The sequence below is a fragment of the Ammospiza caudacuta genome, chromosome 10 (genome assembly GCF_027887145.1).
Source record: "Ammospiza caudacuta isolate bAmmCau1 chromosome 10, bAmmCau1.pri, whole genome shotgun sequence".
NCBI classification, from domain to species: domain Eukaryota; kingdom Metazoa; phylum Chordata; class Aves; order Passeriformes; family Passerellidae; genus Ammospiza; species Ammospiza caudacuta.
In genome coordinates this window covers 20338858-20477382 of record NC_080602.1, presented here as the reverse complement: position 1 = coordinate 20477382, position 138525 = coordinate 20338858, and the positions used below count along the sequence as shown (strand labels likewise).

Here is a 138525-nt window from a genome sequence, read left to right as displayed (position 1 = left end):
AGCTCAGAGAAAGGTGCTTTCCTCCCTCTGGGCTGAGGTGCTTCTAAAGAAAAAACCAGACCAGACAAGTCAGACAATTTGTGTCCTCAGTGGCTTGCAGAAATTTCACATGGTGGCCCAGATCCTGCTCCTGTACATGGGGTACATCAAAGAGATGCAATATCCTACAATATCTCCTACATGTCCTGCTATGCCCAGCACTGGGGCCAGTGTCTGGCTAGCCCAGGGAACAGTGGCAATGCACCCTCACTGCCAGAAACCCACTTCTCCCTACAAAACCAGGATAGGTGGAGCTGCTTTAACCACTGCCACTGCACACACAGGTAAAATCTCATCCCTGGGCCTGGCACATGCTGCTCTGCCTCTTCACAGATGCTCTGCATGCCCATACATCTTGGTCATGCACCTTGCCCTGCTCCCTGGCTTTCCTCCTGCTGCCTTGTCCACTGCATTCCACTGTCAGCTTGGCTTTAGCCCTAAATCTTTCTCTTCCAGGCTCAGCAGTAGCCCAGGTTATTGTCCAGCACATGCCATGAAGACAGAGACAGACCTTAGGTGGGACAGCTCTGTGATAGAGAGGAAAACTACCCTGAAGTGGCCCAAACTGATGGCAGCCTGTAGGAGGGGGATGGATGCCCAGAGAGCCTGGGGACTGGCCTTCACCTCAGCAAGCTCCTCTTAGTCAGGAATAATTAATTACCTTCTCAAGGATCTTAGCTTCAGCCCTTCCCTGCTCATGCCCCAGCCCAGGAGAGGAGGGAGGAGGAGACGGCAGCGAAGAGGGTAGAGAATTAATTGGACATTGTGTTGGGAATCGCCTCCTGGTTGCTGTCAATCTTGGGAGTGAACAGCCTCTTGTCTCACTCAATAGGAACTTTATATGCTCCTTTAATCCTTCAGTCTGTATTGTCAGAGCTTCCCCCCTCCTCCTGTCTCTCCTTCCCACCACAGGACTTTTGATGACCCCAGCTGTCTGAGGCAATACAAAGAAGCCCCTTAACTAACACCCTGTGATCTATACAGGCAATAAAGAGGGTCCCCTTGACAAGGATTTGCGGGCAGAATATATGCAAATGCTGGGAGGTGAGTGGGTGGGGAGGTGTGCCGGGAAAACCGCAGTGCAGAGGGCAAGGCTCCTGGCCCTGGGGATGCCGTGGCCCAGGAGGGCATGTGGCACAGGTGAGGGGTGCCCAGAGATAGCCAGGGCTGGCTAGGGCTGCTGAGCCATTGCACACCCTGCCACGGGGTAAAGTAACCAGGAGAGCCCTGTTCATCGGGGCTGCAAGGCCAAGGCATCCATGGGCACATAAATGGGGGGCTCCAGGCCCATGTCCCCCTGTGCTTTACTCCTGGAAGGCCACCTCCCGAAGTCAGGAGGCCGTGCTCCTTCCCACATTAGCACATGAATGGGGTTAGGGGTGGGGGGGAGGTGTGAAGGGGGGCAAGCCCCCACTGTCCACTCAAGCAAACAATTTGGCTAGCAAATTGACATAATTACAAGGGACAGAGAGAAAAGAAAGGCGAGCCCCCTCCCCTGCACTCCAGAGGGCCCGACCCCTGCCGAGTTACTTAGACCCTTTGTGCGACTCAATGCTAGGTACTGATGAGGGGTCGTATGCCCTTTTCAAGGGCCCTAAGCGACCGGCTGCCCTAATCTGATTACAATTTACAGCGCTCCTTCAGAGGGGCTGCAGCGGGGCTTACGAGGCTGGGCCTGGACACGCTGGCCCAAAGGTGGCTGGATGTGCGTGGCACAGGTAGCACCACGGCCAACAGTGTGTGAACATCACCAGCAGCACCTGCAGTGTGGCTTTCAGTGTGCCACCTGTGCAAGGTCAAGGAGGCTGAGGCCATGGCTGTGGGGACGTGTGGCTTTGTACATGTGGGCAGGCTGGGCCTGGACATGCCGGCCCAAAGGTGGCTGGGTGTGTGTGGCACAGGTGGGAGAATGTGCACGGTGGCACCAGGGCCAACAACATGTGACCATCACCTCCAGCGTGGCTTTCAGTGTGCCACCTGTGCAAGGTCAAAAAGGCTGAGGCCATGGCTGTGGGGACATGTGGCTTTGTACATGTGGGCAGGCTGGGCCTGGACATGGCGGCCCAAAGGTGGCTGGGTGTGAGCGACACAGGTAGCACCATGGCCAACAGTGTGTGAACATCACCAGCAGCACCTTCAGAGTGGCTTTCAGTGTGCCACCTGTGCAAGGTCAAGGAGGCTGAGGGCACGGCTGTGGGGATGTGGCTTTGCACACATGGGTAGGCCAGGCTGGGACATGCTGCTTGCGCTGGCCCAGAGGTAGCTGGGTGTGCACGGCACAGGGAGCACCATGGCTAACAACGTGTGGGCATCACCAGCAGCACCTGCAGTGTGGCTTTCAGTGGGCCACCTGTGCAAGGTCAAGGAGGCTGAGGACATGTGTGGCTTTGTACACGTGGGCAGGCCAGGTGTGGACACGCTGCTCGCACCAACCCAAAGGTAGCCGGGTGTGCATGGCACAGGTGGAGGATGTGCACAGTGGCACCATGGCTAACAACACGTGGGCATCACCAGCAGCCCCTGCAGTGTGGCAGGTGTGCCACCTGTGCAAGGTCAAGGAGGCTGTGGGGACATGGGGCTTTGTACACGTGGGCACGCTGCCAGCAGCAGATGTGCAGTGGCCAGTGGCTGGGGTGTACAATGAGCCCATTTCAGCCCAAATCTGGGGTTGACACCATGTATGTGCACCTGTGCAGACCAGCACACACATGGGCACAGGTGTAGGAAGCAGGCAAACCCCCTTGTCCCGGGCAGATCCACAGATGGGCCCCTCTCCACTGAGAGTGGGGGACAGCAGAGGTGAGCAAAGGCCTTCTGCCAAAATCTCTGCGGCAGCTTGCAGGAGCAGGAGTGCGAGCAAAGCCCACCACCTGCCTATTAAAAGAGGGATTAAACTATGCTGTTCCTCCCCCCCACCTCCTCCCTTCTCTCTCTAACATCATCCCCTTGGGGAAACTACCACCTTTACATGAGATTTTCCCTTTTTTTTAACCTCTTTTCTGCTCCATGCCACAGAGATCCCAGGGGATTAGCAGCCAGGCTGGGCCTTCCAGCCTCCTTGAAGGCAGGTTGTTTCAGCCACCCCCCCCATGGGAACCTGCCCCAGGACAACTTTGGTCAATGGCTCCGGTGCTTCCCAGCCAATTTGTACCACCTAATCCCCGCGAGTATCTCCAGCCCCTTTCTCACATGTTCTCCCGCCTGCTGGAGCAGCCCAATCCTCTGCTCTCCACGCTCCCCCGTCGAGAAACCCTCCGTCCACCGCTGGGGCCGCGGCCGCACTTCAAACGCGGCAGCCCGCTCCCGGCATTGTTTGCCAGGGAATTAAAGCTGCACGGCCAGCCCCAGCGAGTGATTTAGGCACTGAGACCAGACTGAGCCCCGCCAGAGCACGGGCAATAAAACGCTTCGCTGCCCAGCAGCCCTGGCAATTTAGGGGTCTTCCCACGAGGAGGAGGCACAGCGCAGAGGGCCGGGGAATTGGGTCAGGGCTGCTTCTTCCAGCACATGCACATGGAACAGGACCATCTCCCGGGGCTCGCAGAGCTGTCATCAGAGATGTGGGTTGGCCACTTTGCTGAAGCAATGAGGGTCACCCAGTCTTTACCATTACATGGACCCTCGTGAGCTGCTGGGAGAAAAGACCAGAGGCCACGAAGGTTGGACACACAGATTATCTGGGACACAGACAGATCTTAAATGGTGTGGGATGAAGGGACACCAGTCCAGTCACACAGGAGGAAACGCAGTGCCCAAAAGGTCTGCTCCTGCTTTTAGATTTTGCAGACTTGTGGGGAAAAGTTTTGGACTTCCTTTCTGAAATGACATTGCCTGTGGTGCCTGTCACTGAACATCCCTGTGGTGGTTTCTGATGCACTCTCTGGATGAAGCTGTGAGCAGAAAATGGCTGTTACATCCCTTTCCCAGGGCAGAGAAGCTGGGATGAGATCTCCCTCCTTCAGCAGATCCCAGCACTGGGAAAACACTTGCCCTACATTTTCCCATCCCTGTCTTAGAGAAAGGATGAGCTCAATGTATGTTTCAGCCTCTGCAGGGATCATTCTCCAGAGACCATTTCTAACCCCTGTCAGACCTGCCTTTGCCATCATAAAAGAAATATACAATACACCACTTGCTGGCAAGCAGGCTGGAGCTCCAGCTGGCCCAGCTACGATATTTCTGAATTTCTCCTCAGCCAACCAGCCGTCTCCCTGCATGCCACACTGCTGCCGTGCTGGAAACCAATCCTGTGGAGGATTTTAGGCCTTTTATTACTCTTCTTTTTTCAATGGTGAGGTTGTTTCAGGCCAAATGGAGGCAATGTGTGTACAGGAGAGAGTGTCTCGGTGCCTGGCTGTCCCAGTCCCCGCCATGGCAGGGGAACACAGTGTTTCGGCACCTCCTCCTCTGTCACAATGTTTTTCAGCTCCACCAAGCAAAGTGTCCAATTAGAGCAGAGCCTCTTGCTTCCATCTTTGCCGACATTTAATTAACATGCTGCTGCTGGCAGCTGCTGACAAATTCCAGAAACATGTTGTAAAGGGTTTTTGTCTTTACCCAGCATGGAAAATGAGGGTGTCATATCCCAAGGGGATGTGAATAGCTACTTTTGACTCCCCCCCTCAGGTGTAAGAATTACAGCTAGATGCAGTGAAGAGACCTATCAGCCCTCCTACCTCCTTTCCCCCCCTCCCTTTTCCTTTCCTGCTCCTCATATTATATCACCCTGGAAAACATGCAGGATTTTAGGCCCTGTTTTCATCCCTGTGTCCTCCAACTCTGGCTGAAGCCTGATGGTCCAGCTAAGAGATGGGGGCTGTCCTCTTCCCATCAGAATAGCATCAGACAGTGGAAAGAGACATCTGGTGACACTGGAAGAAATGGATGAAGCCAAAAAGGAGGAAAAGGTCCTTTCAGCCTGTGCTGTACATGCAAAAAAGGTTCCCAAGGAGCTGATGGAGGCCTTGGAAGGGTGGTTCAAGGGAAGGTGATGGCAGAGGCCATCATGTAGAAGTGTAGTTGCACTCACAATGGCCCTCACCCCTGCCGTGGATGGCAGGATGAGTAGAGGCTCAGCTGCTGCACCCCTGCATCCCCTCCTCAAAATGAACCAGCCCAGCCTGTGCTTCCCACCGTGGGGGTTGTCATCTCAAGGTGCCAGCTCCCAAACCTAGTATCTCCCCAGATTGCATAATCCAATACATTTTCTAACACACCGAGCTCGTGCTGCCACCGTTCATGCCTCCACTTTGTCCCCAGGGCATCGGGAGTGTCCCAGTGCCTCTGCTTTGCCCCGGGCAGCCAAGAGCTCTCCTGGCAGTGGCTGTGCCGCACATCCCATCCCTGTGCCGCGCATCCCATCCCATCCCATCCCATCCCATCCCATCCCATCCCATCCCATCCCATCCCATCCCATCCCATCCCATCCCATCCCATCCCATCCCATCCCATCCCATCCCATCCCATCCCATCCCTGTGCCGCACATCCCATCCCGCCCGGCCGCTGACACACGGCAGCACAGGCTTGGAAAGAAGAACACGACTTTATTATATCCACAAAAGTGGCAGAGCAGGGCAGAGCCCTGCGGTCTCGGGGAGCGGACGGTCCCTCTGCGCTCGGCGCTGCGGCGGGGAAGGCGGGCGGGCGGCGGGGCGCGGCTCAGGGCGAGGCGGGCTTGTCGGGGTTGTGCATGTGGTACACGTCGCTCTCCTCGTCCTCCGGCACCTGCGGCAGAGCCCCCTGAGCCCCCCGGGCCGGGCCGCGGGCCGACAGCGCCATCTCGTGCCCCCCGCCCCGCTCCCTCTCCCGGCCCGCTCACCTCCCAGTAAATGCCATCCTCGAAGCAGTTCTCGGCCGCGGCGTCCCCCCAGATGGGCAGCTTCAGGATGCCCCCTGCGAGGAGGAGGGCAGGGCGGTGGGCACGGGGGGATGCGGCTGCTCCACCCAACGGGGCAAACGCAGCCCTGGCACGGCGCTCGGTGCCGTCCCCCCAGGATGGATCCGGCACATGGATGCCGCTGTTTGAGCATCCTCCCCTCTCCGCGCTGCCCTCCGGCTTACCCACGATGGCTCCCCCAGCGAATGCCATCAGCAGAGACACCACAATGCCGGCTGCCTGGAAGCCTCCCTGGATGCTGGGTGTCCGCGTCTGGTACACGCCCGTGAAGTCAAACGCCTTGATGAACCTGCCGAGGGCAGAAATGGGCATGATTGCCCCTGGCAGAAGGGCAGAAATGGTGATGATTGCCCCTGAGAGGAGGGATTCCCCAGCTCTGGAGGAGCCATGGTGCCCAGCTCTTTTGGGAGCTCTTCCCTACCCCCATCCCTCTTTTGCAGTGTTCCAATGACCAAAACATCGCTCACTTCTTTCTCTGACCCCTGGCAAAGCTTTACCAAGGAGGAGCCCAAAATATAAACATTCTCCTTGTAATTCAGAATTTTAGCCTTACCTGACCCCACAAAACAATGCAGGGGAGAGGGAGAAGCACTTCCCTCCCCATTGTGGCCCAGAATAATGCCAAACAGCAGGACTGTGGCTTACTTTATGAGGCCACCAAGAGTCAGCTGCATAAGATGAGGCTACAATTCAGTAAGCCAAACACAGTCAGTGCAACCCATGTTTTTGAGGGATAGCTCTGGGCAACTCTGAACTATTAACAAAAGCTGTTATTTGCTCCCAGCCCACACAGCTTCAGGTAAAATCTGTCCTCAGGGAAGAATTTCAAGCCATCTTACCCTTCCTTTCCATACACATCCTCTGTGGCTGCAGCTGCTGTGATGGCCCCCACAATGCCCCCAATAAGGCCTGGCATGGCATGGAGGTTGTGGATGCCACATGTGTCCTGGATGTGCAATCTGGACTCCAAAAAAGGCTGAGGGGAAGGGAAGTAGAGAGAAATCAGGGAATTGAGTGTGGTCCTGGAAAGGATTAGTTTCTTCCATGGAGGACTGGGATAAAGCAGAGAAAGACGAGAGATATTGTGTCCCATTAAGAGCTAAAGGCTTGAGACAAAGATGTGAGCCAAGCTCAAAATAAACTAACAACATATCCTCCAAACACGCTCCTGTTGGGAGTCTGAAACTTGCTGAGCATTTTGGGGCAGTGAAAGGAGAGAGAAACGATCTCACAAGGGATTCTGGAAAGCAGGAACCATCAAAGGGAAGTGAATCCATTTCTGATCTCCTCAGCAGGAGCAGGGCTGCAGGCCCCTCGAGCAGCACTCACCGTGAAGTAGACATAGCCCAGGGTGGACACGATGCCAGAGATGGAGCCCACAATGAGGGAGCCATACGGGGTCAGCATCATCTCGGCGCTGGTGCCCACGGCCACGCCGCCGGCCAGCGTGGCGTTCTGGATGTGCACCTGCAGGGGCAACCACTCTGCCTTGGCATCTCAGGGACATTGCAATTGCTCAGGGATGGTGCAAATGGCAAAGCGGGAGAATCAGCTCTGAAAATGTTTCCAGAGGAAATATCAGGGCCCATTTTCCTACTGGGTGGTGAAAAACAAGAAAAGAACAGGCAGCTTCTGTCTGTAGCACAGGTGCACAGAGACTCCCACTCCCCGTACCACACACGTTCTTTGCATCCACAGATATGGGTGGGGAGTTGTGATGAGATGGAAATTGTCTCACCCGTGTGTCATGCAAGCTCTGCTGTCACAGAGACTTGTCACCCACACATCCAACACGTACGAGTCAGCCCCCCGATTGCTCACGAGCTGCTGCGCAGGCCTTGTTTGATGGGGAGTGCTGCCAAAAAGGGCTCTGCAATGTGTCCAAGAGCAAGTCCAGTCCCTGCTGTGACTTGGCAGGGCATCACCCCACACTTCAAGCCCTGCAGGACCCATTCCCACTTTCTTATTCAATATAGCCTCAGAGTTTCTGACGGGATGCTGGTTTCACCATCATCCCTGGAAAACCTGTGTCTGTTCAGCAAAACACAAGTGCCAGTTGTTTCCTAGACCCTTGATCAACCTCATTATGTGTCCCTGGGGCAGTGCAGGGTTCTGTGCTCCCATCTTACCATGTCAAGCTTGCCCTTCTTTTGCAGCATGCTGGAGAAGGCCATGGTGGTGAGGACACAGGCGGCCAGCGAGCAGTACGTGTTAATAGCAGACCTGTGCTGGGCATCCCCGTGGTCAGAAATGGCTGAGTTAAAACTGGGCCAGTACATCCACAGGTACAGGGTACCTGGTGGGATGGGGCACATGGGATGAAGAAGAGAAAGGGAAAAGAAAGAATACAGGGATTGAAAACAAAATTCTTCTGCACAGGGAGAAATTACATCCTATAGTCCTGCTTCCCCAGATTCACACCCCACATGATGAGAGCAGCATCAGGAAAGGCTGGCACAGAAAGGGAACCAAAATACATCCTTATCTTCCCAGGCACCATCCCAGCCCAGCCACTGATGAAGGGAGCTGAGTAACTCTGAAATGTGAAACACCTCTGGGATACAGAGCTCCTCAGCTCATGCTGGTTTCATTTTTCCCAGAGACACAGGAGGAACCAGCCCTGTGCAGCTGAGTGCTCCCCATGCTGCAGCACCCCGGGGTGAAGGCTGGCTCACCAATCATAGCAAAGAGGTCAGAGTGGTACACAGAGCCCTGCTTGTCCTTGCTCTGCTCCAGCTTGGGTCTGTACAGGATCCGTGTCACTGTGAGGCCAAAGTAGGCTCCGAAGGTGTGAATGGTCATGGAGCCACCTGCATCCTTCACCTGCAGCCACGGGAAAACAGAGGTTTGCCTCTGCAATCTCCACTCGTTCTGGAGCTGAGGCCTGATTTGCATCATGCCCAGCTTGTCTGTGCATTTGACAGAGGTACCCAGTGCTCCTGAATTGCCAGGCTTATGTGTAAAACCCCAGAAGATCTCCCTTCCCAAGGAAGCATGACCCACTACCCCTCTCCTTGACAATCTGCCTACTTTTGCTGCCTGAATTCTTGCATTTTTAATGCTTATGAAGGCAGTGTCTTGGTGGAGCCACAGCAAAGGGAGAAGGTTTGAAGAGATGCAGAGAGAAATGAGCAGAACAAAGCAGGTACTACCTAAAGCCTTACATGAAGAAGGTTGAGGAGGATGTACTCATTCACTGAAAAGAGTGTGACTTGAAACAAAGTCATGACAAGGAGCTGTATGGGGCTGGTTTTGCCCAGGATGGCCCCAAAGGCGATGCACACAGAGCCCACGCAGAAATCAGCATTGATCAGGCTGGGAAAAGGGAAAGAAAATTGTGGTTTAATAAGGGAAATTTTCTCTGTAAATCACTCTTATCCACCCCCAGCTCTGGAGATCCCACCTGAAGACAAAGAAGTGATTAGGAGACATCCCTGGATTTCCCACTGACCTTCCTCCCATGCTCACAGTCCCACATTATTCAGGTAATGTGGATGATCTGTGTTCCCAGCACTGACATACAGGTGTTGCCAACTGCTTGGCTCTCATTCCAGCTCTTCCACTGGCCAGGTCAGAGGTGCCATCCCAGAGCCCAACTCCTCCTTACTTCTCCACTCCAATGAGGATCTTCCCGTCCTTGAAAGAGTGGAACCAGCCTTGCATCAGGAGAGCCCACTGGATCCCAAAGGCAGCAAGGAGGAAATTGAAACCCACAGCTCCGAATCCATAGCGCTTGAGGAAGGTCATGAGGAAGCCAAAGCCCACAAAGATCATCACATGGACATCCTGGAAAGCTGTGCAGAGGGAAGGGACTTTCAGCTCTGTGAGGACAGCAGGGCTGCAAGAGCCACGTGCATTTGGTGTTGAAAAGAAACTAATTACATCAGCAGCAGTAGGGGGGAAATTCAAGAGAAAATGTGTGTTTGCCTCATGTCCCCATGCTTCTAAGTCTGAAAATGGCTCAGCTTTTAGAAATTGGCTTTTGGTTAAAAGGCTCAGACTTTAAAGGAAATGTTTACTAAAAGCTGCGTGCAAAAGAAGACCTGAGAGTAATGGAGTGTACAAAGGAAAACCTTTTTCTATTCAGATTGTTTTTTCTCCTTTTGTGAAAAACTCAAAACCATCACGTGAAATGAACAGTAAAGTTTTGTTAAAACACGTAAATGGCCATTTTGGGTACATCCATTCAGTGCAGGGTCCTGGTGATGGCTCAGAGCAAGGAGAGCACAAGAACTAGGAAAGTTTACAAATACACTTTTAAATGCTTTGGAAATCAGCAGCAAAACACCCTTGAGAGCAGAAACCCACCGTGTGAGATTTTTAGTGCTCAAACCAGAGAGACCCAGTTCTTCCCACTAATGGTCAGACCTGCTCACCCAAGCCCCTCAGATGCCCTTCCCCGGGGGAAACCAGATCTGTGTGAGCCTCTAGAAAGACCTTTTGGCGCAGTAAACCTGCTGTACTTTTTTAATGCTGCAGCTTTCTATCAGATAAGCATTCCTTTGCAATTAAGTGAGCTGAAACGCTTGCATACTTTCAAATTGAACCATGCAAACCCTAACACTGCAGGCCTCCCAGCCAATGGAAAGAACAGGAAACCCAAGGCTGGGATCCCCCTTGGGAGACTCCTGCCAGCAAAACCATGGTGCAGAGCAGATAAACACAGCACTGAGAGAGCTAAACCAGAATGTTCTGCATTTTGCAGTGCAGAAATCATTATAGCCACTACATCCAGCAAAGTCTGTGCACTCAGAGAGGGTGTAAGCTCAGGGCAAAGGAAATTCTGTGGGTTCAAGTCCCGTCTACCCCGAAACTGTGCTGAAATCCACCAGCTCCTGGTCCATTTTCACAGGGCTTGTGTCTGCTATTTCCACTGAGGGTGGGTGAAGGCTCGTATGAAGTGCAGCTCTGCAGAAGCTGAGAAGACCTTGTAACTTGTTTAAGGATGAGCATTTGGACAGGCTTAAGCCATGCAGTGCCATGATAATCTGATTGCTTTTAAAAGATGTCCCCGCTATGAAATCACTCTATAAAAAGGAAGGAGACAAGATCTTCAGCTGGCACTGTTCAGTAGAGGTCACTTCCAAAGCACTTCTCCACATGTCCTAAGAACAAATCTTAGTTACTGTGGTTTTACCACACAATCCCGTAGACTTTCCCTCTGCAGCTGTATTTATTTCTCCTCTCTCTTTTCCAGTGTAAGCAGCACAATATACAGCTAGATTTATCTGCTGCCATTTGCATCATATATTCCTTCTCTCATTCTAAAAGCAGAAATACACAGGTCAGAGTTAAAGCTGTGGACTCTGTGCCTTCCCAAAACCCAGAGGATCCCATTGTGTTAGACCCTGTATGAACTCAGCAGGAAGAGCAGATCTTTCCTTAAACCACGCCCAATCTAAAACCTTTTTCTAACCCTTGCCTTTGTTTTCCCTTAGTAAGAATAACATTGTTATCATTGAGGCAGTACAGGCATTGCCATGCCCTACAGGTTCTGTAAGCCTGCTTTGTGGCAGGACAGTTGCCATAACTAACAAGAATAAGTGTTTGGGCTTTGGGAATACTCTCGGAGACAAACAAATCTCATTTCTTTTCCCCTAGAGAGCAGATGAGTCACTGATTACAAAATATCAACTTGCAATCCAAAATGAGAAGGAATTGTCTCACTGACTGGGCCTGACAATGGGCACCAACAACCACATGTTGGCTTCCTGAAACCAGACAGCTTCCCTCTGCCTGCCTTCCCAATCTTCTCTGGCTTGAAGGACCTGTTAATTTGTCACTCTTATCCCTCTGCCACTGCAGACAGGTGCTGGGGACAGCAGTGGTCACAGATATGTTGGTACAAATGATCTTTGGGTGATCAACCACCACAGTCTTCTGAGCAGCACAGGATGGACACAAGGATTGAAATTCCAGAGTCTGGCTATCTTGTCATGTTTGTCCATCTTTGCAGAAAGAGAAAATTTCCGATTAGATAAGGGAGAAAGAGCAGCTGTGCTTTTGGGCACGTAAGCTCTTCCTCAGGCCTGAAACAGAAACGTAATTCAAAGCTAAACTGAGCAGTTGCCCTTAGCTTGATTTAGTTGTGTTGAATCCATCTTGCCATTTGAGGGGGAATATTTGGCACTGCAGAGCAGGAGTGGGATATGAGGACAGAAGAGATGTCACTTCCTTAGCTCCTACACACTCTTTCTTGGACTCCTGATGTCCTCCCAGCACACCAGTGACAAGAGCAGCCCTCAGGCACTGCTGCTGCTTCACACCAGCCTGCGTGGGGCTGGTCCCAAGGGCAGATGTCCAGGAAGAGCCCAGGGCAGCCACAACCATACATGAACCTGGAGGCTGACTGAGCAGCCGGTTTCTGTAAGCAAATCCTTCTCTCAACTAGCTAATCCTCAGCAGCCACAGGTTGCTATAGCTCCTTTGATTTAGCAGGTGTTTTTAATGGAAATGTTCTAAATAGATGCATGACTCAGGCCTGTTGCTTCCTTGGAAACAATTGCCTACAGAAGCAGCCTGTTCTGAAAAGCTCACAAAGATGACCAGCCTTGGAGATCAAAGCCACCCAGAGGCACTGGCTGGCCAGAAGAGCTTTAACCTTCTGAATAATTTCTGTGTCACTGTGATGCAGAACCCAAGAACCCTGGGAACCTGGCAGCTCAGGAGGACTCTGGCACCGAAATGCCAGTAGCTAAAGGGTAATTCACAAGTGAGGGGGTGGACGGAGGAAGAGGAGGAAGATGTCACAGGATCTCAACAGCCGTTCCTCTGTGTGCACAGAAAGGCTTGCTCTGATCCAAAGCTGAGGGAGGGGGCAGAGAGCTGAAACTTGCAGAGTGTTGGGAACACGTCAGCCCTATTCCTGGAAAAAAGACGTCATGGTACCCTGCTGACAGAGCCCCAAGGCACCAGAGGGCCATGAGGCTTTTCTCTGATTCTTTGGTGAACCCCAAGCCAGCCTCGAGGCTAGAGCATCACCTTCCAGCAATTGGTGGAGACGGCACCTCTGAACAGGCTCTGCCACAGCACAGGATAGGATGGATGGGATGGGATGGGATGGGATGGGATGGGATGGGATGGGATGGGATGGGATGGGATGGGATGGAGAGGGATGGAGTAGATCGGGAGGGGATGGGATGGATGGGATGGGATGGGATGGGATGGGATGGGATGGGATGGGATGGGATGGGATGGATAGGGATGGGATAGATCGGGATGGCATAGATCAGGATGGGATGGGATGGGACGGGACGGGTTGGGATGGGATGGGATGGGATGGGATGGGATGGGATGGGGACCAGCCAGCACAAGGATTAGGCTCCCAGAATACTCACAGGGGTATCGGAAGTAGAAGTCGTTCTCCATGTCACTGGTCAGGTTCATGTCCCGTTTCTCCTCCTCCCAGTGCGCGTCAGCTTCAGCGCCGAAGCGCACGAAGACCCCGAAGAGGACAATCATGGCCAGCTCCCAGAGCAGGCACACCAGCGGCAGCCGCCAGCGCATGTTGGTGTTCTTGGCCATGCCCTGGCGCTCCTGTCCCTGAGCAGGGGCTCCCGGGGGCTGAGCGAGCCGCGGCCCCCGCGCTGCCCAGGGCCGGGCACATATATCGGTCAGGGAGGGTGAGGTGGGGCCCAGGGAGGTGCCTCCGGCAGGATCACGTTTCAGAGCTCTGGAGCTTCAGCAGGGCTGTTCCTCTAACCCACCTTCCTCCCTGGGAGGAGGGACAGCCTCAGCACCTTTCCTCTAAGCTGCTCTGAGCACCTCTGAGCCCTGCCTCCACAGAGACCAGCAGATGTGGAGGCCAGTGTGACTCAGCCCCCTGCTCTGCCCAGTCCCACACCCCTTCCCTGCCCCTGCCAGGAGCACCTTGATCCCGCTGTCCCCTCCCTCCCGGCTCTGTCCCCTCACCCCCTTCCCAGCTCTGAGATCCCCTTCCCCAGCTGGCACTGTGGGTGAAGGCACTGCCCTTTGCTCCAGCTCTTGGCTTTTGGAAAAGCAGCTGAGGTGCAGAACAGGAGGAACAGGAAGGTGTGATCTTCAAACCAGGTACTGAGATCCTCCATGAATGCAGAGACACGTGATGGCCCTGCCAAGGCTGTAAGGATGTTCAAGTGCCACGTGTTCCATCATTTCCCAAAGTGATTTACCCAGAGCATCCTCCTGGCAAGGCAAACTGAGCTGGGGCTGCATAACCAGGGCAATACTGTGAGATGGTGCTGGAGGCCTAAACAGCCCCTCCTCTGGTATGGTTTTCCTTTAATTAACAAACACAAAGTCCATTTTTCATATTCTTTTGAATTATGTGCTCTTTCCTCAAAGAGCCAGGCAAGTCCTTCAAACAGATCTCAGCTCCTTCCTCTGCCTGCAGATCCCTGGTTTGCCTGTCAGTCTTCCAGAGATGAAAGACTGCAGCCCAGGCAAGCTGCCCAAATTTGCTGATGGCATCTAATTGTGGCCCGCAGGCTGAGCAAGCAGCACTGATTTTGGTGTTGATTAGGCAATAATTTGAGTTTATTATTTTTTCTTGTGTGCTTTTCTTCTCAAAATGACAGATGGCAGAAAAATGCTGTGGATGGTCTTGAAGAGACTGATGGCCACAGAAAAATCATCCTCCAACCTCATTTGAACCCGTGCAGGCAGCAGGATAGAGACAGTGTTGACAAAAGAGAGAAGCCCATCTGCCCTAGCCCTCACCCTGCATGCGCAGAGCTCCACGTGACTGGGGTCACTTTTTGGGGACACCTAAAGCAAGGGGATTTTGTTGTTGTCTGAAGGACGAGCTCCCCCTCGAGCAATGCTGCTCAGGGTGTGGTTTTGGGTCTCCCATTACACAGGGCTGTGCACACCAGGATACAAAAGATCTCCAGCTAGAAGGAAGCTGAAATCCCCAGACAATACTTGATCTCTAATTGCTGGAGTGCTGTTGACAGTTGCCTGTTCTCGTGCCAGCTAGGTGGTAGGACTGGTATTGTGCCCTGCCCTAGAGCAGCCTTTAGACACCTCAAAAAGGCAGCACAGAGCAGCATTTTAAAACAAAAGGGAACTTGCTTAGGTACTGCAGCCACCAGCAGCTACACTTTGTGATTACTTGAGCAAAAGAGTAACCGCAGAGCTTTTCTAATCTATGCCATCACTGAAATGGCAGGGTCTCCAGAAAAGCAGCCTGCAAAGCCCTTGTGCAGACCCCAGAGGCAGCAGTTCTGTCCCATCTGCTGTCCCCAGCCCCTCTTCCCACGTGTGGAGGCCAGGAACAAAGGCTAACGGCTTTTCTGCTGGCCTGATAGTCTCACCTTGCTGCACTGCCCCTCCTTATCAGCCTGCAGATCAGCACTTTGTCACTGCAGTCCCAGCGGGGCTGGCATGCTCCACTGGCTGTCCGTGCTGTGAGAGCCCATTAAGGGACCAGCTTCTCTCCAGGCTCCTTTCCAGGGCCAGGATAGCACTGGGAAGGCTGATGGGCTGTGCCAGCACATGTGTCTGCAGCAGTGCTGGCAGGGCACTCCCTACAATGGGTTAGACCACCACTGTACCCACCCTGCAAGGCTGGTAGGACACACAGGGCAGGTTTCACCATGCCTCAGTCACAAATATCAGGGTGCTTAAATGTCTTGGAAACTTCAGGCAGGTGTCAGCTTGCTACACCACAGAATTTCTCCCATCATGTCCAGCACCCATAAGAGCTGCAAGTTTTCCCCGAAAAATTTCTGAGATGATGCTGAGGGAGAAGGAACATTTGCCTTTCTGCTCAAGAGCAGTGGGACCAGGTCTGGCAGTGTCCAGATCTCAGTTACCTTGGGTGAGGGTTGTACAGTACTGGTCCTAGCTGGGTCTCTCCCAGTTTCTCACTTTTATGAGCACTAAATATGTTTGAAAGATGTAGAGACAAAATCTAAAGCACAGGAAATCCCTCCCTCTTGCCTGGAGGCCTTGGGGCAGCTTCACCCTGGACAGGAGGGAATGGGTGCTCCCCAAATCAGTGCTCAAAGCAGCCACCACCAGTAGCCTTTGGGCACATGGGGTGGAAAATGAGGATTTGGGGAGTCCTGGAAGCCTTGATGCAGCACAAATGAGACTCTGGGCATTGCCCAGTATCAAAGGTGACTTGTTGCTTGTGCAGGTCCTTGAGGAGTGACCTGAAAGCAAAGCATCTGAGTCAGTACAAAACAAAACTTTTTTCCAGGCTGGCTCAGCCTGGCAAACACTTTCCACTGGGGCAGGACAGAGAGGTGCTATGAGGGGAGATCAAACACTTCATTTAGGTCTGGGCTTTCTCATCAATTTTTTTCAGCCACCACCATTAAGTATCCCTTGGAGATAAATGTTGGAAACATGACAAAATAAGGCGAGATTTTTTAAGATAAAAAATATTTTATCTGGATCAAAGTGACAACCACACATGAGCCAAATTCTCAAATTATTTTTCTTGAGCCCTCTCCTTCCTCCTAAGAAACAGCATTTACCAGCAAGTAAATGATTGTCCAGAAAGAACCCAAGGACTGTTTGAGAGGGAAGTTGGTGTCCTTGTGGAGCAGGTAGAGAGGGCAAATGTCTGTGAAAGCAGCACAAACATGGGACAGCACAAGAAGCAGGGGTGTGAGCAACTCTGGCTGTCACACTGGGAAACAATGTCACCTGTGCCTCTGCTGGCCTTCCCAAGAGCTGGACAGGCTGCCAGAGCAAACCCACTGAGGTGGGCAGGAAAGGAGAAGGGCTTTGAGTAGCTAGCAGCAGTTCCTGTGCTGGAAGCTGTCAGGCTTTGCTGGGAAGCTGCCCTTTGCCCTGGGTTTGTTTCGGGTCCCAGGGGGACTGTGATAAGGCAGGTTTTGGTCACACTCTGCTAAGTGTCCTCAGCGGCCTGCTGGGACAGATGCCAGCGGCTGGACAATGGCAGTGACTTGGTGTGGCTGGCTCCTCCTCAGGGCTCAAACAGCACAGAGATGTCACGCAGCAAGAGATGCCAGCCCTGGCCAGGAGAAGGGAGACCACATCCCTGGGGCTGCAGGCTGCCCTCTGCACTTTCCCAGGGACACCTGGTGTCCTTCTCTTGCTCTTGGTGGCAGGTTACTCCTGCCCAGCCGAGTGCACCAGCTCCTGGTTCCAGCTCGTTAAACCCACTTGTGTTCACAGTCAGCACAGAGCCAAACGGGCCCTTTAGTGCCCCTCGTCTTTGTTGCTCTATAAATACCACTGGCTCTGGTGACACTGGTTTGGGCTGGGCTGCTCTGGCTCTGGAGGTGAGGGTGGAGCAGACACCGGGGTGGGGATGCTCTGTGGGGACTCTCCTGTGTTACCCACTGTGATCACACCGTGATCACTGACACCACGGGGACAGATGTGCTTCGAGCCCTGCAGGGAGGGGCTGATGACAGCCCAGGGTCTTTGTCCTCCACAAGCGTCCTGTCCAGGTGCCCTGACCCTACACCTCTTCATAGAATCAAGTTTGGAAGAGCCCTTTCCAATCAAGCCTAACCACCAACAGAGCGTTATCACTGTAACCCCTAAACCATGTCACCCAGTACCACATCCAGATGCCTCCTGGGCACCTCCAGGGATGGTGACTCCACTGCTTCCCTGCCCAGCCTATTTCAATGCCTGACCACTCGAATAGTAATGTATTTATTTTCTCAATATGTAATCTGAATTTGAATCTGAATTTTACCCATTTTACCCAATTTTATGGGCCCTGGGCTGTCCCAGGGAGGCTGGGGAAGGAGGATGCCATGCCGGCAGGACCCTCTGGGCAGGCTGGGTCAGCGCTGTCCCCGTTCTGTGCCCGCGGGCGGTTGCGGGGATGGGGAGGTGCCGGTCCGCCGGCAGCCGCGGTCCTCTAGCGGCACTGGGGGAGCCTGCCGGGGGCGGGGTGGGCAGGGCCCGGCCAGGGCCGCGGCTTAGCCCCGGGTCCCGCTCGGGGATCCCGCTGTACCCGGCGAGCACCGCCGCCCTGTCCTGGTGACGTCATACCATACGATGAGTGACATCACACCGCACGCTGGGTGACGTCATGCATAACATTGAGTGACGTCACCGCCAGGCGCGCCCCGCCGGCTTTAAATTTTAAACCTGTGGCGGCGCCCAATCGGCCCGGTCCGCGCGCTGGCCACGCCCCCCTCCGTCACTGCCTCCCACCAATGGTATAGCAGCTCTCTCCGCGCGGCTGGCCAATCAGCAGCGAGCACCCCTCTCACCGCCCCACCGCTCCGCCCTCCCGCTCTCCGTTCTCCGCCAATGGGAGAGGGCGGCGCAGGGAGTGGGCGTGGCGGGGTCTCGGCGGCAGCCAATGGGGGCCCGCGCTAGGCGAGGGCGCGAGCGGCCGTACCGGCGGGCGATGGCGGCGGCGGCGGCGTGAGGGGCCCGCGCCATGTCGTGCTCGCACAGCGCCGTGTTCCTGCTGGACACCGCCGGCCCCGCGCGCCGCCAGCGCCTCCAGCGCGGCGCCCTCCGCCTGCTCACGCTGCTGGGCTGCCGCTTCGGCCTCTCCCGCCTCCGCTGGGCCTTCCGCTTCTTCGACTCGCTGGGCGGCCGCGGCGGCGCCTCGCGGGGCGGTGGGTTCCGCCCGCCGGGGCCCCGCGCCTGGCAGCGCTTCGAGGAGGAGCTGGCGGAGCGGCTCGGGGCGCGCGCCCCCGCCGCCCTGCCCGGCCCCGCGCCCCGCGCCGCCCTCACGCACAGCGGCCTCAAGGAGACGCTGCTCGACTTCCAGTGGGACCGGCCGGAGATCGCGTCCCCCGCCAAGCCGGCCCGCCGGAGCCGCAGGACGGGGCCGGCCGCCCGAGAGCCCCCGGAGGCGCCGCCCGAGGGCTTCGTGAACGCCGTGTTCCTGTTCTCGCCATGCCCGCACTCGCGGAGGGAGCTCCGGCAGTTCGTGTCCGGGAACGACGCCCCCTCCTCCCCCGGAGAGCCGCCCTCGGCGCAGGAGCTGGCGGAGAAACTCCTGCCCAGGAGTGTGCAGGAGCTGCTCGTGGAACAGAAAATCTCCCTGTTCTGGGTGGACACTGCCGACTGGGCTCAGGTAACGGGGTCACACGGCTTTCGGCTGTGAGCGCTAGCGGGACATCTGCCACGCTGCCTTCTGGCATGAATAATCTTTGGGTGGGAGGGAACCACGCCAAGGTTCACTCACTGCCACATAATCTTCAGCAAGGGACTGAGAAATCTGGAGTGGAATCATCCACGTGGAGGCTGAGATACATCTGCAGTGGAGTAGCTGTACTGTGTTTATTGATGGGATGTCTTGTGATTTGACTTAGAGGGGTGTTAGAGCTGTTCAGAATTGCAGATAAGCAGCCTGATAGTTCAGGTGTGTAGATACCAGATTTAAAAAAAATTGGCTTGAAAATATTGTTAGCTTTTAATTCACTGGGAATAGTATTTACTTTGTTAGGTTCCTACAAAGGCTGGTAAAAGTCCATAAAAACACTCAGAATGCACCGTGTGTAGGTGCTGTGGATATGTTTCATGCCAGCTTTTCTGAAAAAGTGCAATCTTTATTTGTTTGCATGAAAGCTCTCTCACTGCCAGCCTTAACTTGAGACATCTTTGTTACTCTTATTTCAGCTGATCGAATGCCCGGATCATGATGGCTACTGGACGATGTGTGAAGTGATTCATCAGATGGGAGGCACCATTTTGCCAGCTGAAACCTTGGTGCACTCTTTGAGTCACCCCAGGGCAGATGCTGCTTCTGGCTTCCTCGGAGACTCCAGGTTCCCAGAGCCACAGGCTGTGCCTTGGACCAGGCTTCTGCCCCTGGATGGGACTTTGAACTGTTTGTTCTCCAGGCCATCCCTCTATCGATCAGTGTTCCCCCAGCAAGAAGGAACATTGTTTCTCAGCATGCCTGGTAATAAAAAAAAAGAAAAATATAGATGTGCATGGTAGTAACTGATCTCTCATGCAAGGTCCTTGATGAGCTTCCCTTGTGAATAATGTGTGTAGAAGTAATTTCACATATTTCAAAGCCTAGGTGTTTTTCTTTTAAAGTTCTGCTTGTGCTCTACTTCTGATATGAGCATTGTGAGCCCAGGTTTCTGATTTAGCCTCTTCAGTTTGCCATGCTCCTAGATGTTTGCATAAAGAGCTCTTTGCTGGTCCCACCTTGTAGAGGTGTACTCCCTTTTCTCATACAATTATTTGATTTAGCTAAAATAAGAACACAGATTAAGGACCCCTTCCAAAGAAAGCAGATCAGCTGGAAAGCAGCATGCAGGATTTATGGGGTCCTTCTTTAGTGGTGCTTCCATGCACTCAGCTCCTTGGGAGCATGGGGAGGAGGTCAGTTCTGCAACACACTTACTCTAGAGTATATTTCCTGTTTAATCTTTTAACTCACTTTTCCATTGAAGTTGTCTCTTCACCCTGATGGAAAAGGCTGCTTTCAGACTTTATCTATCCTTGCACAGGAGGGAAGAAGCAGGAAAGCTGTGCTGTGATCCTGGAACCTCTTGCCATGAGCCAAAGACAGCTGCAGTGTCCAGTCAGCATTGTTGTGAAAGGAACCTTGACAGGCTGGAGCTTGGCACAGGCTGGCCACTTCCTCACAGAGAGCTGGATCCTGCAGAGCTCACAGCCTGAACAGGGAGAATGTAGCAGCTCTCTGTTTCATCAGCTGTTGGGGAGTCTGGTGGCTGAAGGACTGCACATGGTAAATCTTCATCTTTGCCTTAAACTGATGCCTGCTCTGAAGTGAGCTGTGGCAGAAGGGCTGGCAGTATCACTTTGTGAAGACAGTAATAGACACTGCCTTGCAAATTGCTCATTTGAAGCTAAACTCAGAACATTTTTTTAAATCATGTAGCTATAACCTGCTTGTAAGGTATCTGTGCTCCTTAGGTCTCTGTATTTCTAGGTAATGTAAACTCTTCTCTTTTTCCCTTTTTTTTCCTTTAAAATGCAGATTGCTGAAGTATCTCTGTCTAAGACTTGGTGCCCCTCCACTGCTGTTCTGTCACCTCTTTCTGGGGATGCTGCAGTTCTGACTGTGCTTGGTCCTGAGAAGACAGCTGAAATTCAGGGATGCAGCCTTGAAGGAGCTGTAGTGGAAGACTCTTCCCAAGACTCTGCTACTCACCTGCCAGAGATTGTGAATAGTGTGTTGAGTAAAATTGACATGTCAGTGAAAGATTCTCTGGCCAGTCTGGGTAGGTGTCAGGAAATGGAAAACTCACCATCTTTTCATCATGTCCAGAAAAAATCTAAAGTTAATGATTTTCTCCTTGAGGAGTCTCATTTCTGGGAGTTGTTCATTGTGTCATCTGTAGCTAAGGCTTTGTGATGTGATGCAGAAAGAAATCTGTATGGGTGTAGCTTTCTTTTTCATTATTAAGGAGTAGTTTCCATTAGCTTGCAGATAAAGCACAGCTACATGTGCCTGAGGACATGCTGTTGGAAGGAGGATTCCTAAAATGTGTCACATGGGCCATCCCTGACCAGTAAAATTTTTGGGTAGGACTGCAGCAAGGAGGCTGCTTTTACATGAGTGTTTTGTGTTAGAGTGAATCTTCTTATCTTCTGTTGTATTGGCTATGAAATTGTCTCAAGGATCAAAGGTTTGTGAACCTCTGTCTTTGAGCTTCTGTGAAGCTTCTGCCACTTAGTTCAGCTTTTCTCATTTTTGGATATGTGTGTGTCTGTACAGGAGAAGAAGCTCCAGTGCCAGAGTGGGTGCAGCGGGAGCTGTCCCATACAGGGGGCTGGCATCCTTCAGTGCTGGAAGCTTGGTATCCTGCATCCAATGCCTGTGGAGCAAGCTCAGATCTCATGGAGTCCTTCAGGTATTTTTCTGAATGTCTCTGAGCAATAATCAAGGATTTCTGCTTCCTTTTAAGGGAGTGTGGTTGTAGCATTGCTTAGAGTTCTAGAATTCTGCTGCTTTTATTTCTGTACTCAGTTTACTGATAGCTTATCTCATGGTGGAGTATACAGACAAAAGAAACTGGGAACAGGATGTTTGGGTATGAGTTTGCATGGATTAAAATCTTGGTAGTTTCAGAAGGTATAAAGGTCATTTAAAATGACCTTAAGCAACTTGGGAAATGACAGATTTTAGCTTTATGGGATGGTAAGATCCAGTGCAAGATACTGAAGATATGGTTGTGTTCTCACAGTTGGTGTTTATTTGGAATGGATAAGCTTGCTTTCTTCAAAGAGCTTGCTGAGTGAAACTAAAGAGCCTAGTGCAGGGTAGTTTAGAGAGCACAAAGCTGCTCATTTAGTTTTGTGGTACAGGTCAGTGCCATATCCATTGTACATTATTGTAATGCTTGTTTCCAGCATTTTAAGAGGTTTGAGTTTTCTGCATCCTCCTAAGTGTGTTGGGGAACACGTGTTGGAAGAGTTACTGGTGTGTGCTGCTTGTACTATATTGCTGCAGACTGGGAATCTAGAGAATCTTGTTTCTTTCCACAGGAAGGAAGGGATATGCCTCCTACTCCCACCTTTTGATAACTGTATTGTTCTTTCATACAGGCTCCTGCAGGTTCCTTGTGCTAACAGGAAGGATGGTGCAGACCAATCTGATGTGGAGCTCTCAGAAAGTCTGTCTGAGCTGTACCAGAGAAAATTCAGTGAAACCTCTGCTGCAGCTGGACCAGGAAATAACAAAAAAAGACGTATGTATAGTTTGGGGTTATATGTGTGTGTTGTTAATAAAAGATGATACAAGAACTCCAGAAATCTGTACTCTTAAGTAGTACCATGCTTTAGATATTTATCTGGGGACAGTCTCATTTGCTTATTAATATTAGGTTAGTCCTATAGTAGGGCACAAATTATTGTTATTCAGGGCTGTGCAGTGAGTGACAAAGCTGTTAAAAGCAGCATGCAGAGCTCTGCAGTTTAATTAGCTGTTGAAACAGGGACTGCTCCAACTACTAGTAAATATTGCAATTTTGTTCTAATTAGACAAATAGAACATTTTTTTTTGTAGAAGAGTTTAATCATTGCATTTCTCTACACTAACTACAGTTGACTTTACCTTAGCCTCATGTATCTGCAAGTCCCGCTGTCAGCTGTTTCTATTTCTGTGACATAAGATTGCTGCCTATATATATATATATGTATATATATATATATATAACTTCTGATTAAACCTGTGTAAGTTCTTATGCAGAGCAATATGCACCTGGCTTTTTATTTGGAGAAGTAGCTGCCTGCTACACTGCCTATATGTTAATTTCACAAAGAAATACCAACCTTTTGGGCCATGTTTTCCTCTAGGAGGTTACTAAGGTCACATAATCCAGAATTTAGTGCTGTTCTCTCCCTTGGATGAAGTTCCTGCCCCAGTGTGCCTGATGGTAGAACTCTCTCTTGTGGCATTTTAGGTGGGGTTCCCCGAACTCCAGTCAGGCAGAAGATGAAGACCATGCCCAGATCCCTGCAGATGCTCAATGCAGCAAGACTGAATGTAAAAGCTCAGAAGTTTCAACCTGATGCTGTGCCACCAGCAGTGAATGAGAAGGTTCCACAGAAGCATTCAGCAAAAAGATTGGATGAAAAGGTGGAAGGAAAGGCAAAAGCACCTAAAATATCAATTGGTGTGTGTTAAGTCCTGTTATCTTTGTCTTGATACATCCCATATGAGCTCTTATATTCTGATAGAGGAGTTATACAGGATTTTTATGGAAGGGAGAGCAAAGGATAATAATGGAATATTCAGTACCAAGGAGCAGATCAGTGTTTGAGTTTCTGTATCCTCAGCATGGCAAGAGCAGACATTTTTCCCCACCTTTCTGCCATTTAGTTTCTGATTCTTTATAAACTGTTACAACTGCTTCTGGGATTAGTTTCTTGCCTTGTATCCGTCTGAAAAAAGCAATAAGGATTTACTTTTAAAATTTTTTTAACCAAAAGAAATAGAGGGAAGCACTTGTCAAGGTATAACTGGAAATGTATTAATTAGGCAGAAATAAAGGGCATTTCTTGATTGCTTCAGTAGCCTGAAAGTTCGCTGATTTTAAGCAAACTTTGTTGATTATAAGACTAATTTAGCTTATAGTATGTCATGGGCCTGAACCTGGGTTAGCCTCTGTTAGTGTACTGTGGTCTGGATGCATTATTACTGGAGGAAATGTTTATTATTACCTCCTCTGTTCCCTGCTTCAGCTGGGGTGAGGATTTTATCAGGGAGATGTGGTGAACATGCATTTAGCTAATGGAGACCATTTCCTTGCAGATTTCCAAACAGAGGAGGAGCTGCAGGCCCACTTGACTGCCAGCTACCAGAAGGCTGTTGCTGAGGGAATTCCCTCATCTGTGTGTGCCCAGAATATGATCATGGCCATTAAAAGCTTCTTGAAAATACAAGATACCAAAGAGAAAGAGGTAGGTGTCAGCATGTAGGCAGGGTTGTTACTGATCTGGAAGTTAAAATTTTTACTATTTTGGGCTAACTTTCCTTCATATGCTCTGAGGCTTTATGTGGAGGTGCACCATGGTCACTGACTGCTTCTATCTGTGAGGACACAATAGTGAAAAACTGGATGCTTGTAAATTATGTAGGACAATCCAGTTCAGTTGTCAGTTTAGAACTTTGCTAAATGTTGCAAGACATCTTTACTTCATATTGACCTCCTTACAAATTCTGATTTCAAAGGTAGTATTTAAAAAAATACATTCTTGCAAACTGTATTTTAAAGAAGATGCATCTTTTGTTTTTGCATTATGTGGCAAATCTAGGCCTAGCTTTGTCAGGGAAGAAAAATTCTTCAAGGTATTTCTTACAATCTTTAGCACTATTTGTAGGCTTACAGTAATCTTAAACCAAAACTGGTAAGCCTGGGATTAATTTAATAAAAACCCTGTGAGAGACAAATCCAAAGTGGATCCAAAGTGAAGAAGGCCTGGAGCTGTGAGCAGGAAACCTCTGTGATTTTAAGCTTTAAGTTGTTTGATTTTATAACTCTGCTACTGAAACGAAAAGTAATTCCTTTCCTTGAAAGAAAAGGAAAAAACTGTACTTCCAAAAGAATTGGTTGGGTTGGTAAATGGGGGACAAGGGAAGAACCTGCCCTGCAGATAGGGAACAGTTTTGAAGTTCTTGCTGTCATGATGTGTCTGCAGGTGGCCTGTGTGGGAAGAGTCAGAAACCATCTCCTGAAGACCAGCAAAATGCTCAGACAACAGCATGGCTCACAGAAGGAGACCAAAGTCAGAGAGTATGAGAGACTCTATTTACTTCAGCCTCTGAGATACTGTGGAGTTGGTTAGCAGTTTTTAATGGTGGCTTTTTTGTACAACTGGAAAAGTATTTACATGGGACAAATATTTCAAGGGTTGCAGTAAAACCACTTCATTAAATGCAAATATACCCGTGCTGTGTGATAAGCACTGCAGCCAATATCTGCAGTGAGGTATCTCCCTTGCCACCCAAATGAAATGCTAAGTAAATATTGCTGTCAAAAGGAACCACTTCCCTTCCCATTGCTTTTTTGAGCACACCTTTTGCAGTAAATCTGCTGTTTGCAGTAGAAAAAGATGTGGTGGGTAATTACTTGTTTCCTTAGGTGCCGACTTCAGGTATTTTTGCGCCTTGAGTTGTGCCTTCAGTGCCCTTCACTGCAAAGCAGCGCTGAGGAAATGGAGCAGCTGTTAGAAGAGGCAAGTAAAGTGTAAACCATGTTGTGTTTCTGCATGGCACTAGAAATGGGGATCTGGAACCTGCTTTTCCTTTGATTTTACACTATTACTTCATATTCCTTACTAAAATATCTGGTGCTGCAGCTGGCACATCTTAATCCATTTTGCCACCTGACCTTCTCTTCCAGGTGACAGATATGCTGCGCATCTTATGTCTGACTGAAGACCCAGCCTATCTTACAAAGTTTCTAGAGGAAATATTAGAAGTGTAAGTTATTTGGCACGACTTATGTATTGCTGGGGACTATGGTTTGGGCCAGATGTTGTCTGTGAGTAGAGAGCAATCAACAGCTTTGATTTACTGCATCTTTGTAATTCTCAGAAATTTAGACGTGTTCACTTTATTACACTTACATTTTGGTTAAAGAAAAAGTAGCTGATAAACAAGTAAATTAATTTAAAAACTCAGTTGATATTCAGTTTGTTGTTTTTAAATGGACATGTAAGGACAAGGATTTAGTTCACACCTTGAGTTTGAAATGCCAAAGTTTTGAGGAGGGGCGTATTTCATGTGTGTTCTCTCTGGTGCTCCAGGTATATGAATTCTATACCGAAGACCCTCGGAGATATTTATTATGGTCTGGGTACACAAATACCTCCGAAGCTGGCATCTGTTCTGCCTTCAGACTTCTTCAGTGATGACTCCATGACTCTGGATAGCAAATCTCCAGGCCTTCCTCTCTCTTTATCATCTGTCTTAACTCCCAGTGCTGTTCGCTCTGAGGGTGATCAGCTGGAGGAGCTGCGCACCAGATCTGCCAAAAAGAGAAGGTACTAAGTCCAAACAGGAGGCAGCTTTTTGTTCACTGTAAAAAATACAGTCTTGATTCTGTATCTGTATCTTATGCAAAAGTAGATTTCAGGAACATCTTCCATGAGAGGAAATGCATGCTATGCTGTGCAGCAGCTGACCTATATTGTTAAAGCTAAAAGTGATTTACTGGAGATCTCCGTGTTGGGGGTTCTGTGTTCATATGAGCAAATTGTGAATGAATTCCAATACCAGCCTTTTTATATTGCAAACCATATCCCAGTGTTGTAGTAAGTGAAGTATCAATGTAGTTTGCAATTTGAATTTAGGTAAACACATCCTATCTCTTGAGTCACACCTAAGTTTAATTGTCAGTAGGTTGATAAGTGTGCTGTTGATCTCATTTTAGCTTAATTTTTGTGTGTTTTCTGAAGGAATCATGTGTTAGCCAGACACAGGAGCATGACAGAAGCACCACAGAACTTGCGTCAAATTGAGATTCCCAAGGTAGCCAAGAACCCCATCAGAAAGGTAAAATTCTTCCAGAAGGATTTTCTGTGAGTTGTGCTGCTTGACTGCAAAAACCCTTGCTCTGTATTCCCTTACTAAGTGTGCCCTATCAGCTGTACAGAGATGAAATTGTTTTGAAGGAAAAATTGAAATAATGTGTTCAGAGCTTGTAGTTAATATTCATACTTAAACATAGCATTGCATTGCTGCTGAGGCTGATTTCTCATTTGTTTCAGGAGAACTCCCATTCTTACCTTGCCACTGAGAAGTCCCAGCAGATGCCTTTGCTGCAGAAAGAGGCAGGGCAAGGTATATTGACTTTTGGCTTGTTCATGGAAAGGTGCATCTTCAGCACATGTTGTCCCTGTAAATTTTACTGAGCCATGGTGAAATTATGCTGAGGCATGCTGGAAATCTGAAGGAAGTTTTGCTGAGTTGTGCAGAAACTTTGAGGGAAAAAAATATGTGGTATTCTGTGTACTCATACACAGAAAACTTAAATTTTGTGTCCTCAAAAGAAAGCCTTGACTCTTGAAATTATTTCCAACTTCTCTGTCCTGAAAAGAAAATGGGAACAAGAATGAACTATATTTGAAAATAGGATATATCCCCACAAATACTTCATAAAAATAAATGTCATGTGTTCTCCAAACCAAGATGTGCTTTGGTTGAGATTTTGTAGTGCACCTAATGTTCCACATGGGACACTGACTGTCTGCTTTTCCTGCTATGGCATCTGCTTGTAGCTTATTGCTGGAATAATGCAAATAATAACAAATTCAGAAGAGAAGGCTGGAATGGATTTAGAGGAGGACATGTTCCAGTAGCAGGAAAAACAACTTCTCAAAGCTTTTTAGCCTCTAAAATGTTGTCTTTCCATGCTGGTATATTGTTCTATCCCTAGTCACCTAACAAAATTACCTTTGTTTTTTTTTTTTTTTTTCTTTCTTTTTTTTCTTCTCTTTTCCTAGTAATCTGATCTTTTCTTGCTTTTCTTGTCTCACAGAGGTTACAAAGGTAAGGAGGAATCTCTTCAATGAAGAGATGCTTTCACCATCAAAAAGGTCACTGAAAAAGATGCTTAGAAGCCAGTCAGTATCTGCTGTGGAAGGCCTAAAATACAAATGCACCAGTGAGGGCAACAAAGGTAGGATATGACTTGCACATGTAGAATTGTTGAGCTTTTGCTAAAATTCCTATTTTTGCATTCTCAATTCTATGAAACAATTATGATCTGTTTTTATTGAAAGATAAAAGGATTGCTGTGGTGTTTGGAGGGTGAATAATGATGATGTTAAAACTGAAACCTGTTTTTCTAAACTTTTTACATCTTGTAAACAAAATTAAAAATGCTTGGTTTAAAAGGGATCTGTGAAATAAAGATGAGTAATGAAAGCTATCTCAGTAGGTTAACTATGTCTGACATGGTACAATATTGAGGGAGTGGGAGGGAGGTGTAGACCCTGGACTGAAATAATGATAGCTTGTGAGTACTGGGAGACAGCACAGTGGTTCTGTATTGACTTAAGAATAACTATTATCATTCTAAGCTGAAGCCTGTACAAAACTGTATTTATTTATTTGTTCCAAGTGCTTTATAATGGTGTGATGTTACAGCTCTTGCATGATTTTTAGATCATCGCAAGTTATTGACCAAGAGAGTTGCAGAAACGCCACTGCACAAGCAGGTGTCCAGGAGGCTCCTGCACAAGCAGATCAAAGGCCGGTGAGTTCTTTCTGAATTTCTTCAGTAACTAATTAATGGCTATGAGCAGAATTACCAGGTATCATTGCAGTCAAAGGTCATCTTCACTTAAGGCAGTAAGAGAACCAGTAGAGGCTAAATGCCATTGCTTAAGTGGGGGGAAATACTGCTTGCTTCATCTTGTAAGTCAGGCTGCTTTCATTCTTGAGCTAATGTCTGTTTAGGTTCACTTGCTGATTCAAGGGCTTATGAGGAAAAGGCTCCTGCTGTATTTTGTGGGCTCCAGGCTGAATTGTAGCATTTTCTTTCATGTAGACCTGTTACCTGTACATATAGGTAGCTACCAATACTTAATTACATGTCAATAGGAGGCAAAGTGCTTACTGGTCACTCAGAATAGCCTACAACACAATATATTGGTGTAGGATAAAGCACTGCTTCTTACTCTCTGTGGCAAGTTCTGTTCCTGTACATGTGCTCAGTATGCTAAGCCCAAAATGTCTGTTGTTTCTCAAGGTCTTCTGATCCAGGTTGTGACACTGGTGTTGTAGAAGAATCTCCAGAGAAGGCTATATATGGTAAGCACTGATTTTTCGTTAAAGGTGGTTTGGCTCTGTTGTATGTAGCTCATGAGTGTGCTTTGATTTGGCTAATTCATTAGAAGTCAGTCCAAAAGTGTTGTACTGTTCTGTTCTGACAGAACCACTTGCTGCTCACTGCTTTAACAGCTCTGTACAGTTTAAGTTAGGAAAGAGAGGTAGATAGCAAATCTTTTAAAGGAAAAAACGTGAAGGACTTGAAGGGTGAACAAGATTCTGAGCTGCTATAATTACTGTCAAACCAGCACATGCTTATTTTTAATGTAACTTCACCATGTTGTGCTGTGACCCTGCTCTGATTTCTGCTGTAACAGACAGCCACCTGGCTCTGGGGAGTGCCTCTTATGTTGGCTACTGCTGTTCTTTTTCCCCAGAAGGGAAGAAAATAACAGCATGTCTGGGCAAGCAGGGAAATGAAATTGCTAGCAAGAAGAGACAAGAGCATTAACCCATCTTTTAACTTGGATGTAACTTGCATTGAACATGGTTTTTCTAGCATTCCTTTTCATATAATTTCTAAAGAGAAATGAGAGTAATCATGAGTTAGAGGAGGGGCATCGTACTTGAGAGGATTTGTATGCATAAATATTCCAAAATCCTCGAAAAAACTGAACCTTTGCTTCACTTGCTTGCCTTCCTGGGTGAGACAGGTTATCTGTAGAGAAGTTTCTTCTGAGGGTCTGTTCCTTGCAGTTGTGAACTGTTCCTGATGTGCCCATTGCTGAACGGGAAAGAAGGCTCAGTCTCCACTGTCCTTGCCTTTTCAGAAGCAGGTTTGAGAAGAAGCCCACGCATCAAACAGCTGGCTTTGAATAGGACCTGCTCTGGTGCTTTCTATTCCACTACACTGCCCAGCTCAAAAAATTCACAGCACCTCCAGCAGGGACAAGAAAAGGAGAGCTGTAAACTGCAGGATGTAGAAGGTACTGAGTGGGATTTGAGCAGACTGATACTGCTGATCTGAAAAGCTGACACGGATAGCTCTGAGTTTGATTTGATTTGGCTCTACAAGAGACCGTAAGAAGCTAAGAGCTGTCATGTAATATCTTCCCTAGACAGAAATTCATTCTCAGTAATTATTTTTTAATTGGTAATCTGAATTTTGAGGATGGTAAGGCAGCTGTTTCTATGATGAATTCACTGCCAACTTAACAAACCAGTCAGGCCCATCTAACAGAATACCACTGATTGTCAGTCTGTATTCCTTAAAAGCAGTGAAATCCTTGTAAAATATGGGACAGAAATCCTATAGCTTACTCTGTGGCAGCATAAAGCAATGACTGATGGGATCTTCTTTGGAGGCTTTCTCAGTAGGATTATCAGCTAAAAATGGTGACACTTAGTTCTTTATATTCTACTTATTAGAATCCTTAGTCATGAACCAGAACTATCTAAAGCTACAAGCTATAAATAGAATAAGAGGCCGAGGTATAAAATACCTTTTTTTACCATTGGAGCACTCTTTCTAAAGATGGGTATTAATTTCATAATGGGAAATAACAATAATTCTGGTGAAGCTTTAACTCTTGGTTAGAAAAGAACATGCCAGGGATATGAGCTTTTTACACTACTTTTCCACACATCTGACGTGACTCAGACAATTGTGGCACGTTACTTTGTGTTAGTTAAATTGTGCTGTTCCATTTTATAGGCCTTAACCAGCATTCAGAGAGCCCCCCCATCCAGAGTCCCAAGAGGTTTTTCTTTGGTGCAGTCATTGACATGGGTAGTCCAGCAGGGAAGCATTCACCTGGAAGGAAGAGAACAAGAAAAGATTCCTTACACTTAGAGGAGCTCACCTCATGTCAGGTAGAAACAGTTACCTACCTCCTTTTCTCTTTCTTCCCATCCTTGTTTTCTTCACCATTCATCAGCATCTTAGATTTAGTGTTTGTTAAGTCTCATCCAATGAGTTTTTTATGTTTCAAGTCTTGGGAAGTAAAAATGAAGATGGATAGATAATAGTCCTGGAGTAGAACAAGCATGATTCTTTAATATATTATTTTTCCCCTGCAGACTCCTAGCAAAACACCTCACAAATCTGCCCAGAAGCCACTGAATTCTGCCAGCAAGCTCCCAAGGAGATCGCCTCGCCTTGTCCACAGGACGCCTCAGAAGCTGGAGAGGACACCTGGCAGAAGCCCAGCAGCTAAGCAGAATGTAGCTAAATGTTTGGGGAAGTGCTTTTCTCATCCTGCACAAAGGATCAAGTCTCCATCTGTGCTAACTGACAGCAGGAGGGTTCACTCAGTGCAAGTGGCTGCTGAGGACTGCTGTGCAGCTCTGACAATTTCCCCTCCTTACAATGAGCCTGCCTGGCAAACACCAAAACGTGAAAGGTTCACAGCCTCTGTATTACCTCCAACAGATCCAAATCCTGTTTCTTCTCCTCCCTCTGCCACCCAAGAAAGGTGTTTTACAGAACTTCAGACTCCAAGACGTTCCTTGAGATACCTCTCAAAATTAGCATCTCTGGTGAGTGCTCGGAGGCAAATCCTCACAAAGGAAATTCAGGAGCAGTCAGATCAGTTATCTCAAGCACCTAAAAGGACACCCAGGAAACTTGAAGATCCTGGTTCAAAGTTATGTACTAGCTCACTGAGCACAGAAATACCTCAGCTTGCTGTGAGGCCAGAGCCTCTCTGCAGTTCTCCACTCCATGAAGGTTCCACAAACACTGTGACAAGCTGCTCTGCTTCCCACACGCAGCCTGGGGAGTCTGACTGGGAACCTGGTGCATCTCAAAAGACTCCAGGTATTACTGGCACTTCACTGGGGTCCCTGCTTCACACACCCAAGCAGGCCAAACGTGAACCAGGTTCTAGAGGAGAGAGCCTCAGGGGTGCAACACTTAGAGAAAATGAGGACAGTCGTCGTGATAGTGGTGGTAACTGTTCTGTGGAAAGCCTTCAGCTTCATCAGTCCCAAGTTGCTGAAAATACTTCTGTATTGGAGAAAAATAAACAGATGGATAGAGTGTCTCAAAAGTCTCCTTCAAGGGAGGACTTGGAAAACTTGGAAAACCATTTGTCTCCAAAGCCTTTTGCTGGAGGGCAGGAACATGCACAGAATGCTGAGAGAGACTGTGAGCCATCAGTTAAGGGGGAGAACTGCAGTGCAAACACCTGTGAGTCCTTCCTAAGCCATTTGCAAACAGTTCATGATGACTTGGAAGCAAGAACTGTGCTAAGGGAAGAATGCATGGGAGTGAAAGCTCCGAGTCTCAGGCGACGCTCCAGATCTGCCCTGAACCCCTCCCCTCCTGTGCAGAAGTCTCCTCCTGCCTATTCCTTACGCTGCACTGCCGACAGGAGGCAGCGGGAGGCTGCGGCACGCATGGGGGAGCCCCAGCTTGCAGCCAAGTTCTCCACTCCTGAAAGTCGTGGCAAACTTCCTTCTGCCAGCCCACCAACCTACGAGGTGGAGATTGAAATGCAAGCTTCAGGCCTGCCCAAGCTTCGCATTAAGAAAATTGGCTCTTGCTCATCCTTGGAAGTTCAGCCTGAAGCAAGTGCCAGCAAAGCCAGGGGAGGAGAAAGCCCCTTCAGTGATTTTGCTATGACCTGGTGCAGCAAGCATCCAGGAAAACTAGCAGCTGCCTGTGTCTCCCCATCCTGCTGCCTTTCCTTCCATAGCACACCTGGAAAAGGTGCAGGACAAACCTACATATGCCAGTCATACACCCCCACAAGCTGTGCCTCTACTGTCACCTCCCCGTTCCCACTGGAAGCAGTTCTCCAGACACCTTCTCCAAAGCAGAAGGGGAAGAGTACTCCTGATGCCATCAATGACTGGCCTCGGAGGAAGAGAGCAGCAGGCAGCACTGCTGGTGTGAGCTGCAGTCAGGGTGAGAGGAGTGCTGATGATTGGACACGGCCAAGAGAGAGAACAATGAGGATCTCAGAAAACTGCAGCAGCAAAGTGACAAATCCTCTTGGGGAGTTTGAACTGGAAGGGATTTGCAGGCTCCAGGATCAGGCATCTCCTGGTGACTCTGAACTGAAGGCTGATGAGGACTCTGCCATGGGAACCTTTGGCTTGAAATCTCGGAAGCGGGTCTTTACCTGCCTATCACCAGAAAAGGAGGAGAACCACAGTGCCAAGAGATCATGTCCTGATAGGGGCAGCTTGGATCTCACTGGCTTTTCCACAGATGAGAGCAACAGAACTAAATCAAGGACAGACTCTGTACTTCCTGAGAAACCAGGAGCATGTGCCCTCAAAACACTGGAGCAGCACAGTTGTCTAGGGGATGATGATGTCTTCCTTTTGTCAGGTAATTAAATGGCACAAAATACACTCCACTGAAATTCAGATGTGGTTAAAAATGGGGGTTAGACTAAAACAAGAGCACAGTTGTTTCCCATGTAATTATCTGAGGGAGACTGAGGTGAAAGGGGAGTGACTTGTAGATGACATGGAAGATAATTATGTGGAGAGGCAGACTGGATATGAGGAGTATTAACGATGGAAGAGAGACCAGAGAAATATGAAAGAGCAGAAAGCTGGAGGAACTAAAAGGAAAGTTTGAGAACTTGAGAGAGGATCCCAGTTGCATCCAGCTGGTGATTTGTTCAGGTTTGTGTTGATACCACTGCCTGTTTCTGCCCAGCATTCAGCTCTGAAGCCAACAAGCCAATCTTCAGTATAAAGCTTGGCTGTTTCAGTGCTTCAGACTGGAGTCTTGGTGGGGTTAGTCCTGTGGATGTTGGTGTTTATTGATGCTCCAGTTGTCTCTGCCCCTGGCAGTGGGCCACTTGAAAGAAATGCTACCAGAAATTATTCTCGTGCTAGCATAAGCTGTCTCTCTGCTTTTGCTGTAGGTACAGATGATACTGACCTTGGTGAAACAGGCTGTTCAGCTCTGTAAACAAGGCCTTGTGAATTTCAAATACTTAATCCAGTATTGTTGTAGAAATTACAGGGGGCTGTGGCAGGTGTTGTTCTGTAGTCATTGCACAAAGCTTTGGTGTGTGTTTTCTCTTGCAAGGAAAGATTTGTATAGAGAGACAGTGTCTTACTCAACATTATCACAGAAAAAAGGTGACACCTGGAAGCAACATTAATCCATATTCAGGACATGAAGTAATAGATTTAAGATGGTCCTGTGAGAGACTTTCTGTACCTACAGACCTCGTGTTTGTATTTCTATATAATTGTGGTTGTAATAGTTTTCTTCCAGGAAATGCAAATTACCTGTGTTTATTACAAGTGAAGTGATTTTCTGCTAAACCAGCTAAGAAAATTAAATGTGCTAAAAGCTGATTCCAGACTGCCATTTACCTTTCTCAAATGCTAAAACAGCACTGTGACAACCTAGAGTTTATTTCAGATAAACTCCAAGTAACACTTATGCTACCTCAAAACTGACATCAGTATAAAGGCTGTGGTGAGACATAACATTTGAGTTGTTGAGTATTTTTGCTGCAGCATCTCATTGTGCTTCTCCAGGCTCCACCCCACCCTTGAAGAGTGGACTTTGTGCCAGCAGCCTTCGAGCCCTGACCCAGTCTCCACTGCTGTCCCCACCGCCGGCTCAGAGGAAGCGCATTCAAGGTAAGCACAGGAGAGGAAAGGCTGGGCTCCAGCACACTGCCTGTGCTCTCTGCTTGCCTCCAGCACATACGAACAAAATCATGCTGTGCTGGGGGTGGGCTTTGGGCAGAAAACCTCTATCTGCCACTGCTGTGCTCAGTATCTCAGTCTCACATGCTTACAAGAAACTTGGCATGAACTGGGAAGTTTGGAAGGAGAGAAAAGTTGCTGAAGAATGAAGAGAGGGTAGCTACATGGGAAGTGCAACTTCCACCTGGTATTTGGTTCTTGGAATCACCAGTGAATTCTGGTAAACTGTGCCTCTCATGTATTCTTTCTGTTTTTGTAGAGGAGGAATCTGATGCTGTCCAAATTACTGCCAACCAGGAGCTGTCTCCATTCCACATCACGATTTCCAGGAGGCGTCGCCTCAGCAGGACATACTCACGGAAAAAGCCTCTCAGCTGAAGTTTGGAGCCAGGCCAGCATGGGAAACTGTATTATCCCAGCTGTACAACACACCTTTTAACAAAGACTGGTATTTGGTGCTAGACTGGAGCTGCCTTGTGTTGGTAGGACACTGAATGCAAGCACATGGCAATAGAAATAAGGACCACTCTAAAAATTTATGGTTTCTTCCATCCATTCAAAGCCTAGCTTGGTCTTTCTGCTAGTGGAACCTTAGAGTGAGTTCTGCAGGGAAGGGCCAATTCTCCCAGGTTAGGAGGGAGAATTGTCACTTTTCTCCAGCTCTTGTAGAATAAACTGATGAATTTTCATTGTGTCCTTTAATCCAAAAATCTGTGTTTGGCTTGAGGGATGTGGGCTGCAGGAAGGAGGATGCTGGAGGCGAACGGGTACAGAACAAGCTGCGTGCTCCTGCTGTGTCTTGTCCTGATACTAAATGGATCCCTCTGTTAATTGCTTCCAGTTTGCCACAGCTTAGTGGGAAAATAACAAGCAGATTAATTAATTAGCCAAGTGCCAAGAATTCAGAAAAGGAGAAAGATAATTTAACTGGAAACATCTTTGTAGATCATGAATGGTTTGGTGTATCCGCTCTTGGCTACTGCTGGATAAGCAGATGCTGATGGAGTGACTTCATTGTCCTTTTCTGCAAACTTGCAGTAAGCCAGAAAGAATTGGCTGGGGAAGTGTCCTTGAGAAGTAAAACTCGGATGGAATAACTGGAAATGACAGTTTCAAGACTACTCTTTACCAAACTGAGTCATGGATTAAAAAGTGATTTAGTTGCCTGTGACATTTGTGTTCTAACCCCATGAAGAGAGCAGGAGCTGTGGTTCAGTGCCTGAGATGTAGCCTACAAGGGGCTAAAATTGTGCATAATATTGGAAGGGCTGAATTTTTTCCCTTGGGGTAGTGATCTTGGGGAACTCACACCACTGTGTCTACTGATTGCACAGGAGGTGGAAAGCTATGGAGATGGTGTAGGGTGATCCGAAAACAAGGCATGGGAAACCAGGGGTTTGTTATGTGGCTTTAAGGCTTTGAGGGACTAGATGGGATAGAGTGGAGCTCCAAATCTGCTACTTACTTCCAAGGAGGATAGATTGTTATTTTTCCTATTGAAGGTCTTTGTTTTCAACAGCAGAAAATAAAAGTGTCTGAACTTAATCTTGTGTAGCTCAGGCACATACAGAGCCCTCAATAATATCCTCCCTTCACTGTCACACCACTACAGGCAAGGTCAAGGATGTAGATCAGAAGGTGGTTCTTATATCAAATGCTGGCTTTTAACTTGCTGTGTTACTCCTTAAGTCATGGTTGTGGTAGCTGTTCTCATTTCAGGCTGAAGCAGTGGCTTGGTTTTTAGGATCAAGTGGTCAAGCAGCCCTTTGCCCCTACCCCTTGCCCTTCTTAAATCAGGGATCTGGGCTTTACTTCTTTCCCTGCTAGAGTTAAACTTGTTCCCCCTTCCTGAGCTGTCAGTGTTAAGCTGCAGGATTGCATTTAGTCTTTCTTAAATCCAGACTGGAAGTTCTCTCAAGAATATGAAAACCCTGCTTAAAGCAGCTTAGAGGCTGCAAGAGAAAAGCAGAACCAGAGTTCCTTTTATCATGGACATTGCTGGCTGGAGATGTTCCTCCTGTGGCAATTTAATGTAGGAGGCCTTCTAGATGTGGCTGGGACTACTGAAAACAGATATTTAAACATTAGGCCAACAGTGTGACAGCAGCTGACTTCCCATGCAGTGAGATTTAAATACAACTCCTTTCCTACATACCTGGAGTAAGTGGCCCTTCTGACAAGTCACCATTTCATAAAGCTCACTCTGCTTTATTAGAAAAGTTATAGTAAAAATGTAAAAAACACAAAGTTACTACAAAAATCTATGTACAAATTCTGCAGGGCTGCAGAGCATCTCCCTCCGAGGCTGCCAGGGCTGAGCAAGCTCTTCAGCTGAGAATTCCACATTGTAAACAAGTTTTTAGTGTTAAGAGGCCTGGAAACAAAGTGTCTCCTGCTTCACAGTGTTCAAGCTGCTGAGGGAGCAGAGGAAAAGCTTCCTGTCAGTGAGTGCTGCCTCGACTGGCAGCAACACGGAGAATGCAGGCTGGTGCTCCCACACCTTACACACTCATGACAACAAATCACATCTTTGTTCTTCCCCAGGCCTCTGAAATGTAACAGGGTTGCAGCCAGGCTGCCTTGTGGGGCAGGAGAGCTCTCAAGCTCAGCTCAGCAATACCCACTGCTCCCTGTGCCAGGTGAGCCTTGAGCCTGCCTCTAGAGAGGGTTTTCCCTCACATCTATCAATCACGGCTGGGTGATGAGGCACTGGGCTCATGTTAAGCCTGGCTGTAGAGCGGGTTTTTCCTCACATCTATCATGGCTGGGTGATGAGGCACTGGGCTGACATTGAGGTGGCTCTAGAGCGGGTTTTGCCTCACTGGGCTCATGTTAAGCCTGATTCTAGAGTGGGTTTTTCCTCACGTGTATCGTGGCTGGGTCAGAAGGCATTGGGCTGATGTTGAGGCTGGCTCTAGAGCGGGTTTTTCCTCACATCTATCATGGCTGGGTGATGAGGCACTGGGCTGACGTTGAGGCTGGCTCTAGAGCAGGTTTTTACTCACTGGGCTCATGTTAAGCCTGGCTCTAGAGTGGGTTTTTCCTCACATCTATGATGGCTGGGTCATAAGGCACTAGGCTGATGTTGAGGCTGGCTCTAGAGTGGGTTTTTCCTCACGTCTATCATGGCTGGGTGGTGAGGCACTGGGCTGACATTGAGGCTGGCTCTAGAGTGGGTTTTTCCTCACGTCTATCATGGCTGGGTGGTGAGGCACTGGGCTCACGTTGAGGCTGGCTCTGCGCAGCTCCCGCCGGGCTTTGGGAGCAGCAGCAGCAGCCGCCAGGCTCCGCGGGGGCAGCAGCTCGTGGGGCTGCCCCGCTCTCAGCAGCGAGTGCTCTGGGTCCCTCTGCCGGGGCTCGCCGGGGCTGTCGCTGGGCAGTGAGGAACGCCTCCATGTCGAGGGCAGAGGGGCGTGCACCAGGTCCCTGCTCTCATCCCTGGCCCGAGGGCTCTCTTCAGCGGCAGCTGGAGGCACGGGCTGCTCCCTGAGGCTGAATTCCTCACAGGTGCCAAGCTCAGGGGCAGCTCTGTCCCCAGCGCCATGAATGCTTCTCTCCATCCCTGCTGGGAAAAAATGAGGATACAGTGAGGAGATTATCAGGACTTCCATAATCAAAATTGGTGCCTCAATAACAGTTGCTGAAGGACCTACACATGCACTGCTCTGAACTGCTCCAAGCTGTCACTGCCAGTTGTGGGAATTGAACCTCCCTTTTAACTTGGCAGAAACAGCAAACCTAGGGGTTTGCCTGGCTTTCCTCTCACCTTTGGTCTGTCCAGCATGGAGGTTCATGTTACTCAGTCTCTGGTTCAGCTCCTGGTTTGCCCACATGTACCGGCTCAGCTCCTTTTCCAGCACTTGAATCCTTGCCTCATACTGCAGCTTGCTGCTGGCCAGCCCCTCATCCATGTGCTCTACAAGCAAGAACAAGGCTGTTTCAGCCTGGGAGCCCTGAGAAAGACAAAAGCAGCAGCACTGCTGCCCATGAGGAGAGCTGAGGGTTACCACGGCTCTGCTGCAGCAGTAGCTGCATGTTCTGCTCGTGCTCCTTCTGCTGCAGGGTGAGCTGGCGGTCCATCTCCAGCCGCTGCCGCTCCACAGCCGCCTCCAGCCAGTACACCAGCTGCTGCTGCTCCTCCAGCTGCATCTCCAGCTCTGAGAAGGCAATGTGCTGCCTGTGCTGGTCCTCTCGCAGTGTCACCACCTGGCCAGGGCCCAAGAGCAAGGAACTCTTCAGCTCCTTCACGCCTGGGAGGATTTCCTGCCCCAGCCCCAGTCAGGTTAGTTTTTTGGTACAGCCTACAAAGGTTAGTAGTGCTGGGATGTCAGAGCTGCCTTGTGGAGGGAAGAGCAAGGTGTGGCTGCACTGATGTAGCAGAGCCCCTGCAGGGATCCATGCATCCTATGACTACTTAGCCCCTCTCCCAGCTAGGGGTCATGGTGCTGTGGCTCTGTGGCCTTACTTTACAGGAATATGATGCAAGGAGAAAGCTTGGAACTGAGAAAAACAGGAGTGTGGTCAGGTCACAATTTCTGTTAACAAGTGCATTCAAGCTGTGTTATGTTTATGATGTGTTCTGGCTGGCTAATAATGCAATCACTAACAGCCAGTAAGTGAAATACAGCTCCCACGAGCACAGAGGGCAGTTGTCTCCCACCTTGTCAAAGTACTTGCAGAGCAGAGCTCGTGTCTCAGAGGAGGAGAGGTAGCTTAGCTTGGCCATGAGGTTCATCTCACACTGTGACAGCAGGCTGGCCGAGGCCCGCAGGACTCGCTGCCTGCATGTGATGGACTCATTCTTGTACTCAATGGCTGCATCCAGAGCCTCGATTGCCTCATCCAGCTGGAACAAGATCCGTTCTTCCTGCCAGGGCAGAGCTGTAGTTACCAGGGAGCAAAGGGTTTGCTCTGTCTCACCCTGCCCTAGCCTTGCTTGTCACGTCAGTGCTGGTAAGAAGCTGGGACATGCAGTTTGGGATGTGGGGGAGCATCTGCCAACGATCTCAGGCTCAATCTTTACTTCTCTCCTACAGCCTCCTGCTCCCAGCCCAGCAGAGGTACCTCTGGGGACAGCAGCGTGCCCTGGCGCAGCTTGTTGTCCAGCTCCAGCCTCTGTTTGAGCAGCTGGTCCTTCTCTTGGCGCAGGCTGTTGATCTCCTGGCGGATCTGCTGCTGGTCCTGGGCGCTGCCGTGGCGCAGCTGCCCGTTCTTCTCGCTCAGCTCCTTCTCCAGGTGCTCCAGGCGGCTGGACACGCGCACTATGTCATCTGTCAGGGCCTGCAGCACAGCATGCTCAAGGAGATCTGCTCCCAAGGCAAGTCAGGCCCTCAGCCCTGTTCTACTCCCTCTCTAGGTCAAGTGATCCCCAGTCAGACCAAGGGCTACCAAACCAACAAGCTCAGACTCTTTCATAGAGACAAGATTTCCTACCCACTTCCCAACGCCCCCTAATCCTCGCCTGCAGCCAGGCCCAGGATGGCACCCAAGTCTTCCAGCCTCCACCTCTGCTGGAAATCAAGCAAAGGGTTGAGGTGTAACACTCTTGTCTTACCTGGCTGGAGCGCAGCCTTTTGGTCTCCAGGCCATTCTTCTCCTGCAGCAGGGCTTCCTTTTTGGCCACAATAGCTTCCCGCTTCCTCAGCTCATCTTCCAGCTCATCCAGGGCCTGGCGCTGCTCGAGAACTTTATCCATCTCCATGTCCAGCCACTTCTTCTGTTCTTCAATTTTCTGATGGAGGGAGAAGCAAAAGGTGAGTGTGTGTGTGTGTGTGCAGACAGCAGCAGCAGTGCCCAGGACTGCTGGACTAAAGAGCAGCAGGGTTGAGATCTGAACAAGCGTCCTTATTCCATCTCTGCTAACCCCCATAGCCCAGACTTCACTGGTTTTATCCTTCCAGCTCCTCCAAAAGTCAGAGCTAAACTAAATTCCCAGCTGTCAAGGAGTTCTTGGAGGGCACATCTCTCACCACCCTTCTGCTAACAGACAAAACTTCAAAACTTTTTTACCAATGCTAGGATTTAGATGAGATCCTGTTTCTGGGGTAAGAAAAGATCTGAAGTCCTCTGCTACTAGATGGAAACGACATTATGGACTGTCCTTCTCAAGCATAAGATGGGCTCAGGTCTGTTTTCAGATGTCTCCCATCAGCCTGCAGCCTGCCAAGCATCCCCCCTGAGCAGGGAAGCAGAGGCAGGCTTGCTGTCTGTACCTGCTGCTGCTCCAGGCTGATCACAGAACCGTTGCTGCCACTCCGCCGTTTCCTCTGGAAAGCCGCGATTTCCTCTGTTTTGATGCGGAGGATTTTCTGGTGCTGCTCATGCTTCAGCTCCAGTTCCTGCAGGTGAAAGAGCAGCATGAGCATGGAGGGAGTGGGATGTGTTTGCCCAGGGGCCGAGGGACAGGTTATGTTCTCCTCTAGCCCTTTGGATAGAGCTGTCTCCATGCTCTCCAAGACAACCACAGACCACATCAGAGCCCAGCCAGAGTCATCCTCACAAACCCCACAGCTGCTCCTGGCCTCTCCTACCTTGACTCGGTGCTGTCCCTTGTTCACCTCCGTCTCCAGGCGCCGTTTCTGCTCGCTCTCCTCGCGCAGCCGCCGCTGCAGCTGCCCCTGCTGCCGCCGCATCAGCTGGATGTTCCTCTCCAGCTCCTGCACGCGCTTCTCGCTCTGCGCCGACAGCGACACCAGCCTCTCCGTCGCCTGCTTCTTCTTGCACAGAACCTGCCAGGGGGGAAAACCACCCTTGGCACCTCCTCTCTCTGCAGAGATGCCCCCAGCTCTGCCCTGCTCAGCCCTTCCCCTCACCTGTGCCTTGCTCCGCACGGCCGCCAGGCGTGTGCGGTACTCCTGCAGCTTGCGCTTCTCCCCAGGGTCCCAGGGCTCTTTGGCCTCCAGCTCCTGGAGCTGCTTCTGGCTGTCGCTCAGCTCTGCCCGCACCTGCTCTGCTTCCTGCTCCAGCTCACTGATCTTCTGGCTGTACTGCTTGTTCAGAGCCTGGGCATCCTTGCCTGCAACACAGCCCCCTCTCTCACAGCCAGGATCCCGACCCTTCCTCCCCCTCCACAAGTATTTTTGGCTACAGAGACTGAATGTTCACTTTCCCTCAGGTACTCCAGGGAAGGAACAAACCAGTAGGAAGGGTTTCTGTCAGCTGGAGGGATGGAGAAATAAAGCCCTGCTGCTTTTAGGAGAAAGAGACTGAGCACAAGCAACACAGGCAGAGAAGATGAGGATGGAAGAAGAGACTAAGCACCACAACTAGGAGGAGGCTTAATGGGAAATGGGTGCATATTCCTGCCAGTAGCTCTGCACCTGTCTTAATGAGCTCCGTGATCAGCTCCTCCTTCATGCGGATGTTGATCGCCAGCTCTCGGATCTTCTGCTGTGCCTGCACCAGCCTCCACTCAGAGCCCTTCCCTGGCAGGCGCTCCCGGCAGCCCAGCAGTGACTCCCGCTTCCCATAGACCTCTGCAACACAGATCCCCACATCAGGAAAGTCCTGTCTTAGCAGATGGGTGACAGAAGGACAATCTGATCTTGGATCTGTCACCAGAGTCTGGCACAGCATTGCCCAGAGTCACCTGAAGCTTCTACTATAACATACACCCTTGCCAGACCCTAAGAGTTCAAGTTTCTCCCTAACAAAAGCAGCTGGGTTCCATTTTTGCTCCATTTTTGTCCTCTGGGCACATCCAGGTGGGACACCAAGATCTCCCAGTGAAGCACCACCAGCCCATGGAAGATTGTCCAACAACCTACAGTTGCTACTTGCCTTTTGGCAGTTCCAGCTGCTCCTCCTGAATTGAGTGGGCATTGCCTCCACTTGGCTCCTCACCCAACTTGAAAATCTCTTTCTTGCTCAAATTTTGGATCCCATTTCTAGAAGGAGAAGCAAATTAATCAGTTTGGTCTGGACACTGCTAAAGCTGTTCCCAGTAAGGACCCTCATGATCCACAGGCTCCAGAAGGAGATGGAAAGAATAGCTGTGGTCAGGAATGATGGTAATGAGCTCCCCAGGGAGCAGTAAGGTGTACCAGCAGCATCACTGACCCCACAGGCAGCATTTGCCCTGCATCAGACACGAGAGCTGAGCTGCAGAGGTGGGGCAGGGACAGGTCACAGCCAGGGACAGGGACACGGCACAGGGACAGCTGGCTGGGACAGCCCCAACTCACCGGCACTGGGACAGGGGCCGTTTCTGTTCACATTCCTCCATCTCCTCTCCTGAGGACACCTCTGATGGCTTCTCTGAGTCCTGGCTGAGCTCCCTCGTCAGCCCCACCTCTCTCGCCTCAGGATCACCACTTGGGTGCTGTGTGTGGTTCGGGTGCCAGCCTGCCAGTTCCTCTTTCTGCAAGCAGGAGCTGCTGCTGAGCTTCTGGGCACAGAATTGGAAAGAGAAGAAACAAGCTGTGTGAGAGCGTGTTAGAAAAAGTGGCTCCCAGCTGAGCATCACTGCTAGACATAAAGGCAACAAAATTGATTGAGTGTATTTTCAGGAGAATCAGTGCATTGCCAGCTGCCTGTGCTTCTGCTGCTCAAACACTGAACAATTCTGGGACTCACCCACAACATGAAAGCAAAAGCCTCAGTTTTGAAGCTGGGCTGTTTTTGCCAGAGTTGTAAAACTCTGGATTTGAGCACTGAGCACAGTGCACTGAACTACACCTCTGGTAAGGATCACACTGAACAGCAGGGCAAAAGCTCTCCTACAGTGGAGAGCAGCCAAATGAAGAGGCAGCAGCTCTTCAGTGGCACAGCCTTATGCCCTCACCTTCTTGCAAAGAGCTCTTCCACTCTGCTCAGGAAGCAGCCCCGAGGGAACCCCACCAAAGCCATGAGAAGGGGCAGCATCCAGTGGGGCTGTGTGAGGTCTCTGGCTGGCAGTGACCAGGTGAAGATTTTCCAGCAGTCCTGGCACACACAGGTTTGGCATTGCCATCTCCAAGCGCACGTGCAGCTCTGAGATCTTATCCTGCTGCTCCTGCAGTTTGTCACTCTAGGAAACAATCAGAAAAATGTGGCTACATACATGTTGATCTGAGACTCACTGCAGAGGAACCTGAAAGCTGGGCTGAGCACCCCTGGGCAGGAAGGAGAGGAGTGGGGCAGGTCCCTCAAAGAGACCAGAGCCCAGAAATACCTGCAGCTTATACTGTTCCATAGCATCCTCCAGGGCAGCCAGGAAATCACGGTTCTCCTCCTCCAGGCGTTCCACTTGCCTCTGCAGCTTGGCCACCTGCTCATCTTTGATGGACTCACACTTCTTCTCAGCGCTCACCTGCTCCCCAAAATAAAAGAGAGGCAGCATCAGTATTTGTCCTTCTCTTCCCATCTCTGCAAGGACACAACAGCTCTGCAGATTCTTCCTATGTAATAAATCTCTCAGCTGTAGCTGAGAGTCCTAGTCCTAGTTTTTCCCTGCCTGCTGTGAGGACCATGTCCTTCTGCCTCCCTAGAGCCTCTTGGACAGGTTACCTCTCCTCCCTTCCCTCTCCTGACCCTTTAATCATGCTGTGCTGGAGCTGCTGTGGCCACGAGATGAACCCCACCTCAGAGAGCTGTAACACTCTCCTATTACCTGTCCTTTTGCCACTTTTGACCCTTGTGCCTCCTGCCCCTGCTCCTCCATGGAGGTGCTCTCAATGCCACTGTCCAGCCCGGCCGAGGTCAGCTCGCTCCTCTGGCTCTCCACGGCGCACAGCCACTCCTTGACGCGCAGGACCTGCTCCAGGCTGAGGCTGCTGTCCTCCTGCAGCTCGGAGAGCAGGCGGTGCGCGGCGTCGGTGCACGTGCGGTAATGGGCGCACTCGGCCTGCAGCCGGGCAGTGGCGTCGGGCACGCCGCGCTTGGCGCTGCCCGAGCGGCGGATGGTGCGCGTCTCCGAGCGCTGCCGCTGCTCCAGCGCCTTCTGCAGGCTCTTGATCTGCAGGTGCAGCTCCTCGATGTGCTCCGTCTCCCTGCGGCAGTTCACCACCGCCCTGTTCTGGATGTTCTGAGCGCGGCTGGCGTAGTTCAGCGTGTTGAGGCTCTCGTCGAAGTCGGAGGATGAGGGGCTGACGCAGGCTATCATCACGGTCTGGGCGTTCCCACCCAGGGAGTCTTTCAGGATCCTAAGGAAAAGCACAGGGATTAAAATGGCAGAAATACAAAATAACACAGAAGGTTTTCAGAGGTTAAGTCCAAGGAAAATGATCTTGCTCTGGTCCTTGCTCTGTAGTTCGTTGGCATCAGTGATGTGAATGGAATCATTAAGCAGAGGATTAACAGTTTGCACCACGGCAAGTCTTCATCCAAATAACTCCTGAGGTTGGGAGGTCCCTGACTCTGTGATCACTGCTAGGTATGTCCTGGTGGAGATTGCAAAGGCCACCTGCTCAAGCTAAGAACTAACTGTGGACCATTCAACAAATCTACTGGGAGTATTTTTTTATTCCCTGACTGCAGGAAGGGCAGGATAACCCACAGCAACACCTGATCTCTGCTTCAGCAGCATGAGTTATGCAAGCCTCACTGTCTGTAGCACTGCAACGAGCTAGGGCTGCATTCCTATCCTGGCCTCATTGATCCTTGAGATTCCCTACATCAGAACCTGCAGAGAGGGCAGACCTGTAAGCTGAGCCTGTGAGACATGGGGGGCCCTGCTCCCAGTGGTACCTGGTGATTTTGGAGTCCCTGTACGGGATGTGGGTGGTCTTTCTCCGAGGATCTCCCAAGGCACTGATGACGTTGCCCAAGGCCAGGAGGCCACAGTTGATCTGGATGCTCTCCTTCAGCCTCTCCCCTGTGTTTCCCGTCTTCACAATCCGCTCTGAGCCCGCCAGGTCCACGAAGTGGAACTTGGAGACCAGGACCTGTCCGGCGGCGGGCAGGGCGGGCGGCTGTCGGTGCAGGGGCAGGCGGCCGGCGCCGCGCCGCTGCTCCATGGTCACTGTGAAGATGGTGTGCGAGCGGCTCGACTGCCTGTTGATGTGCGTGGCTCCCGTGTGCTTGGCCGTGTTCCCCATCTCCAGCAGGCTCAGCACCTCGTCCAGCCCTTCCACTTCCGACTCCTTCACTCCGCAGAGCACTGCAAAGCAAAGGTAGCTGTGGTATTGTAAAAGCAGGTGATCCCTGTCAAAGGGAGGAATGATGCATCTGACTCCATTGATATCAGAAGGCTAATTAATTACTTTATTATACTATATTATTCTATATTACATTACACTATATCTAAACTGAAACTGCACAAGCACTCAGCTCAACTGAACAAAATCTTGTGACTGTCTCCTGACCGACAGTCTGCACACACGCTTGGCCCTGATAGCCCAAGGAAACAAAACACCATCACTGCGGGTAAACAATCTCCACACTACATTCTACTTTGGCACAACACAGGAGCAGCTAATAAGATAAGAATTGTTTTTGATCATTCTTTTCTCTGCTTCTCTGAGGTTCAGAGAATGTGAATCCCACAGCTGGGAGGGATGGGCTGCCCAAGCTGCTCTGCACAGCTTGGTGCTGTCACCCTGCCCATACCGGGCTTTGCCCAGACAAGCTTTCAAGATTAAGCACAGCAAACTGCTGCAGGAGACAAAGGGATGGTGGGGGAAGACCCGGCTCTGCCTTCATGGACAGATAACCCAGCTCTGGCCTACAACATGGGGAGAAAAGGAGCCTGTGCACAGGCACACATACCAATGTTCCCCTTGTCATCCTCCCGGATCTGGATGTCTTTGCTGGCTGTATCCACCTGCAGCAGGTCCCGAAACTCCTCCTTGTACACCTCCAGGTAGGACACTCGGACCGTGTAGTCGATCAGGTCGTTCTCATCAATGAGCCTGAAGGTCTCAGCCATGGCTCTTGGGATGATGCCCTGCTCATCCTCATTGATGGAAGCTGCCAAAGAGAGGCACACACCCATGGAGCATCCAGGGAGCCCACGCTGGCTGGGGACAGAGCTCAGGTCAGGAGCCTGCCTGCAACACACGTCAGCTGGAAAGGAGCAGCCTCACAGCTCCCCCACAGCTCAGCCCTCTCAGCCTGGGCTAAACATCCCACAAGACCTCTGGGCAAATCCTATCCCACCGCTGTGCTGGATTCCAGCAAAGCTGCTTGGTTCCAGTCCTTCCTCAAGAAGGAAAAAGCACCTCAGCATTTCAGTATCAAACACCATGCCTGCAGCTGCACTGTGCTGTCCTTTGAAGCCAGCATGACTCCACAACTTTTCCCAACTGAGAGCAGCTTTTCTTTTCTTTTTTTTTTTTTTTTTTTTTTTTTTTTTTTGTGTGCTTGTAGCTTGCTTGTATGTGGCCATAGCACTCTATTTTTTCTTTTGTCTCCAACAGCCATGTAAAATGGCAATTCTCAAATTTGGTGCAATGATAGCCTGAGCTGGGAGACTGAAAACAGATGTACATTAAAACTGTGAAACAATTTAGTGTTTACAAATGATGCAATTAACTAAAGATGACTGAAATGTTTATAGCACATCCTCTGTAAGAAATCACAATGCCATTAAACCAGCATGAGAAAGTTGCCTCTTTGCTCATTTCCTTCATATAAAGAAATTAACAGGACTAACACTTGCAAACCTCCCTCTCCTTCAGGTTTATTTCAGGACCTAGGACCAACACCAACCACCTTCAGAGCTGGTGGAAGACCAGGTCCTGTCACTTGTCCTGCAGTGAAAGAGGAGAAACCTAAACACTGTGATCTCAAGGGTGTGGAGATACACTTTTGGGGGTGGCTACAGCAACATAGGTAAGGGGAAAGGAAAGGCTGCTGGCAGTGGGATGGTGAGGGGAGGTTGGCTTGAGCTGGAGGGGCTGGCAGAGTGGAAGGGCTGTTTGGGAGTGAAACTGGAAGTGATGGAGATGATGATGACACAGTTTGGTTTGGGTAAAGCAAGGATACTGGCAGAGCAGGGAGGCTGGCAGGACAAGGATGCTGGAGGAACAGGGATGGTGGTGGGACAGGGATGCTGGAGGAACAGGGATGCTGGAGGAACAGGGATGCTGGCACAGCAAAGATGTTGGCAGGACAGGGATGCTGGCGCGACAGGGATGCTGGAGAAGCAAGGACGCTTGCAGGACAGGGATGCTGAAGAAGCAGGGATGCTGGTGGACTAAGGATGCTGGCGGGACAGGGATGCTGGCGGGCATGGAGCCGCCGGTCCCGGCGAGACTCACCGACGCTGGCCTCCCCGATGGTGTAGGTCTTGCCGGAGCCCGTCTGTCCGTAGGCGAACACGGTGGCGTTGAAGCCGCGGAAGAAGGCGCGCAGCAGCGGCTGGACGCAGGCCCGGTACACGGCCGCCTGCCCCGCCGCCTCGGGCAGCACGGCGGCGAAGCGGAACCGGCGGCGGCCCAGCTCCACCTCGCCGGTGGCGGCATCGCTCCGCAGGCACGGCCGGTGTCCCCGCAGCGCCTCCCGGGGCAGCAGCGGCCGCACCCGCACCGCCACCCGCACCACGGCCGCCTCCGCCGCCATGGCCGCGCCCGGCGCGCCGCGATGGCGTCAGCGGCTCCTCCCGAAGGGACGGGACGGGACGGGCAGGGCAGGGCAGGGAGGGGGATGCGGGACCGGGAGGAAGATGCGGAGGGTCGGGAAGGGAGGAGGATGCGGGTAGGGTAGAGGATGCGGGACCAGGAGGGAGGATGCGGAGGGTCGGGAAGGGAGGATGCAGCCGATCCTCGCTGCACCCCGCGGAGAGCAGTCGGGGGGAGCGGGGGATGCCCGTGTCTGCGGGACTTGCTCCGGAGAAGCTCCATCACTCGGGAGATGCTCCATCACTCTTGGGATGTTTCATCACTCACTCCCTCACTCGGGATCCCGTCCCTCGTGAGATGCTTCGTCACATGCGAGGCAGCGCTCCGTTAATCGTGAGTGTTCCATCGCTGGTGAAACAAAGTTCCGCCGCCCATGAGATGCTCCGCCAGCCACAGGGGACTCGCGTCTCTCATCAGCCGCTTCATCCAGCCCAGCAGCGGTAACACTCCCGCACTCCCGGGTGACATTGCCACGATCACCGTGCGGAAGGGACAAGAGGCGGCGTGGCCCTGCCGAGGCACAAAGTGCTTTGGGGTGGGGGCGTGGGTCCCTCCTGGGATGCGGTTTGGGAGCAGCTGGTGCCGACAGCTGGTGCTTCCCGGCCGCCCGCCGCGCTGGGGGCTGGCAGGGCCGGCTCAGCCACTGACGTATGTTCAGGACACTCCGAGCGATGACAAAGTTTTTCATCCGGCTGCCTGCAGTTCCCTGCGCACCGCCCCTGCGGCTGCGGGGAGGGGTATGGGCCTGGCGGGTCCCCCGGGTGCCGTGGGAAGCGCTGGGCTGCCGGCTGTGCCGAGCCGGGCTGGACACACGGCTGGGACCGTGCGAGGGGCTCGGCCACGCTCGGCATGGGGCTCCGGCTCCCCCTGCGCCGCAGCACCAGCTTCACCCCCGACCACCCTGCCCTCATGGAGGTGTCTGGCCCCGCTGCCCTGAAGATGGAAGCGAACGTCCTTGTCATGGGAGCAGACAACGTAGGGAAATCAGGTGAGAACTGACGGTGAGCTGTAGCAGGCTGGAAACTGCAGCAGCGTTTGGAGGACAGTGGCAGGGAGCAGCCCATGGAGTGAATTGGTGAGATGGGGCTGAGCCCTGGGGTGCAGCTGTGGGTCAAGGTGGGGAAGCTGAGCACAACCTTGTAGCCAGCCGGGCAATGACAGGGGAAGGTATTTTGCACTGAGCTGCAGTTTGCTGATGCTCCCGCTCGTGCGGATGCTGGTTCGTGCTGTGCCTCTGCTGCACTCACAGACCTGCTGGTGGCTGGGGAAACTCAGAGGTCGTTGCTGCTTGTAGGAGTTTACAAGGGCATGGTGCCTGACTCTGCTCTGGATTTAGACAGGAGCATCCTCCAGGTTTTGGGTTATTCTGATGATTCCTGTCCTTCTGTCTGCAGCTCTGACCGTGCGTTTCCTGACCCGGCGCTTTATTGGAGAGTACGGGGACATGGGTGAGTGCCAGGCCAGGCCAGTTCCCAGCAGGGACTGGGTACAGAGACAGCTCTGCTGTGGGATTTCATTGCAGCCCATCCTCTCCTGCCTTTCTCCAGAGCATCTGCCTGCTCCCAGGGGCTCAGTGTTGTATTTGTTCAGTGACCCATCTCTTTGCTCCACAGCTGCTTCTCTGGGATGCAAAAGGTCCAGGGTGGCAGCTGGTGGCACCGTGAAGATGACGATTTTTCTTTTCTTTTTGGGGGCACAGAATTCATCTACAGCCACAACCTGACCGTGGATGGCCGAGAGATTCTCTTACACATCTGGGACGTCCCCAATTCCCAGGTGAGAGAGCTCCACTCCTATCACCCATTTCTACCCCAGGGCCAAAACCCCCTTTACTGGAAGTTACCTATGGGGAACCACAGGCTGGGAGGTTCAAGTGAGCAAGGCTTTCAGATCAGAGGGTTCATAGGTGACTGAACTCTTCTCAGCTGCCAAGCACAGGACAGCAATGCTGCTGACAGGGTAGCAATAGTTACCATAGCCCATGGCCCTCTGGCTGAGAACACTGGAGCTGAAGCACTGATGGGAATACAGGACTGCTAAAGAAATTGAGGTGCTGCTCTGAGGTCCCACACTGTTATCATCTACAGCCTGCAGTGCTTGGCAGCTGGGTGAGGGTTAGGATTAGGGTGTGATGGTGAAAGCTGAATCATCCCCCCTTGGTTAGTTCTGCTAGCCAGGTGCTGCTCTGCCTTCCTTGGTACTCCTCTTTCTCTCTGCCCTTTTGCTGTTCTCTGTCCTGACAGGCTCAGGATTGCCCTGTTCCATCAGGCAGGCCTGGAGGGAGGGAGCTCAATGAAACAACCCTTCCTTTTCTCTTTCCCCAGGAGCAGGCAGAGGATGGCTCCTCGGAGGAGAAGCGAATCCAGTGGGCAGACAGCTTTGTCCTGGTCTACAGTATCTGTGACCGTGCCAGCTTCAACATCCTGCCCCTCAAAGTGCAGTTCATCAAGGCTGCCAAGGAGGGGCAGAGCCAGGAGAAGGTGCCCATTGTCATTGTGGGCAACAAGCGGGACCTGCACCACCAGCGGGAGGTGTCCAGCGAGGAGGGCCGGCTCCTGGCCCTCTCCTTAGACTGCGGTTTCTACGAGGTCTCTGCAGCTGAGGCTTATCACGGGGCCCTCATGGTCTTCCACGGACTGGCCAAGCTCATCCCAGACACCAAGCTGGCCCTGAAGAAGGGCACAGGGATCCGGGGCATCGTCAAGACCATGTCGGCTGTGTTTGCCCGAAAGCGAACGGACTCCCTCTGAGCCCCTGCAGGGCTGCTGCTGCTCTCTGTGCTGCCCAGCTGGGCCAGGCCTGCCTGCTGGGTGCCCGTGGACATGGTGTGTGTCTTTCCATAAGTATGACGGGTTCCTTGCTGTCCTCCTCGTGTCAGGGTCTGGGTGTCCTGCCATGCACAGCCAGTGCAGCTGAGGACTGTAGTGGGTTCCTCTTGGCTCTGCCGTGGGACAGTCTCATCTCTTTGCTCTACCAGCTCTTTAGGTGCCTCCTGCTTTCTCCTTCCATCCTCCAACACTGGAAACCACGGGGGGATTTTGCCAAAGCTCCAGGCAGCAGCATCCCCAGCTCCTGCAGCAGGAGCTGCCCAGGCTGTCAGCGATTAGGGAGAACATCCTGCTCTTGTACAGCACACGACTCCCTGTCTCTCCACTCCTACTCTGGGACCCTTATTCCTGTTTTACCCTCACCAGGGTCCTCTTCAGTAACCCTGGAGCACCCATGAGCTGGAGAGGTGGTGCTTTCCCCACTGGGGAGGCAGTGATAGTTCCCACGTGTATATCAGAGCCCAGGGCACCGGCGATCCTGGGGAATTTGGTGATGGCTGGTGCCTCCCATCCCCCTTGCCGTGCTTTTGAACAGCTGTGCTCACAGCCCTCTCTCTCCCCCACAGCCTTGCAGCCATCCCAGCCGTTTGTTTCCCTTGTGCGGGCGGGCGCTGTACAGGCTGTGCCTGGGAAAAGCCAGGCGTGGGGCTCGTTCCCAGCATGGGAATTGCACCACGAGCCTTCCCAAGCCGCTCCTTCTGCAGGGCTGCCTGTCCCCGGGGAGGAAAGGAGCTGGGGAAAGGGGCTCGCTGACCCCTGTGCTGCTGGGAGGCTTTTCCCTGCCTCTCCCAAACCCTTCTCTTTGTGCCCTGGGAGCGCAGTGTATTGGGAGAGGGTTTGTGCGTGCTGTAGGGACACTGATTTCTCTGCTGTGTTCTTCTGGAAATGCAATAAATTGTCTTTGGCAGGAAGCCCCGGCTCCTTGGAGCTGTGAATTTGTACTTGGGGCATGGGAAGAGACACGTACCGTGCTGGGCATGAGCACCCACTCTGTGGGCAGCTACCCACAGGGAACGTAACAGGATGTTTCCTGCACCCACTCCCTTGGCCCTGAGTTGGGGGTCTCACCCCACTGTGTTCCCTTGGTTTGGTGTCTCACTGCCACAAAGAAGCTGAGCAGATGGGGTGAGTTGCAGGTGGTTTATTATTGCAGGTTTATTATTGCAGCAGATGCAACAAGGTGTTGTGGGAAGCCAGGTGATCCTGTAGGAGAGGGGCTCCAGGAGCTCCACCTGTTCTTTTTCCTGACCCCACCGTCCATCCCACCACCAGCTGGGAGAGAAGCGCCCAGGGCTTTCCCACTCATGAATCCGGCTGGGTGGTGGGGATCTTCAGCCTCTCCATGGAGGAGCAATCTGTGCCTAGGGATGTGCCCTGCAAGGGGGGATGGAGGGAGGAAGGATGGGGAAGCAGGCTTGCTATGGTGATGTTTGACAGCTTTGTCATCCTCCCCTCTCTCTCTCAATGTGTAGCCCATCTAAGTTCTGTCTGCTGAGCAGGGTCCAAGGTAGCCCAGTGCCAGCCCTGGGTGATTGCTCTTTCCACATCTCCTTCATCTGCCTAGTCCCACCTTCCCCTACCTTCTCCTTCTGGTAGCAGGGCTTTTGTTTGCCTTTATTCCCCCATCCTGGCCTTGATGCACTCCAGAATAAGCTGTCCCATGGCCTGTCTACCACTTGGAGCTCCTGTCCTGGAACCAGGGGTGAGTGTGGGAAGCTGGCAGGGGCCCAGCAAAGCGTGCTGAGGGGATTGGAGAGGGGCTGGGATGCTTGTCCTGCCTCTGGCTCAGTCCTTCTTGTAGACAGGGCTGTAGAGGCTGCCGTAGTAGGCCCGGCTGTACATGGACTCGGGGCTGAAGCGGTAGGAGCCCTCACTGACCCTCCTGTTGTAGGGGGAGAAGGCGGATTTCCTTGGGAACGGGTACTCGGGCTCCAGGGCAGGGCTGCGGTAGTAGCCGTGCCGCAGGAACAGGGGGTCCTCGAGCCCCAGGAAGGACAGGGGGTGATGGCCACGGTACAGCCGCCAGTCACTCCTCAGCTGCGATTTCTCCTCGCTGGAGGGGGCAGCGGGCTTGGTCTCCTCCTCCTCCTCCTTCTCCTTCTTCTCTTTCTTCTCCGTGTTGGTCTTGCTGGCCCTGGATGCTTCTTCTTCCTTCACCGACTGCCTGCGGAGCTGAGAGATGGGGTGAGCGCCCAGCCAGGTGGAGCTACCTGCCAGCCCTGCCCCACCTGTGCTGCACAGCCCCCCTTAAACTGGGAGAACCTCAGGAGAAGCCAGTTTGCCCCCAGAGTGGAGAGGAGTGGGTGGCTTGCAGTCCTTGAGCAGCTGTGGTGGAGAAACACTCCCAGGGGAACAACAGGCTGAGGTAAAGGAGAGAGAACAGGGTCTCAGCCTGAAATTTCAACTTCCCAGGAATGTGGTCAAACCTTGGCTTGGGCATGAGCTGTGTGGAGGTGTCACCACTGTCTGACCCATTTATTTTGTTGAGGGACTCACTGTCATGGCTTTGGGGATGCTCAAGAGGAGGGTGGGACTGAGGTGTGTTCATGGCACCCCATCTCCCCAGTCTGACATTTCCTGCAGCTGTGGGGTGCCCATGGCAGGAGATTGAGCAGAATGGGCTTTGCTGGAGATGGACAGGGCCTGGCTGGGTGCAAACTCACCGGCACATAGCTGTACAGGGTGCCCAGCAGATGCTTAGGGGCACTGACGAGGGTTCCCCCGAGAGCATCCACAGTCTCCATGGCCCTGGAGAGCCTGCGGGGCGTGAAGAGGATCAAGCCCTCCGCCGCATCCCAGGCCACGGCCGGCACCTTCTTCACGCTGGAGATGCCCGAGGCGCAGGCGCTCTGCAGGTTGTGAGCCACGCTGCCCACGAGCCCAGGGTCCTGTCCCGCCTGCCCAGAGAAACCAGCTCAGCTCCTGGGCTGCCCCACCGCCAGCAGGACAGGACAGGGGTGGTCCTGGTTTCCCCATCCCCTTCGCAGCTCTAAGCCTGAGAGATTTCAGCTGGCTGCTGTGCAAAAGCCACCGCAGCCCTTTTGCAGCAGGGTCTCTCCCTGTCCCTGCCAGCTCCCCCACTCGGGCCCCAGGGACCCTCTGCTCGGGGCTGTGCTTCCGCTGCAGGCAGAGGCAAAGGGCACTGACCCCAACCTGCTGCTTCCCGTCCCCAGCTCCCAGCGGAGCCAGGCAGGAGCTGTTCCCAGCCCCACCGGCTCAGACCGCCCCTCCCTGCAGGCACCACGGCAGGGCATTTTCAGGGGTGTTCAGAGGTTCAGGAGGGAGTTCAGTGCTGGCATCCCACAGCTCCAAAGGAGTTTTGAACATACAAACCACAGTGATTTTGCCTGGCACAGAGGCTGCCCAGCTTTGGAGAAAGGGAAGGGGTCTCCTGGGGCTGCCCCACTGCCACCCCCCTCTTGCATCCTCCAAGTTGCATTTCAGGATTGAGCAGGGATAGAGGCTCCACAGGTATGGAGGAACAGCCTCTATGGTCCATGGGTAGGAGGATGCTTTGGAGCATTCCCAGCTCACTGCTCTGCTTTGCTCCATACCTTGGCGTGGTTGGTGTCTTTCTTGCCTGCCTTCTCCTGCTTCTGCTCGGGTGCCTTGCTGTGGCGCCGGGTCAGCCAGCCCTGCCCGTCACTGCGGGGCTGGGGGGCTGCAGGGGCACTCGGCTTGGCCAGGCTTCCCTGCCAGGGGAGCAAAAAAGCACCACTCAGAGGGAGCTGGCTGGTCCCACTCTGTCCTTTTAGCCTGAGGTACACAGGGGTGCACAGGAAGTTCATTTGTACATCTGGGGAGAAACCCTGAGGGCAGATGGGAGCTCTGGGATTTTGGCACAGGCCAGGGAAGTTGTTCCCACTGCAGCACAGGGTAGGAAAAACACCTCCTTCTCCCCATCCCCTCTGGGTCTCTGCAGGGGCTTTTTGCTTTAGGAAGGATGTTATGGCAAGGCCATAAATCAACAATTACATGCTGGGAACCTGCTAAAAATAACTCGTCCCACTAATGTGGTACATGGTTATGTGTGAACATCACGCAGGAACCGCCAGTCCCAGTTTGTCCTGCTGAGCAGGGGAAGTGAACTCTGCTCAGATTTGCTCCAAGGAGCCTGAAACGTCCTGTCTGGAAGCAAAATCAGCTCAAAAGAGGAGATGGGGGAGCAGGAGCCCAGCAGGTGGGTCCTGGCACTCACCAGGATGGGGATCCAGGAGGCCAGCTCCTGCCCCTTGGTTTTGGCACGCTGCAGGCTCTGGGTGGTTTGCTGGTAAGCGCGCTGGGACACGGTGCTGACCAAAGCACCAATCCGGCCCAGGGTGCTGGGAGCACTGGGAGCACTGGGAGCACTGGGAGCACTGGGAGTGCTGGGTGTGTTGCATGTGCTGTATGCCCTGGGAGCACTGGGAGCCCTGGGAGCACTGGGAGCCCTGGGAGCACTGGGAGTGCTGGGAGTGGTGGTGGTAGTGCTGGGCTGCTGCTGGGACACCTTTGGTGTTGACAGATGTTTCTTTTTGGGCTTCTTATCTAAAGGGAGAAGAGTACAGGCAGAAGAATGGTTACATTCTGGTGGGACAACCCTCCTAGGCAGCCTTATGCCAAATTCCAGGGGCTGCCTCCTGCCCCACGCACCGCACAACTGAGGAGCCGCCCAGCCAGTTGTCACCAGATGCCCTCAGAGGGGATTTGGGCATCAGGACTACCTGCTTCTTCATCCTCCTCTGGCAGCAGGTATTCCATCAGCTTCTCCAGCCCTCCCAGGGCTGTGTCGACCCCTGCAGCTGCCATCTGGGTCACTGAGTTCTTCCTTGTGTACTTGGCTGTCGTTTCCACTGTGCTCTTGGTGGCCTCATAGCCCTCCGCCGCCAGCTCGATGATCTTATCCATGGAGCTGCCAATGGTGCTTTTGGCACTTTGGAGGGGGCAGGAGATGGTGTCCTTCAGTTCAGATGCGAGCTGTGGGCAAGAGAGATGGAGAACAGCCCCTCTGGTGTGCTTGGGGTGGCATGGGACAGCCAGAGGGACTGCAGGGACCCCAGCCACGTCCATGCCAGTGAACAGCTCTAATAGGGGCATAACAGCTCTCTCCACCTGGGGTGGAGGTAGCTGACTGGGATGGGACACAGACATTGCTGACTTATATTTGGGAGCCCCAGCCATCATTTAGGTTGCAGAGGCCTTTGGAGGAGCCCTCACTTGAAGGTGCTGCTTTGTTTCCCAGCCAGCAGCCTGTCACCATCCAGAAACAAGGCTGGAGGAGATGTACGGTGGGCTTTTCAGAGGGGCTGGGGTGTCCCAGACTGTCCTGTGTGGATCCCATGGGACACAGAGAGAAAGAGCAAGCGTTTCTCACAGCGCCTTGTGAGAATTTTTAGGGAGTTGTAAGGATGTGACAACTTATAAAGTATAAACAATCTGCAGGTGGTGTTTTTCTACTTTTGTCTTTCTGTTCTTCTCAAGGATGGTGTATGAGGAAGGTGTTTTTGTTAACTAGCCAATCTAATGGAATCTATTGTATCACTCTATAAAAACTGTGTGGTTCTCTTGAAAAAAGCCTTCTTTGCTCTTTCTACAATACTGCCTGTTCCAATGTCATTCTCAGTGCAAGAGTGACAGTCCTGCCTGTGACTTACCTTGTCAACAGGGTACTGCAGAGCAGGGATCTTCTCCTCTAGATGGTCCAAGCCCCGGCAAGCCAGGTTGTTGGCCACAGCGACTGCCTTGGGCAAAAGCACGGTAAGAAAACCCCATGGCTGTGCCAGGCCCATGCTTGTGCCAGCACTGCCCCACCGGCCGGACCCCCCTGCCACGTCCCCCCTTGGCAGACAGACTCACACTGCGGCTCCAGGCGGCGCACCACGGGCTCCATGCCCCACATGGCCAGGGCGCCGGCGCCCTGCACGCCCCGCTCGTACACCTCGCACACCGAGGCCATCAGCGGGTGCGACTCCTTGGTGCTGCTGTACTTGCGCTGCAGCGTCTGGCACGTCGAGCTCACCACGGGCAGCTGCAGCACCCTCTGCAGCACGTTCTCCTGCGGGGTGGGTGGGTATGGGTGAGCCAGCAGCAATGCCCTGAGGAGCGCCCCAATTCCCTGAGGAGCGTCCCGCTGCCTGCACACCGCTGGCTCTCGGTGCGTTGCAGTGAGCAGAGATCACTGCTTTGTACGGGATCAATGCTTTGTACGGGATCAATGCTTTGTAGAAGAATAACTGCCCTCCTTGACCAGCCAGCAGCGCCCTCACTAAAATGCTGCTCTTCCATGGCCTCAATGCACAGGAGGCACACTGAGGACTCACTTTTGCTTGCAGAGGAGCAGTAGAAGGGTATTACTCTAGCCCCACTGAGGGTCTGCCAGGTATGCTGAGTAAGGACCATAGGCTGGCTGCTGCCACTGAGGGAGCAGGGACACTGCAGGCAATGTCTGAGGGGGTTGGTCTTCACTCCTCAATATCCCAAGCCTGTCGCAGACATCCTTTATGAAAAATCTTTTCCTTAGGATTTTTCCTCCTGAGAAGGTGAGAGGCCTCAGGAACAAAACGTAAACAATGATTATCTGCTGCTGTGGAATGCAACAGGTGCATCTGTGATTGGTCTCATGTGGTTGTTTCTAATTAATGGCCAATCACAGCCCAGCTGGCTTGGACTCTCTGTCCAAGACACAAACCTTTGTTATCATTCTTTCTTTTTCTATTCTTACCTAGCCTTCTGATGAAATCCTTTCTTTTATTCTTTTAGCATAGTTTTAATGTAATATGTATCATAAAATAATAAATCAAGCCTTCTGAAACATGGAGTCAGATCCTCATTTCTTCCCTCAACCAAAAACCCATGTGAACACCATCACACAAGCCCAACTATTTAGATGCTCCCTCTGGCTTTCCACCCTGTGGAAACCTCCATGCTGGAGGTCTGGGGACTAAATGGGGCACAGATGAAGGACAGGCACAGTTGGCAGCTATCACTTAGTGCTTGCATCAGCTCAAGATTAACAATTTTGAATCTGAACAATTTAATTTTAAGCAAGCAAAACAGTTTGTCCTTTCCCTTTGATGATGCTCCATACTACTGCAGGTAAAGATCCATATAAAGAGAACATGGGACTTGTGAGACAGAGGTGTGGCTGGTATTCATCCAGCACAGTCAGCACACACTACCTGGCCCCCCTGGCACATCTGTGCCCTTTTCTCTCTCCCTTCCCTGCACCCACCTTGGCACTTCCATCCTGCAGAGCCTGAGTCTTCTTCACCGTCATTGTGGCGCACCCACCTGCAAAGCAAAGTTGGGAACAGCAGACTCTGCCTGAAAGCAGGGCTGGGCTTGGGCTCCCCCTCACTCCTCCACCCCCAAGCACAGCAGCTGGGCTGACACACAGCTCCCATGGGTGCAATGGACGTGGCATTGCCCAACATTTGACTTTTTACCAGTTAAATGTAAAACCAAAACCTCCATGCAGCCCTGCCCTGCTTGTGTGCCTTAACACGCAAAGATACAAAAGAATTAGTTGAGAGGCATGTAGTTTAGAGAAGTTATGGTAAGGGCAGGATAAAGTATGCTGGAAAAGCAAACTCAGAGCAGCCAGGATGCTGACAGATGTGCATGAGAATAGACTCTGGCTGAGGAGGGATAGGAAGGCAGGACAGGAGCAGATAGAAGAGGAGTGGGTAGGGATATGGTGAGACGTCCAGCTGAGGTCAGCGTCCCCCTAATACATATCTGCTGCTCACAATGCCAACACTCATCCTTGTGAAAACAGCTCCAGGCCCAGCACAGACCCCTTTTTCTTAGCAGCAGATGAAATTCTGGACATCTAGAGAGAATGGGTGATCCCTGATGGTCCCACTGAAGCTGTCTTGGAGCACCCAGCAGGCACAGACTACTCACCGAGGGCCAGCCTGTCCCCAGTAGAGCAGGAGCAGGGAGTGGTGTCTGCAGTGTCCCCTCAGCCTGTGCTGTGAGGGTGAGGCACTGTGCTCTGGCCACTACCATCACCACCAGGCCCCACCTCCCATTGCGTGGGCTCGGGAGCTGAGGGATCGTGGTGGAAACGGGCCAAGGAGCTCCCTGAAACCACCGTAATTGGGAGCAGATGACGGCAGAAAATCCCCTTTGCTGCCTTCCCTGCAGAGTGCAGCAGCTGCAGCACGGCTGGAACGTGCCAGGGTTTAACACCTCTCCTTCCACACAAGAGGAGAAGGAGCTCACCACCTCACCACCTCCAAAGCAGCAGATCATGGACAGACAGGGAGAAGGGGAAGAGTCAGGGTTTCCTAAGAGATTAAAACCTTCCTGTGTTTCTGTAAGCCCTGCTGTGTCTCATGATGGACCATGGTACAATCCTGCTGGGACACCTAACAGAGATCAAGAACGTGGCTTCTCCCCAGGAGAGTTTACTGAGCACAAGGAGCAGAAGGCAGATGTGGGGGACATATTCTGCTTGAAGCAATCTGGTTTGGGCAGGTCTGCAATTTCTAAGATGATTCATGAGGCTTTTGGTGAGGAGGCTCTAGCTGAGGGTCAGGGCAGACACTGCATTAGGAAAGTTTTAGGCATTTGGGATAGATGGAGAAAAAGATCAGTTTGGAAGTGAAGATAACCTTGTTCAACTCTTGCCCAAAGCAGAGGTACCCTCAAAGCCAGATCAGGCTGCTCTTGGTGTTGTCCAGTCTTAAAAACCTCTAGGGAGAAGATTCCTCTCTCTCTGAGGCCCAGTTCCTGTGCTAACCATACTAATGGTTAAACTGTTTTTTCCTCATGTCCAGCTGGAATTTTCTTTGCTGTACCTGACATGTCCTATTTTTGCTTTGTGCACCTCTGAGCAGAGTTTGTACCCCATTCAGTGCTGGTGTAGCCTGTGTTCCATGCCCCTGAATGCCCTCTCAGTGATCTTCTCACAGACTATTTAAGATGTCTCCTGTGATGGTGGGACCAAAACAAGACATGGGTCCCCAAATGCGGATTCACAAATGCCCTCGTTGACCAGCCAGCAGTGCCCTCACTAAAATGCTGCTCTCCCATGGCCTCAGTGCACAGGAGGCACACTGAGGACTCACACCATTGTTAACAAATCCATTTGTGGTACTGATTGAAACAAAGACCACACCACCTGTATGGGACTATGCCAAGTTTTGGTTATTGACTGCAGATGAGCCACACTGATGAGATGAGGACAGTATGATGGAAAGAGGACAAATGCCTGAGGACAAGGCAATAATCAGGGAGATCAGTGCACATGAGAGGTCCAGGGTGCTGTGTGTCCCTTGGCACTGGCTCACAATGCCCACAGCTGCCCAGCACTCCCATTCAGCACATGGAGGTGAGCACCCAACACGGCTCCATGGCTCCCTGCTTGTGGCTGCATTGCTCCTACGTGGGGGTGGGAGGCTTCCCTGGAGCATGGGAAAGGCACAGATGGAAAGAAAATCCCCTTTGCTTCCCAAAGAGCCCAGAGTTTGCTGCCAGCCTGGGGCTGTGCCTGCCTTGCTGGCTGGGTGCAGAGGCACATGAGTGTGCTGGGCTGCCTCCAGCTGGTGCTGGGGTCAGCCACTGCCCTTCAGACAGAGGGACAAAGGGCACCAGCCTGCTTCAAAGTTTGCTCTCTTGGCACTCAGACTTTTTCCAGCACTGCTGGCATGGCTGAAAGTGCAGAGGGCACAGCAACCTCCTCCCTGCCTTGGCTGGAGTCAGGAGCCAGCACAGCCTTTGCCCTACTAAAGCCTGTGCTCATCCCCTCCCCTTCCTCTGGGACAAAGGCTGTGCCAGCCCTGGCTCTGCAGGGCCAAGGCACCACGGCCTCCCTGCCCCACCACTCCAGCACCAGAAACATTCCCTGTTCAGAGCTCCCAGACCCACAGGGTGCAGGGAAGCAGCTTCACACCCCTGTCTCTGCAGTCTGCTCCACAATCAGTAATGTACCACAGTGAGAGGATGAGCCAGATCCCCAAACCCCTGCAAGGCACCTTCATCCTTTGGTCTGGAAAGGGGCTGGAGAAGTATCTGATTCATTTCCATGCAGGATCAGCAACCCCATAACCACTGCTGACAGATGTCTGCCCAGTTTCTTTTTAAGGATGCCCTCCTAGGCAAGCTATTTAGATTTTTTATTTTACTTTCAGTTCAAAAAAAGGTGTGATTTAATTCTTCGTGGCAACATAAAAGTATTGTCCCCTGGATTTGGAGACTGATTCATTGCCTTGCCCTTGGCAGAAAAGCTTTTAGACACTTAGAAGACTACTCACACCCTCCCCTGGTGACACTTCCTCTACAGAACTGGTTTATTTGGTGTCTCCTTGGAGATGTTGGTTTTTAACCTTTGCCTGCTCTTGATGCTCACCTGGGAATCCCCAATGGCTCACATATTCCTTGAAATGCCATGCCCAGCACAGTGTTAGTGTTAGGAAGGCCCTGTCTGTAAGTAGAAGAGAAGATGACCACTCTCCTACTGTTCCCATTACAAAATGTGTCTGAGGCCACTAATCCAGAAGGAAACTCTTGCTAAAGCACCCTGAATGCCATGCTTTATCCATTGTTCAGGAGCTGACATTTTGGAACTTCCAAGTTTGCAAGACTCTCACTGCAGGGGGTAGGAGCTAACAGTGAGCTCAGTTTAATGGTTATCCTGGCTCCATCCCTGGCCACCTCTGCCAGAGATGTCACCCTTTGTTCCCCCGAGCTGGCATTTGTCATTAAACTATGACCATCCAAATGAAAAGCTGTTTATGAGATACTGAAATGCAGGTGCCCCTGTCCCTTTCACCCAGCTGTGCCTGCACTGGCCACAAGGCTCCAGCCCTCACTGCTGGTACTCAAAGGAATTCCCAAAACACCTCCTTGTTTCAGGGCAATCTAAGGATGCACTTTCACCTGATATCACTCAAATATCTCTTAATGTTTTTGCAGCAGAAATTGTGATTCTAAATTAACTGGATGAATCTAGCTGCCAGTTGGGTAGTACAAAAGGAAAGTTCTAGAACCCACTCATAATGTCTCTTTAAAAGTGTCACCCTTCATAAAATTCAGAGATGAGAGAAATTCTCCCTGTTTACACCACCTTCCAAGTGATACACAGACCCAGTGTCACACTCATCACAGTTTATTGCTTGTGTTCAAACATCTTGTTCTTACTCCAGCTGCTGTATTAGAAAGAGATACAAAAAAAGGCACTAAAAGGATTTTCTCCATATGATCACAATCCTATAGCTTCAGTCACATTATTTTAAGGTACCTTAAATCACCCGCCTCCAGCTGGGGAGCAGAAGGCAAATATTAGTGCTTAACATCTAGTGAAGAGAGGTACTCCTGTGTGTTCCAGCCTGCATCATGGAGAATGGGACAGGCAGGGCTGAGACAGGCTGAAAACTCGCCCTCATTTCCCTCAATAAGGCTGCACAAGCTAATCCACACCAGGCCCTATGGGAGAAACATCAAAGCCTGGCTCAGGGCTTAGCACCGTGTTTGCCTGCAGGGCACAGGGAGGGAGATTGGGCTCTATCAATGGCTTTCCCTGAAAAGTGTAAGAGAGAAAGAGAAACCAGCTGGCAAACCAGTGAAAGTGTTTTGTGAAGTATTTTGCATCTGAGAGCTCCCCTGAGTGGGACTGAAAACACATTTTTAGCAATAAAATGGAATTCAGTACACAAAAGCCGGTCAAACCTCCACTGTCAGATGATCAAGACTCCTCTTCCTTTCTTCCAGGGGTTGCTACACACTGAGATAATGATCAACTCTGACTAAGGTAGGGGTGGCTTCCACATGGCCAGGAGATGAAACACAAATGGAGAAAGAAACAAACAAAAAAATTCCATTTTTATAAAGGAGAGGAAGCCTAGAATACAGCCTATAATATATATCCCACATTGCTCCATTTTGGCCTGAACTGACAGTATGCTTTTATTTTAGTGCTGCTCATTTCCATGTTGAAGAGCTGCTGAAGGCCACATCTGGTCTTCAAACACAATTATCCTGCCCAGCAACCTCTTTCTTTTCAAACACTTCACTGCAGGCTATCACTTCATATTCAAACTGGAAGTAATTCCAAGCCCAACCACAATTCAGGTAAACTGGAGCACTGCCTCACTTGCCTACTTAATTCCACATCCTTTGCCTTTTAATAAAGGAGGTCCACACCTTTTAATTTTCTGGTTTTAGATAGCATCAGAAATAATAAGAGAGAACTTTGGTCCAGGTTAGTCTGTTCACATCTCCTTGACAGATTAAACAAGGACTTCTTATACCAGGAAGCAGCAGAACACACAGGCCTAACTCTGATGAAGAAAAATGTTACGTTTATCTCCTGTATAATGTGCAATTTGTCTCAGATGGTGTCAAACTGGTACTCTGCAAACACTGCATGCCATGTTAGAGAGCTGGACACAGCATTTCTCTTTTAACCCAGTTACACTGCCAGCCATCCCTGCCAGTGAGGTCACTGATAAACAACAACACAGTTGCAGGGCAACAAAATGAGGCATTTTCAAATGGCTGAACCCATTCAGCCAGCAAGGGAACACAGAAGCAATCATGTGGTCATGAGCAGGGAGGAGAGGGAGCACCAGATACAAAAGTCTAAACCATGAATGCCCAAATCCAGTAAAAAGCTTTCTTCCACAGGGATTCTGATGTTATCATGACAAACTCCATTCTCTCCCCTCCTGGAGCTTACACAACCAGAAACATGTCCTTGCAGTTTTTGTGACTCAACGAGCTCTGAGCCAGGCTTCTCTCCTTAACTGCATGTTCCAAACTCATTATACTGGAATTTTTCATGTAAATTTAAAGACAAAAACAAGCTCCTTATCACAATATCATTAATGGAAAATAACTGTGCTTGCAATTACAGGGGTTTGGGAGTTAATATGCTGTCCTGCACCAAAGCTCTCAGCTGTGGCCTGCTGGAGCAGTCAGAGTCACTGGCCAACAGTCCCTGGCTCACAGTATCAAAGGAAACAAAGAAAGTGCAGATTTTCTGGGACAGGAGTTGGCACTCACTAGACTGCAGCTCCAGCACCAGCAGGGCACACACCACAGAGACCATTTCCAAGTACCATCACAGTATGCTCAGTACCTGCAGGGCACAGCATCCACCAACCCAAACCCATCAGAACACTCACCCCTGACTTCAGGCTGCTCTAACTGCAGCTCCTAACCCACCTTAGCCCACTCTAGACAATCTGACTGCAGGGACCTTGGATTAGTGAATTGAAACTTTCCAGTGTAAACATGATTAGTGTATTAATGAATCATATACCTATTACAGTCGCCTATGCAGTTATTTCACAACCCTGTATTAAAATAAAGGAATATTTTCTTGTCTAGCAGCCAAGTTCCAAGTCCTCTTTCTGCTTGTGAAATATTACTTGGCCTTTTCCTCTCTCCACCCCATCAGTGAGCGTGTCATGGCACTAAACTCATCTGCAAAGGCACAGGGAAGGAAAAGTGGCAGAATCCACTTCTTCAGAGGACAAAATTAATCTTGAGATTATTTTAAGACATGTTCATTCGAAAGTGCTATATGAAGATAAAAATCTGTCAGAGGATCAAAGCTGCAGCCTCAAACTATGCAGCTCCTTTTATGTCACTGTTTCAGCTTCAGATGTGGGCTTGCTAACGTGAGGATCCCCACCAGGGAGGAGAGCACGCCGCAGAAACCAATCACTCCTGGGTTGGTCTTGTAGATTCCCAGTGTATCCAAAGGGCCTGAGAGATCACAGAGGTTCTTCACCAAGTCCAGCAGCAAAGGAGGATTCTTTTTCAGTATCTGAAAGAGCTGGCAGAGAAAACTGTGCAAACCATCGCTCCTCACACCGTTTAGCTCCTCGCCGTCTCTCTGCCAGGCACAATTCTCCTTTGCCTTTTCTTCCAGTGCAGCCTGTTCCAGCCTCCAGGAGATCTCATACCAGTCCCTGGCCAGGTTCATCAGCAGGGAGCAGTAGTAGCACTTGGTGGCCCAGGTGTGCCACTTGGGTTTGTCGAGGTGTGGCTGGAGGCCGACGCTGCGGAGCCAGAGCGCGGCGTCGCACACGAAGTACAGGGCCCGGCTGAGGTGGGAGCCCGTGAGGCACAGGCGAGGCACCACCTCTGGCAGCTCTGCAGCTCTCCTGGCTGCCACCAAGGCATGCACCACATTGCCCAGCCTGAACACTGCAAGAGAGCCCACACAGGTTAGCACGGCCCGGCCCGTCACGGTCCGCGTGTGTTTGTACAAAACCTGGAGGGCTTTGGGCATGTGTGTGCTTGAGCACTTGCTAGAATTAGTGAGGAAAGGGATGTGAACATCTCAGTTCTATGTAAACATCACCAGCCCAGGACATAGACACATGTCTGGTCAGCAGCCAGGACTTGCAGCCTCTCTTGCCACTCCATTCTTGCACCCCTCTGGACCAATATCACCCTTGGCACTGCAGGACTCAGTGCCAGCAAATAAAGAACACAAACAGAGCCTCTAATTTCAGCTGGACATTTCACAGCATTTTACCTCACTTTGTGGACAAAAGATGTTGCTGCATTAATCCTATTGCAGCCATGAGATACAGGTGGCCTCTGTGCCTGTGAAAGCCGGTGATTCACGTGCTGAGCACGGGGACCAAAGTCCCTCCTCAGCCACAACTCTGCCAGAGGCACATGGAGCTCTTTGTAAACTGTGTGGAACCCTGTATTCCATTTCAAGCTACAACATATGGCAAACCTGATTTCACCTCTGCAGGGGTTTTGGCCCCTGAATGTTAATACAATATTATTGAAAATACTTTTTACACCCTGCTGCCTTTATCACAGTGACAGATGCTGACAGCACCCAAGCCTGGTGGAACAACAAGAGCCCTGAATTCAGGCCTGGTGTCTATTAGTGATTTATTTAGCAGAAGCACGAGAATTATGGCTATGCTGATAAACCAACTGGCCTCCCCACTGGAAATTACCATAACTCTAAAGCTAATGGAATAATAAACAAATCCATGGCAATATGATAGACTAGAATATTTGTCTCATGTGTTGCAGTTGCTCCAGGATTGAGCAATTGACAAGTGGGTGCAAGATCAAGCTGAAAACAAGTGATACACACATAGTAACAGTGTAGTCATCGTGGATGCAACCGTGACACAGAAGGGAGTGATGCAAATGGTCAGGCTGTAAGCATGGAAGGGTATGTCTTTAGTAGGGTAGAAATGCTAAAGAGATTAATATGTTAAGTAGGATATAAAAGCCATATTAAAGGATGGTCCTTCAGAGGTGATTTTGTAGGATGATGATCTTTCAGCACTGGGCTGTCTCAACCCATCAGCTGGAAGGACTAATGAGCACACAGTGAGCCAGCCTTGCCTCACAACCCTGGTCTGTCCTTGAACAGAGGTGACAGTTTGGCCTCTACAGCACCAGCTGACTGTTAACTTGTTTGTTAACTGATTCCTCTCATCCTTCCAGCAGTAATTCCAATTGTCTAACTGAAGAGGAGGCTGAGGAAGTAAAAAAAAAAAAAAAAAAAAAATCTATTTAGCCTTACCTAGCCTGGCAAGCCATGGCAGGGATAAGGTCTATTGACAGTTTTGTAAATATACTAAAAGAGGTTTTGTGGCTCAAGGTAGGTTAACTACAGGAAACACAAGGCCAGGAGCTGTTTTACTGGAAGGAGCAAGTGAAGAAATTCTTATCCCTCTAGACACTGGGTACTTACTTTTCCGGCCAGAGCTCATGCTAGATTCCAACTGCTTGAGTTTCATTACCAGCTTCTTTTTATCGGCTTTATTCTCTATTAAATAGCTAAGCAACATGCATGTGTACTGAGTGGCTCTGGAAGGGAAAAAACGAGGAGAGGGGGAGACACAGGTGAGACACGGACAATCACAGGATGGCAGCAGCAGGACAGGTTTATTCCACAGACTCAGAACTGTCAGGCTGGAGAGGAGAGCACGCACTACAACCCCACTGTCAGGGCAGGATCCCCTGGAGGGGTGACACGGTGACAAGGCGGGTTTGGGATGTCCCCAGAGAGGCAGAGAGTGACACTCCAGGCTCTCCCGGGGCAGCCGCTCAGACGCAATGTATAAAAGTTCTTCCTCACGCTGAGGAGGAGGAAAAAAACCAAACTTGTGTTTTAGTTTAGGGCCACTGCTCCTGTCCTGCGGCTGGGCACGGCGGAGGAGGCTCGGTACCATCCCCGGGCAGGGCGGGAGGTGCCGGGGCCCGCGGCGGGGCCGGACTGCCTGAGGGGCCGGGCGGGACGGGCACGGCCGCGGGGCCGCTGAGAGGCCCTGGCTCGGTGCCGGGGCTCCCGGGGAGCACGCCTGCCCCCAGACTCACCGGAAGATCTGGTCGCGGCCCTGAGAGCGGTTGGTGAAGCCCACGAAGCCCTCCATGGCTCGGCGGCACGGCGGGAGCAGCGCGGGGGCCGCGGCCGCTCCGCCCCGCCGCGCCCGAGCCCCGCCCCGCCGCGGAACGCTCCGCTGCGCGCCGCGATCCCGGCCGGGCTGCGGCACCGAGGGGCCGTTACCACGGCAACCGTCAACAACGGAGCAGCGGCGGTGTCACCGCTAAAGGCTTCCCCCGCCCCGGAGCCGCCGCCTGACCTGCGGCGGATCCTCCCGGGAAAGCGAAGGAACCTGGTACTGCCCCACGGTCCCCTGCACGGCCCCCGGCACGGCCCCTCGGCCCCCGGCACGGCCCCTCGGCCCCCGGCCCCGCTCCGAGGCCAGGTGCGCCCGTGTGCGTATGGCCCCGCCGCGGAGATGAAGCTCGAAAGCAGCCGGTGTCTTGGAAATGAAGTGTATAAAACTCCCAGTGAGAGCAGCTGCTTTCAGAGTTAATCGTTGGGATTTTACCCAGGCAGAATAACTCCTGGGTAATTAATGGAGAACAAGATAATATTTTTATATATTTTTGAATGCTTTGCCATAATTCTTATACATGCTTGTGACAAAGGTTTTGGGCTCTCTTTACCTGTGGGCAGCCTGCAAATCCCTTTGTGGCTGAGATGCCCAGAGCAGGACAAAATCCCTGGGAAACAGAGGCGATGCAAGGAGAATTGAGCTATGCATAGCAGGGTTGCTCTGGCTATCAATATGGAAAGGAAACCCCCTTAGACATCATTAATCAAGTTTCCCCCCATTACCTCATGCAAGAAAGTATTGAAGGAGTCTTTGTTCTTCTGCATCCAGGGTGGTTCCTGCATCCCTGATGCGTTTTGCATCTGCAAAGGGAGAGCCATGGCAGTGAATAGCCGGCAGCATCCCCTGGAGATTCCCCCGCCATCTGCAAGGGACTGGCCGAAGGAAGAGGAGGAAAATTTCTTCTTGCTGGATCCCGATCGAAAGCGCGATGTGCTGCCACAGCCCTTCAGGATGATCCACAAACTGGTGATGCAGGTTTTTGAGAGTGCTGTGGAAATCATTGAAGAAAGGGAGATGCTCCGAGAAGCACAAAAACGAAAGGTGCAGCCCACAAAATGCTTTCCTACAGCTGAGTTCCAGGTACAGAGCCAGCATCAACCACCACAGCAGATCCTGTCATTCCTCTGCTCATGACCTTCCCCAGAATGAGCCACCATCTCACTGGCTCCCTTTGAAAGCCTGCAGCTTCCCAGCTTGTCTGGCAGGTTCTGCTTCCCACCCAATCATCACACACCTCTCTAGGTATTAAACACTAAATTCACCTTCTGCTTCCCGGGCTGGCTCCACCCTTGTTTGCCGAGGAGAAGGTGATTAGTCAGTGGCACACAAGTGGGAAAGCTCAGCTCTGTGAGCTCTGCTGAATGCTCCAGTGGGGGCAGAATGAAGGTGCTGACTTCCCCAAGAGCATGTGGGGGTGTCCAGGGGGACACTCTGGTGCCCGTGATTGCCTGGGGGAGTTCAGCATCCCATCACTGCTCTGCACTGGAATGGAGGTGTGACAGTGTTCACAGGGGTCCAAGGATGAGGATCTGACTCCATGTTTCAGAAGGCTTGATTTATTATTATATATATTATATTAAAAATAGATATTAAAATATATATTACATTAAAATACTAAAAGACTAGAAGAAAGGATTTCATCAGAAGGCTGGCTAAGAATAGAGAAAGAAGGAATGAATAACAAAGGTTTGTGGCTCGGACTCTCTGTCTGAGCCAGCTCATTGTGATTGGCAATTAAATAGAAACAACCACATGAGACCAATCACAGATCCACCTGTTGCATTCCACAGCAGCAGATAACCATTGTTTACTCCTCCTCAGCTTCTCAGGAGGAAAAATCTTAAGGAAAAGATTTTTCATAAAAGATGTCTGTGACAATGGAAGGGCTCAATGCTCCTGAGTTCTTGGCCTTTAAAGCCCCTTCTGTTTGTGGGAAGGGGAAAGATGGGGGAAAACTTTCTCATTCTTAACAGAGACCAATCTCTGTGACAGAGATGAGAAACCCTTCCCTGCTCTTGTGGGGAAAGAATGTGTCAAAATTTATTATTTATTATACTTCCCTTGTGGAATAAATCAGCATTTTCTGGTGAAAAGGCCAGGAATACATCATTAGCATGGCTGATGAGAATGCAGTGGGGTACACTCATCCTTTCCCTTTTTTGCTAGGTAACTGAAAGAGCCAATTGCCTTGCAGTGTCTGGAAAATACATCTTTGTGGGTCTGTCCGTGGGTCTGGCTGCCTTCAGCAGGTGTGACTTGAAGGATGTCTGTGCTTGGGATGCAGCCCAGACAGAGATCTGTGCCATCCATGCCTCAGCCCTGGGCAGCGAGTGCCACGTCCTGCTGGCTGTGGATGAAATGGGTCAGTGTGCCCTGGGTGTCCCTGCCCTGGCTGGGGATGAGCTGAGCTCTGGGGCTGAGCTGGCAGTGCCACAGAGCAGCATCAGGGAGGCTGAGAACGTTCCTAGAAAGCCCTGCAGAGAGGGCGTTGGACAGCCAGCAGATTGCAGGGTGGCAGAGTGGCCCTGGGGCCGTGTGATTAGCAGGGCTGTGGGTCTGGTGGCCTTTGGGGCGCAGCAGGGGCAGCTGCAGAGCTGAGGGGGAAGCACAGTGAGGTTTAGGAGCATCTTGGGCTGGGCAGGAAGACCTCTTGCTCAGTATGAGCTCCTGCCTGTGAGCTGCCCCTGCAGCTATATGAGTTTATTGGTGAATCTGAAAGTTTTTTTTTTAAAAAAAGCTTTTCAGACTGGCTTCTCCATCAGACTGGCTTCTCTTTGGTGCACAACCAAAGCTTTACTGGTGCTTGCACAAGGAAGCCAGCAAAAGTTTAGTGCTGCAAACAGTGGGTTGCTGTTTCTTGGGCCCAGGGAGGAATGTAGTCCTGCTCACTGTCCTGCAGATGTTGTAACAGCCATCTCCCAGGAGCATGGCTAATGTTCATTCCCTTTCCTCTCCCTCCTCCTGCTGCTCCTGTATTTCTATTTCAGGGCTTGCCTGGCTCTTCTGCTTCCACAGGGAAAGCTTCCTGCTCATTAAAGCCCTGAATGAAGTGGTAAGTGCTGAGCTAATTCCGTGCGCAGGTTGGGAAGTAATCAATCATGAGGAGCACCAGTTGCCCTCAGAAATTTATTCACAGTGAAATTTATTCACAGGAGTAGTGCTCCAAGACTGCTGCCCGATATTTACTTTTGTTCTTCCAGCGGTCTAGCAGGCCTTCAGCCTGTTGAGAGCTGTGTGAGAGCTCTCTGAATCAGTGGCCTGGCTGTGATCAGGCTGTTTTTCCTTGGCAGGAGGACATCAGCCAGCGAAGCCTTTGTGTGGAGGTGGTGCTGTCCCGAGGAGGTGATTATGCAGGAATCCTGCTGCAAGGCAAGTGCAGCAACATGCTGTGTTTGGAGAATCCTGTGTTCCAACAGAGGGACAGCAGCAATGTTTTTAGAATGCTGCAAGTGGTCTGGGTAGCCAGGGATCCTGTTTTAATCCTCCCAGTTCCCCCTCTGACTTAAGGAGCAGCCCCTGCCACTCCCTGTCCCTTCCAAAGCACTCGGTGTGCACCGGGGCTGATCCCAAAATTGAGCTGTCTGGAGCTGGTCACTGCAGTCCTGAGGCAAAGTGGAAATTTTCCAGGGTAGAAATCCATTTTGATTTAGGTGAAATGTACATTTTTGGGTTGAGTCTGTGGTTAGAAAACATAGCTATTTAGCCTGATTGCAGAACCTAGGCTCAGAGAAGGACAGAGATAAGGTGAGGGAGACAGAGAGTGATAGAGAGAGACAGAGAGTGCTGTGAGAGCAGGTGAACCTGACCTAGGAATTCTTTCTGATAAAGAAGAACTAGCGGCAAATGTCACACGAAATTCATAAAAATGAACATGTATGAACCTATTGTGAAATTGTATGCATATGTATTTGAGAGGGGGATAAAAAGAGACCTGAAGTCCCCAGAAGGATGCATGTCATTTTAGGGGAATGAATCCCCCATGCGTCCAGTGCTGTAATAGGCATACCGGCTTTACAACTTTCACAAAAGTTGTGGAGTTTTGTTTATCTCTGCCAAACAGTCCCCAGCTCCCAGTGAAAGCAGCTTTCCCTCTCTCCAGATGTACCAAACTCAGTTCTTCCTCTGCTTTGCTATGGCTCACTGGAAAGATGTAGACCAGAAGAATTTTCTCTGCAGATATAGGCCAGAGAGCATAGAGAGCCTCTAGAAACACCACAAGAAATCCTTGTTACCATATTCTTCTGTTTCATGGCAGCTGAATCCATGGCAGGCAGGTTTTCTGGACCTGTGTTTGGTGGGATCTGCCTGGACACATGCTGAGAATAAGACATGTAGCAGAGAGCTAATTTGAGACCATGCCTCACTTTCTACTTTCTACTCTGTTACTCAGAGGCTGCAAGTCAGGTTCTTCACTGAGTAGCTTAATGGAATTTCTTTGATGGGTGTGGGAGCTTGAGGACTGAGCTGGAGGCTGAGCTGTCAGTCTCAATCAAGCATGTCAAGCCTTAAGTGAGAGGAGAGTTGGGCTGCATGCAGTTCACAGAGATTTTATATTTCAGAAAATACACAAATCTTTTTATAAAGGATTAAAGATAACAGAGGCTGCCTGCCTGGGAGACCTTTCCTCCTCATTTCCAATTGCTTAACATGGTTTCCCAATGCAGACAGCGCAGAAGCTTGGCTGGAGATCTACCAATTGCCTAAGGACTCCTGGCTGACAGAGATGGAAGAGAACTCAAGAGCTGCAGAGGAGCTGGCTGGCAGTGAGAGGAGGTCGAGCTCCTCACCTGTGGTACAGAACAGTTCCATCTCCCTCTCTGCTGTTTTTTTTTAAAGATTTTTTTGCCCACAGCTCTTCCCCCAAGCCTTGCTGGTACAGACAGTGACAGCCTGACCCAGCCTGAACCCTAAGGGATGGTGTGTGTTTGTGTGTGTGTCTGCAGCTGCTGCAGCTGCCCATCCCACATTTCATAAGCCTTTGTGCCATTGGGATGTGTTTACTCTCCCAAGACAGGCTTTCCAAAGAGATTCCCCTGGTCCCAGGGCTCCTGTTGCTGCTGCCCCTCCCTGAAACTGGCAGCTCGTTTCTCAGCAGCATTGCTCCATCCGAGGGGGCCCTGGGCATTCCCACAGGGCTTCTCCTGTGTGTTACTGGGGGAAGGAGGAGTGGGAGCCAGGCAGGATGCCTCTGTTTGGGAGTCTGAAGCAGGGTTTGTGTTTTAGATTCCATGCAAGGAGAGCCTGGTGGGGTCACAGCCTCACCCACCTGAGCAGGGCAGAGTCTCTGCAATGTGCACTAACCACAGTCAGCTCTGTTCTTTGGCAGAAAACTGAGGAGCTGCATGGGACAGCTCTGCAGAGATGGTCACTGGCCTCAGGGGCTGTCCTGAGCTGCCATGGGGAATTCAAAGTGCTGAGTCAGTGCTTAACCCTCCCCTTTATCACTTTCACCCTGCAGGATTTCACCTCTCAGCACACAGACACTCCTTCCCAGCACCCTGAACTAACCCTCTGTCACAGCAGCTCCCAACTGTTTCTTCTTTCCTCTTCCTTCAGCAAAGACTTTCTTGGGCATTTAATAGGGAACTGCTCTCAGCCTTGTCCTCAGGGCAAACACCCTGCTTAACTTAGTGAAGCCAAAACCAAACACTCAAGCATTCTCTCTTTGCTGATTCTGTACAAACCATCCAAGTTCCTGCCCCTTCCTGCTCAGACTGGCTGATTATTTAGCCAGACCTTTTCTGTTTAGCCCAGTGTCAATGTGTGTGGGGTGATGGTGGTGGGCACACACTGGTGGTGGCCCCCTGTTACAATTTTCTGTTCCCAGCCAAGCATATATGTGAGGAGGAGCCCCAGCCCTCCTCCAGTCCTGGGCTCTGTGAAGTGAAATCTGGTTCTCACTTTCAGGAGACACCCTTCAACCTTTAGTCCTGCTTCTTTTTTTAATTTTTTTCCCTTTATTTTCTGAGCATTGCTGTGACTCACACAGGCCTGTGTTGCAACAGGAATAATTGAGAGATGGCACAAAGACAGGAGTGTGGGCAGGACATCCTTGTAATGTAGTTGGGAAAGTAGTGATGCCCTGAAGCTTCTGTGTTTTGGCCTCAAGAATGAGCCCAAACCCAGCATCTCCCAGACAGTGCCAGCCATCCTTTGCCTACACAAAGGAGTTTTTCCTAAATTGTTTGGGTAGCACTTGATTCCCATGAACAGGTGAAAACTCATTTTGACACACCACAGTTCTCAGGTGGGCACTCTTCTGTTGCAGGAGCTTCCTGTGCCTGCAATCCAAGCTGGATTGGATATAAAGCTGGATCCCCCAGAGCTGCTGCTGACAGTGAGGCCACCCAAACCCATTACAGGTCAGGACTGGGTTTGTGTGTGCAGCCTGATTCAGGTGCAAAGGCAGCAGGGCCCCTGTAAACACAGAACAGGTCAGAAAGTCTCAGTAACACAATCCCTGGTCCTTTCCTGACCTGTCTGTCTAATTACATGTAATCCTGCAGTGGGAGTTGCTTCCTCCCAGACCATCAAACATGTCACCTCTGCCAGCACAAAGTGCTTTGGAGTGTCTCAGAGTGGGTGTGAGAGGGAGGAGGATGCTCCCTAGCAGCACTCCTGATCATCACTCTGAGCCCTGGAATTATAGAGAAATTCTGGAATTATAGAGAAATGCCAAGGATGAGGAGGGGACAGGCTTTATTTTGAGAGTCAAGGTGAGTGGGGTCCTTGCCCTAATCCCTGCATTCAAATACTGTAAAATGAACTTGTGATATGGAAAGCCCCACACAAGATAAAGTGTTTTCTGTCTCAAGACCATGCCACCCCCAAATGCCTCCATGCTGTTTGCTTCATGGTTTCTGCTTCTCCAGGGCTGTGCCTTTTCCCTTTGTGTTCCCAACCCAGGCACCAGTTTTAAGGGCCCTTTGGATGCCTTGAAGGAAGTGGGTGATGGCAGCACGTTTGGCTTGGGGTACAACCACCTAATCAAGGATTCCCAGTGGGAGCTGCAGGATGCAATCTTCTGTAGCACCTACCAGGAGTATCTGGAGGCTGAGGGAGTGACCAAGGAGGAGATGCCCAGGTGAGTGTCAGCACCAGCCAGGATTCAGCCATGAGTTACCCACACAGGGCACTGTGTAGATGGAAGCCTCTCTCTCAGCTTTGCTTCCTTCCTCCCAAGGCTTCAGGACAGGGAGCTGGAGCCATTCCAGGTCTTGTTATCCTGCTGCCTACTTACCAAAGCCTTTCTTTTACATATATTTCTTCCTTTTTTCAGATATGCTACCTTTCATTTCCTCCTTCCTAGCCGGATCCTGATGGGACCAGAAGTGGAAGTAGAGCCAGGTAATCCAAACGGACTAAAAGCTGTTAATCTGTGAAGCACGGTCATTGATTGCATGGCATTGAGCTGCAGTGAGAGCTCAGTGGGTCTGGCTTGCATCCACTCTAAGTTTCATCTCCAAGGACATAAATAAAAAACCTGTCAGCCCTAAGACTATAAGTCAGTTAATGGCATGGAGTAAAAATAACTTAGCTTAGTATTTTAAAAGAAATCCACAATCTTCCCCATGGAAAAAAAACCCAAATCAAAACAACCCCCCAAGAAATGAGAAAAGAGGCATATAGTCAAGATTAAAAAAAAAAAAAACCCAACAAACAAACCAGAAACCAACAAAGGGAGAGGTGGTTCTGGTTTAGTTTCTGTGTGAGCAGAATTTCTATCAGGAGTACCATGAAAGCTCTAATGAAAGCTTTCTAATGGTGTTTTGGTGTCCTGGATTGTTCCTTTTTTTGTCCCCCAGTCTTCTCTTTTTGCCATCCATTTCTCTGTACCAGATATTCCAGTTGGCATTGGAGTGCATTGGTATGGAAACCACAATTTCTGCTTGTACTTACTCAATCCTTCTCTCAAGGACAAAGCAGGTAAGGAAGTTTTGCTTTTTCTAGCAGAGCACTCTGTGGGGAGTGGGAGTGTTCTGTGGCCAGGGGCTCTCACTCTGCCAGGTCTCCATGATTCAGGGGAATGAGGAATTGGCAGGAAAGCTGACTGATATCTGGTGGGTGAGGCTGGCATTTGAGTTGTGGGGCTCTGTGTTGCACAGACTGACAGTGTTTTTAGTGAAGCCACTCTGGCAGGAGGCAGCAGAATGGTGGTGCATGTTTGATGGGGAAAATGGATGCTAGTACTGTGTGAGAGAATGTTCTGCACCTTCTTACAGTTGTGTCTCTTCATGCCATTCTGTTTAGGCTCTGATCTGAAGCCTGATCTTGTGTGGCCATGTGCAGCTCCAATTGCATGCTCAGCTGTCAGTTCCTGCTCCAGGTACCTGGCACTGGCAGGTGAAGATGCAACAATAACTATTTGGGATAAGCACCTAGGTGAGCTTGCCCTTTGGGATTGTGTATTGGGATCACTGTGGATAAATTGCACCTTTGCCTAGGAGTCTGAAGCTCAGACTTAGTGTGAATAAAGGACTGGTGGTGAATTTACAAGGAAATCTGAAAACAGTTTGGATTCAGTCATCTATTGGGTGCTTGGCCAGCATGACTGCCCAGGCCCCTGCAGAACCATCCCCATGCAGGGCAATGCAGGGGCTGGAGCTGCTGCAGCAAGGACTGATCAGTCCTGCCCTGAGGTTTGACAGAGTGACGGTCACTGCTTTGCCACTGCACTCTAAGGTCACTTCTGAGACTGTTGTGGCACCACATTCAGGCTGCCATCAGTGCTAGTGTCACCCTGCCATGGTGCAGGGACTCTCCTGGCACAAGAATCTTCTTCTGCCATCTGCTTATTCTCCCTCCCACACTCCAAACTAAGCTTTGCTTGGATAAATGACCAGTTCCTTTTTTCTCCCTCCCTTCCCCAGGATACCCACTGTCTGTGACTGCCATTCTGGAGGAACGTTTCATCCGTAGCATCCACTTTCTGTATGGTTCTTCAGTTGCCAGTGATGAGACATGTGGTGCAGATCCTGTCTATTGTGGTTCAGACCCTGTCTGTGCCATCGTACAGCTCCTAGTGCTGTGTACAGACAGCTCTTTCTATTTGGTGAGAGCACCCAAGGCTGGCAAGTCCAGCATCACACTCCTGGCAGACAGGTGAGGCAAACTCATGGTTATAGTGATCCTATATAGTGGATCTAACAGAGAGCCTCAGATTTCTGTGGAGTAGAAAACTTCCTGCTGTTTTCACCCAGATGGCTCTGCCATGCTGCTGTCAGCAGCAAGTGTGGTTTTATCAGTGCTAAAATTCAATGGTTTGCCAGAATTAGGGGTGTTTCTGGCTTCTTCTGTGCTCCAGAACACAAATACTTCCAGCACAGCTCCAGGGCTGATGCTGGACTGTTTGTGTCTCTGCTGGATACCCAGGGGAATTTTTTCTTCCCTCTTCTGCCCTTAACAGAATGCCATCTTTCTGGAAGTCAGAATAAACATTTATTGCTATCTTTCTATCATTTTTGTGTTCACTTATCCCCCTGCTCTGAAGACTCAGGGTTCATGCCTCCCTGGCAGGCAGGGATTTGTATCTCCAGTGTAGTTCCCAGGCAGGTTTGCACAGGGATGGGCCCTAGGGGTTGCTGCCCAGGAGGAGACAGGCTTTGTCTCTGTAGGGAAGGGGCTTGGCTGGGATTATTTGCCAGCCAGTGTGACACAAAGCCAATGTCATTATCACGTGCCAGGTACATGCAACAGCAGCATAAACCTCTGTCTCTTTTACAGGCCTGAAAATCCAAATCTTACAGTCAGTGCAGTGATGCCTGTCCTGGCCTTCCCCAGTGCAGTGAGTATTGCTGCCAGCTCTCTTAACTCTGGGTGGGAACTCTTGTCCATCTGTGCTGGGACCTTGTTTCCAGCAAGGACAGTAACTGGGTGCTGAGAAGATAACGAGCAGGGTAATCAGATCCTCACATCCTTTCCAGCTTCCAAATATTTTTGATGTGAAGACTTCCCACACCAGTTACAGGTCTGTGTGTAGCTGGTAATGCTCAAAGGATTTCTCTTCCATGATCTTACCCAGTGTCCCCTGGCACCTGTGCCCTCTAACTGGCCACTGAGGTGCACGGGGACAGGTGAAGGTGGGAGGGTTCAGCCATGAAGCCTCAGGCATCAGGGTCAAATATGAGAGGGCATCCTGGGGAGAAAGGTACAAACACAGCCTGACAAGTGGCCTCAGAAAGTTTGCAGGCATGGGGAGGAAAGGACTGATAGCCACTCACCATGGAAGGCTGGATCTACCTCTTTTCTAATGTGCCCTGTTGCCCTTTTCCAATCCAAACCTCCAGCAGTTTTGGCTCACGTTCTCTGCAAGGGCTGTTCTTCATCTCTGTCATTTTTGGGGATGTGAAGTCCTGGATGTCACCTCAAGTCCTTTACTGAAAGTGTTTTCCACTTGTTTTACACCTACTTGTCAATGTTGCTGCTTCAGGTCCTGATCTTCTGCTGGGATGGCACAGTGTCCCTGATGAACACTGACACATCCCAGACTGTTTACTGCTTCTGCACCCCACCTTCTCATGCTGTGGCCCCTGCCTGGCAGCCAGTGTTCACAGTGGATAGTGCCAACAGCTGCTTGCTGCTCCGAGGTGGGTGCTCATAGGTACACCATCACTGGGTGCCTTCAGCTGTGCACTGCTCCTTGGTTGGTCTTGTTGGGTGACTCCTGAACAGTAGCTCACTGTTCTTGTCTCTGTCTAGGAGATGAGCACCAGAATGTAGATGAATTTTTCCAGAGCAAAGCCACTCACAGCACCATCTTCGTTTATGACTTCAACTCCTACCCACTGAAGGAGGCTATCCCAAAGAAACCAGATTTGCGTTTCAAACCCACGCAGGAACTGCAGTGGACTGAGAGATGTAACATTTATTTACGTGATAGGTTTCGCTTTCTGCCCGAGAGGTAAGAGCCACCTGCATTATTGTCAGCTGTGATGCTGCTGAGTTCATGGAAGGGCTTACCCTGGAGCTTCTGGGTTGTTCTGTGTGCTGTGAGAGATTTGTGTCTGGGAAAGGTCGGTGTTCAGGCAGCTGGGTTCCTGACAGCCACCCAGAACCCTTCCTCCTCTCCCTTCTGTCCTCCCTAGAACAGCTTCAGCTGTAAGTCAGGATACAAGTTCTGATGAGATTTTGTGCAGCACAGTTTGTACAAGCTTTTCAGGGGGTATGATCCTCATGTGTTTGCATGCTCCTTTAGACCCCACATCCAGGCAGAGCTGGGGTCTCTCTGTGCCTCTCTCAGCCCCCATTCCCGGCTCCGTGTGGTGTTTCAGTGGTTTGTGTTGGGGGTTCCTCGGCTGGAGCAGGTTCCCGCAGCCTCGGGGCTGGAGCATCTCGCCGCTGCCGTCATTAGATGGCACTGTGACATCTCTTTTTGGGTCCTTTGCCTTCAATTCTGCTGGGAACCTGGAATCCGTGTCAGAATTTTGTATCTTTTCACTATGCTTTAATTTTCCAATTCGAAACGAAACAGGTGAGTGCTGGTGCGACCTTATAGACATATTTATTACCTGGTAGCCTTCCGTAATTCCTTGTGTCCAGGGTGAATCCTGTGGAGTTGTCTGGCTAGTTAAGTGCAGAAAAGTTCCATCCTATGTCACCAGCCAGCAGTTCTGTCCCTCCTTCTCAAAATGCTGGAGAGGAGACTCTTATCTGCCTCATACCACAGAACTGGGCAGTCACCACCTCCAGGGATATCTTGCACCCTGGGAACTGAGAGCTGAAACCAAGATTTGTGCAAATACAACTGCAGTGGGACCTGTGTCTACAGAGATCTGGAGACAACAGAAATTCAGAGCTCCTTGCTGTCAGGAGAACTTGACTATTGATCGGCATGAGGGAATCACTGAGATTTTTGGACACAGGGAGTAGAGCTGCTTAACCAGGAGTGAGCCCCAGGGGCCCTTGGGGATGTTGTCTGAGCACTGGGGTAATGTCAGGGTCAGTTTTGGTTTTAACCAACCTTTGCCCACCTTTTCAGGCAGGAGGTACTGCTGGAAATGGAGAAGCAGAAATACTGGGATTGTCTGCAGGCACGGGCAGCTGCCATGGACAAGGAGAGAGAGAAAGTGAAGGGAGAGAAGAAGCAGTAGCCAGCTTTGCATCCTGAGGGCCAGGCCCATGATCCAGCACTGACATTTTCATAGACACTCTATTGCAACCATCTCTCTCCCAGAGATGTGGAGCATCAGAGCAATCTGGCATGTCACAATAATAGGGTGCACCTTAATAAAGCTTTTCCTCCATTAAAAGTCTCTTGCTCTTCACAGCATTGGCATTTTGTCAGACTCTGATTTTCTCTCCTTGTGTTGCTGGAGCTCACCAGTGGGTGTCATTTTCTGTTCCTACCCACATGGACAGCCATCAGCATCCTTGTGCTTAACCAGAAACCTTGTCCTTTCAAAGGAGGCAGCAAATTGGCTGTGGAGGTGTCTTCCCTCAAAGCATGGCAGTGCCAAGCAGCAGTGACACTGCAGAGTGTGACAGGCCTGACAGAGGATGTTCTGCAGTTGTTTCTCTTGACTTCAAAGCAGGCATTTTTGGGATAAGGCTGCTTAGGAATTGCAGCCTGGAAGGCCCATGAAAAAGCTTCAGTCTTTTTACAACTGATCATGCTTCTAGATGACTGCCTAACCCACAAGGAATCTGACAAATCTCCCAGGAACAGCTCCAGTCTGTGCATGGGGGACATTTTTTTTTATCCCCTGATGCCTCCTCTAGTGCCTCCCACAAAGGTTCAGGAGAGCACCAATGCAGGTTGCAGGGATTCAGCACAGAATGTGCTGTGTAGACACTCCCATGCCAAGGTCCCATTTCAGTTTTTCATAGCAACTTGTCTTGTTTTGGGCTGAGTTTTGATGAGATGTTTCAGCTCATCCTCTGGAAATGAAGTCAGCCAAGCTGTTGGGGAGGCAGGAAAAGGGAGAAGCATTCCATTTGTTTTGCAGTCTGGCTTTGCTCCGGAGAAGGACAAGCTATTTGAATTCCTCTCTGCTACCTTTGTGAAGGCTCTGAGGCCTGTGGTAAAAGCTTTTGTGCTGTCATTTTCCATCTGCCACAGATTCCAGCTTCACAGCTCATCTGATTGTTACAGATATTGGGGCTGGGCTGGGTGAGCTCTTGCCATCTGCCTCAGTGCAGAGCTGGGAGGGTGAGCCCACACCACCCTCAGTGCCTGTTTAAGCCCAGCCACCTGGGTCAGCACTGAATGAACAAGGAGCACTCCTTGATCCTTCCTTCTGTTCTTGCTGTGGTGGCCACAGAGCTTAATTATCTTGTTTCTATGGTACTTTCAGAAACAATAGACCTTCTGCCATAGCCAGGCACTGGGGATTACTCAGGGCAGGAATTCCTACATTTCTTCCCATGCTGCAGAGAGCCAGCACAACAAATATGTGGCCCCTTGAGCAGCACTGGGTCTAGTTCTTGCTATTTGTGCAAATATAAAGGGCCTGGGGATCTGTACCTTTAATCCTGCCCCATCTGCTTTTCATCTAGAAGAGGAGCAGGGCTTGCCTGGCATCAGAAGGGGCAGGACAGGATCTGCTGGACAGTTAGATGTACTGTGCATCCACCAGTTTGTGTGTATTCCTCTCAAGACGTACTTGTTTGTTTGCAGTTAGAATTTGCTCTAAGATTCTAATCATGTGCTTGGCCAAGATAACTAGGAGCTGGCAGGCTCCACAGAGAAGGGAAAACAACAAGCAGCTGCAGGAGGCTGATGAAGAGCCTTTGTTTTAACTCATGATTTCAGCAGGGGACCATTTGTTTCCTGCTTCTTTGAGGGATACAGAAAAATTGGCATGCTCAGTGTGTTGACATGTGTGTGTTAGTGATGGAGCTCTGTGCTGAGCTCCACAGCACGTTCTGGAGACAAGCACAGGCACCTCCTTCAAACACAATAATGCCCTTGGCAGCCACATTTCCATTCCTGGTCACTCTGTGAGCCCTGGGCAGCTGTGGGTCTGCTCCAATTTCAGCTGTTCTGCTGCTAGAAACTATAGAAAGGCCTTGAGTAGCATCATATATGTCTATCTCACCATCAAAAAGATGAAATTGTGAGCTCTGGCTGGGCCAGCTCCTAGATCAGTGCCAAGTTCAGTGAACTCAGAGGTGCTCACGGTATAATAGCAGCAATTTGGCTCCGCATTTTAAAAAAGTAAAAGGCAGTTAAAAGATCAGCTGGTGGCTGGAGAAAGCTGTAAGGGAGGAAGAGGAGCTCAGAGCCACAGAGAGGCGCTCGAGCAGCATCATTCCAGCACAGACAGGTCGGAGGTGGTTTCTCTGCGCGAGAAGGGAGACGAGGCTGTCGTTTAATCTCGCTAAATTATCTGCTGCTCTCTGCAAGAAGCCAAATGTCATCTTACTTCTTTGCATGCTTGTGCTGTGAAGGAAGGGGAAATCAGAGGTTGATCTGATCTGATTCCCCTGCTCCTGGGGCCAGCAGAAGTTTGGGCTGTTTGGGTAAGCCACGTCTGTGTCTGTTGGAAGGAGCGTGGTGCTCGGAAGGGCTGAAGTGCTGTGTGCTCTGAGATCTGCACTCCTTCTTGCCTGTGTTGCCAATTTTAGTGCAACAATACACATATCCTGTGGTGTCTCAGCACATAAACCTGAAGCCATTCTGAGGAGGAAGATGCAAAGACCTCTGTGTCCTACCTGGGGGAAATAAAGTCCCTGCAAGACTCTGTGGGACATGCAGTGGTGCCTGGGGCAGGACAGTCCCAGCAAGGGCTTGCTTGGGTTGCTCTGGAAGCAGCAAGGGAAGGTCAAGCTGTCCCCCCTGCTCTATTAATTTGTGTCTAGATATAGGTAGACTATGTACTGCAATCCCATTCCCAATTTCTGAAATAGCTCTCATTGTCCAAACTAGTGTTGCCTCATTACCTCTAATGCCAGTTCCCTGTACCAGGGTGCAGTTTCTCATCATCCTCTGAGCCCAGGCTGTTGCTGTTGGATTGTGCTGTTCAGCCAAGCCATGCAGATCCACTCTTTTAATCTTCCCTAATGCACTGCGCCAGGCACCTCAGTCTGGTTCAATTCTGGGCTTCTGCAAACCCTCCCAGTTTGTCCCTGTTTCTGTTCCAGTTTGATGGTGTACAGTGCCTCTTGTGCTGGTCTGTCTAGGATCTTGTGTGTATTCACCTGTGGTCTCACATGGGGAGCCAGGTTCTGCTGGCCTTGATACCAGGTTTTGCAAGAGCAGGACAATTGGCTGGGATGAGAAACGAGCCAAGTTTTTGAGGCCAAGATACAGGATGAGGTTGGCTGAGCTGAGCTGAGGGTGCTGCAGAGATAAGAGATCTGCACGGTGATGGGGTGATGCTGTGTTCTGGCTCTTGGCCTGTGGATGTACAGGCACCCCATGCAGCTCAAGGCAGACAGTGCTCTGAGGAGCTCACACCCTGCACAAGCCAATGCTGGGCCTGGGGTGAGGACGAGCGGGCTGGTTGTGCTGTAGGGGAGGATTTGTCCCGGCAGGAGCTGGGTGCTCATGTGGCACACCTCTGTGCAGGGCCGTGTGCTGGCTCAGCCCCAGGAAAACCCATGGTTTAAGAGAAGGGGAAGGAGAATGACTCATGTCACTGCAGGGCTGCAGATCAGACAGGAGGGAAATGTACAGTGTCTGAGTAGTGAGTTGGCTGTGCTGCCAAGTTTGAAACACTTCCACTGCCTCAAGCTCGTCAGACTAAGCAGCTCATTTTGTTAGAAGCTTCAGGTCACCCTGCTTGGGCAACCAGCAGCTCTTCTGCACGTGAAGGGCTGGATTGTCAGAGGGAGAGGGGATAAACTTGTGTTGTTGGGAGGGTGTTCTTAGGAAAAGCAGATGTGTAGGGGGAAAACAACAAGTCCTGCACTGAGCAATGAGGAATACACACTAATTAGGCAAGGAAGAGGAACCTGCTAGGTTGCAATCCTGACCTAACAACCAATTATGGGATAGTATAGCACAGTAATACAGGGTAAACACTAAATGCAGGATGCTTCTGAATTAATTCCTCTTTGAAACACAGCCATCATTTAAAAACATCCGGCATCCTAATTTTGAACTGCCCATGGCAGACGCCAGCACAGCCTGTGGTCACTTGTCACAGCTGTTAAACTACCTGTGCTGCTTAAATTTGCACCCTGTTTCTGGTCTGAATTGGTCACACTCCACCCTCCAGCTTGCTGGGTCTCTGGGAAGTGGAAGAGCCCACCAGGAAAAGGTGTGGAGGGACTTGGAAGCCATGTGTGTGTGTGTAAAGCAGGTGTAGGGGGACTAAACATCTCCATTGTCCATGGAGGACCTCAGCAGTGGGTTCAGGTTAGAGGTGAGGGGAAATTTGCACTGGCTGTGGAGGCAGCATGAGTGTAGATTTCTGGGGAGTCATGCAGCATCCATCAGTGGAGGGATTCTCCTGGCCAGGGAGATCCAGTAGGACAGAGGGTACTCTTGAATTCTTTCTTGCCCAGGTTCTCTGTGATTCTCAGTTTCTAGAAATGAAATGGACTGTGTTCCTGAAGTGTTTCCCACACATTCTGCATTTGGGTCCTTTCTCTCTTTGAAGGCTATAACATGCAGAAGGAAATGAGAAAAGCATTTCACACAATTCCCGGGACAGTGCAGAGAGGCACCAGGAGGAGGGCTAAAAATCAGGCAAAAAATATTTGCAATTGTCCAGATGGGGATGGAATGTTCAGTTCCATCACTTGCAGCTTTTGCTCTTCATGGATCTGCCCTGTGACAGAGTCCTGGCAGAGACTGGGGCAGTGATGGTGGATGAGACAGGACTAAGATCTGCCAGGTTGTACTTCCCTCCTGGTTCAATAACTTGTATCCTTCATGCTTCCCAGTGAGCAGGCAGTGCCTATTGTGGTTTTGTCGTTTTTTTTCTCCTGGTCCTGTCTCTGTGGAAGTTCATATTTTAGCAATTCATTTTCTTAAAATTATTTCTGCTAAAAGCATTGCCAGAGGGTCCCTTGGCACTGGCAAATGTTTGCAAAAGCTGAATTGTGTTGATCAGCATTGCAGACAAGCCCCCTTCCAGCAGATTAAATCAGAGTCAGTGCTGCTGAGTGGAGTAACAAGGGGTAAGGCAGGTATGGGTGATAAAAGGAGGGAGCCCAGAGTTATTTGCCTTTGCTATGATCACTTTAATCAGTGGTTTTCAGAAACAAGTTGTATTTTTCTTCAATGCACATTACCAGTTGTAAATCATCATTCCTCAGGGATCAGAGAGGCTGAAGTTATTTACTTGTTGGAACCAGAATGAACAGATAGACGCTTACACATTTCCTTTACAAAATGAATCTGAATCAGAAGCCTTCCTCTGTATATCCTCCACCTCTTGAGGCAAAACCTGAAATCCCGATCTGGATTTTACACTTGCATCTATCACATCATTTTACTCTTGCTATGATCACACTAATCCTAATCTTCCAGACTGGAGAAGAAACTATAAAGCCTAGCTGCCATTTAGGCTACCTGTTCTGCTTGTACTTCCATTTAATCAGCCTTAACACCAGTTTTTCTTTCTGAACACATTAAGAGAGTCTCATTGCAGCATAATTATTTTGTGGAAAGACATGCATCTTGTTGCCTCATACCAGAGCTTCTGGAGGAAAAATACTACTGCAGTTTGCACTTTGATTATCATTGTGGTGACAGTTGTTTTCCCATTTAATTTTAATTTTGCTTTCATTCTCTGGGAACAGAGTGATGGCTGCAGCCCCTCTCCCTCTTTCAAAGCTGCCATGCTGCAGCTTGGAAATATTTAGCAAGGCACTGGGACAACACAACAGAAACATAAAAGGCACGTAATGAAATACAATGAATTGTTGGTGAAAAGATCAGCCAATTAATGCTTTCAGCTGCTGCAGCACAAAACCCCCCATATTCCCTCCCACAAAGGTAGATCCAAGTGCTGTTATGAATTCCTAAAGCCTCTTTAGAGAATTTAAATGCATCCTCCAGCTCCAAGATGTGGACTCACGTAGCATTCCAGCAATAATGTTTTCCCAAGGATTAACTGTTCCTGAGCAGAATGGCCACTGAAGTGCATTTCAGGTGTAAGGGATTTTAAGTTAGCATGAGCTTCTGGTTCTATAAGTAAGGTTTATATCATCTATCAGAAAGCTAAACATTTCCCCAAGAAGTTTGTGAAGAACCCTGTGGGTTTCAAATTTTGAATCCAAATCCTGTGTTTTTTTACTTGTCTTTATTATCTAATTACACACACAGGGTGAAAAAGGAATAATAACTGTAAGGAAGAAGGTTTATTTTATTTTTATTTTTCTCAAAGGAGAAACACTGCTGCATTTTGTTTCATTAGTTTAAAAAATGACAATCCTTTTCACTGAAATGGTCTTTTGAGCAAAACTTGTTTCAGTGTTTTCATGCACACCCTCAGTACTGTAGGAAAGAGGAGATGTGGTTTGCAAAAGAAATTAATGATTTTGGGCGCCTTTACCTCACATACTCAACTAGGGTTTCCTCAAATGGACTGTTTTCACTGTCCCCCAAAGGCCTCCTGCAAATTAAATCAGAATGTCTTGAGACTTTCAGATGAACCTGAAGATATCTCTCCAGAAAATGCACTGAAGGTTTGGCTGTCATGCATGTGAAGAAACAATTAAATTTTCCACTGGCCCTTAAAATAGCACTGGGCTGAAGCTGCAAGGGCCATTGGGCAGTGTCAGTGGACACCTGAGACTGTGACAGGAACTGCCCTGGGTCAAATTCCCTCCTTGTGTGGCTTCCTTCAATGTGCTGACTTCAGTGCCTTTACACCATGGAAAAAAAGTATTTCCTATGCAGATCAACAGGAGGGAACTTGAGTTAATTGCAGCCGTGCTGGGGGTTTGTAGGTGAGCAGAAGGCAGGTGAGCCACACATCCCTCAGGCATTGATTGCATCAGGGTGTGCTTGCAGAGCCATTTGGCTTCCCTGAGCAAGGCTGTGATAACCTGTTGTGTGATAACCTGCCATGTGTGATAAGCTGCCATGTGTGATAACCTGCCCTGCCCTCTGCACCCCCAGCCCAAGGAGAGCCTCATGTCCTTCCACCAAATCCCCTTTCTGCAGTGCCACAGCCACCCAGCTCTGAAGTGCAGCAAAGCAGAGATTCTGTCTGCCAGCCTGCTCAAACATCACAGAGTTCTCTGAGCTGAGCCCTGCGTTTGCTGCAGCCCCTTGGGCAGAGCCCAGGCCTGGATCAGAAGAGCTGAATGGGGCTGAAATTGTGCAGCCACTGAGCCCACAGCCCTCCCTGCCACAGCTCTGGGCTGTGTCAGTGACACTGGCAGAGACAGAGACAGTGCAGCCAGTGCCCAGGCAGGGGCAGGAGCCTGGAAATGGCCCCCACTGGCAGCACATTGCTGAGATGGTATGGGGGGTTGAACTAAATCTGCTGGAAATTCAGGATGGTGATGAGGGCAGGGAGCTGCAGGGTGTCTCTTTTCCAGGAGTAAATGCATTTTATGCAATCATTTTAGACCCCCCTCTTGGCTTCAGTGCCCTCCCCACAACAGTGAGCTGATTATTTGTGCTAATGTCCTCATCTCTGGTGAACAATATTGCTGCTATATTTAATATGAGAGAGGGTTATTACAGTATTATCTAGAATGAGCCATAACCATTATAGGTTGCTCTGTGTCTCAAAGCTAGTTTTAATTAAAACTGCCAATAACTTTTGAGGTATTTGACACCTCTGGAGTTGAGACAAAGGAAGGTGCTCAGGTGGTTTCATTTGGTTATGAATGAGTTATCAGAAGGGTGGAATCAGCTTCACTGGCAGCTGAGTCCTGCACTTTCTGTGATGTCTGTTGAGTCCATAGGGCCTGACTGGCCTTCCCAACATATGTATATATTTGGGAGAAGGTTACCATTTCCTACAGGCCATGGAAGGAGATGTTGTCCTCCCTCACACCACTCAGCTTGATTTTATTATGAGACAAACCATCAAGGGGGAATTCATGCTACCTGGGATGCCATTTGAACAGAATCCCTGCTAGCCAGAAATAAAAAAGTGAGTCCTCAGAAGCTGCTTGGTTTGAAGTAAATTCAGAGATTTTTCCAGCTCCCTCCCAAGCATCAGCAAGTCTGGACATCCCATCTGCTCCATCAGCAGGTGTGATGGGATACGAGGTCATGTCTCCCTTTACCTGCAGCGAGTAGAAAATCACTCACAAGTGTGCTATTAAAAGACTGAAATGAACATGCAATTAGAGATCAGAGGAGCCTTCTGCAGGAAAGTGCTAATTACTCCAATCAGAGATTCCTGTGTCTCTCTTTACCTGTGCACATCAGAGTTCAAGATTTGATAGTCACAGCAAACTTAGAAAATCCATTTATATCCACAGCTGATGGCTGGTGTCAGTGACAGAATTGATCTGCTTTGCTGAGACCTTTGCCTACGTCCTGCACAACATCCATAGGCAAACACAGCAGAGGTGAGCTCGGGGCTGAATTCAGGCAGTTTGCAGTTGGATGCATTCTGTGGTTTGGAACAATTCCCCCTTTACCATGGGCCTCCATCACCCTGTGAGACTGTGGCTGTGCCTGAAAAGTTACAGGGCACATGCCTAGGAGGGAAAGGGAAAAGGATCTGGGGTTTTGTGCACTTTAATGTAATTTTGTGAGGAGGGGACCTCTTCAACCCTAGAATCAAAAGAAATAATGAAGAATTGAATAACCTTTTCCCCCACTTCCTCTGCCTGTGCTTTTTCTCCTCTCTATCACATGGTATGTGACAAGTTTTCTTCCCTGATGGAAGTCACTGGGCAATTTCCCCACCTCAGGTACTGATGGGTGCCCTTCCATGCTCTAATACTGTAATCACTACCTCCAGGACAAAAATCATCTCATGTTTACCCTTACAGGAGTTTTACACTCAGGTTTACAGCCTGTCCCTTTTCTTGGAGTGCAAAGACAATACTCCACCATTACACAGTTTGAATAATCTGGAATCCTTCCAATTCATCTATCTCATTGCTGAAAAAATATCATTAGAGGCTTCTGTAATAAAGTGTATGAACTTTGGCTTTATTTTGGTACCTAATCAGTACACATTGACTCAGAATTAGCACTATAATATGAGGAAAAAGAACATATTTGTTTGGGAAAATGCAGGCAGGCAATGACGGTAGGTGTGAGGGATATTCTTTCTTAGCTGTGCCATGAAACCATTTTTTCTGAGCCTGAAACTTCAGTCTTGATTTCCTTAATAGCCAATTCTTTCATTTTGTTCTCCTTGTTCAGCCTTAAAAGTTATTTACAAGGTACTTCTAAAAGCATGTGATTTAGGCTGCTCTAATGCTTCGTTTGTTTTTGTCTCATCAAATTGCCTGCTGACCTGCAAGTAGTGGCCAAATCAGACTGAAATTAAAAAGGTGGTGGAATATGCCCCAGTCTCTCCTCAATCAATACCAGCCTAAATTACTGCAAACCTGGAGCCATGGTGCATGTAATACATCATTTTGTAACCCCATAAATTGCTTTTAGCCAGTCTCTTCTGATTCCTCTGTAATGGCCTTTCAGCTGAGATCAAGTGTAGCATCAGTTCTGCATCAGCTGTGCACCCACCCTGGCTCACGCTGGCACAGGGATGAGCTCAGCCAAATGGTGAGAACCCCTCCAGTGTTGGTCATTTGGAAGCTGCTCTGAGATGCCTCCCCTCTGAGAATCAGAGCCCATGCATGCCTGCCACTGACTGTGAAATCCTGCCCAGAGCTGGGCTCTTATCTTTTTTCCAAGAAAGTGAGGCAGAAAGATGGAGAGGTGATACTGGAATTTGTTAACCCCTGGATTACATGGCCCCACAGCACCAGCCCTTGCCATGATTTTTTCTGACTGAATGGAGCAGTTTCAAGTCCCTGGTCCTGCAGAACTCTTGCCGTGGCCCCAGCAGCCACAGCTGCAGTGGATGTCCTGCCCATGGATCACCCCTTGGCTTGCACAGAGCCATGTGTGACTGGAGGAGCAGGTGTCCAGCCTCCCCTCCTCCTGAGAGAGCCCTGCTGAGATGGAAGATCCTCACCATCTGCCAGGGCTGCTGGCCTGGCCATGCCACTCCCTTCCCAGCAGCATTGTGCCTGTGTCACAAATCCCCCAGCAAGAGAGGCCCTGCCCTGCCTGCAGAGCAGCCACCTCTGCAGCTGAGCTGAGAGCGTGATGGGCTCTGGGACAGCAGCTTGGTCCCTTCCAATGGCCCTTCCACAGGCTGTGTCATTTTCAAATAACTTTAGACAGAAAGAAGTTAAGCCCAACCCAACCAGAAGCAGGACCACCACTGCATCTCTTCAAACAGGACTCTTGCTTTGGATGCTTTTCCCATTCTTGGCACCTTTTCTGTGGTTGCTCACATAATGATCCTTGTTCAGGAGAGTTTCCAGTTTCAAGGGTGGAGACACTCATTTCCCATGAGCTGTGTTATAGAGAGACATCTGGTCCTACACTCACCCATGCCCCCTCCCTGGGACACCCACAAGCTCCCACTCACCTTGATCAGGATCAGGCCTAGAGGGATTGTTTTGTCTGACCAAAATGTGAAGATGGTTAACTAACACTCTATATGGAGTTTAGAGTTATACCCTAAAGCAGTACAGGATTTGAAAATTATAGAAGCTAAAATCCTAAGGCATCAGCTTCTGGGGTGACCCACTGGGGACTTGCAGGTTCCTTGTTCCAGAAAATACAGTATAAGTATTATAGTATATATATACACTTATAATATAGTGTATATACATATATATATACATATATACATATACATGTAATATACAGATATACAGTATTGGACAGATTCCACAGAGCTCCACTGAAAAGAAATATTTTTACAAGAAAACTTTATGAAGAAAAGTTTTAACTTTTGGCAAAGAAAAAAACGTGTCTGTGTGTGCCTGCTGAACTGCTGAATATGCTTGGCACTGAGAGCAGCTCCTCTTATCTTGGCTCTTCTGTTCCACTTTTCCCTGGCAATTGTCTTAAAGAACTCTTAGAAGAACTGTGGAAGATACTGTAACCAAAGCACAGCCTTGGTCTGTGTTGGTGCAACGTGCAAGTGAAGTGATTCCCTGGGCTGGGAGAGATTCTATGAACTGAATTACTCATAAGATGCCTGAAATTTGTTGACTTGATCTGTGCAACTTCCAACACTCTGAAATGTCAGTGTAGGCTGCAAAGAGCTCAAAACACTTTCAGATGTTCAGAGATGGTCAGAGATCAGCTTTCCCTATCAGAAGTATCAAACACCCCCTCCTTCTACCAAAACACAATCTTTTTATAAACATCTTAATAGGAACAACATGCCTGCTATTGGAGGGCAGAAATGCAAATGTCCTATTTCAAGCGGGCGTTTTAAAATGAAATGAAAATTTCCATTTTGGTTTGTTTTCAGTTTTCCCAAGAGGAGCACCATCACTTTCCCACTGGAACAGCAGCCTTCCTTTCAAATGATTTTTACTTTGGAAGAAAACTAATTTTCCTCTTGGGACAGTAGCTACAGGGTCAGTCTTAAAGAAAACAAAACTGGGAGAAAGTGCCATGTTCCCCTCTGTGTTCCAGTGCCCCTTTTGCTGTATAAGCCATGAGTACATAAAGGAGGAGCAGTGTTTGTGTTGGGGCAGGATTCATGCAAGCAGTGGCAGAGCAAGCCATGAGTAACTGGCCTTTATTTTTTTGGGAACTTAAAACCAGATACAACCCAAATCAGGTCAGGGTGGGATTTCCCAGCTCTGGCTGCTGAGGAAGAGAGCAGTGTAAACACTTAGAGGCTGCTTTGAGGCTTGCTGTGCTTCTGGTGCCTTTCATCAGGAGCCGATGGAGGCTTCAAGGTGACATGGAGAGGCCACTCTTGTGGCCCTTTTCTCTTGATGGACTTCAAGTGGATTAAAAGCTGCCCAGAAGTCATTGCACTTAACAAGCAACACAGTCCTGGATGCAGGGATGCTGCTGGTGGCTTCAGGGGAGGGTGCTACTTGCCACTGTTAGTCACTGCAGGGAGCCCAAAAACTCCTCAGATCTCCTGTAACTGAATAAAATAACTTACAGCTGCAAAATTAATTCATTTTCCTTTCTCTCTGAATTTCAGGAGCAGCATGCTATAAGGTGGGTAAGGCCCAATGCTTTTTTATGTATCTTTATTTGAAACTGCAGAATTTAAAACTTTTTGCTAATATGAATAAAGAGGCCTCTTAATTAATAGAGCTTGTAATAGCCACAGTGGCATACAGAGCAAAATTTGACAAGAGACATTACTTCTGCAGAAACATTATAATAAACTTATGTGCAGATCACAGTGCTGATAGACATAATGTACTGCATCTGGTTTCAATTTGCAGCTCTGACCTTTCACCGAAAATGAATTTTAATAGGCAATTGACTTAAATAATTCGTCTGTGCTCAAATCAATACTGGAACGTGATGGTTAAGTGGTTAAAATAATTGAGGTGCATGAAAGGGGGTTTTTAAGGGGTTTCAGACTCTGATCAGAAGGCTGGTGTTTGTGGAGGTCAGAGCTCAGGTCTGTGGCTGTGCCATCGCTAACGCGCCGTGTGCGGCCGTGGCTTCAGCAAAACTGCTGTGGCACCTCTGGAACCCTCCCAGCCCCACACTGCTCCTCCTCCTGCTCTTGAACAAGCAGTCATGGAGCTGAGGAGGATGCTGTGCTCCCTGGGTTGCCATGGGAGGGAGAATCCAGGTGCACATCTGTGACCGTGGTCGCAGGGGTCCAAGGATGAGGGAAGAGATGAGGATCTGACTCCATGTGTCAGAAGGCTTGATTTATTATTTTATGATATATATTATATTAAAACTATACTAAAAGAATAGAAGAAATGGTTTCATCAGAAGGCTAGCTAAGAATAGAAAAAGAAGGAATGAATAACAAAGATTTGTGTCTCAGACAGAGTGCAAGCCAGCTGACTGATTGGCCATTAATTAGAAACAACCACATGAGACCAATCACAGATCCACCTGTTGCATTCCACAGCAGCAGATAATCAATGTTTACATTTTGTTCCTGAGCCCTCTCAGCTTCTCAGGAGAAAAAAATCCTAAGGAAAGGATTTTTCAGAAAAGATGTCTGTGACATACATCCACGCTGAGCACACATCCCATCCCACTGCCCCAAGCTGGCCACACGCTGGGGTTTCAGGCTCTGAGTGAGCTCATCTTCTGCATGTGCAAAGAAAAAACATGTTTTGCAGATAACTGTGTCTGCAGTGGTCCACAAGAAGGTTCTCTTTGGCTGTACAGCACAGCTGTTACTCTGAATTTCATTCATGATGTATGGATAAGAGTAGGGGATGTCACGTTGCACCCAGCAGCGAGCGCTCTCAGCTGTGTCGTGCTGGGGATCTGCTCTTGCTTCTGAAGCCAGTGCAAAGAATTTAATCCTGTGTACTGAAAACTGGTTGAAAAGTGAAGGACAAGACAGCACACCATAGTCTGAGGCCTCATTCTCACAGGCTGTGGCTGCAAACCTGCCCTGCTGGCCCCTGCACTGGGTGACAACACCAAGCCCTGCCCTGCCTGCCACCCCAAGCCTGGCTGCAGTGAGACTGTTTAGCACAGGACAATTGTGCCAGTGATTTATGAGGCAAGAGGAGTCCAGGGGTATTTTTCCATTGCTGAAGAGCAGAATGAGACTGATGCTTTTATTATATATGTACAAACATATTCCTTTAGTGCAAGATGTGTGCTTTGCTGGTGATTTGACCTCTAACGCTTTCACACTTCTTCTGCATAGAAAAGGTTTTCTTTATCCATAAAGAGGGAAAAAAACCCCAAAACAAAAACCAAAACACCAAACTTTTCCATTTGTGCCATCCCTTTCCTCTAGGTTGACCTCTCTTCTGTCCCCTGTGAAGGAACACAAATGTTTTGTCACAAAACTCACACATTTCCTCCCAGGGCAATCCAGGAGAGTGGGGTAAAAGATTTCAGGTGGGGAAGATGAGGTTTTTTTGGTGCATTGAATCCAGACCACCTGACAAATCACTAAGGGCCATGAGTACAAAAGACTCCCCCAGCTCAGGGTAGATATTTGCAGGATAAAGTGCCTTTGCAAAGGAAGAGGATGGCTGTGGGAAATAGAGCTGCTTGGGAGCCTGGATGGTAAGTTGAGGTGGTGGCTGCTCTGTATTTTTTTTGAGTTTGGAAAAGCTGCTTTGGTTTGAGGCTTAGTTGCTTGTTGAGGGGTGCTGAGGAGCAGCAGAGGGCTTGTATTCAGGCAAGGCAAGAGAGAAATTAAACATCCTTGTATATGGTGAGCTTCTCTGGTCCCTCAGGGAGCAATTTTAGGTAGAGGGGGTAGGTAGTTCAAGCAGCTTTTAGTAGAGCTGCTTTGCTTGATGCTGGGAGAGTCAAATGTTGACCAGAGTTTGAAGTGAGTGCCCAGGAGAAATTTTTTCTGGTGTAAAGTGCAGTCCTGACTTTGGTAGGTGGCAAATACATTCTGGACCCTGGCACGATTTCCCTCCTGTTATACATTTCTATCAGGAAGAGGAGGCTGAGTGGCAGAGCTGGTTAATGTGCTTGACTCAGGTTGAGGGATAGAAGGGAAGGGGCTGTGGGCTCTGGCTTTTGCATTTATAACAAACTTTACCTTTTCTGTGTTTTACCTGTCTGGTTCTTTTTGGCAACAAAGAGATGGACTATATGCATGCATATTTCAGCTTAAAAAAATAGCAAACCCCAAAATCTAGGGGTTTTACTGTTGCCTAAGGGTTTATGATAATGCTGCCTGGTACCTCAAGCTGGATGAGTGGCCTTGCAGTGCTGCTTGTCTCTCTGGTGAGGCTGTGCCTGGTGGGGGCTGCCCATGGAGGGCACCAGAGGCTGTGCACGATGCTGGTGTGTCCCAGGGCAGCACAGAGAAACCCCAGCACTTCTCTGGGAAGAACTGAATGTGCTGGGGTGGGGCATCCATGCCAGGAGGCATCTCACTGCCAGCACACCAGCATCAATCAAGGAGAGCTGTGCTGCAAGCTCAGAAGCTAAATTTAAGAGTTTATTTGCAAGGAGTTGCCTCTTTTTTTAGCCCAGCTCCTCAGTCTGCTTTTGCTGTGCCAGCTGCATGTACAGCTGTAGTTGGGTGATGGAGGGAGCAGCACAGGGCTGAGGGCAGGGGAGGGATCAGCAGGGCTGTGTGTTGGCTGTGCTCGTTCATGTGGGGGCATTGAGCTCTCCTTGCTTTTGGAATGGAAAGGTGATGATGCTGGTTTGCTGCTGCAGGTCTGACATGGACCTGGGGGTCTTCTGCTGTCCCTGTAGCTGGCACCAGTGTCCGCTCACCCCAGGCTGGGCAAGGATCAGCCACACCTGGGGAACCAGTAAGTGCAAGGTGACTGAATGATGGAATGAAAACTTGGCTGGACATGCAGCAAGCTGGGGCTGAGCATCATCTGACTCCAAATGAGATTTCTCTCCTCTTTCATCTGCTCTTGATCTCAGAGCTGGACTCATAAGTAGACTAAATAGTGACAGCAACATCGTTGTCTGCATTTTAGCAAATGCTCCATACTTAGGGGACCCTTCATCAAAAGGGGCGGGCAGGAGCTGGATGACAGTGAGGGGAGATGTGGTTTGCACTTTTTTTTTTTTAAGGATGGGAAATTCTGCAAATCTTTTTAGCTATATTTGCTTTCACAATGGAACAGCTGCCAGCTCAAATATTTTTGTGGTGCTTCTGTAAATAAGGTTTGCAGGTATGACTGATACAGCAGTCTGTCATTGTGCCAAGTGGCTGTTCCACCCTGCAACTGCAATTTGATCCCTATGCAGAAGAACCCCTTTAATGTATAGGGGAATAATCACAGATTATTTTCTCAGGATATCCCTTCTCTGGGAAGATAAAAAAAGGAAATCTTTCCATCGAACTATGTTTCATCCTAATTAATGCATGTGCAGACCCTTTGGTGGAATTGTTGTCCCCAGGATTGACAAAGATGAACCCAGCAGTGGATGGCAGATGGGTCTGACACAGACGAGGAGCAGGGGGAGAAATTTTCCCTTTTCTCTCTGACTAAGTGGGCATCTTCAGCAGTGCATCTGTCATAGTGCTGCCCGGATAATCCATCTTCTGCAGCCTGAAATCTGATAGGATTTGAGACTGACAGTCTGGAAAATAGAAGCTGTCTTGGCACTGGGCAGGCTGGCAGGGGAACCTCTTCCTGGGGGTGGGATTGACAGTGTGGCAAAACCAAATTACCCTGGACCCTGGTTTGGGTGAGCTGGGGCTGTGCCTGGGCAGACAACACCTGATTGTGATGCCTGTGCTGGTGCTCAGGTGAGCAGCTGCCATATGCTGAGGGCTGCAGCTTTCAGGGGTTTTGTGGTCCTGAACTGCTCCGTGCTTAAAAACTGCTTTTTGCAGCTATGCATTATGTACTCCAACTGTGCTCCAGCGTTAAAGGAATGCCTGGAGGAACACTGCCTTCTGGAAACATCACTTCACTCCTACATCTTCTGGAAAGTTCATTGCTGCCTTGACAAAAATTCGGTTTTTATTTAAAATGATGAATGTCTATGAATTTAATCAAGGCGTGTTCGCCCAGCGGTGGCTCTGCTGTAATGGCTGGGTTTTAAACAGCTTGTGTCCTGATGCGTGAGGTGTGTGATGTTATTTGACAGCAGTGACATTTATATTTGTAATTACTAAATGGTGACAATCCACTGGAAAGCCTGCCCCACTCGAGGGAAGGAAATGGATGGAAATGCAGGGCACTGAAAAGCACAGTGTCACAATACATCAGTGCATCCCCAGATTAAAAAAGCCACGGATGACGTTCTCCTGCTAACAAAAGCACATATGTGCTCTCAAATAAATTGCTGAGTTTTAATTATTTCTCTTGTATTCTTGAAATATTCTCTTCCTGCCCATTGCCTGGCACAGTTGCCTCTTTATTTCACAGCACAGGAGCATCTTGAAAAGCAGAAGATGTCATGCCCAAGAGTCATGGGCCTCTTGGGGTTTGATTACAGAATGCTGAAATATTGGGCAAGTCAAGCTGGAGCAGAGAACCCAAATCTGATATAAATCTTGATAAATTGGTCAGGGAAAAGTGTTTGGAGCTGCTGTTTGTGAAGTGCTGAGATACAGGATAAACTTATCAGCTGGTAGGCGCTACTTTGAAAGTGGCTTCAGACCATTAACACTTTGCAGATAGGATCCCTCCCCCTGCAAGAGGAAACTCGGCGTTTATCAAAGCACTTGAGAGTGGGCTGGCAGTGAAAGGAGAGATCCCTGGGCCTGCAGGTAATTAATGGTGCTTATCTCCTAGTTAAGAGGTGCTGTTGGACAGACCAGTATCTGGGTTTTGCAGGTGTAGTTAGAACAAGGAGCTCTAAATGAAATTCATAACTTGGATGGTTAATGTGACCTGCTGGGGTGCCTGGTGACATTGGGCTGTGCTTGTCCTTGACACCAATTTCCTTCTCTCATCTGCTTGGTCTGTTAAAGCTTTTCCTGCCCACTCTAGGTCTCTGTTCTGGCTGCACAGCAATGCATTGGGGAAAATGGACTCTTGTTCCTACAGAACATGCAAGTTACCTCCTGCAGAACTGTTCCTCTGGCAATCAAACATTTCTTCCTGTCCATCCAGCCCTCCACCACCCCCAGCTGGGGCCTGAGCGTTTCCAGGAGTTCTGGTGTGTTAATAACATGAGCTGGGAAGGATGGTGCCCTGATGGGTGTACACCCATCTCCGGGGTATCTAAGATTTAGCAGAGGAAAAAAAAAATGGTGCCTTAGACACCATTAGCAAAAATCTGCTTCATGTTTAATCCTTTTCTTCAGCTGGTACTCCCTTTGACCAGGAACTATTAATCTTTGTGGCTTTTTCATTCCTAGGAAAAATTAGCTTTTAGTACTCACCCTCCTTTTAAATAAAACCAAAAAACCCAATAAAACCTCATTTTAAACAAAACCAAAAAAATTGGTTTTGTTTTGGTTTTTTTTTCTTTGCAAAACTCCAGTTGCTGAAGAGGTCTAGCTGTAAATAATAACCTTGTGACTTCCTCAAGTTCATGTTGCAGCTGGAATTTTTCTGATAGTCATAATAGATATTTTCTTTCCTTTTATCCCTTGCAGGTGCCAATTTGTACTGATTGCAGCTCATCAGTCTTGCATCTTATCTGCCAAGGGGTTTCTTAGGCTTCCTGATTTCCTGAAGGAAATGTGTATTGACAGCTCTCAATGAATCCCACAGCACAAGGGGGTGCATGTTCTGCCAAAGCCTTGCAGAGTGCTGAGCCCCAGACACTCTCTGACAATGCCTCTTGGTTTTAGACTCAAGCAGAGGTTTCATTATATTAATCCAACAATGGAAAAGTGACACAAGACTTATTATAGTACTTTTTTTTTGCCAAAATAAAAACTCTATCAAAAATAAGTGACCCATCTCTTATAGGCTCTTCAGTAGGTGGCAAAAACTGTCCTTCAGATAAGACTGAAGTCCTCCTCCTCAAGTGGTTTTCCAGTTTTTTAATCAAACTTTCCTTTTGGGAATGATCTATAAACTCTATCAGTACTTATGAAAAAGATGTTCATAATTCAAAATGAAGAAATGAAATATTTAGGCAAGATTAATCCTGAAAACATCACTGCTTTAGCTGCATAGTCATTCATCTTATGACATGGACATATTTGCTTGGCTACAAACTTTTCCTTTGAAAAAAAACCTAGTTCCATTTCAGCTTAAAATATTAAAGTGGGGAGAAAGGACAAGTTTTGGAAAGGAACAATATGGGAATAGAAGCTGATGGCATTTAAACTGAAGGTAAAATGCCATATGCCTGGCACAGGAGCCAGAATAATTAAAGCTGCTGTGTTTTGAAGGTGGTCCCTGACCATATGTACCCACTCAGTGCAGCTCTACAGGTTGCTGTCTGAGATATCCTTGCAGAGGACAGAGCAGTTGAGTTGTTTTTCTCAGTCTGGGGAAGATGCTCCAATGGTGTTTTTTCATCCCGGGATAGAGTAGGAGCTGTAAGAACTGCCTGAGGGGCATCTTTGCTGCACAGAAATTGCTGATGTCCCCAGGGTGTCCTTTGGTGCCTTCCTCCCCAGGGGCACTAAAGCCCTGTGTTCCTGAGATCCAATTCCTCATTTTGGGATGAGGCGACTGCAGAACGCCCCCAGATCCCATCCCCACATCCAGTGCATCTCAGCTCTGTGAGATGGAATTGGATCTCCAGCTTCTTGAGGCTGGGAGCTTTTTTGCTTTCTTGTTTATAGCAGTGCCTGAACTAAAGCCTGATTGCTGTTGTGGCAACCTTGAACTTTTGCAGTTTCTCGTCTTCCAGCTAAAGTGATTCAGTCTGGCAGGAGTCTGGCGAGGCTCTGAGCTGCTTATGAATGCACAGCTTGTACCAATAAGGGAAATTAATAATTCCTCAAAACCATGCAACAGTTTAGTCAGCTGTTCATTGTATTGTTGGCTTTTTAAAGTTGAAACTGTCTTAAAAGGCACTGTGGGAATTTTACCCTGCCTGTTTTGGGGGGATTGGTGCACAGCCTGGGCTTGAGTGGGGTGGGTGGCTGGCAGGGATCACTGCTCCTGCAAGTGCAAGGTCCTGTGAAACAGATATGGAGTAGGAATGTTTCACTGAGCAATTTTGTGTGAAATCAAAATCCACCCAGATCTCAGGCAGGTGGAGCCACAGAGATCTTCCAGAACTTGCTGAGTTCCCATCTTGGGACAATCAGCTCAGAACAGGGCTTCAAATGAGTGTGGGGGCACAGGGCTAATGTGCAGCAGCTGGCACATTGAGCTCAGGCAACCGTGCAATAAATCTTTGGCCCAGAAGATGCGCAAAAATCTCTGTCCCAGCTCCCTGTAGGCCTGAGGACTAAAGTACAGCATGTTTTGCAGGCTATGCAAGCAGCAGCACTATCTGCTCTGTCTGCTGGGGTCAGCTGTGGTGACTGCTGGGTGCACAGCTCTGCCTTTTTACAAATAATTTGGGGCTGGTCTGAGGAACTGCCTGAATCCTGAGGATGGATTATGGCTTTGGAGAAAGGAAAGCTGTTCTCCTGTCCTCTTCATAAACAACACCCACAGTTGTCTGAATTATCCTTGTGGGGGACACTGTGCTGGAGGCCAAGCCCAGCTGACTCCCCCATCCTTGTTTTGCACAGTTTTATGGCCACTTTTGAGAGTGAAGAAGTTGTACAGAACATGAAGGCAAGAGAGCTCTCAGGTGCTGTGCTTATCTCTGATTTATCCTTAGCAAAGAGCATCCTGGTGCCACTCCCAAGGGGAAGCAGCTGAAGGCAGTTGCTGTATTTACAGCTTGTGCTGCTCCTCAGCCTGACCTCTGCTCTGTGGCAAAGCCATTTCATGGTGCAGGATGGTGCTGGAGGGGAGATAAATTAAAGGCCTGAGAGTTTTTTATTAGACTAAGTATGAATGATAAAATTGCACTGGCATCCCTGCAGTGGTATAATTTAACACAGGATTCAATTAGTTTTATCCTGCCCCTAAATTTTTAATTTTTTCAGTATATTAAACTTGCTTCTCTCCATCCCTCTTCTGAAAAACCTAATTCATGGAAATATTCAGTGATGAAGAGACTGAAAAACATGACCAGCTTTGGAGACGCTGCTGGGGCTGTTGGTATCCACTCCAATTGCTTTGTGGAGTCAGGCAGGAAGGGAAGTGTCTGAAAGTTTAATTCAGTGTCTGAAAGTTTAATTCAGTGTCAGGAAAGATCCCAATCCTATTCAGAGAACTTGCAAGCAAGTAGGATTATTTTAGCAAGGGGTGCTATTTCTTCCTCTCCTATGGGAAAGCTTTTCCAGCTGTGCTCTCATCTAGCACCTAGACATTTAACCAGCCAGTGTATTTGTGCTGGAAATTAAATGTAGAAATTCCTCTTGTGCCCCTACTGCTTTTTGTCTTGCATGTTGTTGATGGAGCCAAGGGTCACTCCAGCTCTCAGTGTAAAAACAGGCAGGGTCTGATGTTGGTAATCTCCCTGATCTATTCAAAGACTGCAATTGTGCCTCTAGACTTTCATTTGCAAACTGAAATGAGTTATTTTTAATCTTTTGTGAGATTAACTAAACACGTATGGCTCTTTGTACCTGTTTCAGTCTGAATGAGATCTTTCCTAAATTGGGATTCCTGGGCCTGAGCAATAACACTGATCTTCAGCTTCTCCTGAGCAGACCTTCTGTAATAACTGCAGAAACTCATTAGCCTCTCCTGTGGCCCAGTCACATCATCAGCTTGTTCTATCAACAAACACACAAAGGTTGTCATCTTCCCAGGCCATCTATTACACTCAAATAGAAACTGTTTTTTCCTCAGGGTTACGTTTTTCCTACTCTTGTTTCAACACTTTCCCTGAATTAAATACCTGGTTGTCGCAGACATCTTTTATGGAAAATCCTTTCCTTAGGATTTTTTCTCCTGAGAAGCTGAGAGGCCTCAGGAACAAAATGTAAACAATGATTATCTGCTGCTGTGGAATGCAACAGGTGCATCTGTGATCGGTCCTTGTTGGATGTTTCTAATTAATGGCCAATCACAGCCCAGCTGGCTCAGACAGAGAGTCCAAGACAAAGCCTTTGTTATCATTTCTTCCTATTCTATTCTTAGCCAGCCTTCTGATGAAATACTTTCTTCAATTATTTTAGTATAGTTTTAATGTAATATATATCATAAAATAATAAATCAAGCCTTCTGAAACATGGAGTCAGATCCTCGTCTCTTCCCTCATCCAAGAACCCCTGTGAACACCGTCACACCTGGTTGTTTCAGGATTTTATGGGTGTGTGTTGGCAGCCATCAGCTTGGTGTGTCTGAGGGGCCAGATTTGTGCTTCTTCCCTCCCTTTGGGGATATTTCTGCAGACCCTGCAGCTGGCCGGAGAGAATACTGGTGTGGGCTTTCCAGCCTTTTCCCTACCTGCTTTAGGAGATGGTGGAAGGGGGAATTTGGATGTGTGAGGTGACAGGATGAGAGGAAATGGGCTCAGGCTGTGCTGGGGAGGTTTACAGAATGGATGACAGGAAAGATTTCTGCACTGGAAGGGTGGTCAGGCAGTGGAACAGGCTGCCAGGGCAGTGGTGGAATCACTGTTCATGGAAGAGCTCAAAATCCAGTGAATGTGGCACTTGAGGAATGGGATTTAGTGGTGAACATGGTGGTGCTGGAGTCAAAGATCTGTGAGGTCTTTTCCAGCCTCAGTGGATTCTGTCATTTTAAAGTGGTTTTATCTCTGATCTCTGACTACCCAGACACTGTGGTGTTGTCTTTTTGGGTAAAGAAATCAAGTGTTTGTCCCTCCTCTCGAGGAGGCATTGTTGTGACCTCAGGGGTCTGTTTGGGTGGCACTGCTTGGGTTTTCATGGTCCAGTCTGCCTTCCTGCACTTCAAGCTGTCCAAATTTTAAGCTATTTAAATAATAACTATGGCAATTCTCCTGCAGAGTGAAATGCAGAGCAAGTTGTGCAGTCATTCTTAGACAGCAGTGGGCAGTGAGTGATGCTTAAGGTCAGGGGGCCTCAAGTACCCAAAATTGGCCACTTGTAGCAAGATACAGTTGATTTTTTTTCTTGCACTAGATGAAGCAACACACAAAGTATTGTCTCTACTCATCAGGTTAATTCTTGTGAAAGGAAGTCTGATCAAACCCTTAATTTATCTTCAATTGATTAGATAGCACTGACATGTTGAGAAGACACTTATAAAGACTACTTCAACCTTAATAAATTCCAGAGGAAAAAAGGCAGTTTTTAATTTTCCAGTTGGCTACATAGAATTTATTGAAGCCACATTCTGTGAAAATTGGCTCACCCTAGAGAGCTTCAGGTCTATCCCTTTGTGCCTCAACAAAGGGCCTCAGTAAAGCAGCAGATGAGTATCAAAGACTTGAATGACTGAGTGCGGTGGGTGGTTTAAAATTACATATTAAAGGAGTTGTCATTGCCCTTTTAGAGCTTTTGGTGATCTCAGAAAAGGAGACCTTGGCATCAGGAGGAGGAAATACAAATTGATTCAGCCAAGATTGGTGATTTTTGAATCTGGAAATTACTTTAACGCAGGTCAACTTAGTCCTTTTGTTTTTCTTCTTGGAATCCAGCCACCCAAAAATGCAATGGGGGCTGTGCAAAAGGCCTGGTCCTCCCCAAGGCTGTGAGGACAGAATTGGCTCCCAGTTTCCAAGGAGTCAGTGCCTGTGAGATGGATGAGGCATAGTTCTGTCTGTAGTTTACAAATGAGACCCTTTTCACTGATTTGCTCTCACTCCCTGAAGGAGCAGCTGCCTCACCAGCAGTGGGGATGTGTGTGCTCCTCAGGAGTTCCTTTGGTGCATGTCCGCAATAAATGTTCTTTATTTTGCTATCGACTGAGCTGATACCCACAGAGGGGACTGTTAGGGCATAGCAAGTGTTGAGGAAGGAGAGCTCCTCCTGTCTGGGAGCGATGCATCCCCTTCCAGGGCTGCTCTGGATTCCAGTTCTGCTGTTTGTATAACAATCCTTTCAATATTTGTTAAAGCTATCTACAGTATTGGGTAGGGCTTCCTTTTTTGTTGGGATAGAGATCCTGAATGTATGCAGAGAAATGTTTTCAGTAGGATTATTTTACAAAGCAGAAAATAAAACACAGCACTCTCCAGCTTAAGAGGCATACTGGGCTTTTTTTCTTGAGTTCTTACTGAATGTAGAAATTGAAGCTATTCTTAAAGAAAAAGAAGGTTTTTATTTTTCTTTTGCAAGGCCAAGTCTGATCTTGGTGCCATTTTGGTTCCTAATTTGTAACCACAAACTTTCTACTATTAGGAGTTAGGAGTAATTAAAATCTAAATGGGCTGATCCTGGCTGAGGTCTAAGGACTTGAAATATTGTGGCTGCAGAATAGAACATCTTTTAATCAATTGATCTTTGCTCCTCTTTAGGACTTGGAGAAAAGAGAATTCAGTAAAGAAGAAAATTTAAAAACAAATCTTATTTTTGAGGGTAGATATTATTTTTTACCCCATCCTTTTTTTTTTTTTTGGCATCAGTGCTGCTCTTGGTGAGAGCAGGTGAATGAAGGCTGCTTGTGAGGAATGGGGTGGATTCACCAGAGCGGATTAGGAAACTGAATCTGTGATTTACTTTTCAATTCACCGGTGATGGCTTGAAAATGAATCCAAGTGGAAAACCCAAGGTAAACTAAGCTCCTCTTGATCTAGTGGTTTAAAATCAGTGGTGGGGAGGGCAGGCAAGCACCAAAGGAAATCCCTGCCTTGCTGTGGACTGTGGCACTTCCGTCTTAGATAATTTTTTCCCATATGCATTTGGGAGATGAGCTCTGCCCAGATCCTGGATTTCCATCCTTCCCTACTTTGAGCAATGCATTCTCAAGGACAACTTGGAAGCACTGGAGCATTTTGCCTGTACTGCAAGTATCACAGTAATGAAAACTTCACTTCAAATCACTGCATAACTCCAGGACAATTGGAGAGGTTTTTTTTTTTCATTTAGAGCAAGTAAATTTCTATCTCTTGTGGTGAGAAACCTTGAGCTAAGTATAGCCTAAAGCCTTTAAACAGACGGCAGATGAAAATAATGCAATGGTTGCAGTTTTTTTAATAATGACTCTTAGGGCTTAATTCATGACTTTGAAGCTCTTGGGGTTGGAAGTCTGAGGGCTCCTGAGGTCTGAGGCACATCAATAACAGTAATAGCCTGTCCCTGGATTGATGAGCTGAGCAATGAAGGGAACCATTGCTGTGTTCAGGAATGGTGGCAGATCCATCACAACCTCCCCTCTGCACACACCTGGGATGTTTTACCTGGGAAACACAGGCCTGGACAGATCACCTGGAGGCCTGACCTGGTAGATATACTCTTCAATCCTCAGTTGAGTCAGATTTCATCTCAATGTGTGCATATTCCTAAGGAAAATAGCCCTCAGGGATGGTTGTCCCCACGCCCATCGTGGCTGTTTGTGTAAATGGAAGCTCCGCTCTTGGTCTGTGCCCTTGAGCTCCCCACATCAGAGCCATCACTGGGGCCTGGCACAGCTCCTGCACATCCAAGGGCTCTGCTGGAGGTGCACAAGAGTAAAATCTCTGCACCCAGGTGATTAATGGTGGGGGTTGTAACTTCAAATCCCTGGATTTTGTTCTTAACCAAAGTGCTGAGGCAATATATCCTGGCTGTCAGGGCGGTGGCTCGGGCAGGGCTGCTGCTGCTGGAGAGGAAAGCTGCTCCTTTGCAGCAAATATCTGTGTGAGATTCCAACTCCCTCCTCATCTGAATGGAGGAAAAAACCCCAACTCACCCTGTTTAGCAGGCAGGTCAGCTCTCCTGCAGCCTGATAAATCCTGCAGGCTTGATGGTCCTGCTTCCCCTGAGCAGTGCTGGAGCCATTTGCCAGCTGCTTGCTCTGACCACAGCCACCAGTGGCTGTCCACACACTGATTTTCAGAGATGTGTGAGGTCTAGCAGCAATCAAGTAATCTGCACTGCTGCCTGAAGATCTATTGGGCAAAGCAAATGAGCCAAGAGCCAGAGCTGGAAATTTCCTTATGCTTCCAGTCTTAACTGCAAGAGGTTTAAAAAACAAGGAAAAAAAAATAAATAAAAGGACTTCCAAGTTGTATACACTCATAATCCAGGCTGCCTATCAACAGCTTATGTGAGAGCATCTATTTGTCCTAATGTTGATTTGATATAAATTAAAATATAGGAGGGAAACAGAGCTCTTGAATGGGCGTTTATGTGCTTTGTGCACAGGGGCAGGAACTGTGTGCTCCTCTGGCTAAAGTGAATTTCGGGTTCTTTTCCCAGGTGAAATTAGTTTTGTTAACAGGAGCTCAAGAACATGGCCGAGTCTTGTGCAGCCCTGGTCTCATGCTGAGGGGTGAGCTGGCCCACTGGTGCAGCAGATTTGTGTGTTTGACCCTCTGAGAGGTAAATCCTCTGCCCTGACAAAACTTCTGATGAGGTACAGAACTGTCTGTGGAAAGAAGTTTGAGCTGTGCTGAGTGTGTAGATTTTTATCACAGCCCATAAATATTCTGCAGCAAATAGCAGTGGCTATAAAACAAAAAATGTATATGATTTCGTTATCAGCAAAACACTTGCTCTGTCACTTGAATTCTCAATCAGAAACTTTGCCAAACCAGCAATTTTTTTCATTGTTTCAGCCGAGAAAGTTTCTTGGAAACAAAATCACACTCCAGAATTAATAAACGCTGATCTGAAAGTTCCCTTTCAGGAGGAATGGTTTGCTGGGCAGGAATTCAAGTTCTCTTGTTTGAATGAGGCAGCTTGTTCCCTTCTGGAGCGCTGTGAGGCAGCACCTGTGCCACCAAGGGTGGCTCCCTCTGGCTCTGGGACAGCAGCTGCCACCAGGGCTGGGATGGCAGCACAGGGCTCAGGGTCCAGCCCTGCAAAGCACAGCTTGGTCTGGCTGCTGGGCACAGCCTGCTGCTCACTCAGCATCTCCTGCAAGAAGGACACTCAGCTTCTCCTTCTCTTTGCCAACAGCTCTATACAACATGTACGTTCCTTATATGTACGTTCCTTATATGTACGTTCCTTATATGTACGTTCCTTATATGTACGTTCCTTATATGTACGTTCCTTATATGTTCCCTTACTACCTAGGGAAGTGGATTTTCCTCTGCCTTCTTGCAATATTTTTCTCTTTAGGTGGTTGGTTGGCATTGAAAAGTCTCTGTAAGGACAGAGCAGGAATGCAGCACAAACTACACAGTGTTGGTGCAGAGTGTGCAGCAATCCTGCTGGCCTGGCCAGGAGGAATGGAATTTTGGTTGGAATTTTTTCCCAGCTGCCTAGTGTGAAGGAGGTAGTAGGAGCCCAGTGTGTTCTTGGAGCCCAAAGCCTCTCTGAGCATTTTCTTGCTGCCCCTCTGAGCTCCTTCACAGTCCCCTTAACCCATCAGGTGAGGGTTGGCCAGCACAAGCCAGTGGCCTCTTAGAGCTGAAAAAGCCATTTTCTGAGTGTGCAGCTGGTGGCACAAGGATGTCACAAGAAGCCAGAGCTGCTGCATGAAGAGAGGCATCTCCCAGCAAAGCTGAGACAGAGGTTTGTGACTGTGAAGTCCCTGCTGTGCCTTGGTTCATCTCCTGGCTTTCCCTGGTCTCCCTGTGCTGTCCTTGCTGTATGAGCTCTCAGGAAAATGTTCTTGCTTGCTTCCCACCCCCAGCTGTGCCCCAGCAGCCCTGTTGGGATCCTGACATGCCAAACAAACTGGTGATGGACCTGAAGAACTAAATTCCTCCACCCCATTTAGTACTGCCACTTGAGATCACTGGCTGTCTTGTGCTAGACCTTAATGAACTTAAGTTCATTTACCTCTGTAAACCATCCAGGTGTCTCTGTCTGTAATTACATGGTCTGCATCTCTAACACACTCACTTTCCTTGCTCATTTTCTCAGCCTGTTTTGAGCCTTCTGCTCAGGTTCCCATGGCCCTGGGTAGGACCGGTGGCTCCTGTAAAACACAACAGTTTGGTGTGAGCTTGTGCCACGTCTTAGGCTGGCTGTCCCTCTCTTGTCCCCAGTCTGTGGCCCTAATTAGAGGTGCCTCATTGAAATGCCAAATCTGCCTGCCTTGGAGTAATCTTTAACCCTTTTTATCAGCTTACCTGCTGCTTTTGCAGCAGATCCTGGCCAGCAAAACCCAACCTGAGCAGCCACTGCCAGTTAATTCTTGGCTGATGAATCATAGACCATCCTGAGCTGGAGGGAACGTACAAAGATCATTGAAATCTAACTGGTCCTGCCCAGGACCACCCCAGGAATCACACCATGTGCCTGAGTGTTGACCAGGCAGTTCTTTAAACTCTGGCAGGCTTGGTGAATGAGCCAGCTGTTCCCTTGAAAGCAAGTGCAGGTTTATTTTCTTTGGGTTATCCTCATTTATTTTTGTTGTATTGCTTCTACACCCATAGCCTACAGCAGTAGGTTAAGGAAACAACTCTGTGAGATGCAGCAGAGCCTCTGGAAAACAGCCTACCACGTCCATGCAGGGCAATGTCTGTGCTGTGCAGAGTAATCTGCACCTCGTGCCTTGGGGTGTGCTTGGCACTGGCTGCTTGTGTTAATTGGGCATCACTGCTGGAGCCTTCAAGTGCCCCAAAGGCACCATCCAGGCTCACAGCTTTCCATTGCTCCCTTTTTGTCTCCCTGGATTAAACAGCAGAGCTCTGAAATGGAGATTTTCCAGGTGCTGCATTCCCAAATCTCAGTGCAGAGTCTTTAACACTGCAGGGCAGCTGAACAGGGGCTGGTCCTTGGGGTGCCAAAGGGGGTCTGCTCCACCTCTCCACCCAGGCAAACACTGCTGAAAGATGGGTATGGGGGCCTGGGAACGTGGGGTGGTTAGGAGACTTCCCAAAGCTTCAGTTGCTGCTTGAGACCACATCTTCTGCTGTTGGAGATTCTTCCCTCCCTCAGGAGAGAACAGATAAGCCAAAGTCACTGATAATCTGTGTCTCATCAGTGCTTCTCTGCCTTTTGCTAGTCCTCTCCAGTGGCCTCTTCTAGGGCATTATCACCCCATCCCAAGATCTGATCTGGTTGATGCTGTCCCACCTTGACTCCTCCTTGCCCAGCTTTGGCTTGGGGAAGTTCTGCCAGGACAAAGCTCCACAGGAGCTTTCTGTGAGAGAAGATTTCTGACAGGATTTGCTGCCTTTTGCTGTGCACTGCTGCTGACCCCAAAATGAGTCTGTGCAAAGGATGCTGCTTAAGATTTGAGCATTGGGATGTTTTTGGGTGCCCGTGTAAATCAGGATACAGGTTATGGCTGAGCCAACCCAACCAGGGACAACATGGGGTGCACAGGCTGGAGAAGATTTGGAAAAAAGACCCTGATTTGATCAGTTTGTGGCCATTCAGAGTCCCCAGTCCCCTGTAGTGGTGGGAGGTGAAGCTGGACCTGTCTGTGCTCAGCAGCCATCCCTGGTGTGTGGGATGGGAGAGCAGCAAGAGGGTGAACTCTGCACCTCTGACTTCTTTTGCATCCTTTAAAGGCTCTTTGGAGCAGTAAGGTTGTTCAAGAAATGCCCTCTCTATTGCTGGCATTAATCTGAAGGAAATGTTAGATTACATCTCCCACCAGCAGGTTTTAATTTGAAGGCACACTGCATTTCAACAATCAGAAGTGTTGTTTGGATATAAACCAAAAATTAATTCCTGTGAAATTTACTGAATAAGCATTAAATATTTTGAGTTCATTAAATGTGATTTTTAGGTTGTTTTCAAGAAAGCCTTAATTTAAAAATGAAATGGAGATTTTTAACTGCTTATCTTCCAGTCTTGGCCAATTATACTCTGTAGCCAGAATTAAAAAGCATTAGATAAAATATCTTTCCATTAGAACAGAATGAACATGCAGAAAAGGAAGTGCCTTGGAATATCCTTGCCTTGTTCTTATCTGATAAAGCTGGAGATACTCATCCAAAGTCTCTGAAGCCAGGACGGCTGGGATGGGGTGTGAGAACATCCATAAAATGCTCCCCTGGCCTCACTCCTGTGAAGGTTTTGCCTGAGCACTGCAATTAGCATTTGATCAAGGAGAGTTTTGTCATCCTGTCTGTGCAGGACCCTGTGTCAGCCCTGACCAGACCTTGTGCCTTGTGGGGCATTTTCTGCTCCTGGGGTGAGCCTGAGGAATTGGTTGGACTCGAGGACATTCAATAACACCTTTATCCAATTAAATTGCCAAGACTTTTGGAAAAACTTCCAAATGCACTTCCCAAATCCCTAAAACCCTTTCTGAAAACTCTTTGCCCCCTTTAAACTGCTGTGAAACATTTTAAGTACAAAAACATTTCCCTTTCAAATACTACAGGGGTTTAAATCCTCCCCCCACTCATTCCTTGGGCTGTATTTTCTGCAAAGCAATTATCAGCCTTTGCTAATTTGTATCAGCATTATTAAATGCTTGTGTTCTTAAGCAGATCTTGCATTCACCTGATTAGTGAATACTCAATATTTAAGCCCTCTCACAGTTTTGAACTCTGATCCTGTTGTACTTTTAATGGATCTGTGTTTGATGGCAGGTTTGCACCAGGCACGATGTGCTGGTAGCTCTGTAGCACTTTTAGCTGAGCTATTTTGTAGTGCCAAGGAGACCCAGCCCTGCTGGGTGGTGCCACAGCTTTCCTGAGGACTCAGCATGGCTCTCAGTGCTCAAGATGAGGCCCAAGTGGCCCCTCCTGCTGAAAAATGTGTCTGGCTCCTGCCCTCCAGACTGATTCTGTTGCAAGTGTTTTGTGAGGCTTCTCATCAGCGTGGTGTGCTGAGTCAGAAAAATGTAATTCACCACGTATTAAGAAGAATAAGCAATTATCCCTTGTGAATTATGCCTTCAATCAGTGCATATAAACAGCTGGTGATGCAGAACAGCCTTCACTTAAAATCAGAGAACCTTTTAGGAGAGTTGGTTCATTTCCATATATTTACCAAATTTTCTTCCTATAAAAATATCATGTCTTTAGGAAAAAAAAAGTGACTTAATCCTGTTGGTCTCTGGGGCAAATGGTGTATTTTTAGGTATGACTAATTAGCAAACGTAGAGGGGGGATTTTAAAGCTGCTCTGAGAAGAGCTCTGTCACTTGAAACGTTCAGGAGGTGGTTGCTGGTTGTTATTTCTCTCCAGCGGTGTCTAGCTCAGATGGATGAGGCTGGTTCCTGATCCACAAGTGTCAAACTCTTGCCCACCAACTTTTCTGGGAACCTGATTCATGGGAACTCTCCAGAGGCAATCCCAGAGGGAGCAGCGTGGTGCTGAGTGTGGGGTGATGCTCCTTGGCGAGCATCACTAATGAGCCATTAAAAGGGGAGGCATGGCAGTTAATTTTGACTTTAATTTTATTTAATAGTTCATAACACTTAATTTCAATATTTAACAAGCTAAACAGAATGAACAACTTGTGTGCTTTTTATGTTAATTGGCAATATTTTGCTGCTGACTGCTCCTGTGCTCTTAACCCTCCAAGTTCTTTCTCTTGACCTTAATTAATGCTCTCCAGGATTTCTGCTCTGCCACAGCTGAAATGGGTTATTTCTTCTGATTGTTACCACTTTTGAGTAGGGAATATTCCCCAAGCTAAGGGGGTGTGACCGTGTTCCCAGGGGTCCAAGGATGAGGGAAGAGATGAGGATCTGACTCCATATTTCAGAGGGCTTGATTTATTATTTTATGATCTATATTATATTGAAACTATACTAAAAGAATAGAAGAAAGGATTTCATCAGAAGGCTAGCTAAGAATAGAATAGGAAAGAATGATAACAAAGACTTGTGGCTCAGCTCTCTGTCTGAGCCAGCTGTGATTGGCCATTAATTAGAAACAGCCAACATGGGCCAATCACAGATGCACCTGTTGCATTCCACAGCAGCAGATAATCAATGTTTACATTTTGTTCATGAGGCCTCTCAGCTTCTCAGAGGAAAAATACTAAGGAAAGGATTTTCCATAAAAGATGTCTGTGACAAGGGGGAATGACAGCTGAGTGTCTGCCGGTGCCTCCTGAGACGCTGCGAGGTCTGCAGGGGTGTGTGGTCACCCAGGTGCCTCGAGAACCTTTGGGGAGAATGTTTGCATTTTCTCTTAAATGGCAATGCACAATTTTAATGGCAGACAAGCGGGATTTCTAAACATAAATGCTTTGAACCACCTGAGGCCAAGGACAGATCCAACTGCAGGCAGAGGGAGGGAAACTGCCCATCTTCTCCATGACTGATGCACCTCATCTACCAAAAGAAGTTGGATTCATTTTTCTTTGCTGAATTGATGCTGTTTTAGGCCAAAATAGACTTTTCCAAGGAATGGAACCATTTTGTGGGTGTGTGCAATAGATGGCTTGGGACATGATTGGTTTTGGGACGAGGCAAAAAAGAATTAACAGCTCGGGAATGGTTTTGTGGAGAGAAGGCCCTCAACCCTTGCTCCCTGTGTGGCATTAATTTTCCTCTGCCACCAAAGCTAAGCAAGGATTGTTTTTCTGCTCTTGAGGGATGATGGGTAAAACAGCATCAAAACCCTGCAGTGCACTGTCTCCTGCCTGATTAAATTATAGTCAGAGCATTTCTTTCTGTCCATGGCCTCTCTGCCTATCACTTATAAAGTAACGGAGTGCAGCGATTTGTCCAGCCTGTGTTCCTCTTAATAGACTACATCACATTAGAGTGTCTAATGGGTACTTGGAGCACTTCTACAAAACTCATCAATATGCTCATGGAGTGCACCTTCCCTCACCTTTCTCCAGGGTATCCATAAAAGTATGGATATGCAGTCTGTGCTCATCATTAAACCAGAAGTAGTAAGTATTATTTCTTCTCATGAGATTGTGAAAGCATGGGCTGTGTAAACTCATTTGCACCAGCCAGAGGTTAGAGGCCTGTATCTAAACTTCATTTTAACACTATCTTATCACTGGAGTTAATGTATGGTGATAGGTGCAGATGGCAGAATGATTGATTGAGTGAAGTTAATTTGTGTGCTGACTGAGAGGTGTGGTAGGGAATGGAGACATCCATCACTGCAATGTGTTCTATAATATATATATATATATATATATATATATATATATATTTGTGTGTATGTGTGTGTATTAGGATCACCTGCTGCTGATGTTCTCAGCAGGAGTAGAAAATTGAAGCTGTGTCAAACAAAACTAAAATTGTGTCTCTTTCACTGCTGCTCCTTGTCTTGGCTGGATCAGCCTGTGGTGAGTTTGAGATGTGGATGTGTTGGGATGTGGAGGGGGTGTTCCTGGAGGGTTCTGTGGTGGGACATGTCTCACCCAGTGTGTGCAGAGCTGCTCTGTGCTGTTTGAGGTGCAGGGTCTCACCTGATCTGCTCTTGCCATGCTCTTGCAGCATCAATCTCTCTGCATTAGCAGCATGCAGGGATCACTCTCCAACACCCCAGTCTGGCTTCCCTCCTCCTGACAGAGGAGGATCATGAGTGGAGAAACATTGATTCCTCTTGCTGCAAAATGAGAGCTCCCACCAGTGAGGTCTGCAGCACATGGACAAGCAATTCCCAAACTGAGGCTGCAGTGATGCTGGTGCTGACCAAGTGTGTGCATTTTGCTGTGACCTCCAGAAGGGACACTGGGCCAACTCTCATAATCCTTACAGCTGGGATGGCCCTGGCAGCAGGGAGGTGCTGCTTGTATCTCTTCCTTCTGCTCTTTCCAAGAAGTCCCAGCTTGTGCACAGAAATGCTTAAAGCCACGTGCTGACCTGCAGAGAAGAACAATCCATTGCTCCTCCCTGGGCTGTGAGTGAGTGCTACAGGGGTGACTGATGCCATCCACCCTGGTGTGCTGATGGAGGGCTTGGCAGGGCTGGTTCTCTGCTTGGGGCACCTCTGCAGCTCAGCTGGGCAAGGGAACAGAGCAGCTCCTGGGTGGGAGAAGCATGGACCATGCCAGCCAAGGCTGCTTGTTCTCCATGGGAAGCAGTGTTAGCAGAAATTGGAATTTACAAGGCCTTGCTGCACAATTATTTAAGTGTGTATTGGTCTCTCCCCTCTCTCACCTCTTTTATGGGTTGATGCAGCCCCTGCTCTGTTAGGATCCAGAGGAGCCAGGTGACCACTGGCAGCTGTAATAACTCTGTGAGCAATAACAGGAGCTGCTGCAGTTTAGCAATTGTTAACTATGTTCTTCATTGAATTCTGTTATAGCTGTGCAATTAAGCTCACTGTAGTATGTTACACCTAATGTGTTTATTAAGAAATCTACTGAACCAAAACAAACATATCCATACCATCTGACAAACTTGTTTTCCACCAAAGCTAATTAAAGAGGAGGATTCCTCCTGACTTGAATATTTTCTTGCCTTGCACCTTAAAAACCAGCTAATTTTAAACTAATTGGATTGTTAGCCATGCTCAACAGAGAGCAATTCTGACTGCAGGGGTTTCCCAAATGCTTGGGGATATGGTGGGCACCATGCAGGTTAAGCAGGACTGAGCCTGGTGCAGGGTAGCAGGGCAGGGGATATTTTGGTGTACAGGTCAGCACAGGGCAGCAGGGCAGGGGATATTTTGGTGTACAGGTCAGGCAGGGAGGGGAGGTTGCTTATCCCAAGCCAGGAGCTGAGATACCTGAAAAAACCCTGTGGGATTTTGGTTTGGGTGAACTCACTGCTGACCTGGAGGGCATTGGCTTCCTGTGAGCTGTTTTGTCTTCATCTTGGGAGGATTCTGCAGTCTCTGCAGGACAGTGCAATTTAGCAGCACGCTGGATTTGATGGCAATGTCTCTTTCAGGTGATGTTTTGCAGGTGCTGTGGGAGCTGTTGTGTCAAGGTGGAGCCAGGTCAGCAAATTCTTTGTGTTCATATGTCTAGAGAAGGAGGTTTGCAACATCTGTATTAAGGTAAAGGAGGCAGGGAGGAAAGCTTCCAGGCAAGTATGTTCCTTCCTATTTAGCTTTTATTCTTTTTTTAAAACTACATCAGTGTTCTAATAAAAGATAAAGCTTCCGGGAAGAAGCACTGTCTCTCTCTTACACTCATAGACCAGAGGATATTGATTTCCTTAGCTCTTCCAGAGGGGAGATGTGCCCAAAAAGGTGATGAGTGGAGGCAGGGCTGAACAGCAGCACCTGAGCTGTGCTGGGGGACAGGCTCTGGACACTGAGGGCTGTGCTGGGAGGGAGCTCAGCCCAAAGTGTGAGTCTGAGTATGTCCTTGGAGAGCCAAGCCTTCCCAGAGATCTCACCATGTCCTTGGAGAGCCAAGCCTTCCCAGAGAGTGACTCTGAAGTTTGCAAGCAAACTTTGCTTTCTAAACTCCACTGAAGAGACACAGTCAGCTCTGTCACTCTTGTTCAGCTTAATACTGCAATCTCCTTAAAAGCCATCATTACATCTGCCACCTGCTAAGCAAGAGTGATTTCTTTTTTTTTTTTTTAATAGTGAGAGAGCTGTTTACTGGTATTTGAATGTCATCTAAGATTAAAAACTTTATTCAATTACCTTCTGAATGGTACCTCAGTATGATCTGATGATAGACAGGTAGTAAAGTGAATTGATTTGATTTTGTCTGAGAGATTCATCACAGGAGGTGAAAACCCAAAATATTCCCCAGCAGTAAATTAATATTCTTTTCCTGCTCATAAAAAATCAAATACTTGTGGTGTTAATATATTTTAATCTTGTTAAGATTTGAATTGTGGATGTTCTTGTAAAGTTTTGTGTTGCCCTTTGTGAGGAGTGGCTGTTTATTTATTGTTTCTGTAATGAGCTCTGGCTGATGGACACTGATTTCCATTCCACAATGTCTGAACCTCTGGTTTCAGGGAGGGCACAGCTGTGAGTTGTTGCATGGCTAAATATCTTTAAAACAGTTACACCTTAAATTAAGTCAGTACTGCACCTTCTTCTGTCTCCCTATAGAAAGCCAGCTCCTGGTTTTACACATTTTAACTCTTTCCAGAGGCTTTCCAGGCTGGATCAGCACCTTCCCACCCTGTTCCCAGTGTCTCTCCCACTTTCTTCACTGTACCCAAAGGCTGAAAGACAAGCCACAGTGCAATTAACCCAAATTATCTTCAGCACCCTTGAATGAGGGATGCCCTGCACAGCCTGGTTTGGCCATACTGCTCACATCTTCACTGTGCTGTTCCTCCCTGGTTCCTGCAGCACTAAAGCACAAAGATATGTGTTTGGAGAGGGTAGGAGACCCTGCTAAGGCTTCTTGGTACAGAACTCATCTCTTCTGTAATATCTCTGATCATTTGTGTGCTGCTGGTTGTTCCTGCAAATAGCTGCTGAACCTGAGATCAGGATGCTTTTGATTAAGACATGCTGGGATGGAGACAGAATGTGCCTGCCTGATGTTTCCAAAATAGGAAACCTTCTAGCACTGCCACATTATGGCTTGGAGATGGGAAAATTATGCACTGGCTTCTCAGGAATTTTCATATTGTTTTTTTCCTTCTCTGTAGCACTCAAGTCACATTCATTTAATAACCTTACATGGGGTGGGTTAGGGGGGAAGTTTGTGCAACGCAATGCAGCTTAATTTGAATTTTATAGCAGTTTAGTACCACTTGGTGTGTGCAGCCTTTCTGGCTTTGATTTCTTTAATAGCCATACAGACATTTTCCTGCTGATGAAGTATCTGCTACTCTGCCCATACAGGGAAGATTGTGTTTGCAATCTTGGAGCTGAAGAGTCTGGAGAAAACTCAGGGTGGAAGTGTGCTCCTGCAAGGTGCCTTTGTAGGAAGGGCAGCACAGACAGCTGAGGTCCAGAGCTGTGACCGTGCTCACAGGGGTTTTCAGATGAGGGAAGAGACAAGGATCTGACTCCATGTTTCAGAAGGCTTGATTTATTATTTTATGATATATATTATATTGAAACTATACTAAAAGAATAGAAGAAAGGATTTCGTCAGAAGGCTGGCTAAGAATAGAATAGGAAAGAATGATAACAAAGACTTGTGGCTCAGCTCTCTGTCTGAGCCAGCTGTGATTGGCCATTAATTAGAAACAGCCAACATGGGCCAATCACAGATGCACCTGTTGCATTCCACAGCAGCAGATAATCAATGTTTACATTTTGTTCCTGAGGCCTCTCAGCTTCTCAGGAGGAAAAAATCCTAAGGAAAGGATTTTCATAAAAAGATGTCTGCGACACAGACCAGTGTCATTCCTGTTTGGTACTGGGCTTTCCTGGCCCAGGGAAAGAGTTCTTTGTGCTTTTCCACAGCAGGTTGGGTTTCACTGGGGCTGGACTGTGCTGAGGGACAGCCACAACCACAGTGTTTCCCCGTCTCGTGCAGGAGAATGGTCTCAGGCCTTTCCTTTGCTGATTGTATTTTTCTAAGCTATCCCTCAGTGCTGCTGGTCCTTGTGGGGCAGGGATTTGGCACCTGCCTGATTTAAATTTTGTGTAAGATTTCAATTTTGTGTAAGGCTGAAATCCTTGGTGCCTCGGGATATCCACAGTGTAAAGTGTCGCAGACATCTTTTCATTAAAAATCCTTTCTTGGGATTTTTTCCCTTCTGAGAGGCTGAGAGGCTTCAGAAACAAAATGTAAACAATGGTTATCTGCTGCTGTAGAATGCAACAGGTGGATTTTTGATTAGCCCATCTTGGATGTTTATAACTAATGGCCAATCAAGGCTGAGCTGTCTCAGAGTCTGAGACAGCTGGCTTTTGTTATCATTCTTGTCTATTCTATTCTTAGCTAGCCTTCTGAGAGGAAACCTTTCCTTCTTTTTCTTTTTAGTTAGTTATAAAGTAACATATATATATCATAAAATATTAATCAAGCCCTCTGAACATGGAGTCAACATTCTCGTCTCTTCCCTCACCTGAAGACCCCTGTGACCACTGTCACAGTAAAGCTGGAGTATCCGAGCCTCCTCTGTGTCAGCATGAAGCAACCTTCACACCAGACCATTGGCAAGGCTGTGGCTGAGTTTGCAGAGGAGAGAGGATGGACTGAAACTCTGTGAGTAAACAAAGTTGTGCTGCAGCTGTGGAGAGGAACACAGGCTTGGGGAGCATTAGAAACTGGGTGGTTTAGGACATAAAATTTCTGCAGAACTTTCCTGAAGCTAAGGACATACACAATTGTCCTTGTCTGCTTCAAAGGACAATAAGTTGTTACATTCCCTTAAAAAAAGACTCAAAAAAGCACTTATTTTATGTGTGGGCTTATTAAGTACCTAAGATGTGAGAATTGAATTTCATCAACCATAGAAACTCAGACTAACCTTAAAAAATTAAGCCACTGCTAAGATAAAAGATGGGAGGACAAGAACACAGTATGTGTGTATTCTGGTCAGCTCCTTCAAGAGCTTCTCACTGCTAATAATTTTTGTAGCACCCCTTTTTTTATTTCTAGCTCCAACCAGCACTTTCCTATGCAGTTTTATTTCCAAGTTCCTTACAGATGTCCAAATAGATTAGACTTGCCACATTTTTCCCGTGGAAAACGAGTTATCTTTTTAAAGAAAGAGATTGGATTCAGTCTGGCATGAGCTTCTCTTTGTACACCCATGCTACATTTTATACTGCTTTCCATTAGCCACCATATCTTTTAATTATTGTTCCCTTCATAACTTGTTCAGGAAATCTTGCACACTAGTGCAGTTGGATTAATGGGCTTCTCTTAAACACAGTTTTATATTTGCTGTTTCCTAGCACACACTGCCATTTATGCCTTGATAGATTTTTTTTTTTAATTATCATTATCCTCAGGAATTATCCAGTCCCCAGAACTTAAGTGCCTTAAGCTCTGGCTCTTACTTTCACTTCAGATGGGAGTGATTTCCATTTCTATTAACTCATTCATATTAGTCATCCTATTTGTGTCCCAGCACTCAGAATCCACATTTTTGAGTGCAAATTGAAGTTAAATTTTCATTTAGGTTTGGGATCTTAGCCCTGGTTTGGGCAGGGGAAAAAAAGCAGCACTCTGGGCATCCTCTCAGGGTTCACCTTGTTTGAGATGCAGGAAATTCCCAGGTCTGCTGTGACACTGGTGTCACCTTTACATTTTGCATTTATTTTCTTCCCTGTATTTTTCTTCCCTGTATTTGTTATCAATGCAGGGCATTTTGAACCTTTGCAGGAAGTGCTCTCCACCCATTTCCACTGGCTGGACCAGATGGGCAAAGGACATGGCATAGTAAAAAAAGAACAAAAACATTCTTATGATGAACAGTTCCCCACACACAGTGTGCTTTCCTACTCATTCCTACATCCATGGCTTGAATGATCTGTGGAGATGCCCAATGGGAGTGAAAGTTCAGAGGAATAAGAGGATGGAATTGTCCCCAAGGAAGGCTGGTAAATGGGATGTGTTCAGGGAAGGGGACCTGTGTGCGAGAGGGGGCAAAGGGAGGAATGACAGTAATTGGGGAAAATGAGGGAAAAAGAGAGTCCTCCTGCCAGGACTTTGTGTAGGTTGCTGTCATGGGGAGTAAAGAAGTTTGGAAAAGCCTAGCACCGTCTGGAATACTGAGACCAGAACACTTTCAGCTAAGCCAGAGTCTCCCAGTCCCCATGCTTGGCCAGAAAACCAGTTTTTGTTGAAAGAGGCGCTGGCTCTGTGCCTCGGAGCAGAATGAGAAATGCCTTGGGGTTTCACCAGGGAGAAGAGGAGGAAGAAAAAAGCCATTCCTTCCTAATTTGATATTCAGTGCAGCTTGTCCTGTGTTTCTTAACACTGCCTTAACACACTCCAGAAGATGCCATTCCCTCCACGCAGCTGTTATTTGCTTTATAGTTATCATTTATTTCTATTTCTGCTATCTAAACTGCTCCTGCCCTGGGCACAAGTACAAGGCACATTTTAGAGAGGGAGGAGGATAATCTGAAGTGTCTGAGCTTTTCCTGAGCAGGGAATGGCCTTGGGGTGACAGTGGAGGTTTGCTGGGTCAGGAGTGGGATGGATGCAGAGGCAGGAGCTGAGCCCTGGGGCTGCAGCCCCATCCCATGTTCTCCCTGCTCTGAGGACCAGGGCAATCTGGTCCTCAGGGAAATGGAAAGACCTTCGTGGAGTCCCCTTTCTGCTGGGACTTGCTCCCGTGCATATTTGACTCACACATCTCGTTCCTCATCAGCCCTGGTGCTCCAAAGGCTCTCCCTGGTGCCAGGGAGGGCATTTGTGCTGGTGAGGGACAGGGATGCAGCTTCTACAGATCCAAGTATTGACCAAGGCGTCAGGTGTTGGAACAACACCTCTGACCCCACTGAGAGAGGCCAAAATCTCTCATTATATGATCCGACCCCCTGAGAAAGAACTGGGGCTAAGGCTGCGGAGGTGCTTCAGCTCTGGGAAAAACCTTTTCTTGCATGGAGGAGAACATGTTGTTTCTACATGTTTCATTTTGAATGGTTTTAGTAGATTCCTTTCATGCTCTGTCTAGACATGGGATTGTGTTTACTAGAAAAACTTATTTTTCTTAGCAGCAGTTTAAAAAATGTTCTTGGCTAATATAGTTTGCCCCTCACAATGGCAAAGGGGGTGGTGTTATTTAAGACAAAGATTTCAATTTTGTGTAAGGCTGAAATCGGCCCTGAAAGAAACGTGCTTGCAATTTTATTTTTTGTTTTCGTCCAGGAAAGCATGAGAATGCAGCCTGAAAAAGACCAAGCATTATTGTGCTTACAGGCTTTTTCTATGATCAAAACTAAGTCCTTTCAGCTCAGACAGGGATCTGCTTTATATCTCACTCCAACTTAGACTGAGGAGGTTGTACAATGCCCCAAAACATGTTTGTATTGGTATTTTTAAATAATTAATGGAGGAGTTTGTCGATGCTGTTGCGTATTTTAAAATCAGGTTAAGGGAGAGCAACCAGATTCACAACAGTGTTAATTAGGAGAAGAGGAAAGAAAATTGCAACAAGTAGAAAATCATGTTAGCAGCCTGTAGGGGATGGATCTGTTCTCAGTCACAGCAGTACCTGAGGGGCTCTCAGAGGGTTGGAGAGCCCAAATAACCATGACTGTAGGTCTTTCTGTGCTTAACAGAATAATACTAGAACAGATGAATGCAAAACACTCGCTTGGAACTGCTTGTAGTTGTTTGTGCACAACAATTTGTCTGCATGTGGAGGGTTTTCCTATAACAGCTGGGGAGGCTATGATGAAAGGCCACTTTTTATTTTAAATAAAAAATAGTAGCCTTAGTCTAGTTTGGATTATTTTGTACAGAGAAAAAAAATTCTGCTTGCTGAACCTGCTGAAATGAGGGTTCTGTGCCTGAGGAGTGTGGGGATACAAATTGCCTTGATGAGGTTGGGTAGAATAGCACAGAAACATGTCCCTGAGCAAAATATTGCTTAAAAGCATGCAAACAAACTGCAGAGGGTTGCAAACTGGTAATGTTGGCTGAAATAGTGCTCTGGGCTGTAAAACTTCCTGAGCATTCCCCCCTGGACCTGCCTGCCTGGAAACACCACTATCTCCTTACTGCCTTAAGAGAAGGGATAATTCATCTCTGTGTTTTTCTTCCTTTTTTTCTTTTTTTTTTCCTTCTTAAACATCGCTAACCTTGCAAATTAAAAATGGACCCATGAGTAATTAGGCTTTTCTTTTTCCTTTGTTAAGTGAGTAAGTGATGGTGACAGCTGAAAGATGCATGTGGTCTTTCTATCTGAGTCTACAGACCTTGAAGGTCCCCAAGTACAGGAGGAAAATGTCCTGAGATTTAGATTTTCTTGGATTCCCCATAGAATATTTTTCTTGGGATTTTCAATTGTCTCTGTCTATGCAGGTTATAAATCTAGTTCAGTAGAAGCAAGACAAATTTTAATGGAATTTTTTGTTAAAGCTAATTAAACATCTGGCTCCCTCATCACCACAAACAGACAGAAGATTAACTAGAAAATAATAGCTAACTTCAAATTTGAACAGGGGTTTTGGAAACTTGCTTCACCTTTTGCCTTATCAGTTGCTGTGTTTTCTGGCTGTTACAAGAAGCTCCTGGTACCACAGGTGTCCTTGGTCACTTGCAGATGGCCTGCAGAACAGACTTTATACTGGCAAGCATTCCAGGAATGGAAAAGAATTGATTAAGACCACTGTCTCTGAGAGTGATTCCTATTTCCTTAATCACATCTTCATCATCTGCAGCTTGCAGATCAATCTCGGCTTCATGCATCATAGTTCTATCAAAAACCACACCATCTGGTACAGAAATGCTGGGAGGCACTTGACAAATTTGGATCAGACACCTTTATTTCCCTCTGACATTTTGATGTAGGCAAGCCCTAATTGGATTTGGAGAGCAATCACTGTTCCTGTGGATATCTCCCCACAAGAGGTGCTCAGAGCCCTTTGGCTCGTTAAGCTCTTACTACGGACAACAAGAATCTCCTGAGTTTCACTGCACCTTCTTGGCTGTCCCTGCTGTTCCCTCCAAAACCTTCTTGTCTTTGATGTTCTTCTTGTTTCCTACTCTTGATGCTTTTGTTGTTTCTTGCTCTGGATGTTTCTTCTCTTTGATGCTCTTGAGCCAAAACTTGGTGTTGAGTTGCCTTCAAAGCAGTCTGAGTTGGAAATCAGGAGCCTAATCCAACAGATGGTCCAGATCCAGTGCTGGTCCTGTCCACACCTCTCTGCTTTTGTAATTCTCATCCCCACCTGCTCCTCAGGAAGGGGCTGTTGATGATTCTCCTGAGCCCAAATCTGAACTCATCTACATTTGCTTGTTTTAATTCCCAGCTATCACCACATTTGTCCCTTTCCCTGCTCTGAGACCTCTGCGGAAGGTGCTGTTTCTCTAGAGTCTGGGGTTATGATTTGGGGTGGTGAATGCTGAGAGTAATGTCCCAAACAGGACCCCAGTCCTGGTCCTGGCAGGGGAGGAAGTGTAAGTCCAGCTCGTGAGAAGAGCTTGGGTTCTTGTGGGTAATGGAATCGCCTTGGGATCACAGTTAAGTTTCTTCAGTCAGATCTTCTGTTCACCTTTTATTTTAAATTGTTCAGCATGTTTTTTTAGGATTTTCAGTTCTTTTATTCTGTCCCAATTTCAGCTGTGAAAGTCTTTCAAGTGATTTTGGCAAGAAATCCATGAGAGCATTGACTCTGTATTCTCCCACGTTAAATATTTTGATGTCGTTTTTTCATTTCCATTTTCTTCTTTCTTTTTCTCTTTTGGCTTTTCAACCTTCATTTGTTATAGAAACCTTTAAAACCAGAGAGTATTTCTCATCTATATTGGCATGAATAAACGAATGTGAGCTCTGTGATTAATGTGCCTTTATGTAGTTTTATATAGTGTGTCATCCTAGAAGGGCAAAAGTCCTTTGTGCTTGTTTTTAGAGAGCATATAGAGGGCTTGAACAGTGTCCACTATTTAGGGAGAAGGCAACAGAAACAAAATTATGAGGATGCTCTGAATGCAAAAGGTAGTTATTAAAAAAGAAAAATCATTCAGTCAGCCCAGGAGTTGGGCAGAGGGATTTTCCCTCACTCATCTGGCATCTTCCAAACTGAGGTTGTGATTTCCAGTTGGGAAGTGCTGCTGCTGCACCACCAGCACTGCTTGCTCCCCTTGTGCTGGTATGTGATGGCAGTGATGTCTGTAATAATTCTGGTACAGAAGGGAGGCAGTGAATTACTCTGGGAATGATTTTCCCATCCCACTGGTGCATTCATGTCCCCTGGAAGCACCAGAGGATGCTCTGGGATATGAGGAGAGTCTCCTCCCATGACAGTTTAATCACCCAGACTATTTAGGCTGGCACTTGCCCTCAATAGGGCTGAGGGCTGTGAACAAGCAAAAACCAAAGAGAAAGTGGCACTTTGACACTGATAGATACCAATAATGTGGTGCCAAATCAAACCAGATCCAAATCCTGTAAAAAAAAAAGCTGGGGCCAAGATCCATGTCTCTGACATTCAGCTGCTTTTAGCACAGAAATCACATAAGATATTCACTTTAGTAGGAGGAAGGTAGGTTAAAATGGTTAGCTGAGAGAACAATTCGGCAATCTCCCCCTTTTTTTGGTATTAAACCAAAGCAAATTCAACTTTCTGGCTGTGCAGGCTCTTTTCCATTGTTTGAATGGAAAAGAGCCCGAGTGAGGGTGTGGGATCAGATGTCTCTGATTTGGAGATTTGTCTCCCTGTGCCCAGGGCAGGCAGGAGGGAGCAGCAGAAGGGGATGGGGCACTGAGGTGCTCCTCACAGGGCTGCTTTGTCCTCAGGTGCAGCTGGTTTTTGTCAGAGAATACAGAGAATAGAGAATATTTCCAGCTGCTGGGGCAGGGGGGAGCTGAGCCTCTTCCCACAACAAGCACTCTGTTTAGAGGAGGAGATGGAAGTGTAATCTCTTAATTAGTTTGTTCCTCTGTTTTAGACATGCCTCCCACTTTTCAGGGTTGGAATCTGTGCTGCAGAGGTGAGCTAGGTATGAACTCTAGATGCGAGGACCAAAACACAATTCACTGAGCTCTGGCTGTAGACCCTCTTGAAACTGGATGGATTCCCCCCTCTTCTGCACCTCCCTTTTTGAATCTAAGCTGTTCTGACATTTCAAAAGACTCTTAAATAAAGCATGGTGTGGTATATTTGCATCACTTGTTATCCTGAAGGATGGTGTAGCTTTTGTACTCATTTCCTCACATTGTCTGTGATGGATAGAACTGCCTTTGTCTCACTGAGGTCTTTGAATCCAGCAAGCCTTGACATCTAATGCAATCTGAATAATCAACAGAAGCAAATAATGAGATGCCAGTGCTGAGAGGAAAATTCCTGCAGCTTAATGTCCCAGTGCAGAGCATGGTGTACCAGCTTTGTAACCTGCTAATTTAATAATGGAGCCAACCGAGCTGACACATAAAGCATCTTCTAATGTTCCTAGAAATTAACATTTAAAAGCCAGTTGACTTGGTCTCTCAAAGGCTGTGATTTTAGGCATGTGGGTTTTCTGAAAGATTTAAAGGGTTTGGGTTACTTAGGTGAAGGGGAGCTGGCTGAACCTGGTTTGCTGCTGAAAACTCAGGTGGGGTGTTTGGGGTTTTTTGGTTGGTTTGTTTGTTTTCAAGGGCTGTTGAGCTCAGTGCCCAGCAACATGGATCTGATCCCTGATAAACCTCCTGTAGCCTCAGTATCTGCATCTGTGAGCATCCAGAAAGGCACACAGTGATGTATGGCAGCAGGCACATCTCTGCTTTAATAAAATCCTGCTGTTTTGCCTAACAGCACTTGAGAGCTTCAAGTGGAAGTTTAGTCAGCTACACTGATCCTCAGCTTTCTTCAGTTTTTCTTTTTTTCATGAAAACCAAACTTGCAAAAGAGCTGCAAAGTATTTCCAGTCCCTTTCCAGTGCAGTGTTGAAACACAGCATCTGGATAAATATTTTGGCATCTTCTGGGGAGAAAATAAACATGGGGAACAGTAAGGAGTAAGCACAGCCTTTCAGCCTGTCTCTTTCTGGGCATTTGGTGAAAGGCAAGCCAAATTTTGTGGTGGTTTTTTTACTGAACATCCCAGCACCTCCCTTGCTTTATCTCCATCCTGCTGTGAGTGGGCACCATGTAACAGGATTTGCATTTGCCATTTGTAGTCACGGAGCCAAATCCAACTTGATCTGAACAATTTTCTGGGTTTTCCATCTGAAATTCTGATGCAAACTCACGTGTCACTTGTACAAGAGGCTGCAGATGCTGGATGGGAGAAAACTCTAAGTTGGTTGGATGCAGGTGAATGATTTCATTATGCTCATGTGGGTTTCCTTAGTTCATCTGGGCTTCTAATATTTAAAATAATGATGACAACATTAACTCTAATATTGATTGCTGGCTAGTGTGATAACCACTAGTACAATCTCCAGTTTTTTTCAATATTTTGTTCTGCTGTGCTCTTCTATTGGCAACTAATCTCTTTTAAGCTACATATAAAAAACATCCTTCTTCAAAAGGACATGTTTGCTTTGGAAGTATTTCAGACACATTCAAGAACAAACTTGCTCCAGTGACTTATTGCAAGCCCAGAGGAGTTCTCTAACATTGCAGCATCTTTTCTCTCTCTTTAGCAGCTGTTTTCTCCTTTTATTTTCTGCCTGTGAAAGACAGCTTTTGTGAGACAGGCCCTCATGGGAGCTGTTGTGTGATTAACCCTCCCACCCCCATGGACAGATTGTGCCCAGTGCAAGTTTTAAGCTCTCCCACACCCGAGGCTGCCTTTTGCAGCTCCCCTCGCTCACATTTCCTTACCTGCTCCCAGGCAGCATCTGGGTTCCCTCCCCACATGGTTCAGCTCTAGAGTTGGTCCATCAGATCCAGGGATTGGTTCCTCTGGGCAGCTGAAACCTGGTGCCAGTGCTGTGACAGTGTTCACAGGGGTTCTTGCATTGGGGAAGGTTTCAGAAGGTTCGATTTATTATTTTATGATATATATTACATTGAAACTATGCTAAAAGAAGAAAAGGTTTCATCAGAAGGCTAGCAAAGAATAGAATAGGAAAGACTGATCACAAAGTCTTCTGGTGCTTTCTGTCTGAGCCAGCTGACTGTGATTGCCATTAATTAGAAACAGCCAACAAGGACCAATCAAAGATCCACCTGTTGCATTCCACAGCAGCAGATAATCAATGTTTACATTTTGTTCCTGAGGCCTCTCAGCTTCTCAGGAGAAAAAATCCTAAGGAAAGGATTTTCCATAAAAGATGTCTGTGACACCAAGCCAGCCATCAAATGTGAGACACTGGCTGTGCATAAGGGGCTTGTAGCACTCCCTGTCTCCTGGGCTGTGTCGTGCCAAAACCCCTGAAAGATGGGAATGTTTTGCAGAATTTTGAGTGCTAGATGCTGGAATCCCTTCCAGAAGAGCCTGGGAGGTTAAGAAGCCCAAAGTCCACTAAGAATTGTCCATGCCTCTGCTGATTTTGGAAATGGGGCACAAAGTTCATCACTGCTATTAAACATCACCCTGTAATCCCCTGTTTAGAGTCCAGGGTTTGCTGGAGAAATAATTGTTTTGGCTTTGTTAACAAATGCTGCCAGCACCATTCCTGTCTGTGGCAGAGTCTTCCTGGGGACAGTGGTGATTTTTGGATGCTGGGTGCCCCTGTGCTCCTTGGGGTCCTACTGAAATGAGGAGAACATGAAAATTCACCCAATGGGCCCAGGGATGCTGCTGGCTGCAGCAAAGGTGGGTCTGTGAAGAGAGCTGAGCTTCTGCTGATCATGTTAGCTTAAAATAGGTGAGATTGCAATAAAGACAAGTTTAATCACATTGAGAAAAGTGGTAATAACCTAGTTTTGGGCTGGCTCTGGGATCCTTTTCAGTTTTATTCTGCAGTTACTGCCTTATGAGAGAGAGAGGATGGGGAAGAGAAAAACAGATGTCCCAGATACAGTAAGCATTTCTGATAACTTGACTCCTAAAATAATCTTGCTTTATAGAAATTGATTTTGTTCTTTTTCTTTTACAACGAACAACAGAGAGAAGGAGTTCATGTTTCCACAAATCTTCTCTAAAGGAACAGTAGTATATAAATCAAACTCTGGTTCAGGAGGTTTGTTTTTTTTTTTTTTTTTAATCTTTAATATTTAATTTAAGCCATCACTTTGGACTGACATCTATTCATCTCAAAAGGGAATAGGTTTTTTGCTTTCCATGAGAGAGTGGTATTTTCCCTTTTAACAGACCCTTTATATCATGCTAGGGAAGGAGGAGGAAGCTACACCATTCCCCCAAGCAGTATCACACTCATGACACCTTGTTTTCTCTGTAATGGATTAAGACTAAAATAAGGTCCTTCAAGGTTTTTTTTTTCTCCTGAAACCCTGGCATGTTGGCAGGATTCAGAGCCCACCAGAATAAAAGCAAGGGCTGGGATGGGTGCAGCTGGCTTTGCTGGTGATCACTGCATCAGTTGGAGCCATGGAGCCGTGCCCCATTTGGGGTTTCTGAGTTGATGTTTGGAAAAGGGAGGAAGGAAGAATGTGGGTCCTGAGCTCCTGGGACCCCCTGTGCCCTGTCATGCAGCTTCCATCAGTTTCAAAGTTTCCAGATTCAGAAGCACTTCAGAGCAAATAGTCTATTATTATTTTTTTTCCTGAAGGTTTTCTTTATGGAAAAGAAAACATGCTCTAAGATCCAGCAGTAGGTATTAAAATGAATGTGTTTCTCTTCCAGGAATTTGTCCAGTGTGCAAATAAAATCAACCTTTGGGCACAAAAGATCTGGAAGGTTTTGATTTAAAATTCATTGGGTTTTCTAGAGAAGAGTGTGAGGGTTTTTCTGCAGGTGTAGTAATGTGTTGAGAAAGATTCTCATCTGCATAAAACATCAGAGAGCAAATGCCAATTATGGATTCATAGACTAGCAAAAAATGTTATTCTTGATTTATCCTTGTGATAAGATTTATAAGGCACAGTGATAGTCTATGCTAAAAAGAATGACTGCAGTTGGTATAAATAAACTTGATAGCAAAAGTGATAATATCAGCCCAAAACATGATCTGAACAGTATGAGACACCACAAAAATTGGTAGTTGATGTCCAGAGGAGAGGACTGCATTTCCTATTTGCACTTGAGGGATAGATGAGCTCATTTGGGTCTGCAGGAGAGTTTTCATGTGTGACTCAGAGGAAGAGCAATGACAATTATTGCCCCACTCACTGAAATGCCCGTTCATACTGAAGTCTCCACTCTGAGTTTGACTCCTTCATTGCAAGATGGGCTGGCACTTTCCAGTGTGATATGGAAGGACTCAAAATGCACATCTCAGGAGCCCTCCATCTAATTTTATTGCAGACTGCACAAAAATGGAAAAGCAAAGTCCCACATTAGTGGTGTGTCATCTGAGCAGCTCTGCTGTGATAATGTAACAACACTCCAGAAGATGATGTGTTTGCCCTGAGAAAAAGCTGCTTGGAGGAGATGCTAAATGCATTACCTGGTGGAGGAGGGCCATGCAAGCAGTGAGTGTGAACGTGCTGCACTGAAAGCTTCAGCCTGAAAATGCCATCCTGGGGTGCTGTGCCTCTGCACAGGGTGAGGGGGCCATGGCCAGGGCTTGAGCAAGGTGCTGCAGAGCTGGGGAAAGCTACCCTGCTGTCTGTGGACATCTCCTGCCAGTGACAGATGTGATTTTTGCACCTCTTGTGGGGCTAAAGCAGGGTAGTCTAGCTGGAAATGAATGATCAAAGTATTGTTGAGTTGTGACATTGAATTTCTGTGCCTCAGTTTCCCACATACTGTTTAGTGTCATGGTATGTGATGATATGGGATGGTATTTTGTGAGTCTATTAGTAATGTTACTGTGTCAGTATGGATAATGGTTATTCTCTGTGATTTAAAAGCCTGCTTTGACACCAGCAAAAGTCCTGAGTCCAGCATTATGGTTTCTGATCCCCATTAATGTTAAAAATCCCACGATTTGGAGCTCTCCTTTGTATGAACCCTTCCTGCTGCCCGTCAGCAGGGCAGCAATCAGCAGGCTGGTCCTGTTTGTGTGCACACCAACAGGTTTTATTTGCATCCGTGCCCCTTCCCTGCCAGGGCCCAGGGCAGGAGCTCCATGGTCTCCCTGGCCACTGGGCTGTGACCAGGAAAACACAGCTGAGGTGAAAACTGTGTTTACACCATTTGTAAATCTGGAAGTTTTATAAAACTCTTGGAAGCTCTGGATGGTATGGGCTGAGGGGGGAGATCTGTGGCATCAGAGACACCCTCTAGCAGGTCTGGTGTGTGCTCAGTGCGAGAACCCCGACCTCAGAGGATGGGCTGGGAGCAGAGTGCTGTCATCCCACCCCAATGGGCCCTACAAACCTGCTCAGCCACAGAGAAAGGGTGTGGGAGACAGGCAGAGCTCATTCTCCCTGCCTGTCTGGCTGTTCCAAAAACTCACGTTTCTGAGGAAGTTTTTTTAGCCCATCAATTTACATCCATTTGTTCTCGTGCCAATACTCTTCCTCAGCTGAAATAGCTCTTCTCTCTCCCCTGTGTTTACCCCGTTGATGTATTTATAGAAAATCATCACAGCCCCTCTCAGGCTTCATTTTGCAGAGCTAAAAGGAGCAGCTTGTCCACTTTCCTCTCACAGCACTGGCTCATCCCTGCTGCTTTTTGCTCTGGGTTGGGCACTGCTGAGCACAGGGATGGGGCAGGGTGTTCCCAGTGAGATGCTCCTCCTTCCCAGTGATCTGTGCCCTGTAAATGTGTCAGCATCTCCCCAGGAGCTCTGTGCAGAGCTACTCATCCCATTCCCTTTGATTTTGTAAGGCCACAGCCTGACAAATGCTCGTAAGCATCCTGTGCTAGACCAATGCTTTGCCTTTCCCCTTCCTCCCCACTGATAAGCTCACAGATATTCTTGCTTCTCATTCAGTACATAATTGTAAATTATTTTTTGTGTTTGACCCATCTCTCAGCCTCTCATCCTGTGCAATTTCTCCAAGAATGGTTCCCAGCTCTCTGTCTGATGCCACTGGAGGCATTAGTGCCTTTCTGCTCTGTCTACAGATAATTAATGAAAATAGCAACAGAAGTGGGTCCCAGACACAGAGGAATTCCTCTAATAATCTCCCCCAGCCTGCTCCTCCTCCTCTCAAAATGGCATTTCAGCATCTCCCCTACTGGGGATGCTGGGTGGGGATGTAGTTAGTAGTTGTGAATTAATCCAAATAATTTCCAGTGAACTTAATTTTCCATGTCAGCTGTTTTGCTGAAGTCCTGATAGGTTATATGTGCTGCTTTAAAAAATGAGGATTTTTATCAGAGAAACATAATGGTGTCCCTGGGTGTGATTTATCTTGGTGCATTTTCTCCTGCCACCATTTGCTTCCAGAGCCCTTTTCTTCATCATGTATTAAACAGCCTCGCTTGCTTGTGAAATCAGACTGGAGAACCTGAAGCTGCCCAGATTGCTTGTCTGCACTTCTAAAAAATTGGAATATCATATTTTCTCATTCTATCTGATTGCACAGATTTATTAAATAAATCCTCGCCTTGTAGCTATCTTACATCCAGATTTTCACACCTGTGCAGGGAGGATGATGGTTCTTTCTTTGATGAAATCTATTGAAAACAGTCCAGTAAATGAATCCCAGTCACCATGCATTTAATAACAAATGCAGACAAATAAAACATCCTTAGGGACTCTCATTTTTCAAGCTCTGTGTAGGTAGCATGGCTTCAGGCTGCAGCACTGTCCCTCAGTGCATTTAAACACCCTGTCACCTGCAAGGAGCAGCAGTTCAGATACACAAAGAATTTGGCAAAGAATGGCTGCAGAAAGGTTTGCAATGAGCTCTGCTATCACTAACAGGTTTGTCATTAAAGTGGAACATCCTGTATGGACACTTCAAATTTTATCATTCCTCAGGAACAGCAAGCTAACATGGTATTAACAGAGCTGCTATGATAGATGGCTGTGTTATAATTGAATTAGTTGGGAAGCATTGACCTTTTTGATGTATAATGTCTCTGAGTGTGAACAACAAATACAAACTAATGCTTTTATGACTTTGCTGGGTGAGTTTAGTCATCAATTGGCTTGTGATAAATAAGACATTGTGTGCTCCAGTCAATGGAAAACATGTTTGCAGCTCCTGTGCTTGTGTTTCTGTGCTCTGTGAAATCAGCTCTGCCAGCACATGCTACTCAAGTATGACTTTTGTATTATGAGCTGGACCCAAGTGTGAATTCAAGTCCTCAGAGGACCTTATACTACTGGATAATGATAAGCCCAGCAGCCAGTGCTTGGTGTTAATTGTTTTCTCCCTTACTGTGTGGCCAGATTAGCTGACAACGACCTGAGGAGATTTCTGCTGTTTCTGCAGCACCTCTCCTTGTCAAAATAGTTGTAGATCAATAGCTGTTACCTCCACAAGCCATAGCAAAAGTGGAGTTAGATGACAAATGCAATTAGAAGAGAGGAAGCTATTTGCAAAGAATTCATGGGGTTTTTTCTTGTTCTGTTTCTACACCTTGGTCCTTCCAGCTTCAGAGCAGAAAATGAAATTTTTCTGCTTTTTATTCAGTTTGGGCTTGACAGAAAAATCACTATTGCTCTAACCTGGGACATTTTATTAGTGTTTATCTGACTGTGATGAATTCACATAATGCTGCTTGCCACTGGAGCCAAAATAAATGATCTCCAGTGGACAGAGTGCGTGGGGTACTGATGGATGTCTGATCTGTCTCTACCAGTGCAGCCTAGGTCAGAAAACCTCGTCTTGAGAAACACTTGTTCACTGTGTCATGCAAAGCCAGCTGATGGTCTCAGCCTGCGTTTGGACACCTCCAAAATGGCCTGACCTTGGTGCAGGAAGATGCCCCCTACCCCTCTCTGTGCCTGTGTGTAAGTGTGGCCAACTCATGGTGGCTTTGGTTTTCCTCACCTCACGCCCGGTTTCGTGCAGTTTTCAGGTACTTTCTTGCACACAAGGATTTCCAAACCCCTCTCCAAGTCTGAGACTCAGCCAGAGCCTGAGAGCCTGCAGCTACAGCAGCTTTCTCATAGTTACTATTGATTTAGGTAAAAGTATGAATGTAGCATTCTTGCAGTTTGTGTGTCTGTCTCTCGCCTCAGGCTCTTCCTTTTCCTCTGTGGGATCAATTACCTTTCTATCCTTGGATGCAGCCTGGCATGCCCTGCTGGAGCACAGGAGCAGGGCCACTGCTATGACAGGTTGGATCAGAAGAGCTCCTCCAGTGCAAGGCTTTGTCACCAGGAGGGCCAGCAGCAGGCATTTTGGGGGGCACTGCAGAAATGCATAGTCATGGCTTCATTTTCCTCTAAGAATACAACATGTATTACTGCCTTCACAGTCAGGTCAGAGTAAGCCATGGAAGAGCAAAACCAGACCAACCAGCTACCAGAAGAAATGAAATTTGTCTTATCACTGTTTTTGTACATCTGTGCCCCACTCTCTATTTTTGGACATCCCCTAAAACTCATGTAAGGTTCTGATGTTTATCACTCCAAGTCTAGATAGTATCATTGTCTATAAGAGACTTTAAAAAGCTTTTTTTAGCTCTTAATCTTTGGTAATACTTGGTAGTAGTGAAGCTTTACAGTACTGATGCTTAAAGGAAAAGATCTCCAATATCACCTTCTCTGGCTCTCTGCATTCAGTGTTGGACACAATGAAGATATTTTAAAATAATTTTGTCCTGAAAATTCAGGAGCAGGATGCTGCTGCTCCTTGGACTTGTCTCTGTACCTCCAGGCAAGACTTTCCTGAATCCTCATGGATTTCATGCACATAAGCAGGTCAGGTGTGACACACCTCATGGATACTCTCTGGTGCAGAGCAGAAGAGCAATTCCTTTAAGCATCCTGTCTCTCCCCTGAGCAAAACAAATTATGCCAAAAGTGCCATGTAAAATGTGGTTTTACATGGTTCCCACTGATAAAGCAATTATGGAAGAGTGTGAGTATAATCCCCTGGACATCACAGGGATAGAGTGAGGTCTTAGAGTAACTCACACAGAGAGCAAACCTTGCAAACCTAATAAAATGCAATACAGACACAGAAGGAAGAGAGATTCTTTTTCTGTATGACCTGTCCATGGTCAATGGGAGAAAAGATTAAATGCTAGAGAGATTTCAATCTATTTGTTGTGGTTCAAGAGCCTTGTACAAGATGTGCCACAAACAGTTCACTGTCTCCATAATGTAATTGAAGTTACTGTGATCCATGTGGGTCGTTCATCTGCTGTTTTCCCCAGCATGGAGAAGCATGACTTTTTGGCTTATAAAGGCATCTTGTTATGATGCATCTTATTATATCATGCAGTCCCTCCTGTGAGTGAGCCAGGGGAGGAACAGAAGGGAATGGGAATATGTGGAGATGCTGTTCCCTTGCTCTCCAGTGGCACTCAGAGGGTGTCACACTGCCTGCTCTGCTCTTAGCAGCTACTGGAGAAATCCCAGGGCTGCTGAGATCAATGAGATTTTGCTAGCAATTCCAAATGAAGGGACTGATTTAACCCTACCAAGCCCAAAGATACAACCTGAGTTGAGCTGCTGTGTGGATCTTTGGATGGCAGCCAGTGGATTTTGCACCACATTGAGGTACAAAGTGGCCTGGAGAAGGCAGCAAGGAATGGCTTTTCCATAGATAGACTCTGAACTATTCTTCACTCTGGGAGCACAAAACCAAGCATGGTTTCAAAGGATTTTAAGGCAAACTCAGCTCAGAGGTATGGATACTAGGAGCAGGGAACAATTTAGAGATTTGAGCTGAAACATGTGAAAAAGCTCTTTTAGAGCTTCTACAGATCCTCTCCCACAGGCCCTCCCCAATTCCCATCCCAGGGAAGCTGACCTTGGCCCCACACAGCAGCTGTTGTTGTTGTTGTTGTAAAAGTTCACTTTTGACTCCCCACTTTGCATGGGCTCAGCCAGAACATATTGCTCCATCCCTGGAAACCCTTGGAGCATCTGGTTAGTACATGATCCTTATTCCCCCAGTGAAGATCCAGGAAATGGTTATAAACAAAAGCAGGGCCAAAGAAGCCAAGGTTAAGTGGAGGTGCATCCCTGCCCACCATCATACATGGACAAACTGGACCTGTTCCCACAATGTGACATTGTTTTCCTGGAGCAAAACTGACCGAGGAGATGGAAAACTGGAGCTTAGAACAAGCAAGACAGAAATACTGAGGGAGAAAAAGGCAAAGCAGTGTGACTTGTGATTCAGCTGGAGGAGGAGTCAGAATTAAACCACTCCACCACAGCAATGGTTTCTTTCCTCCAACCCACCTGGAAGAAATGGGAACTTGTCCTTTTCCTCAACAATGACTTGCGAAGATTCTTCCTTCATTTTCCAGACTGCAAGGCTGGAATTAGGATGAATAGCTCAATCCCCTATGACAATTCCAGGCATTTCTCTGCAAGACACACTATGTCACACTGCTGTGGGGGATACAAACCCATGAGGATGCTGGGCTGGAGATGTTGGTGCTCCCAGCAATGTGTCCAGAGTTGTTCAAAGGTGGGGAGATATTTCATATTAAATACATTTTACTTTTAAACCCAAGAGGAGATGAGGCACCAGATAAACCACTGAAAGAAATGGTAGCTTCTTAATTTCTTTATTTCTTCAGTGGAGACTGCAGGCTTTTCTGGAAGATGCTTTTTAATCAAATGCTAACTGCTGAGCTAAACACAGAGGTGGTTATTGAGTGAAATGCTATGGGATATGTTATTTTGCAGACTGATGAGCTAATAGTCTCCACTGGCCTTAAAACCTGGATGGACATTTTAAGGAGATTCTATAAAAAGGCCATCCCAATAAATAATTACTCAGGGCAGTAAAAGCTAAGGCATTTGTGAATTCCTTGGTGACCACAAGGAATCTGAGGACCGTTTAGTGTATTACTGAGTGCCAGTGAGTGCCATCAGACATCCATCAATACGACTGGAAAGTCTCCTCTGCCTTCAGTGGACATTTGGTCAGGACACCCAAAAAAATGGAAATTGTGTGAGGGATGAAGCCAGCAGGGAGGCAGAGCTGTGCCACCCTCCATCACAGAGCTTGACAGAGACCTTCCTTCAGCTTTTGACCCTCTTGGGAAGGTGATTTTGATTTTCCTTCAGAAAACCTGGATGGGCTTGGGGATGAGCCAGTAACCAGCAGAGAGACAGATTGCACAGAAAATTCACCTGAACGTGCAAGAAACCTGCGGGTAGTTTGCACAGCTTGGAGGCACCTTCACCTCTCTGGCACTCGCTGTGGAAGGTGTTACCTTCCCAAGAGCTCACAACAATGGAACAAACACCTCTCCAGCCCGAGATCCCACTCAGCCTGCTGTGGGGCTGGGCTGCAGGGAGCCCTGCAAAGTTACCTGTCACACTTGCTGCTGCCTTCACCCGTGAGATGTGAGATGGAGGGGAAGCAGTGCCCAAAGAGCAGGAGTGATGGCAGGGCACGGATAAACGTGAGCCACAGTGGCTCCATCTGCCCAGCCTGCAGCTCTCCCTCCCTCCTGGGGGCTGCACTTCAAAAGCAACCCCCTGATTATCTTTTCCTTCACTTTTGACCTAAAATCTGCTGCACCTGTGCTTTTGTGCATGTTCACTCCAGAAAGGAGCTTGTCTGTGCCGTGACATGAGAAATGTCTGAATCTTACCCTTTTTGCTCATGGCTAGCAATGCATTCACAAAGAGCAGAACTGAGAAGTGAAGGCTCATTTGGAGAAGTATTGGTCATGAATATAAATAATGAAATTGCTCTGGTTTTGAGTTTAAGTTGGTTAAACAAACCTAAATCTAACATTTCTTCTCTCTCTCTGATGGATTAGCCCATGGCCACTTTAGTCATCAGCGTTTTTCTACATGGCTTTAAAAGTGCACTTTCCAAACTCAAACATTCACTATGGGGAGGTGTATATTTTTCATAGGTGTTTGTGCCAGCAAAAGCCAGTTGTTGCCACACCCACTAAAAAGAAATTAAATTTAGCAGAGGGAAACTCATTAAAAAATTTAGACCAGTAGTCACAAAAATATTTTAACTTATCCATCCTACTCTACAGTTACTGTTCTTTTTGTTTGTAAATGCATTGGGGGAAAAATATCACTTCTGCCTAGGACTGCTGTCAAGTTGTACTGCTTTGAGGAATTTGGCATATTCTCCAGTCAGCACATCTGGTATGGGTGGATGCTCTTCAACAGACTGATTTTTAAATCTTTTTTTCTGGTTGTTGTTATATTTCAAGTGATCCTGTGCCAAAGCCCGTTTAGCTGAACAAGAAGTTTGCCCATTATCAATCACTCTCTGATAACTGCTGCCAGCTCCAAGATGCATTTTCCCAGGCACAGCCTGTGTGCATGCTGGCTGCAGGAGTCAGCTTCAGCAATATTGAGACCCTGCTGAGATTTCAGAGGAAGTGCAAATTCAGAGTGCTTGATAAAAATAGCAATCTGCAGGCTCCGTATTGCTAAGTGCCATTTAACGATGCAGAAAGTTTTGGTATTTGTCTTTAAGCTTAGGAAAGGATTCAGTGTTTCATCCAGAGAGGAAGGAAACAGTGCCCTGGGTTGTCTGGCTCTTCCCCCAGAGGCTGCCTTGCTCTCCCAAATCCTGGTTAAAGACTTCAGGGAGCACAGCAGGCTCAGACAGACTTGTCTGCTTGGAGTGTAACTAACTGTGCTCCCAGCACAGGCTTATGCTCTGGGCTTTAGAAATTCTCTTTCTCTTAAAAGCAAACCCAGAAGAGATTAAGGACTTGCTACTGGAACACTGGAAAATATAAACTAGTCTCTGCACTAAAGGTGATATTGGCAAAGGATTGTTTTATTTTCTACAGTTTAATACCATTAGAATGCTGCTAGCTGTTTAAGAAATGTCTGTGCTGAGGAAGGTGCTAGGTAAAATCATGTCTCATTTAATGAAATTTGTTTTCTTTTATATCTTAGTGAAAGAGATTCACCAGGAAATGGTTTGGGGGCTCCTGAAAGCAGCTAAAACGCCAAGTTGACCGATGGGTTTTTGGTCTCGCTTTTCTAAAGGCACAAATTTGCCCAGAGGTCACAATAAAGAAGGTGAAGAAAAGAATTTCTGCATGAAGACTTGTTAGTGCTTTTAGATGAGCCCTTGGGGCAGTCCCTTTGCTGTCATTGGGATAAACAGCTTGGGTTGAATTTATAAATACTTGTATGAGTACTATTTGAGGGGAGCACATGGCAGCTGTGTGGTGCTGCAGCCACTGGCAGGAGGAAAGGCAAAGTGAGAGCCCTGAGCCCAGGCTTGCTGATGGTTGTGCTGGCTCCTTGGATGCTCACTGCTCTAGAGGGGCTAAAACAGAGACGAAAATATGCAGGAGACTCTGGACAAGACATGAGTGGAAAAATCCTGCCCCTCCATAGGGAGCTATTCACATGGAAAGAGAGCCAAAATTTCAAAGAAATATCTAGTGAGTGTTGCAGTGGTGAAAGGTAGATTTTCTTTCCTAGCTTTTACCCTCAACATCAGTTTCCCCTTCTCCATCCATCAGCTTCAGTGTTTCCAGCCCTGTGGAACTATTCCTGTGCACAAATAAAAAGCACCATTGCTGCTGTGAGAGAGGACAGAGGCAATGCATTCATTTTTTGTGTAGCTGGAGCTGGCATCACGTATGAATGAGGAATATGCTCTGGCCCTGGCAACCTAATTGGGCTGAAATATCTTTATGTTAGGGCTGTGCTGCATAGGGCAGAGATTGTGAGGAGCTGGGCACTATTTCTGCAGCACTGTGATGCTAATCAAACTGGGACTGGTGCTCAGCCCTGGACACCCCTGGCTCGAGGAGACATCGACATCAAACTGGGACTGGTGCCAGTCAAACTGGGACTGGTGCTCAGTCCTGGACACCCCTGGCTTGAGGAGACATGGACATCCTGTGGGTCACCTGTTTAGTTTGGAAGGAGTTGCTGAAGCAGAGGGAAAGGAAGCTGGAGGGAAGATGGAAGCTGTGGGGGAGCCAGACAAGGTAAATGTGCCAGCTGCTGAAGGAAAGAGATGAAAGGGAAAAGAAGAGTGAAGAACAAAGCAGAAATGTCAAGGAAAGGTGGTGAGGGGAGACAGGAGTTGATGGTGCTAAAATTAGATGGAGAATGGGGACAGGGAGAGCTGATCCCTGCTCTCCTTTTGGACGAAATTCCCGCTGAAGCTGCTGTCAAATCTGGCCTGGAGAAGGAGGAGAGCTGGAATTGGAGAGCAAGGGAAAGGGAGGGGAGCAGGTGTCCCTGCAGCACCCCAAGAGCTCACAGAGGATTTCCCCAGCCCCAAGGGGAGACAGCCCTGCTGCCCTTGGGACACACTTCCCAGTGCAAAATCAACACCTTGTGTGTATGAGTCTGCACCGTGTTTAACTGTTTCAAACCAATTTTTGCAGGTGATTCCTAATTATATGCTGCTAGTCACGGCCCACAAGAAGATAATGAAACCCTTGCCATCAATTAAATGTAATTTCTGCGTGCTGGGGTGCAAGCAAGGAAGACAAAAGGTTAAGTCACCAAATTTTCCTCTGGTGGGAAATGGGAACCAGCTCTGGAAACCTCTCAGAACCTGGGGAAAATCAAGTAAGATCAGCTAGACCAGAATTAGGGGTAAGAAATGTTTTCAATTTATTATCTGGTGTGTGCAGTTCTGAAGGATACAGAGAGTTCTTCTGATTATTCTGGTGACCTGAAGGCATGTACTCTAGGAAGCTGTGTAGGGCTGAAATCACCCAGCCGTGAAATTTGCAAGTAAATGGATACTTATAGACAAAAAAAAAATCTGACAAAAGCATGGAAAATGTGGCCCAAGGACACTCCCTCTCTTAATGCTGTTAAGTAGTGGTAAGAATAATGTGGTATAAACATGTTTTCCTTCCATTTTCAAGGATGTATGTTTACCCTCTCCTCTTGTTTAAGCTGCTCTGCGTGTTGTCTTTACAGATATAATGTATACACTGAATCACACACAATATTCTTCAAAGTCAGTGGGTTTTAAATAAAATCCCCCTCCTGACTCCTTGTTTTTCTCAGGAAAGCAGAGAGCTCTGTTCCCAAGGTTGTCAGAATAAGTAAACCACATAGTTTTAGGCCAGTTTTGTCCATAGGGATCTGATGGCTGTGATGTGCTTGTGCA

General features: G+C 48.4%; 7 protein-coding genes across 7 annotated transcripts; 3 read left to right on the top strand and 4 right to left on the bottom strand.

The window, feature by feature from the left end:
- Positions 1–5651: 5651 nt before the first annotated feature.
- Positions 5652–13509, bottom strand: RHCG (Rh family C glycoprotein). Its single transcript, XM_058811552.1, has 10 exons — positions 13274–13509; positions 9544–9730; positions 9101–9251; positions 8612–8759; positions 8066–8232; positions 7266–7403; positions 6776–6912; positions 6101–6225; positions 5859–5932; positions 5652–5764 (listed from the first exon to the last, which is right to left on the bottom strand). Exons 1-10 carry the CDS (start codon positions 13458–13460, stop codon positions 5699–5701), a joined length of 1380 nt encoding a protein of 459 aa, XP_058667535.1. The 5' UTR covers positions 13461–13509; the 3' UTR covers positions 5652–5698.
- Positions 13510–18297: 4788 nt separating this feature from the next.
- Positions 18298–35450, top strand: TICRR (TOPBP1 interacting checkpoint and replication regulator). The gene is made up of 22 exons (XM_058811537.1): positions 18298–18945; positions 19491–19776; positions 20336–20577; positions 20830–21073; positions 21571–21706; positions 22401–22543; positions 23258–23470; positions 24109–24257; positions 24996–25090; positions 25439–25532; positions 25700–25779; positions 26106–26342; positions 26757–26853; positions 27069–27141; positions 27839–27979; positions 28468–28558; positions 29054–29115; positions 29904–30059; positions 30788–30945; positions 31153–33412; positions 34588–34692; positions 35021–35450. The coding sequence occupies exons 1-22, from the start codon at positions 18298–18300 to the stop codon at positions 35137–35139; spliced, it is 5829 nt and encodes a 1942-aa protein (XP_058667520.1). The 3' UTR covers positions 35140–35450.
- Positions 35451–37031: 1581 nt separating this feature from the next.
- Positions 37032–48240, bottom strand: KIF7 (kinesin family member 7). Its single transcript, XM_058811498.1, has 18 exons — positions 47940–48240; positions 46447–46647; positions 45427–45838; positions 44351–44882; positions 43913–44050; positions 43544–43768; positions 42945–43147; positions 42541–42647; positions 42081–42236; positions 41574–41776; positions 41292–41489; positions 40974–41099; positions 40316–40492; positions 39826–40041; positions 39422–39628; positions 38769–38967; positions 38528–38677; positions 37032–38326 (listed from the first exon to the last, which is right to left on the bottom strand). Exons 1-18 carry the CDS (start codon positions 48238–48240, stop codon positions 37929–37931), a joined length of 4149 nt encoding a protein of 1382 aa, XP_058667481.1. The 3' UTR covers positions 37032–37928.
- Positions 48241–49038: 798 nt separating this feature from the next.
- LOC131562158 (ras-related and estrogen-regulated growth inhibitor-like protein) lies at positions 49039–51875 on the top strand. Its single transcript, XM_058811726.1, is given in 6 exon segments — positions 49039–49112; positions 49114–49147; positions 49149–49287; positions 49694–49747; positions 49999–50075; positions 50624–51875. Coding segments are annotated over 6 exon segments (804 nt in total). The 3' UTR covers positions 51050–51875.
- A 378-nt stretch (positions 51876–52253) lies between these two features.
- Positions 52254–59068, bottom strand: PLIN1 (perilipin 1). Its single transcript, XM_058811431.1, has 9 exons — positions 59012–59068; positions 58338–58396; positions 56963–57161; positions 56761–56843; positions 55831–56083; positions 55326–55654; positions 54682–54819; positions 53791–54024; positions 52254–53299 (listed from the first exon to the last, which is right to left on the bottom strand). The coding sequence occupies exons 2-9, from the start codon at positions 58380–58382 to the stop codon at positions 52913–52915; spliced, it is 1668 nt and encodes a 555-aa protein (XP_058667414.1). The 5' UTR covers positions 58383–58396; positions 59012–59068; the 3' UTR covers positions 52254–52912.
- A 4321-nt stretch (positions 59069–63389) lies between these two features.
- PEX11A (peroxisomal biogenesis factor 11 alpha) lies at positions 63390–68429 on the bottom strand. The gene is made up of 3 exons (XM_058811490.1): positions 68229–68429; positions 66795–66910; positions 63390–65266 (listed from the first exon to the last, which is right to left on the bottom strand). The coding sequence occupies exons 1-3, from the start codon at positions 68366–68368 to the stop codon at positions 64701–64703; spliced, it is 822 nt and encodes a 273-aa protein (XP_058667473.1). The 5' UTR covers positions 68369–68429; the 3' UTR covers positions 63390–64700.
- Positions 68323–79662, top strand: WDR93 (WD repeat domain 93). Its single transcript, XM_058811489.1, has 15 exons — positions 68323–68586; positions 69673–69868; positions 70494–70558; positions 70797–70875; positions 72171–72298; positions 73775–73868; positions 74413–74590; positions 74786–74853; positions 75346–75432; positions 75757–75888; positions 76377–76608; positions 77230–77290; positions 77936–78092; positions 78205–78406; positions 79484–79662. Exons 1-15 carry the CDS (start codon positions 68323–68325, stop codon positions 79593–79595), a joined length of 2055 nt encoding a protein of 684 aa, XP_058667472.1. The 3' UTR covers positions 79596–79662.
- The last annotated feature ends 58863 nt before the right edge of the window (positions 79663–138525 follow it).

Bases quoted from the DNA above. Each gene is read 5' to 3' on its own strand.
- RHCG (XM_058811552.1), bottom strand. From the start codon at position 13,460: ATGGCCAAGAACACCAACATGCGCTGGCGGCTGCCGCTGGTGTGCCTG. The intron at 8,760-9,100 runs GTAAGGCTTTAG...CCGTGGCTGCAG, and splicing joins TCCTCCTCAACCTTCTTCAT to GTGAAGGATGCAGGTGGCTC. The intron at 7,404-8,065 runs GTAAGATGGGAG...TTGCCCCTGCAG, and splicing joins AGAAGGGCAAGCTTGACATG to GTGCACATCCAGAACGCCAC.
- PEX11A (XM_058811490.1), bottom strand. From the start codon at position 68,368: ATGGCGGGGGAATCTCCAGGGGATGCTGCCGGCTATTCACTGCCATGG. The intron at 66,911-68,228 runs GTAATGGGGGGA...TTTCCCTTCCAG, and splicing joins TCAATACTTTCTTGCATGAG to AGCCACTCAGTACACATGCA. The intron at 65,267-66,794 runs GTAAGTACCCAG...GCTCTCTTGCAG, and splicing joins CATGAGCTCTGGCCGGAAAA to TGTTCAGGCTGGGCAATGTG.
- TICRR (XM_058811537.1), top strand. From the start codon at position 18,298: ATGTCGTGCTCGCACAGCGCCGTGTTCCTGCTGGACACCGCCGGCCCC. The intron at 28,559-29,053 runs GTGAGTTCTTTC...TTGTTTCTCAAG, and splicing joins CACAAGCAGATCAAAGGCCG to GTCTTCTGATCCAGGTTGTG. The intron at 29,116-29,903 runs GTAAGCACTGAT...TTGCCTTTTCAG, and splicing joins TCCAGAGAAGGCTATATATG to AAGCAGGTTTGAGAAGAAGC.
- PLIN1 (XM_058811431.1), bottom strand. From the start codon at position 58,382: ATGACGGTGAAGAAGACTCAGGCTCTGCAGGATGGAAGTGCCAAG. The intron at 55,655-55,830 runs GTAGTCCTGATG...TTCTCCCTTTAG, and splicing joins AGAGGAGGATGAAGAAGCAG to ATAAGAAGCCCAAAAAGAAA. The intron at 54,820-55,325 runs GTGAGTGCCAGG...CTCCCCTGGCAG, and splicing joins CCTCCTGGATCCCCATCCTG to GGAAGCCTGGCCAAGCCGAG.
- KIF7 (XM_058811498.1), bottom strand. From the start codon at position 48,240: ATGGCGGCGGAGGCGGCCGTGGTGCGGGTGGCGGTGCGGGTGCGGCCG. The intron at 41,777-42,080 runs GTGCAGAGCTAC...GCTGTGTTGCAG, and splicing joins CACGGAGCTCATTAAGACAG to GCAAGGATGCCCAGGCTCTG. The intron at 40,493-40,973 runs GTACAGACAGCA...TCCCTCCATCAG, and splicing joins TCAGCCTGGAGCAGCAGCAG to AAAATTGAAGAACAGAAGAA.
- WDR93 (XM_058811489.1), top strand. From the start codon at position 68,323: ATGGCAGTGAATAGCCGGCAGCATCCCCTGGAGATTCCCCCGCCATCT. The intron at 70,876-72,170 runs GCAAGTGCAGCA...TTCCCAATGCAG, and splicing joins TGCAGGAATCCTGCTGCAAG to ACAGCGCAGAAGCTTGGCTG. The intron at 74,854-75,345 runs GTAATCCAAACG...TCTCTGTACCAG, and splicing joins AGAAGTGGAAGTAGAGCCAG to ATATTCCAGTTGGCATTGGA.